The following is a 144179-nucleotide window of genomic DNA, read 5'->3' on the forward strand; positions in this document are numbered from 1 at the left end:
GAGAACGGTCGAGACTTCGCAGATGCTTTGTCTTTCCGGATTAACTTTTCTTACTGTCTTTTTCAATAACCTTCTGATTCCTTCAATGGCAGACGTAAGTGATTAACTCATGTTCTCTCATTAAGTTAACCTCCTTTACTGCAGCAATCTACCACGTTGAGATTACTCATGTCCTCTCATCAAGCCACCTCTAGGTTTCTCATTGTAGCAGAAGATGAAGCTCTAAGCAATTCACTCCCCTTCACGATCTTACTCAAGGTGCCACAGACAAGGTAGATCTTCTAGATCAGAGAGTGCTGCTTCTCTGACTCTTGCCTTAACACCACAGAGACCTCACACACCCATAGTTAATGGGATTTCATGTCGCATATCCAAAGTTGCTCAGATGCTCTATTGGAATCCGCAATGCAATCTCTAGCTTTAGTTCAATGCTATCTGAGTCAAGAATTGCACGGAACCCATAAAGAACAAGGGTGATTGTCACGGGTCACCCTCAATTCATAAGATGAAGAACGAGGTTGCATAAGAGAATAGAATCAAACATATTGAATTAGAACAGTAATATTATTGATCTATAAAACTCAGCAGAGCTTCTAACCTTAACCTTAGGAGGTTAGTGACTCATACTGATAGAAAAATACAATGAAAGGTTTGAATGGGCAAGAGTTTTCTAACAAGGGTCGACTATTGTATATATACTAATCTAATAACTAAGGATTACGAAAATAAGATAAACTAAGTTGATAGTGCGAAAACCCACTTCTGGGGCCCACTTGGTAAGTGTTTGGGCTGAGCTTGAGTGTCTCCCACGAGCTAGTACTCCTTAGGGGCGTTCAACGTTGGCTAGGGACTCCATCTTGGGTGTTGGACGCTAGCTGCTCCTCTGTGGGCGCCGGACGCCAGGAATGAGGATGGTGGCTAGCGTTGAACGCTAGTTTTGGTCTTTCATTTCTAAAGCAAAGTATAGACTATTATATATTTCTGAAAAGCCCTGAATGTTAGCTTTCCATAGCCGTTGAGAGTGCGCCATTTGGATTTCTTTAACTCCAGAAAAGCTCTTTCGAGTGCACGGAGGTCAAATCTTGACAGCATCTGCATTCTTTTCTCTATCTCCGAATCAGACTTTTGCTCAAGCTCCTCAATTTCAGCCAGAAAAATACCTGAAATCACCATAAAATACACAAACTCAAAGTAGAATAAAAAAATGTGAATTTTGCACTAAAACCTATGAAAACTTAACAAAACTTAAACAAAATATAAAAAAAACTATATGAAAATAATGCCAAAAAACGTATAAAATATCCGCTCATCACGTTGCGCGGCAGTTTTCGTCAAAATCCGCGCATATTTAAAGAGAAACAAAGGATAAGTTTACTTTCTCTCTCTTAAAAAGACTTTTTGGCTCTTCTCCTTTTTTTCATTGTTTCTGAGAAACTGCTCCCTTTCTCTTCACAAAGAGCTTCTCTGTTCCATTTCGATCGCTTCTATTTCTTCAAGATTTGTTTTCTTGGTTTTTGAAGCATTTTTGCTACCGTCGGCATGAAGGGGATCATCCGCATTTTTGCTGTTTAGACGTGCTCTTCCTTTTTCTACAATCTTCTTCGAGGTTGGTTTCTTTTTTCTCTTTTCCTCGAACTCTCAATTCTGTTTGCTTGGGCTTGCTTGTTATTTGAGTTTTTACCTCTACTATCATTGCCTTCCTTTTCTTTTCTGCTGAAGTAAGCTTGCTTTTTTACTCTCTTGCGAGTTTGATGCTTGAAAATGTTTAAAGGTGTATAGAAAATAAAAGATTCTATTTTTACACGACTGTGATCATTTCCTTGTTGATTGTGTGTTGTATTTCCCCTAATGGTGTCGCTTCGATGTGATGTTGCATAGGAGAGGCACCATTTGGTTGTTCTGCAGAAAATTTTTGAAAAGAGTATCTTTCTTTTAGATTTCTTGATTTACTCGACCTGTTTGGGACGAGATCCAACTTCTGTTTTGTAATGGTTTTCTTTTACTTTTGTACTTGTAAGTGTAGCCTTTATGTCTCGCTGTTTTATTACGAATATGTCGACCAAAGTCCCTCCTAATATTTGGGTTTGGGTAGATAGTAATTGTTCTTTGTTATGTCCCTGTAACTGATAGTATATGTAAAAATAGGGAGGATGAGAAAAATTTCGTGTTAGAGCTGCCCAACCCAGAAGAGAGAGTGTGTTTACCCCTTTTAGAGGATCTTGAACGACCTTTCTTCTATGACTACGATTGTTTCTTCATTAGGTTAGTGTTTGATTTCCCTTTACTGGCTTTGAGATGGATGTGCTACGGTCTTTCAACCTTGCCCCTACTCAGTTGCACCCGAATTCTTGGACTTTTATGAAAATGTACTAGTTCTTATGTCGGGAGCTGGATGAATGGCCTACTTTAAATGTCCTCTTTTATCGTTTTATTGCTACAAAACACTATAGCTACACAAAGAAGTCAGGGTGGATATCCTTCTGAGTTGTACAAGGTCGGAAGGTTTTTTCTATCTTTGATGATTCTTTTCACGATTTCAAAAATCACTTTTTTAAGGTCCAGGGGGCTGAGGGTGTCCGACATGGAGAGGGGTGTCGTAGGTTTTTTTCTTGGATACTTGGGGTCAACCTCCCCATTTGGATATGAAAATATTTTTGAAAGATCCCAGCCTTCTGAAGTCTGAGCTCGATAGCTCCATTTTCCTTTACTTGTTTAAATTCTGTTTATTTATAATTTTCATTTCTGAATGCACTTTTGTTTGGCAAAAAGTATGGCTCCGAAATCTACAATGAGATTTTTTCAGAACACAAAGAAGACAGTGGTGGCTCAGAGTCTTCAGCAGCAGAAGGAAGTCGGGGCCGGATCCTCTGTCTGATCTTCCCCTAGGAAATCGGGATCAGGCCCCTCTGAGCAGAAAGTCATCATTCCCACTCCTCTTTCCAAGATCATTCCTCCTAAACCTTCCCCTGAGTTACCTTCCTCCACTGAACCCCCTTCCAGAAAGCAGAAAGTGAAGGAAGAGGAGAGCATTTACACAAAAATTTCGATGCCTTGGCATGGAAGGAGAAGAACGTTATTCTCTATCACCACCTGAGTACGGACAATGTAGCTCAACAAAACCATCTTCAGACCTTAGCACGTGGAGGGCTTCGTACAGTTGGAGTGTGTACCACTCTGGCTAGGGAGTTGAGGAATTCTCCTATACGAGCCACGGCCAGCACTTTGGTGGCTGCTCGTGCTTATATGGAAAGATTAAACGAAATAAAAAGTTAGTTAGAGCAGGAGCAGGAGATCCTGAGGGCCAACCTAGAGAGAGTTCAAGAGAGAGCAAACAAGTCGAAAGCTGCTGTTGCTTTGGCCCAAGAGAAGGCAAAGAAGTTCCAGGAGAGCTGTATTCGTGTTTTTCAGGAGAGTTTGGCACCGGAGGAGGAGTTTGAAAAACTAAAAGAGGAGCTCACCGGGTTCCAGGAGTCACCAGCTTTGGGGATGGATGAAATGTTCGAGAACTTGGAAGCTCAGGTTAAGGTCTTAGCTCCTGACCTTGGCTTTTCCCTCTTTAGCACGGACAACATAGTAGTGGACGGCAAGATAGTCCCTGTGCCCAAGGACGATGACGAGGAGGATCCTCCACTAGATCTGAAGGCCTCGGGACCTCAGGTCAGGCAGACCTCCACATCGGAAGCCAAACCCAAAGCAGCTGCTGCAGAGACCTCCCCTGTTGCCGTGTCGGCCATTCCAGTCTCTGTGCTTCCTCCTTCTCCTAAGAAAGATGAGGTCACTAGCGAGGACCTCACTCCTCTATGAACCTTTTGTATTTTTCTTTATATGTATTGGTATGGCCCGACTTGTGAGTCTTTATAACACTTTGATTTTTTGTAATAGCTTGTAGTTTTTTGGACACTTTTACCCTCTCTTTAGTTGTTTTTCACAACTTTTAATGAAGTAATGTTCAAAACTTTGTCTTTTAATCTTGCGAAGTACCCTTTTGTTAGGTTTTCATAGTGGGACATAATTTTCTTTGACCCTGGGGTCTTTAACAAATTTTTGAAAGTTTATTAGTTTCCTTTCATAGATCTGTCTTCGAGTAGTCAACCTTTATCAAGTTATTTTTACAGCTCGTTTTTTATCCGATCTCTCTTGAGGTCACTTTGTACAAGTTGTTTATATAACTTCTTACATTAACGTGTACTTCGTCGCTTCATCTTGCCGACCACTTTAGGTTGGGCAATGATTTTGGTGATTTATCGAGCTTAGATTAATGCGTTTAAGATAGGAAATCTTTAAAGAAAGAAAGGAAGTAGGAATTTTTATTAATTTTTAAGAAATTCCTTTAATAAAAGCATACTAGGGGACTGATCATCCCTAACCCTCATGTTGATACCTCGTTAAAAAAGAGTGCACCAATTAAACGAGGTTTACTACCTAGCTATAGTACTTCTTCAGGTTACAAGCATGCCAGGATCTCGGGAGCTGCCTTCCTTGGAGGTCGGACACTATGTAGTAACCTTTGCCTAAGACCTCTACTACCTTGTAAGGTCATTTCCAATTTGCAGCCAGCTTTTCTTCTCTTGGTTTTTATATTCCGATGTCATTTCAGATCAGGATAAGGTCGGTGGTGGTGAAGTTTTTCTTGATCACCTTTTGATTGTATCTTAGATCCATCCTTTGCTTTAGAGCTTCCTCCTTAATCCGAGCTCTTTCTCGGACTTTGGGAAGAAGATCAAGCTCTTCTTTTTTTGCCTGTGTGTTGGCTCTTTCATTGTAAAATATGACTCTAGGTGATTCTTCAGCTACTTCTATAGGGATCATTGCTTTCATTCTGTAAAAAAAGTCAAAAAGGTGATTTCCTCATTGTGAAATGTGAGGTAGACCGATATGCCCATAAGACTTGAGGGAGCTCGTCTGTCCAAGTTCCTTTTGCATCTTGCAATTGGTATTTTTACCTAGGCAATATGACTTTGTTGGCTACCTCAGCCTGTCCATTGGCCTGGGGTGTTCTACCGATGTAAACTGGTGTTTTATTTTTAGGTCGGCCACCAAGTTTCTGAAGGTCGAGTCGGTAAACTAGGTCCCATTGTCCGTGGTGATAGAGTGTGGAACTCCAAACCTTGTGACAATGTTCTTATACAAGAATTTTTTACTTCTTTGAGTAGTGATTGTTGCTAAGGGTTCTACGTTAATCAATTTAGTAAAGTAGTCAATTCCTACAATGAGGTATTTAACTTGGCCTGGTGCTTGTGGAAAAGGTCCGAGTAGATCGAGCCCCTATTTCATGAATGGCCATGGTGAGGTAACACTGATGAGTTCTTCAGGACGTGCCACGTGGAAATTAGCATGTTTCTGACAAGGTAGACATGTCTTAACAAACTCGGCAGCCTCTTTCTGTAAGGTTGGCCAAAAAAAGCCGCTCGGATAACTTTCTTGGCCAGTGACCGAGATCCTAAGTGATTTCCACATATGCTACTATGTCCTCTAGAACTTCCTTTGTGTTGGAGATCAGGACGCATTTTAAGAGGGGTGTTGAAATCCCTCTTTTATATAAGATATTGTGGACCATTGTGTAATTTTGTGCCTCTTTTACGAGCCTTTTGGCTTCCTTTGCATCTTTGGGAAGGACGTCAAATTTGAAGTAGTTGACTATAGGAGTCATCCATCCTAAATGCTGATTGGATATGGTCAATACTTCTTCCTTTTTTGAGATGGATGGTGAAAGTAGGGTCCCTTAGATAAGGCTTCTACTGTTGTCCCCTAACTTGGTGCTGGCTAACTTAGAAAGGGCATCAGCTCGGACATTGGATTCCTGGGTTATGTGTTAGACCTCACTTTCTGAAAAGTGTGTCAGCTATTCTTGGGTTTTATCCAAATATTTCTTCATAATAGGGTCTTTAGCTTAGTAGGTGCCATTAATTTGTGAAATTATTACTTGCGAATCACTAAACATCATCATTTTTCCCGCTCCCAATTCCTTAGCCAGCTTCAAGCCAGCAAGTAAGGCTTCATACTTTGCTTGGTTGTTGGAGGCAAGGAATTAGAACTTTAAGGATAGCTCTATCTGAGTTCCTTGATCACTTTCTAGGATAACACCAGCTCCACTTCCAGCCATGATTGATGATCCATCTACATACAAACTCCATATAACGGGATTTCTTGAGCTTTCAGTGTATTCAGTGATGAAGTTGGCTAGGTATTACGATTTAATGGTTGTTCGAGCTTCGTACCTTAGGTCGAATTCGGACAACTCCACCGCTCATTGTAGCATTCTTTTGGCAAAGTTCGTTTTTTGTAGGATGTGTTTCATTGGTTGGTTGGTACGGGCTTTGATGGTATGAGCCTGTAAGTAGGGTCGAAGCCTTCAAGATGAGAGAATAAAGGCATAAGAAAACTTTTCTATTTTTTGATAGTTCAATTCTGCCCCTTGTAGGGCTTTGCTTATGAAATAGATAGGCCGCTGTCCCTTTTTGTCTTCTCGGACCAAGGCTGAAGCTATAGCTCGGCTTCCTGCTGACAGGTATAGCACGAGTTCTTCCCCCTAGATAGGTCGGGTAAGTATTGGTGGATTCCCCAGGAATGCTTTAAAGTCTTGGAAGGCATGTTCATATTCTGGGGTCAATTCGAATTGCTTTCCTTTCCTTAGGATTGAGTTAAGGAGAAGTGATTTCAGGGCTGACCTGGCTAAGAATCTGGATAGAGCTGCCAACCTTCTGTTTAGCTGTTGGACCTCTTTAACACAAGCTTGGCATTTGTCTGGATTTACTTTTATGCCTCTTTGGATCAACATGAAGCCTAGGAACTTTCCAACTTCTACTGCAAAGGTGCATTTTGAGGGATTTAACCTCATTTCATGCTTTGTTATAGTGGAGAATACTTCGGAAAGGTCGAGCAATAGTGTCACATCCTCTTTGGTCTTAACGAGCATGTCGTCCACATGTATCTCCATGAGTTTTTCTATGTGAAAGGAAAATACTTTGTTCATCAATTCCTGGTATGTAGCTCCTGCGTTCTTTAATCCAAAAGGCATTACTATATAGCAATAGTTAGCCTTTGGGATTATGAACTAGGTCTTTTCTTGGTCCGACTTATACATCAGGATTTGATTGTATCCCGATAGGCATCTATGAAGGACAAATATCTGTAGCCTGAGGCAGAATCGACCAGAGCACCAATGTTGGGGAGTGGGTAAGGATCCTTAGGCATGCTTTATTAAGGTTGGTATAATCAACACACATTCTCCACTTTTTGTTTTGTTTTTTCACCAATACAACATTGGCTCACAGTGGATATTTCACCTCCCTTATAAACCCTGCCTCTAGCAAGGCTTGTACTTGCTCTTCTATGACCTATGTCCTTTCTTGTTCGAGTTTCCTACGTTTCTACTGAACAGGTCGGGAACTAGGATATACTGCAAGTTTATGGGACATCAGGTCAGGATCTATCCCGGGCATGTCAAAAGCTTTTCAGGCAAAGAGGTCAGAGTTTTTTCTTAATAAGTTAACGAGTTGTTCCTTCAGGCTCCCCTCTAGGTTTGCCCCTATACTCGTTATCTTGTGGGGATGGCCTCCAATTTGTACCTCTTTTGTTTTGTCCTCGGGTTGAGGACGTAACTCTTCACAAAATCGAACTCCCCCTAACTCAATGTTATTGACTTCTTTACCCCCCCCCCCCCAAATTGCTTTTCAAAATAAGGCTTTCATTATAGCACTTCTTAACTAATTTTTTATCCCCCTTAATGGTGGCAATTCCTTCAGCTATAGGAAACTTCATACAGAGGTGAGGAGTGGAGACAACAGCTGCAAGTCGTTCAAGGTTGTCCGACCTATTAGAGCATTGTAGGCCAAGTTTATGTTGACCATGATGTAGTCGATGCTTAGTGTCTTTGACCTGGTACCCTTTCCAAAATGGTGTATAATGAAATGTAACCGAGAGGTCAGATTGGGACATCACCCAGTCTGAAGAGGCTATCAGGGTAATGCCTTTAGATCTTTTTCTTCTAACCCGAGCTTGTCAAAAGCGGGTTTGAACAAGATATCAGCCGAGCTATCTTAGTCTACCAAGGTTCGGTGGAGGTTAGCATTTGCCAAGATCATGGTTATTACTACTAGGTCATCGTGCCCTGGTAATATTCCTTGAGAATCTTCTTTAGTGAATGAAATAGTGGGTAGGCTGGTTGATTGGCTGTCTCTCCCGACTTAATATACCTCCTTGAGGTGTCTTTTTCATGATAATTTTGTTATTCCTCCTCCTGCAAACGCACCATTGATCATGTGTATATGTCGGTCTAGGGTGTGAGGAGGACGTTCTGGTCAGCCTCCTTCTTCATCCCGTCTTCTTTTTCTCGGGTCATCCGACTTGTCGGCTAGATATCTATCAAGTCAACCTTCTCTAACCAACTTTTCTATGACATTTTTCAAGTCATAACATTCATTAGAGAAATATTCATAGATTTTATGATACTCACAATATTCGGTCTGACTTCCAACTTTCTTGTGCTTAATCAGACAAGGAGGTGGAAGCTTCACCATGTGACATATCTCTCGGTACACGTTCACCAGGGAGACCCTAAGAGGAGTGTAGTTGTAATATTTTTTATACTTCTCTACATTTTGCTCCTCTTTCTTATTGGGTTCCCTTTCTTTATCTCGAGGTTAATAGGGAAGATATGATCACAAGTGAGGTTCTCTGAGTCGGGAATTTTCCTCCATGTTAATGTATTTCTCTGCTCTTTCCTGAACTTCGTTTAGAAAAGTCGGGTACTTCTTGGATATTGATTGGAGAATGGCCTTTCTTTGAGACCATTGACCAAACCCATAATTACGGCTTAGGTTGGTAGATTCTGAATCTCCAAGCAAGCTTTATTGAATCTTTTCATGTAGTCACGAAGGGTTTCTCCGACCTCTTGTTTTACTCCAAGCAAGCTCGGGGCGTGCTTCATTTTGTCCTTTTGGATGGAGAACCTAGTTAGGAATTTTCTAGCCAGGTCGTCGAAGCTGGCGATCGACCTTGGGGGTAGGCTGTCGAACCACTTCAATGCCACTTTAGTCAGAGTGGTAGGGAAGGCTTTGCAACGAGTGGTGTCAGAGGTGTCTACCAGGTACATCCGACTTTTGAAATTGCTAAGATGGTGTATTGGATCAGATGTTCCATAATAGAGATCCATGTCAGGTGATTTGAAATTTCTGGGAACTTTGGCTTTCATTATCTCTTTTGTGAACGGATCATCTCCTCCTAGGGGGCTATCTTCTTAGTCCGACCTATTGGTCCGGCTTCGAAGATCATCCTCTAGCTTTTTGAGCTTTTCTTCTAGCTCCCTACGTCGTCTCACTTCTCTTCGTAATTCTCGTTCTACTTTCTGTTGTCGCTTAGTCTCGTGTTTGAGTTTCCTTAGCCGATCTTGCTGGCCATGGACCATGTCCAGTATTTTTGTTGCATGAAGGTGATCCTCATCCTCAAGATGATGCACCTCAGAATAGATTTTTCGTGGATGGGGATTTCCCCATGTTCCCTCCCATGGGCCCTTCATTGTGTTATGGTAGAGGAGGGAGTACAATAGCTTGGCCATCTGGCTGAGCTTCTTGTTCATATTCAAATGTAGTATGACCGTCTTCCATTTGATTGTCAACCATTGTTTTGGGATGAATTTCAGGTCCCTGGCAATGGCGTCAATGTTTCGAAGATTACCTGAAACGTTGATTTGGGCCTAAACGTGAGGTCCAGGTCTCTTTGAGTGGTAACATCCGACTTGTTGGGGCTGAGGTGCCACCTGTCTGAGTTTCTCGTGAGGAGGTGGGGGTGGTATCTGCAAGAAACTCCGATACTTAAGTTAGCAGGGACTTTAGACAGGTTTTTTGTAGATTAGAACATGTCTTATACTTGGGGGTGCCAGTGTATTTATAGCAAAATTGATAACCATCTTTATTGGAGTAGTTCCATCTTTTAGGATGGATAAGTGTTTCCTTTATCTTGAGAGTTTATTGGGATCTACCTTCTAGAGGAGGTAGAGATAGTAAGAGAGATTTATGGAGGCAGTTACCTGCTTTGGGCAGGTAGAACTTTAGCCCCTTTAAGTCGGTGTCTAACCTCTTTAAAGAGGTCGGATAATTTGTGAAGGCCACCTTTATTGGCGGACTTTTTTGTGTTATTGTGCCTGGTTTTTATCTGTTGGGCCAGGGTATGAACAAAAATAAATCGTTAACATTTCTAATTTATTGTATAAATATTATGTTAAAATTATGTGCAAACGTAAGGATTAAATATACTAGTTTAACATAATAATATAAAGAAAAATGTTAAAAGGCTATTAGAATTAATTGTTTTTGGTCATCAGTTAGTTATTAATGTTTAAAATTAAAGCATGAGATAAAATATGTTGTTAGATTAAAAGAATTGAGTTGACAGTTAAGTGATGGTAAAAAATAATAAATTTTAATAGTTTCTAATATTTTTCTAATATAAATTTGTGTTAAGAATATATATGTTATAATCTATGAAGTACAGACACTTCGCTGAGTTGCCGTGTCTGCATGTCGGACACATTTCAGATACGACACTCACCGACACTCATTCGACATGCGTGTCTGTTGTGTCCAACCATGTCTTAATAAAAAATAAATAATTCTTCTCTAGACATGCTTGGACACACCTAAATACCATCACGTGTCACCGTGTCCAGTCTTATTCTTAACATATATTCTTAAAATAAATTTAGATATAGTATATACTATTATTTATTAAAATAAAAAATATTTTAAATACTTGATATAATTAAAATAAGATATTAAAAATAATTAAAAATTTTAATTTATATTTTAATATCAATAAAATATCAAAATATCATTACGATTTATCTAAAAAATAATTTATATTTTATATGTATGCATACCCTCGTGTCGTGTAAGATTTTGAAATTCGCATATCAGCATGTCCAGTATCGTATTCGTGTAAGTGTCTGTACATCATAATAAGGTAAAATTTTGGTTTTGGGGTGAAAATTGAATCGCACCGGGAGTCGAGAGGTTGTGTTTTGAAATAAATCCGAGAGAAACAAAAACAAGAGGCACATTGAACATGGAGCAAAGGAAACACAGTTCTTCAAGACTTTTATAGAATAAGACCCTACATTGATTGTTCCTTTGAGTGAGCATGGTCAAACTAGAACACACCTTCACTGAGCCCTAAACAACAGCAAAGAGGAAACCAAAAATTGAAAGACAAGTAAAATTAAAAAAGTTCACATATGCCTAATGAGTCTGACATAGTTAGAAAAGAAGTATGGCAACGTTTGGTTTGAGAGACATAGATACTGAGACATAGACATGATGGTATACGTTCATTATTTGTTTGCTGAGACACAATTTTTTAGTAAACACGGATAGACATGCAAGTACATAAATACACAAAATTTGTGTACTGGACCAAGGGGTGGAACACAAATGTTTGGACATAGACACAATTTTTTTCCATTTTTTTTCAATTATGCCCCCTTACGGGTCTTCTTTCTCTTTCTTTCATTTTTCACACTTTACCTCTCTCTGCATCAGATCTTCTTCCTTTTCTCCCTCACGTCCAAACCACCATCTTCACCTTTCTCCTCCCTTTCTCCAACTAAACAACTGTTGCCTCTCTTCCTTCCCTCCTTCCTTTTTCTCTTTTTTCTTTGTTCTTCGCTTCTATTCCATCACCGCCGCCGTCGCCTTTTGCCATGGTTGTCTACATATCTGTTTTTCACGTTATCTTCAGATTAGCAGTTCTTCTTCTCCCTCTTCGAGTCCGCCACTTCTGCTTCTCCCCTGCCGCATCTCTCCTACTCTTTCTCTTTGTCCACTCTTTTTCAGATTTGTTTTAATTTTTCTTCTTAAAAAATGTTGAATTGATTATTAAATAGAGCTCTTGCTGTCATTGATAGTTGAATTTATTGTTGAAATTATTGAAATTTTTTGTTATTTATTTTTTGGAGTTGATGAAGAGTCTGGTAATGGGGGTAGTGAAGGTAGATGATGAGGATTTTATAGACTTTTTAATAATTTATGTGTCTTGTGTGTTTATGTTCCAAACATAAAATATGTATACATGTATTTTGTGTCTATGTCTTCTTTATTTATATCTCAGTGTCTATGTCCTTTGGTATACACTAACCAAACGCAGTCTATTGCCTCCTATCCTGCTAAACAGACACCACAATCTGACCTTTACAATAATCAGAGTCGGAAGAAATGCATTCTGGGCTAGCAAGGTATACGAGAAATTCTGTCCCTAATCCTCTTCGGTTCGCCCACCTATGACGCCGACGAATACCTCCTCTTCTCCTCTTAGAAATGCAACCCTTCAAAGCAGGCAACAAATGCCGCTGCTCTTCTCCGGCAGGGCTTCCACCAATGACTGCACGCCGGAAATCGCCCACTGCCTTAGGCAACTTAGTCAACAACAACACATGGAACACTAGTTCATCCTCGATGGTTCACACTACCACTTTTTCAATATTGCATTGCTTCTCCATCCAATCGTGCTTCCAACTTGCCCAATCTTGCTGGCTTTGAAAGTTGGAAATTTACAGAGTTGTCTCAAATGATTTGTCCTATGTTTAACTTGTTAATAATTATTGTTTAAAGATCCAAAAACGTTACCTAGGATCATTAGCTGAGTTACCGTCATCTTCATCTTCATCTTCATCTTCATCTTCATCTTCATCTTCATCTTCATCTTCATAGTAATACAATCTTTATCTTTATAGTAATACAAATAAAAAGCTTTTATGCTAACGTAGTGTTTATACATTGAGATTGAAAAAAATTTGCTTAGGTATCATCGGTAAAAAAATTTAAAATTTTATTTATAAACTATAACTTATTGTTTGCTTTAGTTGTTATATATTTTAAATTTTTTAATATTTTTTAAATAAAATCATTCCTAATCTAACAATATTCTTGCTTTTGAAATTTTAAATATTTGTGTTGGTTAGGATTTATATTTTAGATATATTTACTATATTTATATTTATTTTTTCTACAAATTTAATTCAAATTCAATCGCTATGTTTAAAACTTTGAATATTTGTGTTTGTTAACATTTATATTTTAAATATATTTATATATTTATTTTCTCTACAAATTTAATTCAAATTCAAATTAAAGTCAATCAAATTTAGAAAATCCTAGTTACAAATGGAAAGCTCTTATACTGACGTGGCGCTCATACATTGATTTTGAGAAGAATTGTTTAAGTGTCGTTACCAGAAAAATTTTAAAATTTTATCTATAAATTATAACTTATTATTTACTTAGGTTGTTATATATTTTAAATTTTTAAATACTTTTTAAATAAAATCATTCCAAATCAAACAATATTAAATAAAATCATTCCTACTTTAACAATATTCTTGCATTTGAAACTTTGAATATTTGTATGTTGTTAGAATTTATATTTATATATGTATTTTATTACAAATTTAATTCAAATTCAACCGCTACGTTTGAAACTTTGAATATTTATATGTTGTTAGGATTTATATTTTAAATATATTTATTTTATCTATAAATTTAATTCAAATTCAAATTAAAGTCAATCAAGTTTAAAAAATCTTAACTATGAGTCAGCTATAAAAGTATAAGTTATGAGGCATGTATAGCACAACAATTAAGAAGGCTCTTGTATCTCAATTTGTGAATTTGCTAAGAGAATGAATATCTTATCAAATAAGATATTTTAGTGTTGGGTTCAATGTAGGTAACTTCAAGACTACATATCATGAGTATGTGGTTAATTTAAACCAATATACCGACGTGCGCATACTTTTATCAATTCACTTTTTGCTTCCATGGTCATTAGTAGTATATAATTTATATAAAATAATTAATAATTAATTATAATCTCAGGATGTTCACTACACCAGTTGTTTATTTCCACCCTCAAAAACAACCTCAGTCATTAAAGAGGAGGAAGTAGAAGGTGCCAAGATATTTATTAAAAAAATTTAATTTTTTATTTATTTGTTTTTTTAAAGTTGAACCCTAATTTTATTCAAAAAATATTATTGAGTTAAAAGAAAAGGTGAGAAGGATGTCTTTAATATAACATAGTATTTTATGCAAAGTTTATTGCTTGAATTCTCCGATGAGATTACGGACAATGGTGAATCGAAAGTGTTAAAAAGTGCTATTACGCCAACCAAGCGACTATCTTTGGAATCGAAAGATTTGGAGGCGGAAGGAGATACCTCAACTTACAAGATGATCAAGATTGAGAATGAAAATAAAAATTTGGATGGATATGTTTTGGAATCCTTTTTAGAGTCTATCTAATAGAATAATGCCAAATATATGTTTGTTCTGGTGAAAATATTATTTTTTCTTGAGTTTTTTTTTTTTTTGTTCTTTTGAATTTTTTTGTTTGGTATTTAGAAATATTTTACAATATAAGTTGAAGTTATTTGATTATTATTTGTTATTTTATTTTCCAATTCACACCGTTGATATTTTGTTAATTTTTAATTTAGTATTTAATATCACAAAGTTTTAAATTTTTCATATGAATTATTGTTGATACAATTAAGTTAGTTGATAATTTTTAATGTGAAATTATTTAAAAAAAATTAATTCTAATTTCTAATTAAAGTACTATGTTTAAAATTTAAAATTTAAATTTAAAATATATATTTTTTGAATTCTTAAGTAAACAATTGTGTTTAAGAATATTTTAAAAAAATGTATATAATTTATAAACAAATGTGCTAATTACAAAATATTACATTCAATTAAATAGAATTATCAATTTTATTAAAATGTGAGGTTATTTATACTATTTAAAAGAAAAATTAAATTTAACATTTCTTTATACTTAATTCTATTTCTAATGTTGTTCCTATAAAATTGAATTAAATTTGTATTTCGAAAATATTTAAAATATTTTTTTATTTACATAATTTATATGGTTGTTAATTTTTAAATTTATTTTATTTTATTTATTTTTATCGATAAATAATAGAATTAATACCATTTATGATAAAACTAAAAAAATCATTCCTAATTTAACAAATTTCTTGCGTAATTTGCTACTAATATCTTGTGTTAGTTTAATAAATTTAACATTCCTATTCACATTGTCAAAAAGCAAAGGTTTTGTATTTGTGAACCAAAATTTGTGTCCAACTAGAAATCCATAATCCAAGAAATCAAGTGAATCACACTTTCAATTAGATTAAAGGCAAACAATTAAAATTAAAAGGTGATAAGAAAATTAACATTAATATACTATTGATGCAATTAAATAAGATATTTTTAAATTTAAATTCCTATATTTTTAATGAATAACGAGCATTTAATTAAAAAATTTTATTTAAAAATTTAAAATTTGTATTTGCTAATTAAAAAAATTTATTTAAAATTTAAAATTTAAAATTCTAATATTAATTCCTAATTAAGTGACTTTTTAATTGTTTCGAATTTGAATTTAAACTTTTTAATTTGTTATATCTATAAAATTCTTTCTTTATTCAATTCATATTGTTATTTTCTCTGTACAATAAAAATATTCTTTCTCTTTTATTTTAATTACAAGTTATTCATTTTTAATTTCTTTGTTTAAAAAAAATATTAATTTGTATGGAATTCAAAAAAAAAAAAAGCCCAGCACGATTATGAAATATAAAATTCAATAGTTTCATGTTCAAAATGTTATAAAGAATAATTACCTTTTTGTGCTAATAATTAATAAGAATAATTTTAGGAATTTATTATTATATAGAGCTATATTAGACTTTTTAATTTTGATAAGTACAAACCAACTTTAAAAAGCTCTCCCTTAAATGCTTTTAAAAGCACCCATAACTTTTAAAAGCTACAAACATAAGCACGTGAGTTTTTAATTTATCAAATACAAAACGTGGTGTTTGTGTTTTTAAAAAGTACAAGCTTTTCTCCAAAACATTTTACCAAACCAAACCTTAGTACAATCAATTACTTTCTTTGCATATATTTACCTTATTTAAATTTTTTCGATCTTTTTTTAATGGTAGTTCGTGTTTACAAAATTGTTGAGATCAATCCTACAGTTTAGAATTTGTGTGTACGTATACGAGTGATACAATTATGGACAATACTAAGTTAAAATTTTTTTTATCTTTTTTTTAATCCATAGATTGCAGTCACTACAAAAAAAAAAAGTCTATGGTCACGGTGAAAAACCGTGACCATAGCTAGTGAAAAGGGTGACCATAGGTCTATGGTCACGGTTTTTGACCTATGGTCACAGTTTTTCTGCCGTGGCCTATTCTCTCGTGGCCATAGACCTATGGTCACGGTTTTTTTATCTATGGTCACGGTTTCTATGGTCACGGTTGTAATATTCAAATTCTGGCACTTTAGGCCACATTTTTTTACCGTGACCATAGGTTAATCTATGGTCACGCGAGAAAACCGTGACCATAGCCTATCTATGGTCACGGTTTTGGTCGTGACCATAGCCTCTATAGTCACCCCCTCCCAAAACCGTGACCATAGATAAGGCTATGGTCACGGTTTTGGCCGTGACCATAGCATCTATGGTCACCCCACCAAAAACTGTGACCATAGCCATATCTATGGTCACGGTTTTGGCCGTGAACATAGCCTCTATGGTCACCCCACCTAAAAACCGTGGCCATAGCCTTATCTATGGTCACGGTTTTGGCCGTGACCATAGCCTCTATGGTTATCCCACCAAAAACCGTGACCATAGCCATATCTATTGTCACGATTTTGGCCGTGACCATAGCCTCTATGGTCACCCCACTTAAAAACCGTGACCATAGCCTTATCTATGGTCACGGTTTTGGCCGTGGCCATAGCCTCTATGGTCACCACACCTAAAAACCATGACCATAGCCTTATCTATGGTCATGGTTTTGGCCGTGACCAAAGCCTCTATGGTCACCCCACCTAAAAACCGTGACCATAGCCTTATCTATGGTCACGGTTTTCACCGTGGCCATATCTTATCTATGGTAAACTATTTTTTTAAAGAATAATCACATTCCAAAATGGTGATAATCACAAAATAAATCTTAGAATGAGAAATTCAATAGATGTAAATCATAAAAGTTTCAATAAAAAGTAGATATCCATTACAACACTAATAAAAATAGGGTGTCATTTATCCATTACATGTAATATCGGATAAAGTCTCTTATTAAAATGTAAAGAACACATCAAAATAATACATTTAGATAACCAAAATCATTATAAGACCCATCCCATCTCATATTTGTATAGAACATATTTTTTTTATATCATGTCCTCCTGTTAGCAAAAGAAATAAAGAAGTTAGAACAGAACAAAAATGTTTTTGATGATGCATGCAGTGTAGTTGAGTAATGAATATGGAGCACAAGTTAAGTAAGTCAATCAATATGAAAATTTCAACCACTAAATAACTAGGAGCATTTGCTAAGGTTTTGAGCCATTTGGTAATGTTTATATGTTTTTAATCTATCTTTGAGTGGAACTTCAACTCCCCTGTTGAAGTCGCTTAAAACTGGAAAAAATCCAGCATAAAGAAACAACCACAACCAAAATAGAAGCTTAAAAAACAAGGTAATACCGAAATACTATTATTAGATTTCAACCCATCAAACATATCAAGTAATCAACACCAACGAAACAGAAAAACCAGATCGAGTGTGAAATCAATAGACAAAGTCAAATTTAAAATAATAATAATGCTAATTGCTACCCCTTCAGCCACTATTAAGCAAACAACAATCAGCCACTATTAAGATATCAGCCACTATTAAGCAAACAACAATCACCGATTTTGAGCAAGGGCTCCACCCTTTCATCATATTGCAATCTTATTAGCTTCTTCTTACTTAGTTGCCATTACATATAAATTAAACAAGTTAATCAGCAAAGTCAATTTTGAACTAACCAAGGCCTAATCATATACTTAATTATTTAGGAATGAGACTTTCTTATTAACTATGAAGTATGTGAAGCCAAGCCATTATACAAAGACCAAAAAGTGGGGGTTAAGTTGGGAAGGCTAATTAGAGTGTAGAAAAGGAACGAATGAGCATTGCTCTTTGAAGAGTTGTTCAGTACTTTATTACGCTCACTGTACAAATATATATATAAACTACTGTTGACAAGAGTTTAAATACAAGTAAGAATATCATTAGCTGTTGCTTTGAATATGGAAAAAGTTCATTAACCATACATCTAACCTCCAATATTCCAGGGAAGCAATAAGAGAGAAGATCCATACATTTAAGAGGCCACTTTTTTACGGAGGATAGAAAAATAAGACCTGGAAAAATTTGGATATAAGTGTTAAAAGGTACTCAGAATCTTAGATAGTTAAAGAAAAAAATTAGTATAACATAAATTGAACTTTTTCTTCGAATGAAGTTTTTTTAATACATCGTCATTTAGCTTTCGAATTATACAATTATTAACAAGTCTTGAAGTATACATACGAACCATATGTGATTCTTAAAGTTTTCAATCTCTTCACTGTATTTGCTGATGCCAAAAAACAATGTAACTCAAGATGTAACTCATTAGCAACTGCATTGGGTCCACACCATCCACTAAAACAACAGGCTCTGGTTTTCCTCAAAAATCGAAGTGTCATTCTCTATATAAAGCAGTTATTGTTGTTGAAAGTATTCTCAATCATAGCAACATTTTCTACCATTGATAACATAGTTTCAACTACTACTTAAACACCAAGAACCATGTGAAATCAACACAGCAGAAGGCTAATAGCAAGAAGAAGAAGATGCCTCAGCAACGATTTTATTAATAATTCCCATAGTTTAATTTGCAACAATTTTATTTCATATATGGCTCGTACCTAATGAGATTCGTGGAAGTGATTCAGGGAGCCTTGATTGCAGCACGTAAATCCCCCTTTGCAAATCCAAAAAGAAGATTATCAGGAAAATAAATTAACAAAATCTAAAACGGAAAAGGGAAACGGCGTACCAAGCAACACCGAGAACTGAGACACCGCTGGAGACGCCGATGCCGACGGCGGAAAAGGTGTAAGGAGAGATCTTAACGAGCGCAGTACCCCAAGAGCGGACGCCACTAACCTTCGACGAACAGAGAAGCCAACGAAGATGAAGACGATGTGCTGAGCTTTCTGGATTTTGCAAAACAGGGAAGAGGAGAAGCGACCACGCTGAGGAGCTTGGGACGGCGGTGGCACTGGGGAGCTTGGGACGGCGGCGGTGCTGAGGAGCTGGGAACGGCGGCGGCAATGAGGGGCTAGGGTTATGGATTGGGGAAAGAAAGAAGGGGGGTTGTTTCAATTTCTTCAGTTATTCACCTAGCTAACTTACGAGTAGTATATGTTAAGAAAATGAGTAGTGTTTAATTTTTTTAAATTAAGAAAATAAAATTGATATATTATATAAATTATAAATTTTATAATAATGAGCCTTATATTTTTATTTTTTACAAAATTATTTTATTCAACATACCAAAAATTAATTTATCCTACACATTTAAATAAACGAACAAAATTAACCACTCAAATAATTTAAATTAATTACGATATGATGAATCTTTTATTTTAATATTTTACAATCATTTTAATAAGTTTTAAATTATTTTTTAATTTAAAATTATTAATAGTATTCAATCTAATTTTATATTTATAAAATTAGATTTAAAATTTTAATATTTAAAGTAAATTACATAAAATTATTATTACTTTTTAGTCACTGTAAAAAATCATGACCATAGACACCTTTAGGTCACCCCCAAAACCGTGACCATAGACCCTTTTAGGCCACCCTTCCGAAAAAACCGTGACCATAGATCCTTTTTCGTCACTGTAAAATATCGTGACCATAGACACCTTTAGGCCACCCCCCAAAATCGTAACCATAGACCCTTTTAGGCCACCCCTCCGAAAAAACCATGACCATAGACCCTTTTTGGTCACTGTAAAAAACCGTGACCATAGACACCTTTAGGCCACCCCCCAAAACCGTGACCATAAACCCTTTTAGGCCACTCTCAAAACTGTGACCATAGACCCCTTTAGGTCACCCCCAAAACTGTGACCATAGACCCTTTTAGGCCACCCCCAAAATCGTGACCATAGACCCCCTTTAGGTCACCCCCCAAAACCGTGACCATAGACCCTTTTAGGTCACCCTTTTTTGAAAAACCGTGACCATAGCTCCTTTTTTGTCACTGTAAAAAATCGTGACCATAGACCCCTTTAGGTCACCCCCAAAACCGTGACCATAGACCCTTTTAGGCCACCTCCCAAAACCGTGACCATAGACCCCTTTAGGCCACCCCCAAAACCGTGACCATAGACCCTTTTAAGCCACCCCCAAAACCGTGACCATAGACCCCCTTTAGGTCACCCCCAAAACCGTGACCATAGACCCTTTTAGGTCACCTTTTTTTAAAACCGTGACCATAGCTCCTTTTTGGTCACTGTAAAAAACCGTGACCATAGCTCCTTTTTGGTCACTATAAAAAACCGTGACCATAGACTCCTTTAGGTCACCCCCAAAACCGTGACCATAGACCCTTTTAGGCCACCCTCCAAAACCGTGACCATAGACCCCTTTAGGCCACCCTCCAAAACCGTGACCATAGACTCTTTTAGGCCACCCTTTTTTAAAAAACCGTGACCATAGACCCTTTTTGGTCACTGTAAAAAACCGTGACCATAGACCCCTTTAGGTCACCCCTCAAAACCGTGACCATAGACCCCTTTAGGCCACTCTTTTTTAAAAAACCGTGACCATAGGTACTCTATGATCACCCTTTCCAAAAAAACCGTGACCATAGCTTTTTTTTTTTGGTCACCCTACAAAACCGTGACTATAGAGGGTCTATGGTCACGGTTTTTTACCGTGACAAAAAAAACCGTGGCCATAGACCCAAAATGTTATAGTGAGTTATTAATAGTTTTTAGTAGATATTATTTTTATACTTCACATAGTGAAGGAAAGGTATATGTTTATATAAAGTATTTGTTACATATATAACTAAAATAGAATTTACTATCTTGGTGATTATTAGATGTGATAGATATTAGTGTCCCAGGATTTTTTGTCGGTATTGTGATGCTATGATGTGGTATCAGGAGAGATTAGAAAAGTCCAAATCAGGATCCAATATGGAGTTCTCAATATGTTATATGCGAAGGAATGTACAACTGTGGTTTATGCAACGTCGACCTTAGCTCTTACAAGATTTAATATCTAGAGCAGACCAAAGAAACAAATACTTTAATGATAATATAAGAACTTATAATAATATGTTTTCTTCCATGTCTTTGGGTGGTAAAATTGAGACCTCCATCAATGATGAAACAGGTCCTCCCCAGTTCATTGTGAGTAGATAAAACTATCACATAATTGAAAGTTTGGTGCTAATTGAGGGATAAAGGCCAAAATTTGCACAATTATTTAAGATTATAAAGCTGCATATGAACATGAGGTTCGTAACACCCTAATTATCCTAAGCCTTACCTATAGCCGTAAAGCAAAGGTTCATTAGAGGTTACAACAATCCTAAGGCTTATACATACATACATACATACATACATACATACATACATACATATATATATATATATATATATATATATATATATATATAAGGAAATAATATATTCTAAAAGCCCGATGAAGGATTAAGCTCAAAACAGAATTACAAAAGCGCAAAACGTTTACATGAAGATATCGCACAAGACACAAGGTATAGATGTAAGAGAATAGAACATATATATATATATATATATATATATATATATATATATATATATATATATATTATTATAATAAATCATAGGGAACTAGCCACAGCTTGCGGAGTTTAAGCCGACTAGTTACAAATAGAGAAATACAGAGTTTTGGAATTAAAACAGCTTATACAACTTATCTCAAGTAAGCCTCTAAGGCCATAAAGGTAAAAAAAATACAAAAAGATGTGAGAGTAACTACAACAAGTAAAACAGAAATAAACTAAGGAGGAACCATACTCCGCTCTGTCACCATATCTGCAATTTCACCGAGGTGAATTACGATCTGTATCTGAAAAATAACAATAAAGTATGGAATGAGAACCGGAGGTTTTCATTATGGTAATAGTGCCCAATATGTAAGATGTAAGGCTCCGGGATGCCGAAGGCAATCCTAGAACTTCACATCAAAAAAGGGATATTCAAGCTTAGAACAAAATAAATAAATAAAGAGCTTATACCATAGACTGGGTTATCTAAACTTAAGGGAATTCTAACTAATACTAATCACACCGCTGTATCCCACAGCCTTCGCCACCCTAACCTTCGTGCGATTCCATCGCCACCACCTACCTAACCTCCTCAGCACCAGACAATCACAATTAATGCAAACAAGTAAAACATAGATAATATTCATGTATGTACAAGTAATTCAAGAAGAGAGTAGGCATACTATACAATTAGGCAAACTCATGTAATCAAAGCAAGCAAACATATAGAAGATGCACATGATGAATATCTGTCCCATTGGCTATGATATCACATGTCGGTTAATGTGCCAAATTTGACAGAAAATCCGGACGGTAACTCCCGGATTAGTCTCTCTGTTGTGCTTACTCAGGAGGAATAATTCCCAGGGATAAGTGCCCTACCACCTTCTCCTTTCAGAGGGAAACGTTCCGAGGGAGAGTGCCCTACCACCATCCTCTGGATGCCGCATAATTCCATGGGTTAGTGCCCTACCACCTTGCAACCAGAGAGAAACCATGCTCAGGAAGAATAATTCTGAGGGATAAGTGCCCTACCACCTTCTCCTTTCAGAGGGAAACATTCTGAGGGAGAGTGCCCTACCACCATCCTCTTGAGCAACAAATATGAGTGACAATCCCAGCTTCACGCCTCACATCCGAACGTAGGCGGGAGACTGCCACAGCCCCTACGATGGAAGACAATGCATATCATAATCACATACTCAATCTCAGAGGCTAGTGCTCATAGAACCCTTCCACTCATACTCATCCCATTAACCATAATCATTCCTTTTCAAGTTCTCAAATCATCACAACCATCACCAATATCATAAATATTCCATTTTGAACTCATTAGTTCATCAGTTTCTCAATTCATTGCCAGAAATCACCAAATTCACTACTCTTCCTTCTCCCTCAACTAAACTCATCATCAGTACACTAGAAACCTAAACCTCCATTTTCTAACTTTTCAAAGTAAAACCTAAATTAAATCTCCTAGGACCTTTCCCATGTTTTGATACCCGAAAATAAACCCAAGAGTCTTAAAATGGTGTCACAGAAGCTTACAAGCTTGTTGGGAAGGTGAAATAGTTGAAAACAAAGTTTAAGTTTGAGAAACAAGGCATGTGCATACGCACAGAGGTGTGCGTGTGCACGTTCAAGAGAAGTTTTAAAATGTGTGCGTACGTATAGGGGTGTGCGTATGCACAGGTATCAAATTTTGCAATTCTATTCACTCGCACAAGGCGTGCGAGCGCCCCCAATAGACTGACCTTCCCAATGTGTGCGTGCGCACAGAACTGTGTGTACACACAGGTTGTAATACTCCATTGGATATGTGCGTGCACAGGTTGTGCTAGTACTCTCACCAGCAAGCCTTTACCTGCTTGTGCGTGCGCACAGGATTAAAATTTCGCAAGGTTGTGCGTGCACACAAGGCTGTGCATGCGCACATACCAGAAATCACAAAATTCTGTAACTCTGCAGAATTTCAGATTTTGACACCAGATTTTGAATGATCATAACTCCCTTTACAAAATTCCAAATTTTACAAATTTTATATCGATTCTAAGTGTTTTCAGTAGACTTTAATTCTAAACTAGTTTCAACAAGGTTTGAAAACCGAGGCATAAGTTATGATCAGACAAAGTTCACAAAAAACCATCTTTTACCAAAAGCCTTTAAACCTCAACTTTACCAAACTCTCAATCTAAAATCACTTATTCCACATTCAAAAATAGTCTCAAGGTACCTAATTCATATTTATATACCTTTCCTTCAATCTATAACTTAGCAACACATAAAGATCATCAATTCCATATACCAATTTCTACTTGTAAACTCAAATCCCAACAATTTATACCACAAACTATCATTCCACACTCCTCTATCAACATCAACAAACTCCATCAATCATTAACAATCCTCAAAAATCATCATTACCCAATTCTCACATCATACACCAACACCATCATTTACCATAATCAACACAACTCATCAATAATCATCAACAATACCAACAAATCTCAACAACCATAACAAATATCAACATTCATCCTCAATTTTCTCAATATCAACAACCATCATAACACTCATAATCTATATCAACCATCAACAATATTAACAATCACTATAAATCCTCATCAATTTCAATAATCATCAATCCCTTATCAATTACAATTAAATCACACATTCATCATCAACCTTCATCATCATTAAATACTAACAATCATCATCAAACTCATATACTCCTCATACCAAAACTCCATATCATCATCACTATCATACAAGTTATCCTCAAACATCAAAATCACTTACAATTAAACATACATCCAAAACATTCAATCCTATGTTAATGTCAACTAGCCTAAGTGTCCAGAAATATTACATATTACATAAAAGAAACTAAAACCATACCTTGGCCGATTTCCAAATGCACCAAACACCAAAATGAAGCCACCAAGCTTGATCTAAAGCCTCAACCAACTCTAACAAACACCAAAGCTCAAACTAACAACACATATATCACCAAAATCAAAACCTAAGATACACAAAATAACTAAACACAAGGGTTTAGTGAAACCTTACCTTACCTAACGAGATTAGGGATAAAATCCAACAATTACCCGCTACTAGAGATCACCTAAAGAAGCAAAATCACAAAATCTACTCAAAACCTTATCCCCCAAAAATGTTGAAACTTAGGGTAGAAAACTGGAGGGTAAGTTTCAAAATCTTACCAGATTTTCTCTAGGTAGAAAAAAAGAGCTCGTCAAGAGCTTCGCGTGACCACAAACGGCTCGTCAATTGAAACTCCGGATTAAAAGTTATGGCTCCCGGAAGGTAAAGGTGAATAGTGTATTAAACATGTATATATATGTTGAGCATTGGGCCCAATTTGGGCCCGGTCCAACCCGTTAGCGTTTTAGGACCATTTGGCCCACTTTAGGCCAAAACCTTTAAGATTAATGCCCGGTTTTTAATTCTAAATTATTTTTATCTTTTCAAAACAACAAATCAATTTTCAAAATCTTATTTTTCCAAAATACGCGGTACTTGACAGACTAGATCAGGTACTGCCACCTTAAGCGCCAGTACGCATTTTTACAAAAACCTTTCGAAAAAGATATATTTTCCAACTCAAAAATATTCACTGAAATCAAATTTTTCATTTATATTTTTAAATTAAAATTTCTAAATTTTGAATCTATCTCGGGCACTTAAAATTAGTATTTTTATTAAAACGCTTTTGCCGTTTCTTACATCCTCCCCTCCTAATAAAATTTTCATCCTCAAAATTCAAATTATGCGATATATCTTCCTCGAAGCGTTCTACCGTCTCGATGTTCCATCTCGCCTTCCGCTACGTCACTGATAAACTACTATTTTATGGTTTATATTGTGTATAAATATGTGGTTTTATCATGATCCTTACCCACTTATTCATTAATTTAGCATGCATTTATATTTCCTTCCTGGATTTATTACATGGTTGAAAACTACTTCCTAGAGACTTTTTGTTATGCATTTTAGTTCTCCTTTATCCCATTCGATACCGTGATCTGTGTGTTAAGTGTTTCAGGCTTTATAGGGCATGGATGAGTTGGAGATTGGAAGGGAAGCTAGCAAAAATGGAAGGAACACAAGAAATTGAGGAGACAACCAGCGAGAAGTGACGCGGCCGCATGGCTCACGCGTTCACGCGGAAGAGGAGAAATCGCAGCGGCGCGGCCGCATGGCTCACACGTTTGCGCGGAAAGGAAAAGCACAAGTGACGCGGAGGCGTGGACGACGCGAACGCGTGGCACGGAAAAATGCGAATGACGCGTCCGCATGGATGATGCGATCGCGTGACATGCGCGATCTGCATAATCTGTAGATTTTGCTAGGGGAGATTTTGGGCCCTGTTTTGACCCAGTTCTCGGCCCAGAACAGCAGACTAGAGCCAGAGAACATGCAGAAACGAATTACAACATTCATTCTAGACAGTTTTTAGTTTTTAGATCTAGTTTTACTCCTCCTCTAGGTTTTCTCTCTACACAATTGATACTTTTAGGATATTATTTTTCTACTACTTTTGGATTGGGATATTGAGAAGAGTTATTTCCTCATCAAGACTTCATCATTCTAGTTCGTTCTCTTAACTTGGTTTATTTCTTCCATGTTCTTTGCCTTGTTCAATTTTGTCATTGGAATACTTTTATGATTATTTAATACAAGAATTATTTCTTTCATTTTAATCCATTTTTCCTTCCAATAATCATGTCTTCTTTTGATTCCCTTTCATATGTTATGGATTTATTATTTACAATGAGCGAGTAGTTCCCTAACTTGATGGGGAGTTGATTGAAAGGAACCAATTGAGTTGGAAGGCTCGAAAGAAAAGTTGTAATTGGGTTTACTGTTGGATTGCCTTCTAGTCACTAACACCAATCCCTTTTAATCAAGTGGGTCGCAACTTGTGAACAGACGTAGCATTCCAACTTGTTTGACTTTCCTTTGCCTAGTAAAGGATAACAAAACAGAATAACCTTTAATTATCAATTAATCTTGAGAGCATTCCAACTATAATAGGGACTCCAACTAATCAATTCCCAGTCAAGACTTTTATTTACATTGTTCAAATTCATCAATTTAATTTCCTGTTATTCAACTCAAACCTTTTTGAAAACATCTGATTAATAAAACAACACACCTTCCTGCAACTCGTTGGGAGACGACCTGTGATTCATACTCCCAGTATTTAAAATTTAAATTTCTGTGACATATTTCTAAATTGATAAGTGGATTTCCGGTGAGTTAAGAACTATACTTGCAACGTACACATTTTAATAATTTTTAATTCACCAATTTCTGCATCATCAATTTTTGGCGCTGTTGTCGGGGAGTTGCAATAGTGTGTTAATTTATTGATTGGTATTTATTTCTATTGCAATTTTTTCTTTTCATTCTATCACTATGAACTGCGCGTTTCTTTCGTTAAATGACGCATTCGCTTACTGATCCAAGCTTGCCAGCATTTGATCATGAAATTGAAAGAACTCTTTCGCATATAAGGCGAGCTAGGCGTAGGTGACTCCTCTTTGAGGACGAACCTGAACCGTCATTTAAAGAAGAAACAACCCCCTTTCTACTGATCCAGTTCATTTACGTGCAGGTGACATGGCAGCACCCAGAAGAGTCACCATCCAGGAGGAAGGAGCCCCTGATTTTACGCTCCAACCATTCCAGGCACACCACCCAGCAGTAGCTGTAGATTTTGAAATAAAGTCTTCACTACTCAACTTGATGTCCAAATTTCATGGCTTACCTGCTCAAGAGCCTATCAAGCATCTCAGGGATTTCAAGACCGCTTGCTCTACTGTTAAGCGTGATGGAGTTGATGAAATCTCTATTCTACTAAAAGCCTTCCTGTTTTCTCTGGAAGGAAAGGCAAGAGAGTGGTACTACACTCAGCCCAGAGAAACTATTTCCAACTAGGATACACTTATGAGCGAATTTCTGGATAAATTTTTTCCAGCTGAAATTGCTGATAAGCTAAGGAAGGACATGTCTATGATCGTCCAAGACGAATCTGAGACCCTCTATGAATACTTGGAACGTTTCAATACACTTCGAAATGCATGTCCTCATCATATGATTGACAAGATAGTCTTACTCGGTTACTTTACACAGGGTCTGAGACCTCAAGATAGGACCACACTGGAAGGTGCTTGCAATGGTTTTATGAAAAAGCACAAGACTACGGACGAATCATGGCAATTGATCAGAGACTTAGCTGACTCTACTAGGAATCATAGGCAGAGACAAAGTCGGTCAAGAGCTGTTGCGGAGGTATCCACTAATACAGAGACTGCCGCTATAGCCCAGAATCTATGTGAAATTACTAACTTGCTGAAGCAGATGCAACTGAATCAACAACCTCAGCAAGTTCAGCCTTCTCCATCACAGCACAGCCAGCAGTTAGTCCCACAAAGAGTGTGCGGCGTCTGTGCAGATTATAGTCACTATACTGATGAGTATCTGCAGCTCCAACCAGAAGACAATACTGTAGCCGTCACTCACAACTTTTATGACCGCCCCAATCAAGGGTACAATCAAGGTGGCAACTACAACCAAGGATGGCAGGATAATTCCAACCAAGGCTGGAGAGACAATTCTAACCTAGATTTGAGGGACAATTCTAACAGAGGAGGCAGAGATAACAATGAAAATTAGAGGTGGAATAACAATAACAACAGGCAGCAGAATCAACCTTACAGAGCACCTCATTTAAGACAACCTCAAGCCCCTCAGCAAACCTCTCAGACCACTAGCATCTCTTCACCCCCTAATGCTGACTTACTACAAGCCATTGATCAGAGACATCAGGCTATGGAAGAAAGTATTAAAGCAACTCTGAATACTTTCGCTTCTACTTTACAAACTATTGTCTCACAGATGGGATCAACACAAAATTCCAGTAACCAGTCATCAAGCTCTGGTGGACTCCCCTCTCAACCATTCCCCAACCCAAAGGGTGGTATTAAAGCCATCACCCTAAGGTCTGGAACCACACTACAAGAAAGAAGTCAGGAGGAGCCAAGCCCATCAGAACACGCCTCAGCTGAAGAGGTAGTGGAATTAGAAGATGTTGAAGAGGAAGAGGACATACAGGACATAGCTGAGAGAGAAGAAGCTCAATCACAGGAGAAAGCACCAAAAGGCGCAGACACTACAGAAAACGCCACTCCCATTCCATTTCCACAACTTGCAAGGAAGCCTAGGAAGCGATTGGAACCTGACCCCAAGATAGTAGAAATCTTCAAAAAGGTTGAGGTAACTGTTCCCCTTTTTGATGTCATTCAACAGGTACCTAAATATGCAAAGTTTCTAAAAGATTTATGTATACATAAGGACAAAATTAATGAATTAGAAACTATTCCTTTAGGAAGTTCCATATCTGCTTTAATGGAAAGTTTACCTGAAAAATGTAGTGACTCAGGTCCTTGTATAGTTAGTTGTACTTTTGGTGGTGTAGTAATTTATGATTGCATGTGTGATTTGGGAGCATGTGTTAGTATTATGCCTTTATCTGTATATGATGTTTTATGTGTTAGTATTATGCCTTTATCTGTATATGATGTTTTAAGGCTCCCTCCCTTAAAAAGGTCGGCAGCTCGTTTTGTGTTGGCAGATAAAAGCATTATTACAGTAGCTGGAGTTGCTGAAGATGTTTTAGTGAACATTAAAGGGCTCACATTTTCCACTGATTTCTATATCTTGGAGATGCCCAATAATGACTCGAATAAGCCATCATCAATCCTACTTGGCAGACCATTCCTGAAGACATCAAGATTCAAGTTGGATGCTTTCTCAAGAACATATTCTTTTGAAGTAGATGGCCGAATAGTAATCTTCAATTTGAATGGAGTCACAAACAACCCTCCAGAAGATTATTCCATCTTTCAGTGTGATGTCATAGATGAAGCTGTAGCTGAAATTCACCAGGAAGAGCTGGAAGAAAAGTACGCAGAACAAAGTCCAAGTGTGGGGACTCTATTAACTAACAATAAGGACACTTCTAAACTTTCACAAGCTCCAGACAATCCAGAGCCTGGCCATGACCAGAAGATTGAGTTGAAACCTCTCCCTCCACATCTCAAATACGCTTATCTTGAAGAAGGGCAGAAGTTTTCAGTTATTATTGCACAGGATCTCACTCCTGAACAGGAAAAGCAGCTACTTAATGTGCTGAAGAAGCACAAGAAAGCAATTGGGTGGAGTTTGGCAGACATCATAGGCATCAACCCTCAAGTATGTGAGCACAGAATATTTTTAGAGGAAGGAGCAAGACCTGTCCGCCAATCCCAGAGAAGACCGAATCCCACTATTTTAGAAGTTGTCAAAAAGGAAGTGACCAGACTATTGGAAGCAGGTATCATTTATCCCATTTCAGACAGTGAATGGGTTAGCCTAGTACAAGTGGTGCCCAAGAAGTCTGGAGTCACTACAGTGAAGAACGAGCATGGAGAGCTCATAGCGACCAGAGTATAGAATGCTTGGAGAGTCTGCATTGATTACAGGCGTCTCAACCAAGCTACTCGCAAGGATCACTACCCTCTTCCATTCATTGATCAAATGCTGGATCGCCTGTCAGGTAAATCACATTATTGCTTTTTAGATGGTTACACAGGTTATTTTCAGATTCATATAGCTCCTGAAGATCAGGAAAAGACTACTTTTACATGTCCTTTTGGGACTTATGCTTACAAGAGAATGCCCTTTGGCTTGTGCAATGCACCAGCTACTTTTCAGAAGTGCATGATGAGTCTTTTTTCTGATCTCATTGAGGACTGTATGGAAGTTTTTATGGATGATTTTAGCGTTTATGGTGATTCTTTTAGCCTTTTCTTAGATGGATTATCTAGAGTATTAGATAGATGTGTCAATACAAACCTTGTATTGAATTTTGAAAAATGTCATTTTATGGTTAAACAAGGGATTGTAATAGGACATGTTGTATCTAATACTGGTATTTCTGTAGACCCAGCAAAGGTGAATGTTATTTCCAGTTTACCATACCCCTCCTCTGTGAGGGAAGTCCATTCGTTCCTTGGCCATGCAGATTTTTACAGGAGATTTATTAAGGACTTCAGTAAGGTAGCACTTCCCTTATCCAGATTGCTACAGAAGGATATTGAGTTCGAGTTCAGTGAAAATTGTAAGCAAGCGTTCGATAAGCTGAAGACCAACCTGACTCAAGCTCCCATTGTGAGAGGACCAAACTGGAGCCAGCCATTTGAAATCATGTGCGATGCTTCCAACCATGCAGTAGGAGCAGCGCTGGCTCAGCGTGAAGGTAAGGATCCTTTTGTTATTGCTTATGCGTCTAAAACTTTAGACGCTGCCCAGTCCAATTATACTACTACTGAGAAAGAGCTTCTTGCTATTGTTTTTGCTCTGGATAAATTCCGAGCTTATCTACTTGGTACTAGAGTAGTAGTGTATTCGGACCATGCAGCTTTGAAGTATCTATTAGCCAAAAAGGAGTCCAAACCAAGGCTCATACGTTGGATATTGCTTTTACAAGAATTTGATTTAGAAATAAAGGATAGGAGTGGTAATCAGAATCTAGTAGCAGACCACTTGAGTCGCCTTGAGCACATTAAGGATGATTCTACTCCTATAGATGATAATTTTCCATTTGATAACCTGCAAGCAGTATCTGAGGTAGCACCTTGGTATGCACCTGTAGCTAATTATCTAGTTAGCCGCACATTTCCTCCACATTGTTCTAAGCATCAAAGGGACAAGCTGAAAAGCGAGTCTAAATATTATATATGGGATGACCCATATTTGTGGAGATGTGGTGCTGATCAGGTAATTAGACGTTGTGTACCTCAATCAGAATTCCAGTCCATTTTGGAGGCCTGTCACTCATCTGAGAGTGGAGGACATTTTGGCCCTCAAAGAACAACTAGAAAGATCTTAGACTGTGGATTCTGGTGGCCTACTCTTTTTAGAGACACTGCTGAGTTTTGTAGATCTTGTCTTCCATGCCAAAAATTTGGTAATATATCCAGGAGGGATGAGATGCCTCAACAATTTATGCTTTTTTGTGAAATTTTTTATGTTTGGGGCATTGACTTCATGGGTCCGTTCCCAAATTCTAATGGTCAATTTTATATATTACTAGCTGTAGATTATGTTTCCAAGTGGGTGGAAGCAATTCCCACCCGCACTGATGATGCTAACACTATTGTTTCCTTTGTGAGAAATCATATTATTTGCCGCTTTGGATCACCACGAGCAATCATGAGCGATCAAGGCACCCATTTCTGTAACAAGAGACTAACAGGATTGATGAAGAAGCATGGGATAATTCATAAGGTCGCAACAGCATACCATCCTCAGACCAATGGGCAAGCCGAGGTGTCAAACAGAGAAATAAAGCGTATCTTGCAGAAGATAGTCAAACCTCACAGAAAAGACTGGAACACCAGGCTACAAGATGCATTATGGGCATACAGGACAGCATACAAAACACCCATTGGAATGACCCCTTTCTACTTAGTTTATGAAAAAGCTTGTCATTTCCCAGTTGAAGTAGAGCACAGAGTCTTTTGGGCAGTCAAGGAGTGCAACATGGGAATTGAGCAAGCTGGAGCTGAAAGGAAGTTGCAACTGCAAGAACTGGAGAGCCTTCGCCTAGAAGCTTATGAGAACTCAAGAATATACAAGGAAAAGATGAAGGCTGTACATGATCAGCACATTAGGAGGAAAGAGTTCCAACCTGGGGATTTATTCCTCCTTTACAAATCTCGACTAAGACTCATGCCAGGCAAGTTGAGATCGAAATGGGAAGGTCCATACAGAGGAGAGAACTGATTAAAGTTAATGGACAACGTCTGAAGCTGTACCATGGAGAGAAGCTGTAGAAAAATAAGGAGCTTGAGATCTTCCTCTTGGAAGATCCCCACAGGCCAGAAGATTGAGCTACTGGAGCGTCCAACTTACGGACGTTAAAGCAAAGTGCTAGGTGGGAGACAACCCACCATGGTATGATCGTTCTTTTCTTTTTATCTTTAGTTTTTTTTAATCAATAACTCTTCTCTTTATTAGCGCCTTCATGCATCTGCATTCGCACTTAAAAAAAAAAAGAGCTGCGCGACGCGTCTGCATCAGCGAGCGACCGCATCAGCGACGCGTCCGCGTCGCAGGAAGAGGTGAGAAAATAAAAAGCGTACAGAGAGTCACGCCGGAGCGTGGCTAGAGGCGTGCCAATAGCACAAATCATCCCATGCGACCGTGTCACTGACGCGTCCGCGTCACATGGGATTCCTGGCCTTCCATGCGATCGCATGCCCCACGCGGCCGCGTGCCCTAGATTTCGACGTAAAAGGGTGCACAACCAATTATTGTGCTGAAGTGGTGCTGGAATGGTGCTGAACGCACAATTCTACCCACGCGGTCGCGTGAACCACGCGACCGTGTCACATTCCTCTAAAAAGCCCACTCACGCGATCGCATGCCCCACGCGATTGCGTCACCCCAATTTTGGCAAATTTATCAATTTGAACAGAGAGTTGTGCAGCCGCGAGGCTGTACTCGCGCTAGAAGCACAATATGGGTCACGCGACCGCGTGACTGACGCGACTGCGTCACCTACCTTACAGCGCAATCACGCGAACGCGTGCTCCACGCGGCCGCGTCGCTTGTGCCGCACAACTCCACCAAAACTGCCAAATTATCTTATCTTTCTCTCCTCCAAATCCTATTTTTTCTTTTCCCTCCTTATTTCCCCCTTCTCCCTTCTCCCTTCTACCCCACCCTTCACTCTCTCTTTCTCTCACCTCCATTAACAAGGTTTTCTTTTCTTCCCTCCTTCTTCCCTTTTTATCATTATTCTTATTTTAGATGTTATTTTCTTCTCTTTTCTTTTTCTTTTCTTTATCATTATTTTCTTTCTTCTTATTTCGTCTTTACATGGTGCTAGCATATTTATTTGAGCCATCATTCCTCATTATTTGCTTGTAGATTATTGTAATTTGTTTGGCACTTATATCTTATTCTCAAAAAAAAAAAAGGATTGCTTGCATGTTTATTTTAATACTTTCTATGCCTTATTTACCATGCATGCTATGTATTTGTGAAAAGGCCCATATGGCATCATGCATTTTTCTACATTATCCTATTCTACTACTCCATGCATGTTTTTTACGAAATTCCTTTACTATTTTATTAATCCAATTTAATTGCCAATACAATTTGTTAATTTGTTATGAAGTGAAGCTTGATCTATGCTACTCATGCCCTTGCCGGCATGCCAATAATCATCTTGCATCTACTTCCCTTTTTGTGCACCTATCCTATTTCCTTTCTTGATCTTTTCACATGTTGTCTAGACCATGTGTTTATTTCATTCATCTTCACCATGCACTGTTTATTACCCACTCCATCTCCTTCCTTGCTTTGTTTCTTTGGATCTAACTTACTTTCTCTTCCCTTTTTCAGAATGGCCACCAAGAAAGGAAAAGAGAAGGCTACCCCTAAACCCACAGCAAGGAAAGGAATGAAGAGAGCATTAGTGGTAGAACCTTCTTCAACTACAGTCAAGCCCTCAACAAAGAGAATTAAAAGGATTATCAAGGTTGATGAAAAGGAACGAGCCTTCCCAGCCAAGGACACTGCACGATTCCCAAATCGCTACTCTGAGCAGATGTTTCCTATTCTGGCAGCTCGAAATTACAATAATGAACACCTTCTTATCCTTCCGCCTCATATCGCTGAATTTGTTGAGCCACAAATTGCGCATAGACACTGGGGATTTTTACTGAGACAGCCACGACAGGTTAATCTTTCTTGGGTTGTTGAGTTCTACTCCAACTTTCACCTGCCGACTCTGCAGTCCATCTATTTATGCCAGAAACAAGTCCCCATTACATAAGAAGCCATTCAGCAGGCCTTAGATCTCCCACCTACTCCAGAAGGATTGGACGCTTTTCAGAAAGCCGCAACCAAGCGTCAGGCATACACTTTTGATTGGGACGCTCTTCTCAGAGTTATTGCTCGCCCTAGCAGCAAATGGATCTTCGGATACCATCGTTCCCGTCCTAAGGGAATCTCAGCTTCCGCCCTTACCTTAGAGGCTCACGTATGGGCACAGATCATGTCCCATTACGTCTTCCCGAGTACTCATGAGTCCTCTTTCACCGCAGACATGGCCGTTTTACTATAGTGCATCCTCACAGACCAGCCTCTCAATTTACCGCGACATATTCGGAATGCTATGGAACATGTGCAGATCGCGGGCAACCTACCTTTTCCCGCATTGGTCTCTGATCTCATCTCAGCAGCCGGAGTATCCTACAGAGCTGGGGACACCAAAGCCATTCTTCCACGGGATGATCAATATGTTCCTAACGGAAAATACCTCAGGCCACTACTTGCCACTACCAGCCAGTCCACAGAGGATGCTGCAGCTCCTCCACCATCTACCAGTCAACTGCTACATCAGATACTGAAGCGGTTGGACCAACATAAAAAGAAAGCAAAGCTCCGTGTGCGCCGCAACCAACGCCGATTCAAACACATCACGGAGCTGCTTCGAGGAGATTGCAGAGACTTAGACACCACGGACTCCACGTCCTTCACCAGCACAGGGAGCTAGGACGGCCCTGACTGTGGAGACACTGCCACCAGCCCACCATTGTTCCTGACAGATGGCACCGAGGACGGTGCAAAGCCTTAAGTGTAGGGAGGTCGGTCAGTATCTGACTTCCGGAGGTAAATTTTCTTCCCTAGCACCAATAAATTAGGATATTTTAGTTAGATTTTCTTTTTTTTAGAATAGGTTAGTTGTATGCATGTTCTACTTGATTGAAAAGACAATAAGTTTCTTCTAAAAAAAATATATCTTTAGAACAAAATTTCACTAATTCTAATCCTAATTTTTAGGATAAATCTGCTTGAAGTTGTATTTGAAACATGATCTTTGAGATAAAGAACACACAACCTGTGAAAATTTGAGCCTTTGTGCATGGTTACATTATTTAACCATAATGATTTTATTCTTGTGTGTTTACTTCTCTATAATTGTAATCTATATTTTGTCTCATCCTATATGTCCAATAGTTATTATGTTTATATGCTTGCATGTGATTGAGGCCATTAATTGTTTAAACTCACTTATCCAAATTAAGCCTACCCTTTTTAATTACCTTTGTTAACCACCTTGAGCCTTAAAATCCCATTTGTTCTGTGTTTTACCACATTACTAGCCTTAAGCGGAAAAACAATTGTATATCCTAAACTGAATCTTTGGTTAGCTTAAGATAGAATTGTGTATGCTAGTTAAGTATGAGAATTTGTGGAAACAAAAAAAAATTATTAAGGGAAGATGTCATGATAATATAATGGAAATTTGGGTACCTACTCATGTGAAGCTATAAGAATTACAACTCTATGTGCATCGATAAGTATGAATAAGGGGACAAAAATTACCCCAATGTTAAATTAAAAAAAATTCAAAGATCAATGCACATATATATATATATATAAAATATTTGATACATGAGTATGGAAGGTAAAAGGGAATTCTGGGTAGCTAGGTATGAATTCTAAAGTTGTATAAAATATATAGGTTGGGTTAAAGCTGGGTTAATTAAAGATTCAATTTATAAGCTCACTTAACCATATATATATATATCCCTGTCCTTACCTTGGCCCCATTACAACCTTAAAAAGACCTCATGATGTTTGTATTGACATATTAACTGTTGTTGATTGGTTAGGAGAAAAACAAAAGTTAGAGAGCATAATTAGAGAAGGATAGAGTGATTACCCTATACACTAGAGGGATTAGAGCGTATATACATCATCAGTGAGGGTTCTATGGTTGAATTTTCATGTTCTCTACTTTCATGAGTTATTTTCTTGCACTTTTATCTGTTTTACTATATAGTGATAGAATTAATGGAATTTGATTTTTAATTGTTTGAAGAGCTTATTTACTTTTGATCAAGTGAGCAAGAATCATATAGTTGCATTCATATATATAGGTTGCATTGCATTGCATGAGTTTCTACATGTTCATACTTGTTTATCTTATCTCCTTCAATTAAGCATGAGGACATGCTAATATTTAAATGTGGGGAGGTTGATAAACTACTATTTTATGGTTTATATTGTGTATAATTATGTGGTTTTATCATGATCCTTACCCACTTATTCATTAATTTAGCATGCATTTATATTTCCTTCCTGGATTTATTACATGGTTGAAAACTACTTCCTAGAGACTTTTTGTTATGCATTTTAGTTCTCCTTTATCCCATTTGATGCCGTGATCTGTGTGTTAAGTGTTTCAGGCTTTATAGGGCATGGATGAGTTGGAGATTGGAAGGGAAGCTAGCAAAAATGGAAGGAACACAAGAAATTGAGGAGACAACCAACAAGAAGTGACGCGCCCGCATGGCTCACGCGTTCGCGCGGAAGAGGAAAAATCGCAGCGGCGCGGCCGCATGGCTCACGCGTTCACGCGGAAAGGAAAAGCACAAGTGACGCGGAGGCGTGGACGACGCGAATGCGTGGCACGGAAAAACGTGAATGACGCGTCCGCGCAGATGACGCGATCGCGTGACATGCGCGATCTGCATAATCTGCAGATTTCGCTGGGGGCGATTTTGGGCCCTGTTTTGACCCAGTTCTCGGCCCAGAATAACAGACTAGAGCCAGAGAACATGCAGAAACGAATTACAACATTCATTCTAGACAGATTTTAGTTTTTAGATCTAGTTTTAATCCTCCTCTAGGTTTTCTCTCTACACAATTGATACTTTTAGGATATTATTTTTCTACTACTTTTGCATTGGGATATTGAGAAGAGTTATTTCCTCATCAAGACTTCGTCATTCTAGTTCGTTCTCTTAACTTGGTTTATTTCTTCCATGTTCTTTGCCTTGTTCAATTTTGTCATTGGAATACTTTTATGATTATTTAATACAAGAATTATTTCTTTCATTTTAATCCATTTTTCCTTCCAATAATCATGACTTCTTTTGATTCCCTTTCATATGTTATGGATTTATTATTTACAATGAGCGAGTAGTTCCCTAACTTGATGGGGAGTTGATTGAAAGGAACCAATTGAGTTGGAAGGCTCGAAAGAAAAGTTGTAATTGGGTTTACTGTTGGATTGCCTTCTAGTCACTAACACCAATCCCTTTTAATCAAGTGGGTCGCAACTTGTGAACAGACGTAGCATTCCAACTTGTTTGACTTTCCTTTGCCTAGTAAAGGATAACAAAATAGAATAACCTTTAATTATCAATTAATCTTGAGAGCATTCCAACTATAATAGGGACTCCAATTAATCAACTCCCAGTCAAGGCTTTTATTTACATTGTTCAAATTCATCAATTTAATTTCCTGTTATTCAACTCAAACCTTTTTGAAAATATCTGATTAATAAAACAACACACCTTCCTGCAACTCGTTGGGAGACGACCTGGGATTCATACTCCCAGTATTTAAAATTTGAATTTCTGTGACATATTTCTAAATTGATAAGTGGATTTCCGGTGAGTTAAGAACTATACTTGCAACGTACACATTTTAATAATTTTTAATTCACCAATTTCCGCATCATCAGTCACTCCGATTATCGTCGTCAAGAATCTGAAATTTTCCTTAAAACAAATACTGATTTTTGTAACTTTTTTTCAAAACATTCAAAACAAGTTTATTCTAAACCAGTTCATTGTTAAAGCCTTTTCTCAAAAGAGTAAACAAAAAATCACTTACTCGTAAGTCAAATACTTGAAATCACGGTTTTCTTAAATAAAAACCTTTCAAATTGAATCCCTTTTGGTAAGATAAATTGGAAACTAAATTTACAAATAAACAAAATCATAGAACTCACTTTTTCTTTTAAATCATATCATGAAATCAAAAATGCTGACTTATTTTCAAAACCAAATCATTCAAACCAAAGTTCCAAACCAAAGTTCCAAAGCAAATTTTTCAAAATCATTCTAAGCTTTAAAAATTTTTTGACAGGATTCAAGACCATATCAGTTAGAAACTAAAAATCTTAACTAAAAACCACAAAAGAAATAATCGGATGTTCTGTTGCCACCAGTGTTGAGCCTCACCCATCAACTGATACGCCGCAACGCCACGAACTAGTGTTCTGGAATATGTTGAGCTCGTAACGCATAGGCTAGGGTAGTCTTCCTCACTGCCTCTCCGTTAATGTGATCGATCTCGTTCGCGAGTTGCCTATTCAGGTTTCCTTTCCACACCAAACAATCGATATCAAAGTGATCAATCTCAATATCAAAAGTCTAGTGCTTCAATTATCCAAAAAGGCACTCATAAACAAGCATGCTATGAAATATCAAATAGATAACCAAAATAGCATGAAAGAAAAATGACCCAAAGTGTGCAATGAAGCACAATCGGTCCATCCCTCAGGCTCACGAGGACGAACCGCTCTGATACTACTAAATGTAACACCCTAATTACCCTAAGCCTTACCTTTAGCTGTAAAACAAAGGTTAATCAGAGATTACGACAATCCTAAGGCTTATATATATATATATATATATATATATATATATATATATATATATATATATATATATAGAAGGAAATAATATATTCTAGAAGTCCGATGAAGGATTAAGCTCAAAACAGAATTACAAAAGCGCGAAACGTTTACACGAAGCTATCGCACAAGACACAAGGTATAGATGCAAGAGAATAGAACATATATATATATATATATATATATATATATATATATATATAATATTATAATAACTCATAGGGAACTAGTCGTAGCTTGCGGAGTTTAAGCCGACTAGTTACAAATAGAGAAATACAAAGTTTTGGAATTAAAACAGCTTATACAACTTATCTCTCAAGTAAGCCTCTAAGGCCATAAATATTAAAGAATACAAAGAGATGTGAGAGTAACTACAACAAGTAAAACAGAAATAAACTAAGGAGGAACCATACTCCACTCTGTCACCATATCTGCAATTTCACCGAGGTGAATTACGACCTGCATCTGAAAAATAACAACAAAGTATGGAATGAGAACCGAAGGTTCTCAGTATGGTAATAGTGCCCAATATGTAAGATGTAAGGCTCCGGGATGGCGAAGGCAATCCTAGAACTTCACATCAAAAACGGGATATTCAAGCTTAGAACAAAATAAATAAATAAAGAGCTTAAACCATAGACTGGGTTATCTAAACTTAGGGAAATTCTAACTAATATTAATCACACCTCTGTATCCCACAGCCTTCGTCACCCTTACCTCCGTGCGATCCCATCGCCACCACCTACCTAACCTCCTCAGCACCAGACAATCACAATTAATGCAAACAAGTAAAACACAGATAATATTCATGTATATACAAGTAATTCAAGAAGCAAGTAGCATATTATACAATTAGGCAAACTAAGTAATCAAAGCAAGCAAACATATAAAAGATGCACATGATGAATGTCTGTCCTATTGGCTGTGATATCACATGTCGGTTAATGTGCCAAATCCGACAGAAAATCTGGACGGCAACTCCCGGATTAGTCTCTCTGTTGCGCATACTCAGGAGGAATAATTTCCAGGAATAAGTGCCCTACCACCTTCTCCTTTCAGAAGGAAACGTTCCGAGGGAGAGTGCCCCTATGACAGAACACAATGCATATCATAATCACAAACTCAATCTCAGTGGCCAGTGCTTATAGCACCCTTCCTCTCATACTCATCCCATTAACCATAATCATTCCTTTCCAAGTTCTCAACTCATCACAACCATTACCAATATCATAAATATTCCATCCCAAACTCATTGGTTCATCAGTTTCTCAATTCATTGCCAGAAATTACCAAATTCACTACTCTTCCTTCTCCCTTAACCAAACTCATTATCAATACACCAGAAACCTAAACCTTCATTTTCTAACTTTTCAAAGTGAAATCCAAATTAAATCTCCTATGACTTTTTCCATGTTTTGATACCCGAAAATAAACCCAAGAGTCTTAAAATGGTGTCACAGAAGCTTACAAACTTGTTGGGAAGGTGAAATAGTTGAAAACAAAGTTTAAGTTTGAGAAATAGGGCGTGTGCGTACGCACAGGGGTGTGCATGCGCACGTCCAAGAGAAGTTTTAAAATGTGTGCGTACGCATAAGGGTGTGCATACGCACAGATACCAAATTTTGCAATTCTGTTCACTCGCACAAGGCATGCGAGCGCCCCCAACAGATTGACCTTCCCAACGTGTGCGTGCGCACAGAGCTATGCGTATGCACAGGTTGTAATACTCCATTAGATATGTGCGCGCACAGGTTGTGCTAGCGCTCTCACCAACAAGCCTTTCCCTGCTTGGCACAAGGCTGTGCGTGCGCACAGAATTAAAATTTCGCAGGGTTGTGTGTGTGCACAAGGCTGTGCGTGCGCACATACCAGAAATCACAAAATTCTGCAACTTTGCAGAATTTCATATTTTGACACCAGATTTTGAATGATCATAACTCCCTCTACGAAATTCCAAATTTTACAAACTTTATATCGATTCGAAGAGTTTTCAATAGACTTTAATTCTAAACCAGTTTCAACAAGTTTTGAAAATCGAGGCATAGGTTATGATCAGACAAAGTTCACCAAAAATCAGCTTTTATCAAAAGCATTTAAACCTCAACTTTACCAAACTCTCAATCCAAAATCACTTATTCCACATTCAAAAATAGTCTCAAGGTACCTAATTCATATTCATATACCTTTCCTTCAATTCGTAACTTAGCAACACATAAAGATCATCAATTCCATATACCAATTTCTACTTGTAAACTCAAATCCCAACAATTTATATCACAAACTATCATTCCACACTCCTCTATCAACATCAACAAACCCCATCAATCATTAACAATCCTCAAAATCATCATTGTCCAATTTTCATATCATACACCAACACCATCATTTATCATAATCAACACAACTCATCAATAATCATCAACAATACCAACAACTCTCAACAACCATAAACAAATATCAACATTCATCCTCAATTTTCTCAACATCAACAACCATCATATATAACACTCATAATCTATATCAACCATCAACAATATTAATAATCACTACAAATCCTCATCAATTTCAATTAAATCACACATTTATCATCAACCTTCATCATCATTAAATACCAACAATCATCATCAAACTCATATACTCTTCATACTAAAACTCCATATCATCATCACTATCATACAAGTTATTCCTAAACATCAAAATCACATATAATTAAACATACACCCAAAACATTCAATCCTATCTTAAGGTTAACTAGTCTAAGTGTCCAGAAACATTACATATTACGTAAAGAAAATCAAAATCATACCTTGGCCGATTCTCAAACGCACCAAACACCAAAACAAAGCCACCAAACTTGATCCAAAGCCTCAACCAACTCCAACAAACACCAAAGTTCAAACTAACAACACATATATCACCAAAATCAAAACTTAAGATACACAAAATAACTAAATACAAGGGTTTAGTGAAACTTTACCTTACCCAATGAGATTAAGGATAAAATCTAACAATTACCCGCTACTAGAGATCACCTAAACAAGCAAAATCATAAAATATACTCAAAACCTTAACCCCCCAAAACGCAGAAATTTAGGGTAGGAAACTGGAGGGTAAGTTTCAAAATCTTACCAGATTTTTTTTAGATAGAAATGAAGAGCTCGTCGAGAGCTTCGCGTGGCCACAAAGAACTCGTCAATCGGAGCTCCGGATCAAAAGTTATTGCTCTCAGAAGATGGAGATGAATAGTGTCACCCCCTTCCTTCTCCCTTCTCTCTTAATCCGCAGCTTTCTCTCTCTTGGAGGTTAGAAATGAGCTGAAAGCTTATTAAACATGTATATATATGTTGGGTCTTGGGACCAATTTGGGTTCGGTCCAACCCGTTAGCGTTTTAGGTTCGTTTGTCCCACTTTGGGCCAAAACCTTTAAGATTAGTGCCCGATTTTCAATTCTAAATTATTTTTATATTTTTAAAACAACAAATCAATTTTCAAAATCTTATTTTCCCAAAATATGCGGTACTTGACATACTAGAGCCGGTACTGCCAGCTTAAGCGCCAGTACGCATTTTTACAAAAATCTTTCGAAAAAGATACATTTTCCAACTCAAAAAAATTTATTGAAATCAAATTTTACATTTATATTTTTAAATTAAAACTTTTAAATTTCGAATCTATTTTGGGCACTTAAAATTAGTATTTTTATTAAAACGGTTTTGCCGGTTCTTACAAGATTTCTAATATCTTCTTTAGATCAACATGAAGGTGAAATGAAAAGATTTGTTAATTGGATACTTGATGTTGAAATTGAAAATATTGGTTCTGTTATTAGTGATGAGTCAGAAGTTAAAATTTCAGATAATCTGATAACTACAATTACCGATGACCCTCTCTCTTATTCGATAGACTTTGCACATCCAAATTTATTGCAAAACATGTCAGATTATAGGTATTTTTAGAGTAGGACAATTCTTGCACTCATGCTTGAGAGTGTCGAGAAGGTAAACGATTTCGTTTTGACAATCTTCCTAGGGATGAAAAAGGAGTATCTAAACTCTGACACAACATATCAAGCTGATAAGAATGAAGATGTATGACAAGAGTCACACCAGAGTTCCTAAATGATATCAAATGTTTGAGACTACCCAACCACAAGTTGACTTTGAAGTAAGGAGTCGTTATATTACTACTGCGAAACATAGACCAAACTTCAAGTTTATGCAACAAGACAATGTTAATAGTTAACGAATTTGACAATAACGTAATTGGAGCGACGGTAGTGACTGGTAGAAATATTGGCAACGAAGTGTACATTTCAAGAATGAACTGGATCCTTTCTAATTTAGGATTGCCATTTAAGTTTCAACGGAGATAATTTCCATTAATAGTGTGCTTTACAATGACCATCAACAAGAGTTAGGGTCAATCATTATCACATGTAGGGATTTTCTTGTCAAAATTAGTGTTCACTCATGAACAATTTTACGTTACTTTGTCAAGAGTTAAGAGTCGCAGTAGCCTCAAGATTCTAATTCTGGACAAAAATAGTAATCCAAAGTCATCAATAACAAATGTCGTATTCAAAATTTTTTTTAATAATATTTAGATAAGAAAAATCGTATTTTTATTTTAATAACATGTTGTGATTTATACTTTTGTACAAATATTTACTGCAGATATAACTAATTTATCTATAAACTTTTAGATTTGAAATGGAATGTGTAACAAGGAGCACAACACCATATGCCAATTTCTTTTCTAATGAGGTTAGTAAAATATTAGGTTGTCGATAAATTTTCATTAGCCTTTTGATATAAAATTTAGTGTAAAATTGACATTCTACTAACTACTATGCCAATTATATATGTTCTTATTTTTTAGGTCTCTTTCTTTATGATTTAAGAATATTATAGATTTCAAACTCTTCCATTTATATGTTATTTTGAATAAAAATAAAACAGCATATTCAGTACATAACAATGATAGTGTTATACTAAATTCGAAAAATTTATAATTATAAAATATTATTTTCGATTGTCAAATTAAAATGTAAGCGCATCGCACAGGTTTAATACCAATTAATAAAGTTACACTATCCTTCATTCAAGCCAATCGCTACCACATGTCCAATTCAGATTTGTTCCCCACCCTTAGCCACCAAACTATTTCAGCCACAAGAGACATCCCCTTTTAAATAATACTAGAATGAGACTCGTATGATGCGTGGGACGGTAAATTAATGATAGTATATAATAAATATTAAAAATTGTTATATTTTGTAAAAATAAATTAAATGTGTAAATTGAAACTAAATTTAAACGATGTTTTATTTTAAATAATTTATAGTACAAAAGATTTGGATGTTGTAGTTGTACAAAGTGACATTTTTATTTGATGGTTTGATTTTTATATTTGTTTTAGTTGATGGACTTAGTCATCTTATATGGCGCTCGTCCTCCTTTTTTTTTGTTGGTTGTTAGAGTTGATGCTTTCTTCTTTTTGTCGTAGGTTTGCGAAGACATGTTTTTTATGAATTGTTGAGTTTGATGCACTTTCTATTGTTTTAATTGGTTCAATCTTTGAATGTATGTTCTTCTTTCGAAGATGTGTCTTGAATTTGTATGGTTTTTTTCTCCTTAATCTCTTGATAGGGTGGTGCGTGCTTCAATGTCATTATTTTTCTGAAATGTCATTAGATTTTAAACAGTTGTGCCCAATAAGTTTTTTGCGCCGCCATCAAATAGTACAAAAGTTGTTGCAACACTTTGATCTAAAACCTTTAATTGAATTCTGAACCTAAAATAAGTATTGGGCTAGCAACTAATAATTTGATAGATGAGATTATGAAAAGTATATAGAGTTACCTTATTGTTGGATATTGTGGTGTTTGATTACATGTGCCACAAATGTAGTTGTTTCTTTTTTTTATATATGCTTTCTTCTGACACTTTTTACATTTAACATAGTTCCATCCTAATTTGTCATCAATTTCGTTTATAGTTGCTAAAATTGTGAAGATCTTTTCCTATTCCAATATTCAATTTATGTTATCATTAGGTATATGGTATTTGAGTAAGTATGAATGTATGATGCATGTTGTGATATTTTTTTGTCATATCTGATCATCAGATTCTCATTGCTGTTTGAAAATAAATTTTTTTTGTGCTAAATTTGATGTTATGTGAATGAATAGTGATATAAGAGACTTATATATGTAGTTTAAATGGTATGAAATTTAAATACTTATAACGTAAACTTTATTATGATTAATAATATTATTAGGTATATGGATGTTTATTACCTTTAGTGAGTTATTTATAAAAATTAATAAATTAATTGTTGCGGTTATAAATTTATTGTATTGTTTATAACGGTAAGATATAATAAATATAAGAATATAAATTCAATGTATTTAGATGTTACAAATTTATTGGATTCTATTTTTTAGTTTTTTATTTGTATCTAATATAAAAATGTATGTCTAATATCATATTTTTTGGTTTCGTTTTGATACTCTTTTAATAAATTTGTTTTTTTTTTTAGTTTTCAAATATTCTTTTCAAAATTTATATTGGTAAAATAAAATAGAATTTGTTTTTAATAATAAATAAAAACTACAATAATAGTTCTTTGTATCTAGTGTTACTTCTAAAAATTAAAATAATTATTTTTTTTTACCAAAAATACAGAGACTCGAACTCGCGACCAATATAGGAAACTATACTATTTGAGGTATAACTTATTGGCAAAAATTAAAATGATTATAATAAACATAATTATAATAATAAAATATAATTTTCATTTTTTAAACTTTTAATTTATAAATTAATTATTGCGGTTATAAATTTATTGTATCGTTTATAACGGTAAGATATAATAAATATAGGAATATGGATTCAATATATTTGGAAGTTACAAAGTTATTGGATTCTATTTTTTAGTTTTTTATTTGTATATTTTATTTTTTTGTTGATTTAGAAATAATAATTAATTTGACAAGAATTGAGTGGTTAATTCTAAAATTGTGCCAAGTAAACAATATTATTGACATGACATTAGTAGAAAAAAAAATATCTCAAAAATAATATAGTACATACTTATATATCTATTTTTATATATTAAGAATAGATTCATGTAATATGATAATGTAATATTGCAAGATATTTTTAGTCGATAGACTGATCTGGCCAATCTATTTTTGCGTTCCGTGAGATGCATGAATCTTCTGTTAGTTACTTACTATAGGGTGAATTGTTAGCCTTAACTGAGATCTACTTTTCCATCGTCATATAAGTAACAAGTCCTAAATTAATAAACGAAAAATGAATTAACATATCACTACAAGTGCAAGAGTAGCCATTATGGAGGATGAGGATGCTAAACAATATATCAGTTGGCATTTATTTGAGGCACAAATAAAACACAAACAATAATTATACTTGTGACACCTGATGAATTTTTCCTGCATGGCAAGTTACTAGCTCTGGCACTAATCTTCAGACTCATTTGCACCACCAGGTTCAGGGTCATATGCATCTTCTACAGAATTAAAAAACTCTGCCATTTTTTCTGAGACAGATTTCAAGCTTGGCTCCACAGAACTCTCATCTCCCCCATAATCATCATCCCCTTCTAAGATCAAATGAATTCCAGAATCTTTCAGCTCCAACCTCTGATCAACGAGAGGGTTTCTCGTAGTCACACATAATGTACCTCCATCTCTCATAAAATGCACTAATGGATGAAAATCTGCAAAGCGACACATGTGCATGTGTTCTTGGTTCGTTTTTGGCACCCCACGTAGGTATACTGAAGTACTATACACTTGTTTGCCCGATTTGAGAACAGTTGCCACAACATCAACAATTCCAGGCATCATGTCATTATTGGGAATGCTATGGTTGATGGAAAGAACAATGCATATGACAATACCTTTTAGCTCACGGTTTTTGTGCTTGGTAAAGTTCACAGTTTGTCTCGAAAACCATTCGGGAAATTTGGTTCCCGGCATGCTCAAGTTTCTTATATTCCTTAATGCAACCTGTTATTCAAATTCTCATTGTAAGTCACATTTCAGAACATGTATCACACAATTTATATCTATTCGTATATGTGATTGTAAGAGAAAAATGAAATTAGAAAGAAAGAGGATGATGAGAAACAGACATAAGTTCAAACATAGAAACAGTTTGAAACTGTATAAGGAACTAACATTTTATTAGTTAACAATTCGATTTTTTGTTTAATGTTAAAATTATTTTTTTTAAACCCTCACTTTTTCTGATAGAAAACTATAACATTTATGTAATTGACCTACTCAGCGAGACAACATTTTATAATGATGTGGGAAACTAACCTTTGAAAGTCTTTTCCTTACTTGAGAGGAGCATGCAATACAGCCACCTAAATACATTCTTCTCAAAGATTTCAAGCTTTCAAGCCCTGGAATATCCACCACTTTCACGCAGTTTGTGAGATCTAACTCTTGTAAGCACTCTAAGTCTGTAACCTCAGATACATTTTCCAACAAGGTGCAGTTTTCAGCATTCAACTCAATCAAGCTTGAAGGAAGAGAAGGCAGAGATCTCAACTCAATGCAATCTCGCAAGTAAAGCCTTTTGAGGATTGAGAGTCCCTTCAAGCTACATGGAAGGCTGTGAAAATTGTTTTGAGATAAATCCAATTTTTCTAATGATGATAGTTTCTCAAAATCATTGGGAATTTCCCCCGATATTCGCCAAGCTCGAGCATCCAATACATTTAACAGAGTCAGATCACAGAAGTTAGTTGGAAGTTGAAAAGAATGATGAGCATTTTCTTCCTCTGCAGGAAATGTATCATCATTCGCAACCAAATGTGGTCGTTTCGCCATTTCCAGTGTCATCAAGCTTGAGAGCAAACCAAATGTTTCAGGTAACTTTGTTAGTGCAGTTTCCTCCATCATCAAGTGGTGCAATTCCTTCAATTTTCCAATTGATGTTGGAAGCTCTTTGAGCATTCTGCATTTGTTCATATTTAATGTAACAAGATTCTCCAGCAAGCCAATGGACTCTGGAAGTTCCTCTATAGTTGAATTACTTATGTTTAAAGTAGTTAGTGCTGCTAATCTGCCAATAGATTCAGGCAATGATTTAAGATTAATGCAATTCCTCATTTCAAATTTCCTTAATATTATCATAGCTCCAATCTGATCCGGCAAATTCGCAATCGCTGTACCATCTAACTGAAGCTCAACTACTGAAGCTAAGCCGTTAATTGTGTCCGGCAATTGACCGAGAAGCTTGCATTGTCCAGCTGATAGCTCCTTCAAAGATGATAATGAACCAATAGAAGAAGGGAGTTCTTTGATTTCACTACAATTAACTGAAAGTCTTGTCAATGATATGAGATTGCCAATAGTTTCAGGAATTGCAGTGAGAGATTGACACCACCTCAAACTAAGTATCTCAAGGCTTGCAAGTGACCCAACTGAGTTAGGTAGTTCTTCTAATGCAGACTGATCAAGGGAGAGTACTTGCAGAGAAGTCAGGTTTCCGATACAATTCGGAAGCCTTTTCAGATTTTGGCAACCATCTAATACAAGCATTTCAAGTCTTTCCAGGCTGAAGATTGATTCAGGTATCTCAGCAATGGCAGTGTTATCAGCAAGTAGTTTTCTCAGTGACTTCATGTGGCCCATGTTTGATGGCAAGGCTTTTAGTTTCGCACAGCCGGTGAGCAACATGTTCTCTAGATTTTTCAGCCCAGATACGTCGTAGGGAAGTTCCTTAAGATTTGAACAGTAGCTCAAATTCAAATCGTGTAATGCACTGAGGCTCCCAATTGACTCATGAATGCTTGTTAGAGAAGTGCATCTTTCAAGTACAAGCTTGTCTAAACTTGCACAAGAAGATAAATCAGGAATTGAGGTTAGATTCCTACAGAGGGAGAGATTCAGAACCTTCAAATTCTCTGGCACCTGCTAAAGAGTGTTCATTTTAGTGTATGATGGATATCAAAGAGTGAAGTGTAGTAGCTTTCTGCTTTATATTGCATATTTTGATCTGTATACTAAAATACTTTCAATAGGAGTATGCAAGAATTTCCAATTAAATATGCTTCTAACATTTATATAAATAAATTATTCATTCATAAATTTGATAATACATACCTTTTTGGTTCTCAAGCCCCACAAGCTTTCAATATTGCTGTGTGAGAGATCAAGGACAGTGAATTTCTGTGACCAAAAGTCAGAAGGCAGGGTTTTGAAAGAACATCCTTGCCACTGTAGCCATTTGATTTCAGAGGGAAGAAATTGAAACTTCCCTTCCATTCTCAAATTATTGATCTCAAGTAGTCTCAAGTTCACCATTGATTTAAATGATTTTGTCTGGAGTGTAAGCCCTTTTTCTTTCTTGGCAAGGATTGATTTAAAAAATGCTGATGGGTTTGTTATGATGGACGTGCATTGAAGTTTGTGCCTCAAAATTGTTTCAGCTTCTGCATCATTGAGAATATATTTTCCCTGAAAATCGAGGGTGATCCCTTGTGTAAATCTTGTTCCCTATAAAAAAGAATAACGTTTATATTTCAATACATTTTTCTGGTGTATGAGTAGCATGCCATGTAAGGAACTGAAAAAGCTAGTTATACATCAACCAATAACTACAGAATATCTACAGAGAAATTGAAAAGCAAATCTAAAAGTTTTTCCAACTCTTCTGCCTAAGTTCATTTGTACTAACCTGTTAATAAAATAGATAAATAAATAAAATATATTTTAAAATAAAAGATGGTGACAAATTGTCAAATTATGATAGGCATAGTCACCATAATAAATTGTTGTTAACTATGGTTCATTAGTTTCTTAAGTCAACTTGTCGCACAATTTTAAATACAATAACAACAATTTTCGTACGGTTTTAAACTAATTGAATGTATCTTAATCAAAATTGGAATTGAAAAACCCGATTCTATAATATTATATCTAGGGTTTGATATATGATTTTTTTTTCTTAAAAATATATAAATATTTCTAATTTTAAAAATTTAAATATAAGATTATTTGTTAAAAATTATATATTATTTTAACTAATTTTGTATTTATTATTATTAAATATATTTAAAAGTAAAAAATTAATTAATAAATTAGACACCTTTATCTTAGTCAACCCGACCCATTGACATAAAGTTTTGTTATTCTTGTAGTAGACTCCCTTGATCGTGTAATAACTAATGCCTTTTGCTTTTAGGCTTTCAAATGATTTAATGTTCGAGGGAAAAAAAAATAGTTAGACTTTGTTTTATTTAATATTTATTAATTGTCGCAATCATTAATAAATATTAAATAAAGTAAATTATGATTGTTTTTTATTAATTTTTTTGTTTTTAGGCTTTCAAATGGAGTAAACTATTTTTTTACTTATGAAAGTAAAAAACACTAACATATCTACCTATAGAAAAAAAAAATTATCATTTGTATTTATGAAATATGAATTTTTGCTAATAAAATTATCCAAATTCAAAAAAATTATTTGAAATTCTAAAATTATCCTCTAATATAACCCATCTCTAACTTCTCTTACTCCACACTCCTAAACTTTTTTTCACCACCACTCTCATTCCCAACTACCATCATCACTCAAAACGTCTCCCATGCCTCCGACGAACGTTTCAGAGACAACGATGCTAACCCGCCGCCTCTAGTCTTCCCTCACTTCGTATCTCCCTACGTTTTTTTGTCGGAAATCCGATTACCCCGCCGCGTGAAATTCTTCCAGTGACGCCCACAACCGGCTCTTTTATAGCACGTTTCAGCTTGGACCAACCTACGCCCGGAAATTTCGAGTTCGAAGGCATATCGAAGCCGTCCAAGAAGCGATTGAACAAGTTCTGGAATCAACCTATGCCTTTGATGTAGCCTATGTCGTTGTCATGGTCATCCTCCTCGACGGTGCCCAGGAGAGCGCAGATTAGTGATAATCCTTCTATGTCCATCGTATTTATGGATGTTGCTCAGGACTAGGTTATTGTTGAAATCAGAATAAAATTTTACGAAAATTTTGGGTTGGTGGTTGCAGCGTGAAAAATTTGGGGATCTGAGTGCAATAACAGATAGGGTTGGAAGTGAGTCAAGCCAGCTCATGAGCTAGTTTGAGCTCGACTCATTAATAGCTCGATAAGCTGAGCTCGTGAGCCAGTGAGCCGAGCTTGAGCTTGGAATTGAGCTCATAAATTAAATGAGTCGAGCTTGAACTTAGATAAGCTCACCTCATTAGCTCGTGAACTAACTCGATTATATATATATATATATATATATATATATATATATATATATATATATATATATATATATTAAAGCTTTCTGGAGATTGCATTACCAATTTAAGTTGTCAAATAAATATTAAAAAATTGATAGTTAATAGGTATAAGATTGAATGTTTTAGTTTGCTAAATATATGGATGCATTTTTTTTATTTTGTTATATTAAAATTTTAATATTTTAATATAGAACTATAGATTATATTTCTGTTAATTGAGCCAGCTCGTGAGCTTTCGGTAAGCCGAGCTTGAGCTTAAAAAATGGGCTCGATTGTTAATGAATCGAGCCATGAGCCAAGCTCAATTTTCGTGAGCCAAGCTTGAGCTTGGTCTAGCTCGACTCACTTCCAACCCTAATAGCAGAGTAGTGCGATAGGGTAAGAAACTAACGACAATAGTAAAAGTTAGGGTTTTGGATTTGGAAATGGAGAAGAAGGAATTAGACACCACCAACAACGTTATGCTGTTCTTCACCCACTCAAACTTCCTCTATCTCTCTCTACTGATCTAATTTCACATTTTCATTAATCTATCTATTTTAGTTTGCATTCCTGTTTGAATTCCTAATTTCTATGATACAGCACAAATTCGTACTATGATATACTTATAGAATACTTGGAGTTCAAAATCACAAAGGCTTGCTTTCGGAGATGGCAGTAATGGTTGAGGTTAGGCGGCGGCGCGACAGCGAAGCTGACCTCTCCGCAGCAGCGTCGTTTTGCGCTAACCAGTCCAGGTAGCTTGTAGATTTTGGATGACGGCAGTGATGGTGGTAGTTGGAGATGAGAGTGGTGGTGAAAAAGAGTTTGGGTAGTGTTGAGATTTGAGATTAAAAAAATAGTGGTAAAAATAAGGATAATTTAAAATTTTTAAGTGATTTTTTAGAATTTGGATAATTTTATTGTGCGAAACCCATATTTTATAAGTATAAATGATCATTTTCTTTTTTTATCAGTAAATATGTCAATGTTTTATACTTTCGTAAATAAAAATAATAGCTTACTCCTTTTAAATGATTTAATGTTTAATATTTTCCCAATAGTGACAAAAGAAAAAGAAGAAAAAAGAGTTAAAGAAAGATACTATAACTAAATATCTAAATCAATTTATTCATCTTGCTATAATTCTTTAAGAATGCTAGATGGTCAACATTTTTAACGAAAAAAGTGTTAATTAATATTAATTTAAATTAGTTATGTTAAGTGTACATTAAAATTAGTTATCAAAATTAGTTATTAGTATAAAATATATGTTAAAATATAAATACACATTAAAAATAAATTAAACCAAACATGTATTTATATATAAATATATTAGTGGCTGATTTTAGTGGCTAATTTTAGTATAAATAACGTATTTGAATTTAAATATAAGACAAAAAAAAATTGTGTTGATAATCTAGAATTTCTGTTTGAGTCATACCTTATTCCCTCGCAAAACGTTCAATATTTCATCACGTTTCCACAACCTGCTTCGCATTCCACCATCAACACGCCCTTCATCTCCAACAATTTGCCTTCCCATGTCTTTGATTTGATCATGCACAATTACAGTATTGTCCTCACCGATCTTAATCAAACACCTTAACGTAAGAACGGTGATTGCTACCTCTGCACTAAAACCACAACCTCTTTCAACATCAACCACTTCATCTCTCTTCATCTCCATTTGCACCAACAAACAAGCAATGTCCAAGAACACCGTTTTCTCTTCTTCATCCAACCCATCGTAGCTTATCTTGAGCACATCTTGGAGGTTCTTGGGCTGAATCCGCTTCAGCTTTTCGAGTTCATCCACCCATTCTTCCACCCTTCTTTTGTCAAACAAGAACGAACCATACACTTCTAGTGCCAATGGTAATCCTCCAGTTAGCTTCACTATTTGTTCCGATAGCCTAAGAAATTCTTGTGTTGGAGGATGCTTTCTTTTAAAAGCGTGATTACTGAATAGTTGCAATGATTCAGTTGAACTCAATTCTTTAACCTCATAAACCAAATCAACATTGTTATCAAGTAAGAGTTTCCTATCCCTTGTAGTGATGATAACGCGGCTTCCTTCGTAAAACCATTCCTTTTTTCCAAACAGAGAATGAAGCTGTTCTGTATCATCAACATCGTCTAAGACTATTAGCACTCTGTTTTCTTCAACTAACCTTTTGATTGCAGCAATGCCTGAATTTATGTCATTGATTTGGATGGAGTTGGAAGAATCGGATTTTAGATCACCAATGATTCTCTTTTGAAGAGAAACCAAGCCATTATCTTTTGACGAAGCTTCTCTGACGTTTGCAATGAAGGTGCGGTGTTCAAAATTAGCAACGAGGTTGTTGTAGAGAGTCTTGGCAAGAGTTGTTTTTCCAACACCGCCCATGCCATATAGCCCAAACAATTTGAAACCGTTGGATTTGAGCTCTAACGAATTTAGCAACTCTTCGACACGGCGATCGAGCCCAACTGTAAATGGAGCAACACCTAAGGGAGTATTGCTCAGTTCTTTCAAAACCTTTGTCACCAATTCTCTTATCAAAGTAGCTCGGCGTTCAGCACTGTTTCAAAGCGGAGCACATCAGTAACACACCAAACAAGAAATTGAAAATATAAAATAAGTACAAAAGGGAGGCAAATTTCCTTAAAGAAATTATGAATTCATACAAAAAAATATTTGAATTTGGATCCTCTAAATTTTGTATTTTATTTTAGAAGGTAAAGTATCTCTCATCATTTATTTTATGGAGAGTGCTCTCGTAAAGACGCGCAAAACGTCTTTTTGTAAAGACACCTGTGTCGTATTATTATGTATTAATGAACCGGTTATTTTTGAATTTTTTAACAAACTAAAATAAAATCGATTTTTTATAACAATAACAATAAAAAATCAAAAATATATTTGTCTTTTTATCAAAAAATTTAAACATAATTCGGTTTAAATTGTGTTAATCAATCAGATCAAATTGGGTCTAATAATTATAATACGAACAATTAGGTTTATTATTATTGCTATAATAAATCGATTTTATTCTAATTTATTAAAAAATAAATTATTAACTGGTTTAATAAAAATATTCAATAATATCATAACACGTGTAAACATTTTTTAAAAAAACTTTTTTAATGTTTTTATTGAAATAGTCTCTTTATTTTATAGGTCAAGAGAAAATATGAATAAAAAACTCTTTAAAAATAAAAGAACACGTTTTATTTTCTAAAATAAAAATTTAAAATTTTAAAAATTTAAATTCAAAATATTTATAAATTGATTTGACAGCTGATTTTTTATAGTATGCACATTTTTTAAAACCAAATTGGCATCAACTAGCAGTGTTTTGTAAATAGTATTTGGAGTTCAAGATGCTGACATCAAAATGCTAGTGATGATACAAAAGCTTGTAGGAATGGGTTTGAGAATACACATCAGATCTCTTACTATTGAATTTGTATCAATTTGTCACGTGATAAAAAATTAATAGGGAAAGATATGGTATATCTCTCTTTGTCAATTTCCTCAATGTAGAAAAATTTGTTCAAAAAAAATTTTAACGATAAATAATTTTAGATTTCAACTAGGTTATTAACTCTCTTTTACCGATATAAGCCAACTCTTTTGAAATTACATTTTTATTTCAAATTTTAATTATTAAATCTTTTATTTTAAATTTTAATTCTAAATTCTCAAAAAAATTGTTTTATAACAGTGAAATAAATTAACTAATATTAATTAATTAAAAATTAATATTTCATATTTATTCATAATTTTATTTTCACATATTTTATTTTGCTAAGAGACACTTAACTCTTACTGTGGGCAAAAAACACATTTAAGCCAAAGAGAGCAAAATTTTACACGAATAAGCTAAAACGAAAACTGCTTCATGAATCCACTAATGCACGTTTATATGTAGTTCGAACCAACTAAATTCGAACTCCATTTCTACATAATTCGAACCAAGTAGGTTTGAATTATACACAAACACACGCACACACTAATTCGAACCAATTAGGTTCGAATTATACACAACACACACTCACACACTAATTCGAACTAGCTTGGTTCGAATTACACACATAGTAATTTCTATGCTGTTAAAAAATTAATAATTTATTAAAAAAAATTATTAAAAAAATTAATAAATTAAAAAATAAAAAATACATATTTTATTTTATACATTAAAAAAAAGCTAACAAAATATTTAATTACGAGACTTCTTTAAAATATTTGTAATCTATCAATTCGAATTCCATACATTACTATTTTGTCCATTTTTAATAGCTCATGAATATTTTTTAATAAATTTATTTAAATTATACTACAAAAAATATTTTATCCTATGCAAAACAATTAAAAAAATGGCTTGAAAAATGTTAGGAGTACTATAAAAATTTGTAATGTTCTAATAACTTAGGTAAATACATGCATGTACTCAAATTTTAAATAAAATACTCTACATAGTCAATAATAATTTAGAAATGAAAGAAAATATTTTATTCCATACAAAATAATTAAAAAATATATTTTATTCTAATAGAAAAAATTTAAAAAAAATAGCTTAAAAGATGTTATGAGTACTATAAAAATTTGTAATATTCTAGTGATTTAGGTAAATACATGATAAAAATATTTTTTCTTTAAGATCTAAATTATTATTGACTATGTAGAGTATTTCTTTAATATCCTAAGTCATTAGGATATTAATATATGGTGATTCGAATCACCATATAATTTAGGAGTACTATAAAAATTTGTAATATATGGTTGAGTTAGGTCATTATAGAAATACTCTACATAGTCAATAATAATTTAAATCTTAAAGAAAAAATATTTTTATCATGTATTTACCTAAATCACTAGAATATTACAAATTTTTATAGTACTCATAACATCTTTTAAAGTCATTTTTTTAAAATTTTTTTGTATTAGAATAAAATATATTTTTTAATTATTTTGTATGGAATAAAATATTTTTTTTTATTTCTAAATTATTATTGACTATGTAGAGTATTTTATTTAAAATTTGAGTACATGCATGTATTTACTAAGTTATTAGAATATTACACATTTTTATAGTACTCCTAACATTTTTTAAGCCATTTTTTTATTGTTTTGCATAGGATAAAATATTTTTTGTAGTATAATTTAAATAAATTTATTAAAAATATTCATGAGCTGTTAAAAATGGACAAAAGAATATTGTATGGAATTCGAATGGATAGATCACAAATATTTTAAAGAAGTCTCGTGATTAAATATTTTGTTAGCTTTTTTAATGTATGAAATAAAATATATTTTTTAATTTTTAAATTATTAATTTTTTTAATAAATTTTTTTAATAAATTATTAATTTTTTAACAGCATAGAAATTACTATGTGTGTAATTCGAACCAAGTTGGTTCGAATTAGTGTGTGCGTGTGTGTATAATTCGAACCTACTTGATTCGAATTATGTAAAAATGGAGTTCGAATTTAGTTGGTTCGAATTACATATAAGCGTGTATTGATAGATTCATAAAACAGTTTTCATTTTGGCTGATTCTTATAAAATTTTGCTCCCCTTAATTTATTATTGTGATTTACCCTCTTGCTGTTATTACTCTTTATAGAATAAATAGTTCTCTGCACAATAAGGACTGTAAAATCACATCTAAAATAAAACTTATACTCAGTGTAAAAAATACAAAGTTGCAAACCTTATAAACTTATTTTAATCCAAGTCAACGACGACATTTAGAGTGAAATGGACTTCTTACTGATGATATGGTGAAAATTTAGGTGCAATCGACTTTACGTGAAGTTGAATCATTAAATAAAGTTGAATGAAAATTTAGTCAAATAAATTGAATCATTTAACTACTCTCAGCTAGACAACTATCAATTTCACGTGAGATCGACTGAATTTTTACCAAATTTTAAGCAAACGTTAGTAATTAAATAAACAAAAATATATACCAACACAAAAAAATAATCATTAAATTAATTATTATATATTTATATATACATATATATTTTTTAATTATATTTTATAGTTTTAACATATAAGAATAGTTGATTTTTTTATGTAAATATTGCACGGTTGTTAAATAAAAATTGAGGAGTGTTAGAAGGACAGTAATTTTTGTGTTTTGTAACTATCAATTGATCATTAATTATATTTTTAATAATGTGAGATTACATAAATTGGCCATTCAACAATAAAAAACATTCACTTTTCTTTTGATCCACAAAATACAAAAGTTGCTGTCCTAGACTTTCTCATAAAAATTTATAATACAAGGCTGCATGTTATCATCACACCAATACATGATGTAAGTTGCTGAACATTTAAAATTCACAATATTTCGAAGTCAAAAACTCCACGAGCTTCATCAAAATGTGATACCAACTTGCACATTTTATTGCCATTCCATATACCGTCATTAAGAAAATGTTTGTGTATTATACCGTTACTGAGATATTTAAGAGAAAAATATTTATTTATAGGGAGGAGTGATCTTAGGGTAAATAAATTTTGAGCATTAAACTTTGAAGGAAGATGATCAAATAGAGAAAAGAAGCAAGCACCTGGTTTGATCATCAAGAAGAAGACCAGCTCGGTTACCCACTCTCGTCATGGCCTTCCTCCACCTCGAAACCTTAACTGCATCAACCTTCTTTTCTTTGATCCTAAAAGCCTCTTCAAAGGGACCGATTTGTTTCCTAACATCTCTTGGATCAACACCATAGAACACAGGGAGAATGAGCTTGTCAGAGTCACAGATTTTTGCCAGCTCCTCAAGGCACCACCGGGATCCTGCATAGTTAGGCGAGAGAACAACAATGGAGGCGGCAGAATCGTCAATGGCTTCGAGCAGAGTAGGAGCAATTTCGTCGCCGCGTTCCAATCCATCGTCGTCGCGAAAGACTCGAACGCCACGCAATTGGAGCGCGTCGTAGAGTGGTGCTATGAAGGAGTGGCGCGTGTCTGGTCCCCTGAAACTCAGGAACACGTCCCAACGGAGCCTAAAAGCTCCTGGTGTTGATGAAATTTCTGTACACATGGTTGCTTAGCTGGTTTTCCTCTCGTTCTTTTCTTATCTTGTTAGGAGGAGAAAGATACCAAGTAAAACATCTTAAATGATGAATCGTATTCGATTTCAGAAGTAGAGAGAACATTATAATGAGTTTAGTTGGGTTTGTGTGGTATCTGGGGCTGCGTGGGAATCAAGTAGCATAGACCCGAAAACAGTGAAGTCAATCACGTGTTTTGTTTCCTTCTTTTCTTTGCCGATAATTAAGTTCCGAAAATTCGGGGTGGAGCCCTTAACTTTAATCATGCACGTACAGCAACCATTGACCTTTAGTCAACCCTAAACCAAAATCATTAAATCAAAGCAATCCAATCCGATTCCATTTACATTCCAATTTCCAACTTCACTTAAAATTTAAGCACCTTCCTCATTTTCCCTCTTTTTATTATCAAAACTTAAAAACAAAATAAAGGAGATCCATGTCGCCGGAAAGTGACATCACGATGCCATCTCCGGCATCTTTCCGTCTCCGGTGGGATGTGTTCCTGAGCTTCCGCGGCTCCGACACCAGGGAGGCCTTCACGGAGGACCTCCACGGCGCTCTCGAAGCCGCTGGCGTACGCGCCTTCATCGACAACGAAGGATTACAGCGTGGCGACTCGATCTCGCCGAGTCTGGTGGAAGCAATCGCGGATTCCGCGGCCGCCATTGTTATTCTCTCGCCCGACTACGCTTCCTCGCACTGGTGCCTTGAGGAGCTGGCGAAGATCTGCGAGTGCGGTTGGAAGCTGGTGCTGCCCGTTTTCTACCGGGTTGACCCGTCTCATGTCCGAAAACAGAAGGGACCTTTCGAGAAGGCGTTTCGGTTGCACGAAGAGAGTGAGAGGTTTAGGAATAAGGTTGCCAGTTGGAGGAGTGCTATGAACAAAGTTGGTGGAATTGCTGGTTGGGTTTTTGGTGATCATAATAGGTATAGATATATCATTTTTGGAAAATATTATATTATATCTTTCAGTTTCGAGCTTTCTATTCTAATCTGGTTGACTTAATACTTTAACAAGTATTTAAATACTTGTGTCAATTGTGGTTGATTGATTCTACGTAATTAATTTAGCGTTACTTATTGTTTATAGTTTTCTTGCTATGCTTTATTTGTTTTAAGATTAAAGCCATCACCCATCATGCCCATCATTATACTGCTACACAAAATCATCCACCGTTAAATGGGATGTGAGCTCCTTTTACACAAAAATGGATGAATCCATGATAATCAAATATAAAAGATTTAAAATTAATATGTTCAACTAACGTTCTTCTTCAAATGCCTTTGATGCCTTTGACACAAGCATTGATTTTTGTATATTTCCATTCCACAAAATAAACTGTCATACTAATTAAGTGAAGTTTACTATATAGATTTATGCCTTTGCATTATAAAATTTTTTTGTAGTCAGCCATTTTTAGCAATTTTGACCCGCATTTAGCTAGTACATTGCTAATTTATTTTAAGCAAATAAATTTTATTAGTTTATATATGTAAATTTTGATAAATGTGAGTATAAACAATACTAATTCATGTGTGTAAACTTTGATTATAAGTACAAATTATATGATTTTTGTGAGCAAATCTTTAGAAATATAGATGTAAATTATTATTAGTCAAATACTGATCCAAAATGATAATATATGCTATTGCATTATCATATATCATCATATTTATATATATATTTTTTTTTCAATAATTTCTTCCTTAGTTTCTTGCACTCGGAACTACCTCTAGTTGTAAGGCTTCCTTCCATCTAATCCACTCTCAAAAATAGAGCATTTGGTCTGTTTCTATATGTTTTGGAATCATCACCTCTTTTATTCCGGTATTTCCAGTAATTAGTTCTTGTGATATGAAAGTAAACAGTTATATCAATGTATAGCCAAACTGGCTTATCTTTATTCATTAATTGTTGGATATAAGGTATGAATCTCTTTTTTTGGCTGATTTTCCAACTGTGTTTTATGTTTGGACAGCAACAAGGATCAGTTAATTCGAGTTTTGGTGCAAACGGTTTTGAAGCAGATGAGGAATACTCCATTGACAGTGGCACAGTATACAGTTGGGCTTGATGACAGAGTTGCAGAGTTAAGGAAGTTAGTTGACGTAAGATCCAGTGATGTCAAAGTGATAGGATTGTATGGAATGGGAGGGGTCGGTAAGACAACTCTGGCCAAGGGACTCTTCAACAGCCTTGTTGATCATTTTGATAGACGCAGCTTCATCTCAAATGTTAGAGAAGTTGCAAACAATGAAGATGGTATGGTTTCACTCCAGGGAAGAATTCTTGGTGATCTTTCCCCTGGAACTGAGAATCCCATCAATGATGTTAATGCTGGTATTTCTGCGATCAAAAGAATTGTAGAGGAAAATCGAGTTCTGGTTTTTCTTGATGATGTTGATGATGTAAAACAGCTTGACTCATTAATTGGTAAGAGAGAATGGTTTTCTAAAGGAAGCTGTGTTGTGATTACTACACGGGACAGAGCCGTTTTACAGGAGAGGTATGTTAATGTGAAGTATGAGGTGAAGGAATTGAAAGAGTCTCAAGCACTGGAATTGTTCTGTTACCATTCCATGAGAAGAAAGGTTCCTGCTGATGGTTTTCTCAATCTCTCTCAACAAATTGTGTCTCTTACAGGAGGATTGCCTCTGGCTTTGGAAGTTTTCGGCTCATTCTTATTCGATAAGAGGACGATTAACGAATGGAAAGACACACTGTTGAAGCTTAAAGACATTCGACCGGATAAACTTCAAGGTGCTCTGAAGATCAGCTTTGATGCCTTGGATGAACAAGACAAGTGTGTGTTCCTTGACATTGCTTGCTTGTTTGTGCAAATGGAAATGAAGAGGGATGATGTGGTTGATATACTGAATGGTTGTGGTTTTAGAGGGGAGATTGCAATAACGGTCTTAACTACAAAGTGTTTAATTAAGATCATTAAGGATGGTGTAGTGTGGATGCATGATCAGGTTAGAGACATGGGAAGGCAAATTGTTCAAAATCAAAGTATTCTAGATTGTGGTTCACGTAGCAGGTTATGGGATCGTCATGAAATCTTGGGTGTCTTGAAGAATAAGAAGGTAACTATTGTAGGAGACCTTGGTTGAACTTCTCCGACTATGCTACCTGTGCACTAAAAGCTACTAAAGTCAACCACTAATATAAAATACATGTTGAAATATAAATACATTTTGAAAATAAATTAAACCACACATGTATTTATACACAAATACATTAGTGGTTGATTTTAATGGCTAATTGTACGAATAGCATTTTTGGAACTTCCCTCCTAGTTTACCTATTGGCTATTTAGTTTTGATGGGAAGTGGAATTACAATATTCGTGTCTTTCACTAAAAATACAGTTAATCTGACTCAACTTTATGAAGTCTTTAGAAAGGATAAGAATCTCCTAATGATATTTTTTCTAAAAGAAATTTAAGTCCAAAACGGCAAAAGCAAAACCTTTAATTAAGAAATAAAAAACCCTACTCTTTCAAGAATCAAACAATAATTACTCTCTTGCAGCTATTTAACTTTGGTGTCTGGTATATGTCTAATACTCTAATGGTTTACCAAGTTACTTTTTTTATTGTTAAAAAAATGGTTTCTAAACAGTTAAATATCGTATTTCGTGTCCGACATCCATTTTACCATCTTTAAAATTCTAGTGTGATTTTATTCTATACTCGAACATTTTTTTCTATCTTAAACATCTCATAAATACCTAATTTTAAAGGTTTTAATTACTCCTAAAACACAACTTTTTCTATGAACTCTCTCCAGCACTTCTCCTAGAAGTTGATGGGTGTCTACATTTTATTTGGGGGTTGGGTATAAACATATTTTCCTTCAAAATAGCTTATCTATCTTTTAGTGGGTTTACATACACATGAATTAGATTTAGTATTTAAGGTTTAAAAAAATACATATGAATTGAATTATAATAACTAATAAGCTCTAAATAATCAGTATTTGTAGAAAACCTAGTGAAACCTTGTCTACCACCATGCTTTAAATATGGGGCCTTATCAGCATCAAACCAATCACATAACACCCTTTATCTTGCGAGACAACTTTGTTATTGTTGTTGTTGAAGTCCTTTCATTCAATTCAATTTCTTTGAGAATGAAAATCTAACAATGAAGACTAATATCTATAGGGAACAAGAAAAGTTGAAGGTATTGTACTTGATTGTGTAAAGAGGAGTCTGGCTAAACCTAGAGACCGTACTGCTGAAGAGATTACCTGGGACAATTTTCGACAAATGCCAGGTTACAAAACAGCATCAACATATATGAAGGCAAAGTATAAGAACTATGTGGAGCATAGAGGAGAGAAAGCAAAAAAATTTACACTTGATACAAAGGACTTCCAACCTATGGTTTCCTTAAGGTTGCTTCAAATTAATTATTCAAGACTTGAAGGACAGGGCAAATTTCTGCCTCAAGGAGTAAAGTGGTTACAATGGAAACAATGTCCTCTAAAGAACATGTCTTCTTCCTATTATCCATTGGAACTTGCCGTGCTTGATCTCTCGGAAAGCAAGATTGAAACACTGTGGGGAAAGCATCATAACAAGGTTTGATTTCTTGTTAGCTGATGAACTGACTGATGGAATCCTTTTTATTTTTTATTTTTCATCTCCACGTGTGTTTTGAGATTTTACTTTTGTTCTTAGCTTGCCTTATATTCTCTATGGGGAATGTTAGGTAAACAATGATTATCTTAAACAACATGAACAATCACCAATTAAATAAAAATACATTATACCCTAATTTAATGCTATTAATTAAATTTATTCTTTTAACCCTATTAATTCACATTGTTCACACATTATTCAAAAAAATTGTTAGTTACCTATACTTTTTCATTTTTTTATTGAAGTCCCTATAAGTAAAATTTGGTTGGGATAATTTTGACATGAAAGGAATACTACTGTTTTGAATTTCGATGCTATTTAAGTCCCCCTTTTTTCTAATTTTTTTTTTAAAGTCATTTCATAACTGAAAAAAAAAACCTTAAAATGATTGTTTTATGACAAGATATCATATGAAAATAAGATTTTATTAGCTACATTAACAATAAATAATAATAATAATAATAATAATAATAATAATAATAATAATAATAATAATTTTCTTTTCACGTCATGGACTGATACATTGGCATTATTTTAGTATGAGAAAGTATTAGGAGCTAATATTTTTTCAACTAATAAAATAGACAATAATTCATCATTAAAAAGAAATATTTAAAACTAAAAAAAATGAAAACATCCAAATTTCAACTAAAAAAATATCTAAAAAAGAAATAAAATAAATCTAATTAAAATTTAGAGTTTAGAATTGAGAGGAACCGGCAACAGATGGCAAGCAATGATCGATGGTGGTAGGATGGTATGGTTGGCGGTGATAGTAGGTGGCTAGTGGTAATGGATGAAATTGTGGTGTTGAGAGGAATGAAAAAAAAAAGTAAAAAAAAAAAGTATAAGAGTAATTTAAAAATAAAATATATTATTTTGATATTTGTTTTATTGAGGTTTTTGGCTAACATTGTTCTTTTAGTCTTTTTATTTTTAAAAGACCAAGTTTCTTTCACTCCAAAAAAACAGACACCAAGATTCTTTTTTTCAACTATTTGATTAAATCTTTGAAGAATTGGCTGTAATTCTAAATTTAATTATGTTGCTTTTAATTGATTTAACATTCACTTTTGGTATTTCATTCGCCGGCCTTTATTTATATCATATAAAAATAGCTTTAAAGAGTGTTTATTTCTGTGTATGTTTCATGATTTTAAATAGAAAGTTAGAAACTAATATCTCAACTAAAATTATTAAGAATCCCGCTAGAGAGCTAATGGAGTATTTGTACAATATGTACAATGGCTATTTATTTGGCCTATGAATTAAAGAATGAACATTCATAATAAAATACTACTAATTTCTCAAACACAATACACCCATACTATCCAGAATAATCATCTGCGTACCAGAATTATAAACATCTGATATCCTACTGAATCGAACATCCATATATCCCCATTGTACACATTATATAGATACTCTATTAACTCCCTATACTTCCTCAATTATTAATACGACTTATTTTGATAGGGCCATTTTCAGAATTTGAATATGACAATCAAGGGAATCTGGTGACCCAAAAAAAAAAAAATCAAGGGAATCTGGTCTATTCTTTTAAGATTTATAGTTGTAAAAACCTTTTTTCCATAAAAGAAATTCCCAAGAAAATAGGTCAGATCCATCGGAATTTCTTTCACGTGAAAAAGGATTCAACAAATATGAATCATGGAATAATAGATCATGTTCCCTTGATTGCCATGTTATTTAAAATATATGGCCTATCAGGATAAGTCTCTTATTGATGACTTCACAATTGAGATCTCTGAAGATGAAGGATCCATCTTAACTATTATTCCAAAGCCATCTCTTGAAAATCTATAATGAGTTAGTTTTTCTAAATATTGTTTAGATCAATCAATCTTTTATTCCGAAATTTGGACAATCAGATTTATTGACTAAATTTTTTCTTTGGCTTGAGATTAATGGAGTACACTAATATTATTTTCTATGATTGCCAAATTAAATTACTATAAACGTTTCAGGAAAATTGGAATACATAAACAAATTTTTGAGAAAGCTAAAGAGATGTCATTTTTTAGGCCTTTACGGGAGAAAAAAAAACCTCATTTATTATCTTTATCATCTTTGTCTTTATTAATGAGTATGACTGTAAGAAACTACGATTTTTTTTCCAGGTAGCTGAGTGCCTGATGGTTTTAAACCTCTCCAGTTGCCACCATTTAGTTGCAATTCCGGATTTAACTGGTTACCATTGTCTAAAAAAGATTGTATTGGAGAACTGCACTGCTTTAACTAGGATTCATGAATCAGTTGGAAATTTAAGTACCCTGGTTCACTTGAACTTAGGCACATGCTATAACCTTGTTGAGTTACCTAGTGATGTCTCTGGGTTGAAACATCTCGAGGACTTGATTCTTTCTGGATGTTGGAAATTGAAAGCATTACCAAAGGACCTAAGCTGCTTGGTCTCTTTAAGAAAGCTTCTCATTGATGAGACTGCCATAACTGTGTTACCTGATTCCATCTTCCACCTCACCAAACTGGAAAAGTTGAGTTGCAGTGGTTGCCGTCTTTTGAGAAGGATACCCACCAGCATTGGGAAACTCTGTTCTCTGCGAGAATTATCACTAAACCATACAGCTTTGGATGAATTACCTGATTCTATTGGATGTTTGCAGAATCTTGAGAAACTTGGTTTGGTTGGGTGTAAGTCCCTCTCTATTATTCCAGATTCTGTTGGGACACTAATTTCATTGACACATTTGTTTTTGGATGTCAGTGGAATCAAAGAGTTGCCTGATTCTATTGGTTCTTTATCATATCTAAGGCAATTGTCTGTTAGTGGCTGCACTTCTCTTGGTGAATTGCCTATGTCAATAAAGGCATTAGTCTCTCTTGTTGAGCTTCATTTAGATAAGACACCAATTACTATTTTGCCTGAACATATAGGGGCCATGAAAATGCTACAAAAGCTTGAGATGGCGAATTGTAAAGATCTCAAGTTTCTACCTGCATCGATCGGAGACATGTCGGCCCTTACTGCCTTGGACATGTATAACACTAATATTACTGAATTGCCAGAGTCAATTGGAATGTTGGAAAATCTTATTCATTTAAGGATAGACATGTGCAAAGAGCTCAAAAGGCTTCCAAAATCCTTGGGAAATTTGAAATCTCTATGCTGGTTACAGATGAAGGAAACAGCAGTTACACAGCTACCTGATAGCTTTGGGATGCTTTCAAGATTGGTAAAATTAGACATGGAAAGAAGGTATTACCTCAATATGGTTGAAGACAAGAATACTGAAGAACCCAATTCAGTCGGAATCTTAAGAAGTTTTTGTAAACTAACCTTGTTGCAAGAGTTAAATGCACATGGATGGAGAATAGCTGGAAAAATCCCAGATGATTTTGAAAAGTTGTCATCACTAGAAACTCTAAATTTATGCCACAATAATATTATCAGCCTTCCAGCCAGCATGAGAGGCCTTTCCTGTCTAAAAAAGCTTTTGTTGTCAAATTGCACTCAGCTCATTTTTCTGCCATCTCTTCCCTCTAGCTTAGTAGAGGTCGATGTTGCGAACTGTATTGCATTAGAGCGCATATCTGATATTTCAAACTTAGATAACATAGAGGAGTTGAACCTTACAAATTGTGAAAAGCTGGAAGACATACCAGGTATTGAGCACTTAAAGTCCTTGAGAAGATTGTACATGAGTGGATGCATTGGATGCTCCCATGCTGCGATGAGAAGATTTTCCAAGGTTTTGTATGGTTATTTCTTCTCTTAATCAGATCTCTAATTTCCACTAAGTTAAAAAAAAATGTGTTTATGCCGCCTTAGTGGTATTGAATGAATATGGTACTTTCCTTGTTTTGGAATTAAGAGAAGGATAATTAATAAGGAGTTTAGACTGATAAATCATTACTCATATATTCTTCCAACCTGACCTTTCCAACCTCATCTTTAATACCAAGTTTATGTTTTCTTTTGTTATATTAATACTAAGCATAACTTTTGTCACAGGATCTGCTTAAAAATTTACGGATTTTGATTATGCCTGGAAGCAAAGATATTCCAGATTGGATTTCAGGAGAATCAATTATCTTTTCCAAGAGAAGGAACCGTGAGCTTAAAGGTATTATTTGTGCCGGTGTACTCTCTTTCGACGGTATACCTGAAAACCAAAGAGATGCCTTGCAGATAGTGGATGTTCAGGCAAAAGTCTTCAATTTGACTGATAATGTATATAGCACTACGTTTCGCCTGTTAGGTGTACCTAGGACAAATGAAGACCACATCTTCTTGCACAGATTTGGAGCTCATACTTCATTGGTTCACCAGTTGAAAGATAAATACACCTTGCATTTGACAAAGCGGAATGCACCCTTTGTTCAGGAATTGAAGCTGAAGAACTGCGGAATTCATTTGGTCTTCGAAGGTGATGATGACTATGAAGGAGATGAAGAATCACTAGATGAAAGCCAATATTCGGTGTCACAAAAATTAGCCAAGTTCTTCAACTCTTGTTATTGCCCGAGATCGCATTTGCATGTGAATACAAGTACGTCAAATGAACCACTTGAGATCGGGAGGAGTATAACAAGAAGCACAGTTCCAGACCCATGGCTTCGTTCCATCTTTTTTAGTGCGATATTTTTGTGTGCTTTGAGCTATTTATACTTAAGATACCTCGATTTTTGAAGAATGTTGAAGAATTCTTTCCAATTTTGATCTGCTTATGGCATATCTTCTCATGTTTTTTGAACCCTAGATATATTGACTTGAAAAGAAAAGCAAACCTAAACATTAAACACGTATATGAGGTACATTCTTTGTCAATGATACAGTACAACCCATGTCCAGATATGCAAAAAACACTAAAAGAAAAGAAAAATATTGAACACTTGGCATTTGAAAAATGATACTATATCCAGATATGTCAAAAACACAATGAAAAATATTGAACACTTCGTAAATGAAAATTGATTCACACTTTTCTTTTTCTAGGGGGAGAAAATATGGACGTGAGTAACTAAAATAGTGGAATATACATCTGTAACAATCCTAAAAGATCTGCTCTACTTCCCCCCAAGCTAGGGAGATAGAGAGCACAAAATATACCTAAATGAAACCGCTGAATATTTAATATGGTACATGGTGATGTTACAAATCTCCTAGGCTGCCTCTCAATGAAAAAGCAAAACTACGGTCAATGTACAAACATCTTCCTCCAAGTTTCTTTGTTGTCTGATTACTTATGTCCAATCTTTGGCCGAGATTTCATGCTAGCACGTCTTGCAACATCCCATGCCTTTGTTGGAGCAAATACACCAAGCTGTGCGGCAAAAAATGACTCGTAACCAGGGGAGTCGAAAGCAAACCCAGTGTGCTTTGATATCTCACGTGGGAGTTGAGATATGGCATGGCTCCTGGCCTCAGCTGGTGTAAGGTTGTTCCCTATTTCTAACAGGTGTGCCCTGCTGGTATCAGTATCATCATGTCTATGCATCTCTTGAATAATCTGATAATCATATGGGAAGAACCATCTCTGAACCCTGTAACAATATGAAAAGGAAAAAAAGTAAATAAAGGAGAAACCCCAAAAAATAGGTGACAGGATAGACATAGAAACCACTGGGATATAGTAACATAGTTATATGAATAATTTCAGTTGTCGGCTTCCTTCTTAGTCCATTCATACCATAGATGCAAGTACCCATTAATGAAAAAAGGACAAAAAGAAAAAACAAAAGAAAATAAAAAAGGTTATGTTGTGAAGGTGCTTAATTTTTTACATGATTATCATTAAAGCAAATGCAGCAAAGACTATCACGAATTAAACATCCATAGTAAAATGTATATCGTTCTTGAAAGTGGAAATTGGTAATAAAATCGATATTTTGATTAAAGGTCTCTTTTTTGTGACTATCAATGTATGTAATGCTTCACGCCAAAGTGATGCAACCTTATGTAAACTAGTCATGCATCCCCAATGGAGGAATGATATCTCCCACAAATAGCATGCATAGACAAGATATGAACCGAGTGTTCTTCAAATCAGACGTTACCCTTGGTAAATAAAGTCACAGAAAAGTGCAGCAACAGGAACAAGTAGTAGTGTGAGGTAGAAATATAATGTACTCATCAAGACATATATGACAAAATACATATTCTCCTGCAATTGGAATAAAGCTTGAGTTAGCCATGTTTCTAACGGGGAATAATTAGATTACCAGCTTCTGATGCAGAGAAAAACTCACCTGTCGATCATAAGGAGTGCTGATCCCAGAATATAAGAAAATAAAAATAAACCATGCTAAAATACTTCCACCAACACTAATATAGTGCCATCTTGTAATTGAATTACAAATCATGAGAAGTCGCAAGTTGACAGTTACTACAACACATGTGAAGGCCATTGTACTGACATCCCAGAGTCCAAATGTTTTGCCTGCTGAATTTTTACCACTTAAACTCGATGAACTCACAAAGTAATAGAATATTAGAGACTGGTAGAGAGAAAAAAAGGCCCATATAGCCACAACTCTCCACTTAAAAAACACGTTTCTTATTCCCTCCATGTATAGTTCAGGATACTTCTTGGACAGAGAAGCGCTGACATCCTGGCAAAGGTACAAGTAAATAATCAAAGCATGAAATTACAGGTTTAGGCAATGGGAACAAGCAAATGGTGTGTGTTTCTACACTAAACAGTGCTACTAAAATTCTATTCCTGAAAGTTAAGTTGTTATCAGAAGTAATGAGGGAGATAATATGCCACCTTGTCAAATAGTCCAACAATGATCACAGGCAGTGCTGTGAATATGACATTATATAATGACTGAAACCAATCATCATAGAATCTCTGGCCAGAAAACCCAGCTTGAAATGTAAACCAAAATTGGGTTAGAGTGAATGTGAGATTCTTGTAAAAGAAGTATGTCACCACCTGAAACAACCAAATTAACGGGTGTTACAAACACTGAAACAGGGAGAAAAAAGTCACACAAACAACTGTATAATTAGCAAAAATATAACACCTTGCATATTCGAAGATATGACCACCGGCCATGAACAAGAAGCAAGTCGGCAAGATATCGAAACTGGGCAATAGCAAAATCACTGGCCATCACAGCTTGCATCCCCTCCAAGCCACTTATGCCAACACCAACATGAGCAGCTTGAATCATGCTAACATCATTGGCCCCATCACCAATACTAAGTGTTATTTTCTGAGCACCTTTCTTGACCAAACTAGTGACCTGTAAAGCACCGTAATTGAAATCCAAACACCACCAATCCTACTGAGGCATGTTACCCCGACCAGTTCCTACTAACTAGACCCAAATTTACTGATCCAAAATTGACTATCATGCTAAACAAAAGCTCTCTGCATAACTAAAATAAGGATTGCAAAATGACTTTAATTGCCTTCAGGAATAAGTTTACCTGTGCTTTCTGTAGAGGAGATACTCGGCAGCACACAACAGCATGACAATTCAAACTCAAATTCAGCAGCATGACTCTCAAACTTGGATCCAGTGCATACATTAGACATTTTCCATCAATAACAAGTGCTAATTTAGGACCAGAGAGAGAGCTAAAGTAGCTTTGGGCCTCCTCAAGGCAGCTCTTCAGTTCTTTTTTAACTTCTTCTTTCATAAACCGTGCAATTTCTATTTGGTCCCCCTAGAAAAGGTTACAAAGCAATTAACTAAAAGGATATAAAATTCTAAATCAGAAATATTAAAAGTTATGCATTTAAACATAAAGTTACAGGTGAGGCTTACCCTTTCTTCAACCTCTCTAATTGCATCAGTTTCAGAGCTGATAATGAATTGCTTCATCTCATTGTTTATTAAATTGCATGCTGTAGCCAAACAGTGGAAAGAAAATATTAAGTTAATAGCTACTATATTTTATTTATTGGCCACAGAAATATCAAGCAGACTAACCATAGCCAATATTAATAGCTGTTTCAATCTTGTCCCCTGTAAGTACCCATATTTTAATGCCAGCTCTTTTAAGAGTCTCTATGCAAGCTGGTACTCCTTCTTGGAGCTTGTCTTCTATGGCAGTACTACCAATCAAGATGAGATCATGCTCTATAAGTTCTGCCACCTGTATTAATTTCTCAGGCATAAAAATGAACACAATAATTACACGTACAAAACTATGCATGAATTTGGAACTATACAAGAAAGGACATCATTCAAATAAAAAGTTTTAAGTTTCAAATAAAAAGTTATATTATACAGCTAAAACCAGGGGAAAAAAGGATGGGGAAGGAGATGCAAGAGAGAGAGAGAGAGAGAGAGAGAGAGAGAGAGAGAGAGAGAGAGAGATTCACAAGTTCCTTGAGGAAGCAAATGCACATTTGGACTTGACGGAACAACACTGATAAAAAGGGGGTGCATGCACTTGACCAAACTTAGCTAGAGATACTGATGTAACTGACACACTTTGCAGTGATACCAGGCAAAAACATTGGGGTGTGACCACAATCAATAAAAAATCGTAGATTCTAAAGAAGCTAAACCTTAAACTAACACAAACTGTTCCACAGAACATAACATCTACCATAGTCAAATCAAATTTACCTCATCTAACTTCCTTTCACGATCACGCAGAGAAGATTTCGCCTGAATAAACTTCTCATTCCAGCTTTCATAAACATCAGGATGCAATTCTTTGTAAGCCAGGCATAATGTACGTAGCCCAGATGATCCAAACTGTTCTAAATGCTCCCTAGTCACTTTCTTAATATCATTATTACCATCAGCTAACCTCTCATAGATTACAGTATCAGCACCCTGTGAAAAGCAAGTTCCTTGAAAGATTTATCTTACTAGCAAAAAATTCATGCAGTATAAATATTGTATTGAAACTGAAAGAGATTATTACCTTACAGTACAATACAAGCCTTCCATCAGGATAGCGACATACAACAGACTGGCGCTTCCTTGTACTATTAATGGAACAAAGATTACTAGTTTTGTCCAAAATGTCTAAAACTATGTGCCCATTAAGAGGGAGAAATGGTTACCTATTAAACTCAAGCACATTCAAAATCTCATATGGAACATCTTGAATTTTACCCATCTTCTCAACATGTGATTCGCGGACATATATCATTGTTGGTGTTCGCCTGAGAAACAACAGTATTTATTAGGTCAGATCAAACTAGAATGGTGCCTCTAAAACCTAGCAGCTCCAATAACTAGTAGTAGATCCAAGAATAGAAGGTCATATTTCAGATTAAAAGGAGTACGTTGCCACAGAGCTTTTCAAATGAAGGCTCAAATCAGTCACAGCTTTTGAAGGATAAGAAAGATTTAGCCCTCCTTTTTTTTAACATTGGAAGAACTTCTGTCTGAGAAAGAAAATGCAAAAACTACAGAGGGAAGTGAGAATTTCACACATATTCATGGTTCACCCAATATCAAGACACCATCAGATTGTCAGCCCGAATGAGTCCAGAGGCTTCTTAGCTGTATCTCTCACTCATTTCCTTCTATTGACTCAAATTCACAACTAAACCATGTCACACTAAGTGGGATCTGCTATCACCATTAATACAAAAAAGGTGAAAATTTTCATTTCTAATTTGAAACTCAATAACTTGGTAATTTTAGATCTCATTCCCTTCAATGAATTACATGAATAAAGTATAGCATAACATAAATTTGCTCACATTTCTGCTGGTTTAAGCACAGAAACTAGACCTAAGTCTACAGCAAAGGTGCATTTGGATTGAATCAAATTTAAATGACTCAGGATAGGATAACAGTACACATGGCAACCAATCACTTATAGGACGAGTGACACAAAATAGGGATAGTGTGCCTACATTCAATTTATATTTGAGTGGTGTAGTTAGAACTTCAAAATACCCAACAAAATTTGATGAGTTGTGTGCAACATACAAAGGTAAGGCAAAACAAGACAACAATTATACAATAAACTATACAGTAGAAAACAGTGAAGTTGTTTGAACCTATAAAAGAAGAAACCGAAGTTCTTTGCAGCAATAACCAGAGCAGCCTCATCAGGTGAAGCAGCTTGATATTTAATCTTCTCGGGGGACTCATCACCCTCAGGAAGCACAGTATGGCAGATAGCAAGGCACCTAAAGAATTCCTACAGAACAACATATATATCAACCTAAGCTGTGGTACAGGATGAGAACTATTATTTCATGGTGTAAGCATACAGAACCAATATATATATATATATATATACAAGATGAGAACTATTATTATATCATGGTATAAGCATACAGAAAACACAATTGTAAGTGCTTAACCAAAAGAAACAAGAGAACAAAGCTTATGAGAAATGTGGGCAAACAAAACCAATCAAATTTTCTTTGAGAAAGTAAGAAATTGACATAGCTGGATCGCCCTCTATCCAGGCTCTGCAAACTCATATAGTTGCAAATAAACAGAAGATGCGATTACTTCTAAGCAATCAGGCATTTTATATTTTTTCTAAAGATTAAAGAAGTTCAAAAAAATTAGTTCACTGATAAGTGGTAACCATGAAATTGAAGGAAAAGTAACATCTGCAATACATTGGCAGGCAAGTCATATCATTCAGCACAACTGTCTAGATCCTTTTCTAGTGAAAATCATAGAATAAGAAATTTTCTATGTAGAGTAGTAAGAGGAATATGCAATGTTTCATGAACATATGGAAACTCAAATTGCAAACTGATGCTAAAAAGAACCATTCAAAAATGCTAGTATCAATAATATATTATGCAGATATTAAAGTCATAAGCGCCTATATTCTAGATAAAGACCATTACATGAAGTGCAAAATTCCAATGTATAAACAGCCCAGATATTAAAATCTTGCCTGCAATTCACAACACTTGGCAACAGTAAAGTAATTTTTGCCATTTCATAAAATACATTTATAGAACAACCCTTAATATTACGTAATAACTATTATGAGACAACAAAGGGTAAAATCCAATTAATTTACATTACTAAAAAAGATATGTTAAGAGAACTGCATGGCTATATATGATAAAATCCTTCTAAGTCAGCATCAACAATATGATCTTACAGACCCAAGGCATATTAAAAGCATAATAACCCAATTCACGCTATGCTAAATGATTTACCTTGCAGTTATCAGGATTAGGCTCATTCCTCCAAGCTCCTCTCATAAGCCTAGGATCATCAAAATTAAAACCCTTCTCTCGCACTGCATTGGATGAGATATTTTCCTGTGGACAAGGTATAATCATTATTCTTGACCCTGATATCTGGCTACTTCAGTTTAATGCACACCTGTATTACCTCAATTTTTTTGCCACTACGCTCAGCAATTCCCCTTTCAATTTCAGTCACACCAGTTCCATAGACTTCTCCTCCAATTGAACACTTGAAGAACTCCATTAAGTTTCTTGTTAGAGTCCCAGTTTTGTCAGAGAAGATGTATTCCACCTAATCAAATCAGCAAGTACACTTGTGAACTATAAATATTTCAATTTCAATAGCATCTACCGAGAAGCCCATATATCAATTTCTTCTGGAAAATAATTGGAAAGAAAACTTAGCACAAGCTGCAAAGTGTTAGTGTCTTTTTTTTTTTAATGCAAACTGAAATGTTATCCCCGGAGACAATTTGACTACCCAACATAGTATCCTAGTTAAGGAGAGATATGAGTTGAGAGAAACGTCAGAAGAAAAATGCAAGAGTTCAAGGATTAAGTGGGGGCATATGGCTAGTGAAAAACGAAGAGATGTGCAAATGAAATGTGGTATGAGATGACAAAAGGGATTAGTAACGCAGCCAGAAAAACACTTGAAGATTATGCAGAATCAAGATGTTTTAGAATTAAAAGGTAAAGAATCTTGGTGGTGTAACACCCAAGTTCAAGAGAAGGTAAATAACCTGTTTCAAAGAGCAGTCATTATAGCTAAACGCTGAAAACTTGGAAAAGTATAAGACAACAAACAGGGAGAAAAGGCAGTGACCGAACCAAGAACTAGTGCTCAAAGGGTTGTATAAACTTTTGGCAAAAAAGCGGGGGAAAGAGGTATTAACAGTTTTGCAAAATGGAGAGAAAGAGACAATATTTAGACCAGGTGACATGCATCAAGGATGGGAGGGCAAGACTCTGGTCATGGAACAAGATATATAATGAAGGATATGTGACTCTTCCATAGTATGATATGGTGAATACACGAGGAGAACCGAAATTTTAGTTTCTATGGTAGAATTTGACTGGTTGAAGTAAAGGATATTTTGAAGCAAAGAGATAATGGCATCACTATAAATCATGACAATATATCTATTTAAGTATGACACGGTCTAGGAGGGAAGAAATCGTATCTCTTGTTCCATGAATCAATGAAATCAATATGCAAACTCACATCTCGATTCATGGTTACTACCCTCAAGGAAACATCTTCTAAGTGAAATTTGCTCTTGCTAATTATTAGAGCATCTAGGTAACACAATGAAACAAAAGGAAGCCCGGTGCATAAGCATCCCATGTTAACACAAGGTTCGGGGAAGGGCAACACTCAAAGGGTGTGATATACGCAACCTAACCTAATAATTACATCAGTGGCTGTTTCTACGGCTTGAACCCGTGACCTTGAGATGACACAGTGACAACTCCACCGTTGCTCAAAGGCTCCCCTTCCATCTAGGTAACACAGGAAGGGAAAAAAATATATTTTCACAGTATCCAGGTACTGAGGATGGATTTTGTTAATAGGTTTTCACCACACACTTGGTGGTGGTTGTTCATTGTTTTCAGAACATGAATCTTTGAGTAAGTTTGATGGTTGTTCTTGGCAGAGGAATTACTATTCACTACACAAAAAAGATCTGACTTGAATTTATGCTAGCATGTCTTGTTCTCTCTTGCACTTTCTGTCTTCCTTGTCAATAATAATGTTTTGTCAGGTAAAAAAAAAATGCGTTATCACCTTACCTGCCCAAGTTCTTCATTCAGATTGGAAGTTCGGGCCAATGCCGGGGTATTGGTTTCAAGATGGTACATGTGCAGGTCCTTGTTGATAAATTGAGTGGATTGAATAAATTTAATCATCTGATACATAAACCAAAAATAAATTTCCCCCTTTTCATGAAAATGGCATTTTCTTGGTTATATAAATGACTCAAACATACCTCTATGGACACATAAAGTGAAATTGGGATGATAGTTGAGTATAACGTGATGAGGGTAAACATAGTCAGAAGGAAAACCTGAAAACATGAGAAGCAGAACAGAATTAAGTTAATTAAAAAAGAATTATGTTGAGATAGTCATCCAGCTTAACACTGAAATATTTAGTACCAAAAATCTGTTTCTTGGGTCAAACTGTGCTCCGCCCTCCTCTGATGATTCAAGATGTAGGTAGAAATACTTCTTGTTTACAAAGACAGCACTACAATTTACATAAATCCAAGAAAATTGTACATTAATAGTTAATTAATTAATAATTAATAACAGTAATAACAAAAAAGAGTACATCCATTGTGAGTGTAAATAAAGCTAAACCCTTCCCTTCCCAGCAGTACCAGGACAAGCAATTATAAAGCTCCCAAAGCATTAGCCAAAAGCAATGATGTGCAAGAAAACTAAATGTGTTACCCACAAACCTGCCAACAGCTCCAATAAAACACATCACAAAAAGAGTTGCGAAAAGAGTGAGAATGAGCTTGTCAAGCTTCCTCTCTAGTGTACTTCTTTTGGAAGGAACATTCATAGCATTCATCATCACCTGCAATGTGTTGGATAACATGAACAAATGCAAAAGGAAAACATGCAGTGATAATAAGGAAAAGAACATTCAGAAAAGCATTTACAGCCAGAAAGAAACTCCGTGCAACTCAATCACAAGCCTAAGCTAATCCAAGCTTCCAAAAGGAGAACTCAAACAAAAATAATACAAATCAACACCAATAAATGGACACGTAATTAAGTAAAATAACACTGCATGTGTTGGGTACTACTTTTGAAGTAGCCATAAATATAAGAATCAAGCACAAGCATCACAACATCAAAGTTTATTTTCAGGTCTTTTTCTTCCTTCCCTGGACACCCCATCCCCATCCACCACCGCCCCTGCTGCAGAAAAAAAGGGGGAAGATCCACAAGCATTTCATATCATACCACCCCACAAGAATTAAAAATATAAATGCTAATGAATAACAATAATAATGATGAAATCAAACTAGTAAATAATAAAAGAACTGTGTGCCGGTAGCACATTTAATAATCAATGCATTGCTACGCCTACAATTTACATATTTAATTGTGTTAGGCTACATGGAACACAAAGGATTGTTAAGTTGAAAGACATATGCATGAATCATAATTAGGCATCACTTTATGGTAATAAACCTTTGTTTCATGTCCAGTAAAAATGACCACCCCAACAATATACTCTGTATTCCTGAGACTGCAACCCTGAAAGGTAGGAAATTTCAATCTGTCAAGGCCAGTGTAAGTTTCCCAAAAGAGGAGTGACCCATAGATCAATATCTGTCTAATAAATCTATAATTAAAACAAAAGTTCACACATCCCATCAACTCAAGAATTATGACTATTTTATGAATGGCAATGGAGCTCACAAGAGCCAAACGAGAGACAGGAAATCATAACATACTCGCAATAAAAGTTGATTTGGGCTGACAGGCAGTGTTTGATTTTGAAGTATAAGATTGCCAGTGAAGGTATACAATGAATTGTTTGGCTGCTCACACTGAACTTCAGCTGCAAGTAGCAGGGGAAAAAAAAACAGTCATAACAAAAGATAAACAAGCCACAGATCAAATTTCACACATACCACAAAAGTGGACACTAATCAAAATGTTATTGATTGTCCATTACATGGAGTGAGTATTAATATTCTAAGGAGATTGGAAGGAAAGCAATCATACATGAAAAGCTATTTGCCTTTACATAAAATCACAATTCAAGGGTTTGTAACTAAAAGAAAGGAGTAATTAAACAGAAAAATAAACATGTCAATGCATAAGTAATATGTGAAAAACTAGGATCCCAGAAGCCAGAGAACTATTCAGACAATTGGAAGGAGAGAATCACAAGAAACAGACACCATGGAGAAAAGTTCTAGTTTAAGTTGGCAAAAAGATATGAACAGGCTTGGGTCACTTATGATGGGGATACCCTGTATAATGTAGAAAATAATGCAAGAGAAATATTCCAGGTTGAACATCCAACTATGATTTTTATGTAATAGTAGTCAATAAAGGAGCTAATTAGAAGTTCATCCAATGTCTAACATCACAATCAGTATCTAAGAATCAGTAATCGTTATTGTTACAGTTGACAGTATATTCGAATATTTAAAGCATAATTGATGATAATATCCTATTAGCGTGAGAGAATTTAGAGACAAAATAGAGAGAATAAAGAGAGATCTGAATATTCTAGTAGGAAGAAGGGACAAAATTACACCTGAAAGTTTATACGCTGGACACAAATACACATAAATTATTTAATGAGTCACGCGTGCACAGTAATTATACACTCCGGCGGACACAATCACCATTCCGGTCATCAGCGTGTGGCGTGGTTAGTTTGAGTGGACACGTGCCTCTATTCACTCCTTGCTGGCACGTTCAGATTGAGTGAGCTGGCCATTTAGTGCCAACTCAGAAATTACAATTTATTTTTAATGATTAATTAAAATAAACCCTTCGTTCTCTTTTATCTTCAGAAAGAAGATGCTATGTGTTGAAACCCTAACACCTTAACCAATAACTAAGAATATGGGCTCACTCCAGAAAAAATCGAGCTCTTTATCCCTAAATTGTGGCAGCGCTGTTGGTGGCGAATCTTCGTTGTTGAAGAACAAGAAGAAGAAGAAGAAGTTTGAGTACAACAATGGCAAGTGTTTGTACGAAATTGAAGCTGTGGTACTCAAGTCTGGAACAGAGTGGAATCCAGACAGATCGTTGTGAGTATTTTGTTTGGCTGGACGAAGTAGAAGGAAAAACAAGAAATGTGGGGACAAAGGTTGTATCTGAAGAAAGGTCATTGAAACAATCATACCAGAAGATGAATGAGCTTACAGAGGTGCCACCAAATTGGAAGATGTGCAACAGTTACAGAAGACAGTTAATATGATTAAGGGTGAAATAAAGTGTATTAAGAATATGGTTATGGGCATTTGTTTGGAGTTGGGTTTTTGGGCATTATTGATCACCTAACCTTGCATTGAAGTTTCTATCAATCAGAACATTTGCTGATTTAATATCTCTGTGGATCACAGGTGGTGTTGATGAATGAAGGGTATCAATTTCCTTTGCAGTTTGCAATGCCAAACGAACCCTTCTTCCCCAATTTGGAAGCTTGCTGTTATTGCTCTGGATTTTGGACAAGATATCGATCTCGTTATCAACCTCGTTGTTGCTGATGATGAACTCTGGTGCAGATGCAAAGGAAGAAGAAGAAGAAACCATTACAGCTTTATAGACATAACCATGGCTTCCTTCGCCGAGGAGCTTGCGCTCTGAGAAGCCATTGGTGGCAGCTTCAAGGTCACTGTAATGGAAGTGTTGGATCTTGATGGGTTTTTCTTTTTCTTTGTTGTTCTGTTTCTTTGAGGTGGTGGTGGTGGAAGAAGAAGAAAAAGAAGGTGATGGTGTGAGAGAATTGGAGGTTGAAACTGTAGATTCAGCTCTGCAAAAGAAACTGAGGTACCCCATCAATCAAAGTTTCAAGCTTTTGGTGTGAATCAATGAAGAGGTGAAAGAGAGAGAAGATGATACAACACAACACAACACAACACAACACAACAATGGCTTCACTTTGGGCTGCGTGTTAAGGATGTCTTTTTATTCTTTTTTCTTTTTTAAAATAAATTGTAATTTATGAGTTGGCACTAAATGATCAGCTCACTCAATCTGAACGTGCCAGCAAGGAGTGAATAGAGGCACGTGTCCACTCAAACTAACCACGCCACACGCTGATGGCCGGAATGGTAATTGTGTCCGCCGGAGTGTATAATTACTGTACACGCGTGACTCATTAAATGATTTATGTGTATTTGTGTCCAGCGTATGAACTTTCAGGTGTAATTTTGTCCCTTCTTCCATTCTAGTATTATTGATCTGAATGATACAATGCACATTCATGTGCTTATATACAAAGACAGAAGCTTGTGCACAAGCTATCCTAGAGGGTTAAATTAGGGATTCTCATGCTATAGTTAGTTACTGCTACAGCTAACAAGGGTAGTTAGTGTAATTCTGAGTTCAAGAGGGAAAAGAGAGAAGAAGAAAAAAAAACACAAAACAAGAGGATGAAACTAGAAAGGATGCTGCACATTTCTGGAATCTGTAGACATACATAATGAATTGCTCAGCAGAACCAATCCAAGCTTTTAGGCATCAGGTGCTCACATAAATTAGCCAAAGAACATTGACATTAGAAAAATCTATCTAGTAACCACAGATGTATCACATAAAATGCATCTGAGATAAAATATTTGTCGACAGGTTGTCACCAAGTAAAGTAGAACTTCAATAACAAATCAATGGTGCATTCACTGCAATAAGAAAGGAAGAAAGTGCTAAAGAAATGAGGGTCAATCAATGAAAAAATCAAAACCTTTGAACTCAGATGCCTTCTCCGGAGTCAAGTAATCCCATGTTTTTTCCAATGCTTTCCTGATCTTCAAATTGGTTTCCCCATCCAAATTAGCAGTCTGTCATCCAAAAACAATGATTAATGTATGGCTAAGAAATGTCAAGCACCTCTTATTTTCAGATTAAAACAAATAAACCAACCTCAATGTAGCAAACACCGTCTGCATTTGTACTAGCCAGAAAAAGCAGATCTGCAGGAAAGAATCCATCCTGCTTAACCTACAAACAAGAAACAAGCATTGTAAAATGAAGCCAGCAATCGAAGCAGCACTACCGGCTCCGCAAACTAAAAATCTAGTGGTCTCCAGACTATAGGTATCCGCAACCCAAACTAATAACTATAGTTAGAATCTCCAATTAAAAAAAAGTCAGCATGGAAAAATATGTTTAGAACAAAAGCCACTTTCAAAATCCAGAAGAATACAACAAATTACCGAGAGTTACAACAACATTGCTCTATGAAACCTTAACACTGCTGCAGCCACACATAAGCAAGCGCATAAAGGGAGGAATCAGCAAGCAAGTTTCATAGAGAATGAAGCACATCTATTATAACAAGACATGTATTGGAAAAGAAAAAGCATACATCTTAAACTATCGTCATGTAAGATAAATAGGAATAGGTTCGCAAACTCATTACACATTGGAATAAATTGGTCAGCAATACTGAGAAGTTGAACAGAGATAAACCAGGCACAAGTGAGAATTAGGCATGGTCAAACTCCTTAAGTGATTATGAAAATAAGGAATAACAATTGCTACCAAAAAGGGGTAAGTGATGATAACAAGGGGGTTTCTCCTAAAAGATAATGAGAACTGAGAAACTTCATCACAGATAAAAGATATGCAGCCAAAAACATGATAACCAATATAAGATTTAAGAGAATATTGTTATTCCTATAAGAAATACCCAAATAAGTACCAGTTTAAAATAAAAGTATGTCAACATTAAATGCAGATATAAACCACTCTCACCTTGATGACATCACCAACTTGCAACTTTTTCCATGGAATAGACACCCACTTTTGGTCTTGTAAAACATCTATCATATTATTGTTTATGGACATATCATTCTGAAAACGCTTCTGTAAAATTAACAAGATAAACCAATGCAAATAATACATTAGTCACACTGGCATAATCAATTCTAAGATGTTGAAATTTTCAACTAGGGGGGAAAAACGGAAAAAAAATGAACATGAAATCAGCACAGTTGCCAATTTATTAAGAAAACCCACTCAATCTTTCACAGGCTTATAAGTAAAATGCATAATAATATGCTTATTCTAAATATTTATCTAGCCAACTTTTTCTAATAGGTCCTTATTTGACATTGCAGTACTACCAGAAAACATGAATAGGAAAAACAATCAAGGAAGTAATGTACAAGAATTCAAGATTAAATAAAAATCTAACCCAGTCCTCAAAAGCTTCCTTAATAAGTGAGAGGAGCAGCACCAAAGATAGAGGAATCACATTAGTTATTGGAGACACCGGGCTGCAGTTTCAGAAAATATCTAATTACTGATTAGACAAGTTGTGACTCAATAAAACTAAAAACTGGTGAAAAGAGCATATAAAAGGAAGAAATCTGCAGCTCAAGTATATATTACTGATAATCACCTTCACATATTAAATCAGGACAGAGAAGCATAATGCAAAGTTGAAGAATAACAGATCAAAATAACAAATCATTGCTAATAAGAAACAAAATACTATAAACTCAATGAGCAAACGATAATCAAAACAAAGAAAAATCTATGACACCAAACAAAGCTTCATATAGACCATTTCAGGTTATCAGGTAGTTGGATTAACAATTTGTCAGCTAAAACACATGTAGGCATCTGTAAATAAAATTGGAAACTCAAAACCATCCAAAAAGGAACAATCAAACATGAGAGCAAAGTAACAAAATCCACTGACACAGTTAAATAGAGATTTTCTGGCAAACAAGTTTTATAGGAAATCAGAAGTTTGGTATCTATTTAGTGTAAAGCCCGTGGATTTTTTCAAGGACTTTTCCTCTCAAATATTTTGAAACATTAGAAACCAATGCTTTATAGATAGCTGTCCTTCTGATTGTTGTTTGCTATTGTATGGAGGACCTCTTGATGCCCATCTCCTTGTATTATTCTTCTCTCCATCATAACAATATTCTTATTTTATCAAAACAATAATAATACTAATAACAACCAATGACACAGGCTGCATTAACATCTAGAAAACCAAGTGTAAAGATAAAACTTCTTAATATCATATGATGATTCTTTCTAATAAAAATACCTAGATTGAAAATGCTACCACCTATATCATGTCGTTAGCAAGTAAACTAAAGAAATAAAATGTTACTATTCTTCAGTAGGTACGATCTTATTTTTCAAAGCTATTGTTGATAGTAGTAAAACAATACCAAACTGGTTTAATTGTAAATTTATCTAGCATTTGCAAACCTGATTGGCGTGGTAGACAAAATTGAGATTGTAAGGAAGTAGAGATTAGCAACCCGCCTGAACTGCAACGAAGACATGTATTTTTAGCTTCAGTTAAGTGAAAACATTGATTAGCAGGAAACAGATTGGCATCATCATCTACAAACTCTTTTTTTCTTTCGACAGAATACAAATATTATTTACCTTCAATAAGCAGTATATTAGTTTTAAAAAGAGAAAAAAGGTAAAAATCAACCATTTTGAGCGCATACTAAATTCATTTCACATACTTTAAATCAAGAATCAAGACCCTTATATTCTTTAGAGAAAATACATTAAAAATCCCATATAGTGGTAGGCAAAACTTAGAATATTTGAAAAAGTATAAATCATATGCATTCCACAGTGCACAGTCTCAATAAGCGAAAAGCTTGGAGTACTTACCTGTTCAAACAATCCTTTTGGCAAAAAAGTGAAGAAGTTGTACTTTGTAGTCGATATTGAATTCCCCTAATATGATACATATTAATTAGTCAAAAACCTTAAATCAAGATATGTGAAATATACTAAGTAATACAATATCAGACAAGGCAAAGAAATCCGTAATTTCTGGAAGTTGAGGGAAAAAACAGAACACTAAAGAATTGGTTTCAAGGGGTGACCATAACACAGAAATAAGATTAAATTTGAGTTTACAGTTCACACAAAAAAGTAACAGTTGATGGAACTACATGATGGCTTAGTTTACTGCAGGTCAACTAACACCCATAGCTACTTTAAGAAAACTTATAAAACGGGGGAAATATTTATAGCTTAACTTTTCAATTTAAACATGTTCTGGCCTATAAAAGTATGGCATTTTCAGAGTCAAACATCACAAATCTTTCCTATAAAGCTCTTAGCCTTGAACTTAGATGATAGAAAAGATTCAAACAGGTGGGATGAATAAGCTAAATATTTAATGTTACACGAGATTCCAACATCTCAGCATACCAATGCACCACTCCTGCACCTGAGTAATCTTAGTTTGATTCCAACTATAACATTGGAAGCACACTCCTTATATATAACTCGTTATAAAAAAAGACATCACAATCAGCTTTCTAGTTCTAGTCGGTTACCACCCTTTTGAATAAGGTTCACTAATTTCCTTTGTATTTGTATTCATTTATAAAATTTAAGACAAAATAATGGCAACAGCAGCAATTCAGCCACAACCTTATCTCATCTCAATGAAGATTAATATATTATTATGATCGTTCCTTTCAAGAGGAACAAGCAAGTAAAACTCAAATCATCCCCCTATTTCTTTTTCTTCTTATTATATTTCACTTCGACAAAAGAAACTAGTTTGTATGCAGGCATCTCCGTCTTTTATATTAAATTGAACTGAAATTGCATACCTCACGGAACTCCTACGCAACAAAAAGAAAATTACTTAAAAAAAATATTCATATATGCGCCTTCTCCGAACATGCCATATATCTTTCTTATGATTGGCGCTACCTCGACTCTCTCTCTCTAATCAATTAATTTGTAATTATATCTAGTCTAACGAGCCCACTCATCCATTTATGCATCTTCATCTTCATAACATTAAACTTATGTCCCTATTGGCTTTTAATAGTCAACATGTAGTCTCATACAAGTTGCAACATTACCATTCTAAAATAACAATGCAGCAAATTTAACCCTAAACTTTAGTTGTACATTTTACAGCAAAGAAATCTGGAACACTCCTTCATTTTCTGCAACCAGCTTGAATATTATGATTTATGTCTTCCACTATCCCCCATCATTTTTTGGATAATGGAGCAAAATACTTAATTTCCGTGACTTGTTGAATCTTGTTATCTCCAATTTTCACTTCGAAGTTTCAAGTTTATACATACCTTACAAAACTTACATTCCATATAATGTACTTCATCTTACTGCTACCTATGCTAAATCCACGGAAAATGTAGTTGAAGCAGGCAGCAATTGCCACGATACATATTTGCCACAACTACAAATTGGGGAAGAGTGTCATTTGAATTTCTATAGGGGAAAATGAATTGTAATCTTTGGGATTACTATAAGTAAATTCTCTCAAAATATTATTCACATCCGTTTCCCTGGTTCCATTCTCCTTAAATTCTAGTTCGAAACATGCCGCAGTGATGCAGTTGCAACCCAAATATTGCCGTATCAATTGTGTTGCGAAGCACAGTTTGAAACCAAAATATCTATAGATCAATCAGCATAAATAAAGCAAATATTAACAGCACAGCTCCAGCAAAATTGCTCCAAATAAAAAAAAACAGTAAATTATCCCTTACTTCTACTCAATCAACAAGTGACAAATTTCTAGCGCACACTACTATGGCTTGATTATTCGAAAGAACAAAGAAAGCAAATATCTGAACTAAAACAAGTACAAACAGCCAAAAACGAAGTCACTCAAAGTTCCTGAATCTAAAATCAGTGGAAATGGAACAAGATAGCATAATCGCAAAACACAGTGCATAAAAAGCAAGTTAAGTAAACGAAGAAGGAAAACCTTGAATCGAACAGGAAGATTGGCCTCGCGATCGTTGCAGTATATGGTGCGGTGACCCGGCGACTGCGGCTGAACTCTTCCGAGTCGAACCGTCCGAGACGACGGAATTCGCTCGGGCTGACTCATTCCGTAACTCGATCTGTTAAAGAGTGAAGCAGACAACGAAGACCTTGTTGGTGACGGCGGCGACGACGATGACGGTGACGGTGGTTGAGACCTACCTCAACCGCTCCGTTCCTCGTTTTCCGATTTCACGCGCTTTTTTTTACACCTTCGTGTATTTCGGAGGACTGAAACGGAAAACGAGTCATTTTATTCGATTTCAATTCAATTCAACCTCCACGAAATTTTCCGGTTTCCATTTTTACCCTTCTGCGTTTTTTATGTCTTCGGAGATCTCGCGTTCGTGCTAGATTATTTATTCCCTTTCCTCCTTCGCGGCCCCGCAACCCGGAGCGTATAATGCACTTTTCAAATTTGTATGTTTAAGAAAATTATTACATAAAAAAAATTTAAATATTTGAACTAAACTTGTAAGAAAAAGTCCGAACCACTCGAAATAGTTATTTATTTATTTATGTGAATTTATTATTTTATTTAATTGAATATTTGAATATATAAAACTGATCATTTTTTATGAAACAAAAAATATCAGGATTTAGGAAAATTAGTTGGTTAGTTGGCTAATGGCTAGTAATGTGAGGAAGAGGACGCGAGCGGAAAGAGCGTGGAAAATGTTAAGAAGCCAAGTTCCCACGTAGGACTTCCCATTACATTTGTGGCACACAAAGAAGAGGCTATTGGTATTGCAGTGGAGTGCGACGTCGTTTTAAGGCAATAGCCGCAGAGAATATCCGAGTTCTTTGGGAAGGAAAGTGGGGCCAGTGAGTGAGGAAGTTGTAGAAGTTGAAGCGACAAAGGTTTGAGTTGGACTTGGTTGAGGCTTTATTAAAGCAGTTACCATTCTTAACGGTCTATGTCAACCCAAATAAGATTTTGCCTTCAACACTTTATATATTTATAGTTATTTTTAAGATTTTGCTAATAAATGTCTTTAAAATTTGTAATATAAATTAATTTTAAAATTTTTAACAATATTAAACGTATAAAACTTTACTTGTCTATAGAAGATTTTAATTTTTATATTTTTAACAAATTTTTTGGTTTAAACAATTTTATTATTACATTTAATGCATAAAAAATTAATTTATATATGCTCTTGACCAAGTGCAAATTGCGTTAGTTTTCATCTTCTAATTGTCTTGATTTCAATACAAAAAGGTCAGCAGTAGAAATCCATATCATATATATAATACTTTTATAATAATAATCATTAGCCTGATAATTTGTTGAAATTAATTTTCGTATCATAATAAAAGAAAATTATCAGGTGTTTCATTGGATTATGTTGGAAGAGCGTTATTCTAACTTTTATCCAATAACATTGTATTTTTTGTTGTTTAATATAAATGTGATTGACAATTATATCTCTAATGAATGTGGACGAAAAGATATAACTAGACAATTTTAAGATTCATGTACATGATTAAACGACGTTGTGCTGTTAGCTGTAACTCGAAGAGAGAGAATTAGCTAGTATCATGCAGGAAACAAAGGTGTCAATTAAAAATTGTTGATAATCGAGTAGTATTAAAAAGAACAAGTCACCAACCTAGTTAGGGGATGTTAGGAGGGATGGGTGGTCACACAGCAATTTTTGTTTCCAGATACACCCATTTTGACAACGGATTGGTTGACGAAGAAAGGGAACAATCAGTTGCAAGATATTCGCGACACATGTTAGTAATTAATTGAAAAGAGATGCTGATTTGTGCGAGGAGTAGCTTTTGCGGTTTATATATTTGTTGCGTCAGAAACGGTTGTTGTGTTGAATTTAAGTGATGGGGTTTATAGAGTATGGATTCGTAGGTTGGGGGAAGGGTTTATCCGTTCATAGTCATAGTAGTCTGTTTATGGTGATGAGCAGTTGGTATGTATTATTGCATACCGAATGTGTGATGGTAGGTTGTTTTGAGGTAGCATAGTTGAGATTTGCATCAGCTGGTTGTAGGTAAAGTGTGTTTATGGTGGATGTAGTGAGTGAGTGAGCAACATAAAATTTAAGGTGCAGGATGCATAGGTATGATAAGCAATGAGCAGTTAGATTAGTGTGGCTTTGAGGTAGGTAGCGGCTTTGTATTGATTTTTAATAGTAAAAAATTTAGGTTTATGCAAATATGGTTTGAGTAGTATTATGAAGATGAATCAATTGGGCAGAAGCGTAGGAGCACATATGTTTTGAATAATTGATTTGTTAAGTTTTTATGTTGTACAATATGATAGTGATGTTTATGATGTAAGACGAATTTGTAAAAAATTGGATAGTAAAGTATTAATTTATAGATAAGGTGTATGAACAAATCATTATTGAAACTGGAAATGTTAGTTTTTGCAAAATTGAAATTTGCAGGCATTGAGTAGATTGTTTTGGGACTTTTACTGGTACCAAGGTAAGATCCCACGTCCGAGATAGAGGAGTGTCTTAGAAGATTAGTGGATGATGCATTCATGGATGTGGCTGCAATAGGTAGTCTGAGTCAAAGGGTCCATGAAGATGACCTAGAAGAGGTATGTAATTATGAAGTTGTCATGCGATATGTATCAAGTTTGGGATTTATGAGAAATGATGTTGAATCATGTGTTGATGTGTGTGTGCTTTGGATTGAGTTGTTCGTTAAATCTATTGTAGAAAACGAGACTTGACATGGGAATTAATGACGATGAGGCAGAGGTTGGTAGAGGTGAGGAAAGAGTAGACATGGAAATGGCTGCAGGAAAGAGTTTAACAATAACTGCCGATGATTCCCTCTAAATGGAGTTAAACAATCCGAAGGAGGCAAGTCGAATGTACAAAGAGTATAGTCGATTGAAGGGTTTTGCTATACGTGAAAAGAAGAAGATTAAAAACAAGAAATTTGATTTTGTACGGTAAACGTACTTTTGCAATAGAGAAAGCTTCCAGGACAGGAAATTGTTAGAGAAGCAGGATAGTAAAAAGGAGCACAAGGTGGTTACTAGGTGCGAGTGTCCTGCCAAGATGCAAATAAAGCCTAGAGTTAGTATTGGAAAATGGTATGTTTCATGATTTGTGGATGATTATAACCACAATCTTCTTCCTGCAAAGTTTGTTGAGTATTTGCCTACACACTGCAAGATTTCCGATGTTGATTTAGCTCACATTAATAGCATGAGGAAAGTGGGAAATTCTATCCCAAAAATCTATGAGTTAATTGCTGCACAAGCCGATGGATTCAATCGAGTTTCATTTACTAAGAGAGACTTGTATAATGAGGTGAGGCGGCAACGGACTTCGCAAAATGGTGACGTCAATGCAACACTAAAGAAATTGGAGGTTGTCTTCTAGAAGAGACGAGAAAATGTTTTGGAGGTATAAGATAGGGGATGGAAAACACATGTATGATCTATTCTAGAGTGACGGGTACAGTCAATAGGATTACAAATTATTTGGTGATATTCATGCATTTGATGCTACATACAGTCGTAATAAGTACAAACTTCTAGTGGTGATTTTTCGGCGGTGAATCATCACAATCAAACTTGTGCTGCAACTGCAATGGTGTCTTGTGAATCACAATCTTCTTACATATGGGTGTTGCAAAAATTTTTGGAATGTATAGGTTGTAAAACCCCAAAAGTGGTGATAACTAATAGCGATAGATCAATGCGCATATCCATCCAAGAGGTGTTCCTAAATGCTCATTGTCGCCTTTGTGCATGCCACTTAAGGAATACAATGATTAATATGTGATCCACGATTCACATCATTATTTAGATATTGCATGCTTGCAGACATAGAGGTGGATGAGTTTGAAATGTAGTGGGAAATGATGGTGAATGAATGTGTTAATAATGTTGAGTGGACGAGTACTTACATTCGTGGATAGCTTTTTGTGAGCATTAGGACAACTTTCCGGTGTGAGTCATTGCATGCAAAGCTAGGGCGGGTTGTGGAGGGGTGGTACGGGATTCTTGAGTTCGTAACGAATTTTCAATGGTATGTTGAATTCCTGAGAGACAATGAAAACGAGCTTGAATTTTGTTCGTCATATAGGACTTGTGATCGAAACTCAATTCCGGGGAGTTGGAGAAGTTTGGTGCAATCAATTTTACTAGAAAAATTTGTTAGATATTGTGAGTTACTAAAAAAGGGTGTAAGATTTACCGTGTTGGAGTGCATAGAAGCAGAATACAAGTGTGTATGTATGACGTAGAAATATCGATGGCCGGAGAAGAAGTAGAATGTGACCTACATTTCCTCTTTAGATACCTTTCATTACACTTGTCTACACATGGAGTCTTTTGGTTTACCTTACATTCACATACTCGCGGTGCTAGTTTGCCTAGATATTGGATGCCTCCCAAGGAGTTTGGTGTTGGAACGATGGTCAAAAATAGCTAAAGTTCACACCTATATGGATAGAAACATCCACCAAGGTGGAGATATGGAAACACCTTACACTACAAAAAAAGGTTAAAATGGCGATTTTTTGGGAAATTACGGCGGTTATAACTGCCATTATTACCAAAAATGGCGCCTCCAAGAAACGCCGGTATTCTGGGCGCCATTCTGGTTATTACGACGGTTTTTTACGGTTAAAATGGCGGTTTCTAACCACATTTTAACCAAATAAAATGGTGGTTTGTTGTTGTTTAAAATGGCAGTTTATAACCGCCGTTTTTACCAGAATATAATCGTATCCTTTTCGTTTAAATTTTTGCCTGGGTTTAGTGGCATCTTTTTCGTTTATAATGGTGCTTTCTAACCGTCGTTTTTATTAGAATATAACGGCATCATTTTCGTTTAAAATGGCAATTTTTAACTGCCGTTTTTACCTAAACATGATGGAAATTTTATGCTTTTAAAATGAGATTGAAGCTACCTATTTGAAATGACATTTTTAGAACTGAAACTTTAAAATTTCATAATAATAACCAAAAGGCATAGCTTTAAATCAAACATCATAACAAGATTTTTAATTCATACATGGTCTCTGAAAATCAAAAGTCGTAGTCTAAAAACAAAGTATCAAAGATAACATTTTTCAATAATTCGTCTTAAAAGATCCTTAATACATAAAATCTTTATCATGCAAGATCATACTCTTTTGGTGATGAAATCTCATTTTTTTGATCTAATCCCTACAATAAAAATATAATTATGAGCACAATAAAAAATATTCTCTAGTTAAACTCTAATTAATAATTAATCAACTTGAAATATTCAGCAGAATAAATAATTAATAAATAATTAGATAATGAATCATTGATTAAAAGGAAAAAAATGAATATAAAAATTGCTTCCATACTACTTACTTAATTAGATATTAAAAACTTAATTAGTATTCTAAAAGAAAATATTGAAAAATTATAATTACCTCTTTCAAATGATAATTTTCCTCCTTTTTTCTTTTCCAACAAATATTAGAACTTGAAACTTTCAAAGTAAAGTAGCTAGCAGCAGGAGTTGAAGAAGATCTAAAGCCTGTTTCACATGAAAAATTATCACCAACAGATTCATTAAAATCAATATAACAGCCAAAAGGATTATTAAAGTCTATTCCATAGTGGAAAACAACCATGAAGTGGCAAGAAAAATTAGAAGCATCGCTAATCCCATATTGCAAAATTGAAAAACATAAATTGTTCTCCTGAAATAAGTTTGAACAACTCAAGCTATAATATAGGAACACAAGCAAATCTAACAAATAAAGGTGAAGCAGACAACTTCGCACAAGTATACAACATCTGCACAATACCCCTTATGATTCTTATCTCACTACATCTTGGAAAGGCATTTCATTGGAAATAAATTTCAAGCACAAAACTAATGAAAGTAAAATGAAAATACTAAGAACATTAAGGTCTACAATACAGAACTACAGATAATACAGATAATAAATATCCAAGATAAATGGAGACTAAGTTGGACATAACATAATAGAAGTTATTACATCTAAATCAATTACAGAAAACAGAGATGCAATAATGATACAGATGGTGAAATAAAACATGATGCAATAAATTACATAGAAAAATAGGACATGAAGTCTTGAATAGCAATCAAATATATATTAGACATGAAATGGAGTAAAATAATGTTCAGACAAAATGAAGCAGGGAACAAGACTAAAGAAAAGAGATTGAAGCTAATGGACTTGCTCTCTTATTCGGAACAAGTATCTGATTTTTTCCTGAGGCTATTATCATCCCAGCAACATTGGTGTAGAATAGGTCAATAATGAAAGTCTCATAGACGACAATCTTAGAATATAGAAATGAATTACCTTTATTAAGATCAGAATTTTTGGAACGAAGTAATTTTCCCTTCTCACTTTTTGACATCAAGTTCTCCTAATGCAGCACAAATATGCAAAAATTAATGTGTGGAAGGGAGAAGATTCACAAACCAAAATATTTCACTAAGTAATTGGAAGAGCAATGTATTTCTCAAGGGTTATTTTTGAGTAATTGAATTTCTGAGTACTAAATATGGGATCGAGATTTGTGTCTAATTACCCAGTTTGTTCTTAATCAAATTAATTAAATTGTATTTCATACGAGAATATATGAGAATAATAAAAAAGCATGATTCTTACAACCATCCCTTTATTTTTCAATTTATTTCCAGAAAGGGTGACGTGGCTTCCAAATAATGAAACAATCTGGGGAAAAAATAAAAAAATGCTTAAAAGGATAAAAGCTAAAAAGAAAAAATGGATGTGGATGCACGGGAAGAATATGAACTACTTCAAGAAAAGTATTAATATTTTTACTTTTGAATATGACTAGGTTATTATTTGAAACGTTGAAAATATATTTAAGAGTTAAGACATTAATTAAATTGTATTTCATACGCTAAAATATAAAAATTAATCAAAGATTAATAAGTTCATATATAAAGTACATTAAGGTAATTAACAAAATCTTTCTAGTACCAAATTCAATATTCAGAAGGTGGAACCTACTCAGAAAGTGGTCCGCAGCAACCAGCTTCAATTGGGTTCAATTTAGCTGGTTTATGCTGTTTAAGAGTCTACAAAATATTAACGAATTTATAATGCATTAGAGATAAGATCCAGATGATAAGTACATAATTATTGGAACACAAATACTATGACCTTTTCACCCAAGTATAGGCATTGCACGATCAGCTAAGAATGAAACAAGTCCACATATTATATTAGGCTTTAGTCCACATACATAATTCATAGAAAAGATAGTTAATTACTCAAAAGGGGAGAACATGAATAGTATTGTTATATATTAGCCTTTAGCCATTAATTAGCTGCATGCATCTACTATCTCCCTAACTTCCTTTTATATTGGAGCTTGCGTGACATTAACATACATATAGTTACATACACACACATATATTGAAATGAAAATCAAAGTCCATCTCATGAAAACGATATGTGACTGGGGCAAAGTCAAATCACTAGGAATATTTCTAAATTTTATTCAAGAGTTCAAACTGAGAGATCGAACTTAACTGTGTATCTTGGTTGAACTTTAAAGTGGGGATTGCATCAAGCATAACAAGCTCAGGTTCAGGGTCATTAGCATGATGTTTTGGCTATCATAAACAATGAAAAATTAAAATCTAAATCACCCACCCTAAACAGATAAACAAGTAAAATAAACAAAATTGCCACTTAAGTATAAACTAAACTACTAATTAGGCAAAGAATAATATCATCAACTTGAATTATATGATATATGCAAATAAAAATTTAATAACAATCAAGATCCTTAGAAATAAATTTTTTGTTTTCTTATCCTGAAGTGCATTACTCTCAGCCTTTTTTTACTATCTCAAAATAGATAAAACTATTTTGCCAATAAGGTCTTGACACAAGTAAAATACTTCTGATACAAAAATTAGAACATATCCTCCATGGTAAAATGGATTACATGGATTAGATAATAATATAAAATACAGCTAATAAGCTCCAAATATAATTTATATACAAGGAAAGTGTAATTGAAAGACTAAATTAATGCAATTAGCATCACAAGATATAAGTCCTAATAAATATAAATTTACTCTTCCATGTGTTCCATAAATCATGATTCAGCTACAACAAATAGATTCCATTATAGCATGTAACATACTTTCAAATAGAAAATCAAACAAATCACAACATATCTAACATTCATAAGATACTAAAAGAACCATACTTTGAAGTGTTGATTGTCTCGATACCTCTAAATATGATATAAATGATGTTAATAAATAACAAAAAAATAATTGAACATATACCAAGCTCCTTTATTCATGGTACAGAACACTATCGTCTAAATAATTGTAAGTTTCTCATCCAGAGGATGCAGCGGCAGCATAAGACAACAGAGCCAAGTTTATATTCAGAACAACAATCTAGGAACCATGAACAAATAATACATAGTATAGAACGGATGAAACTCAAACTCATGTTCACAAATGGATGAAAACTGAAACAGAAAATACAATCCCTAACGTAAACGAAACACAAATGAGACCTTTGGAAGAGCGAGGGATGGCGGCAAAGGCACGAAGCAAAAGAATGGACGAACATCAGCAACGGCAGCGCAGCGAGAGTGGCGAAACACAAATTGTGGAGGAACATTGTCGGCGGCGCAAACGCAAAATTGACTTCTCCACTCGCGATGAATCCTCGCAAACTGGAAAAGAGAGACTTGTCACAGAGGAAGGAAAGGAGAGAAAAAGAGAGGAAAGGAAGGAAAGAAGGAAGGAAGGGAAGCTGACCTGGATTGTTGGAGAGGAAGGAGTTGACTATTTTGGTGGGGAAGACACAAAGGACGACAAGGAAAGGAAGCTGGAGGAGACATCACCGGAGGAAATTGCCGCTGTAAGAGATGTTGCCGAAGGAGATCGATGCCGGAGGAAATGTCACTAGTAAAGATTGTCGGAGAACACAAGAGGATCAAAAATCGTCGCACATGCCATCCAAGAGCAACAGCGTAACGGCGTAGTGTTTCAATGAAGTAAGGGTTTCTGAAATTAGGGATTGATAATTATTCTTTTATACCTAGGTGATAATGCCGGTTCAAAACCGCCATAATTATCAAAACTGCGACAAATCCAAAAATCAATTGGGCAGCAATGGAAAATGCTGAAATATCCAAATATTATAACGGTTCTTCAAAACCGCCGTAATATAATTACCATTTTAACCTCTTTTTTTGTAGTGTTATCGGTATAGAGTTGGTGTGTTCTTGCAACGTTGTAAGAGTTATGCTAAAGTCGCTTATATGATTAAAGAAGACTTTAAATTATACACAGAAAAAGGTTGAGCAGAAAACACTCATGTTGGAAAGGAGGATTTTTTAAGCTCCTCAGGGTCAAGGGTGCGGTTATGTAGGGGAGGCAGTTGTTAAGGACCTAATTGGTGTTTGCATGAAGAAGGGAAATGCGTGTGTGAACGAGCTAGTAGGATCAATGACAATTAAGTGATGCAAGTGTAGCACATGTGGGGGGCATGGTCACCGTCGCATTCGGTGCCCAAATGGGCCAAAGAGGTCAGTGCGAAATACTAACCAACAATATGTCAAAAGTGAAACAATTTTAAAGGCATGCGCTAATGTAAGTCACAGCTAAAAATGTTTTCTAAGTTAAAGATTTCTTGAATTTTATGCAAATTATATTGAGGTGTTGCAATTAATTTTGGAGTGTTGTTCGGTTTAGTGTTTAGTGTCGGACGGATCCAACCAGAAGCGAATGAAGAACGACAATGTCGTTTTTTTCGGCAGCGGTTTGAACGGTATATTCCTAGTAATAAGATAAGGAGGTTTGGCTATTAATAATCTAGTTGAGGTTTCCATTTTGTTTTGTTTAGGGTGAATAAATAGTGTAGCATTGAAGATACTCATGTTAGTATTGTGAATTGCTATTTTTTGAGTCATATGTTAGGCAATGAAGTACTTAGCAAGATGTTTTAATGGTCATGAATAGGACCTAAGCAATTTAAGCAAATTATTGTTTCCGCTAGTATGTTGTGGAAGTTATCGTATAATTTTATCTATGGATTTCGAATTTTGTTCGTTACACCCATAAATGGAAATGTTTTTATGTTTGCTTCAAAAGATTACAACGCAAGACAAGGGTTTATTGTGTTGTGTAAGGGTTATTTCTTACAATGCAATGTGAATAAAAATTAACATCCTTAATTGGTATTATTTAATTCATGGTTTGTAGTTAGTTACCATATTTTGATGTTCTCATTCAGTGCTTAAATAAAGCAAGATCGCAGTAACTGACCATGTTTATTGATTTGAACTGTAGTAATTTTTTATGGCCTTCTCTATCGATTAGTAATTCATTTTAAAGATTGGTGGTTTTGATGCTTCTTACTAAGGGTGGTGAGAAAAAATTGCAAAGACTTTTATATATTCAATAAGCTTTCATATTAATAAGTAATATGTTGAAAGCAATGCAGGAATAACTAAACCAAGGCCACCCCTCTAAGGCAGATGGACTTGTGTTAGTTGTAGCAAAAGGTTTGGTTCCACAGTTACATGAGTCTATAATTGTTGGCACACCTAACGATCGAGATAAAGCTTCCAACCTAATCTATAATTCACATTAGCACTAGAAAGGAGAGAATCTCCACTTAGTGAGTTCTTTTCATCGATAATCAGACACGTCTTAGCACTATAAGTCTAGTCGCTTAAAATATACATTAAGGTAGCAAAATATTAGACCTTTCTGCTTTAACAATCATAAAGGCCAGCCTATAGGACCCTGGATAGATGCATATGTGCTAGCATAGTGATGGTGTGAGGACTAGTTGAAGGATATAACGTCCATCCATTTCAACTATGACTTCACAACCACAATCCTGTCCCTTTGTTTGTGAAGGACTAGATAATCTTCAGTGCAACCCTCATCTTAATGGTATTGGAGTTAGTCTACATTGTCGGTGATGAAAAAAATTTAAGAATACTAACACAAAATTGAATCACAGAATTTTAAAATTACATTTTTGCCGAAGTTAGTGTTAAATTTGTAGTAAGTTGGCATTTATTTAATAAGCGAAAAAATTAATAGAGTTCAAAGTAACATGTGCTTTATACCATGTTTGAGCAGATCCTAGGGGTGAAGCCTCTCTCCATGCTACAGCCAGTATAAGCACCAGACTCCAATATCAATGTTGAAAAAAAATTAAAGGAAGGCGGATATGATACTTAGATCGAAAATGCTATGCGCAGTGCATTTTAAAAAGCACCAACAACACATACAAAGAGAAATGCATCTAGAAATTTTGATATACAGCGGTCGAATCTTATACAAATCTTTTAATTATTTTTTGTGTTATTTTTTGAATTACATAAAAGTTATTTATGCATGATATGTAATTACTGAATTGCTCTTGTTTAAAGATTTTGTCAATATATATAGAATAAAATATAAATTTTTGTTTTTGAAATTTTATTTTCGATACAAAAATTGCATAATAGAAATGTAACGATATCAATAGTATTCTTTAAAATTACAAGGCACCAATACTGTTATGGTATGTTTAGTTAAGAAGTTGTTGCATATCTTTTTAATTAAGATTAGTTCTTTTAAAGTTTTAAAACTTGAAAATAAATTATAAATGAAGTCAAAGGTACTGGTACTCTTATAAAATACAAAATACAACTTTCAAATTAAAACTATAGTCAAAATAAGATATCATAAAAAGGCTGGGTAAAAGCTTTATTTCCAACAATTTACGTTTAGAAGAAAACTTAGTATTTTTTACAAGACAAAAATATTCAAAGTAGACAATACAATTATTAAAACAAAATTATGTAAATTATTATACCGGTAGAGATAAGTATATAAAAATTAATTTCAAAAAATATAAAGACTCTAGTGTATGATATGAAATTGATTAAATTAAAATATCTGTGAAAGAAATAACTGAAAATTAAACCTATCACATTATTAAAAATAATTGCATATGAAGTAATTAATAAATATTTTTTATGTTATCAAAAACACATTATATATATACTTCTTCAAAATTTTCGGGGAGCCAAGGCAACTAATTGCCCCTTTGGATTTGTCCCTGCATACAAGTCAATATTAGGATGCATCTAATTGTGGCCACAACAAAGTCAATAATACTTTAACAAATTAAATGTTACTTGGAGCAATGAGCTAATGACTGATGTATCATTATTAATTTCCAAAATATATACGTGTTCCTAAAAAAAACTACATTAAAGTTCCAACAAAAAATTGAAGCATTCAATAAGTGCTTACAATTTTCATGTATTAGCTTTGGTGAAACTCCAGATGGATAACTTAATGGCAAGGGCAACATAAATAATAGATTAAGTCAAGATAGTTAAAATCAGGATTTAACTCGCGGAATCGCATGAATATACGATTTTTCCTCTCCCTCTCGTCTCATTTATGCTTTTCGTCTTCCAGGATGCAGCTTCGTGTGTGATACAAAATTTTACAAAATCACAACTCGATAAGTGCATTGAATAGTATCAAGTAATACCACGGTGAGTGAGTTATCATTCCCATGAGAATTAAAGAACTAAACAACAATGATTAATTGATTATTGTAATTAGACAAATCAAAATCAGAGGAATGAAGGAATTAAACTTGAATAGAAGCAAATAAAATAGCAAACAATGAGTGAAAACAATAATGGAGAGAATGTTAAGGTTTCAGAAATGTTCACTCTTTAGGAAAATAATCTTTGTGTTCATTTATTTGAGGCATGCAGAGATCAATCACGATAAATCATAAATAATCAAATTCTAATTCTTTGGCAATTCAATTTCTCTTTAACCTAAATAATCACTAATTTCTTAGTCAATTATTTAAGTAAATAGATGAAGCACAATTCTGATTTAGTTTCAAATAAGATTAAAAAATAGTCCTTAGGTTGACTTATATGTCACTTATCCAAACTAGAGAAATTGAAAATCATAAAGCGTCGCACGCTTTTTGAAACACTATTCCTAGTTAAATCAAAAAGTCGTGAGAAAGAATTTTCAAACTAATTCTAATATTACTTTTTCCAAAACAACATTTAGAATCCAAAATGGAGTTAGAATATTTTTCAACAATTTTAAATCTTTAGGGATGTAGAACAAAAACTCAATCATGAAATAGATCAAAGCATAAACATCAAATAAAGTAAAACACTTAGATTAATAATCCATAAAAAGAGGAATAGAGCACCTAATCTTAACCGAGGAGATTAGTGACTCATAGTGTGCTTGAAAATAAAAAAACATTGAAATAAAAACGACCGAAGGTCCTGTCAAAGTGTCTTCAGGAACTTTTTATACTTAATTCTAAAATCAAACCTAAAATTCAAATTCAAAATTCATTAAAACAAAACCAAATCAAATTTCCCTAATTAATCTTCAATTCTCTTTGTAATTTAGGTTCAAAGCTTGGTGATTTAATTCTTCAACATCATGGGCTTGGAGTGGTAATTGGGCTTGTCAACTTAGCGTGTGGAACGCCAACTTCTGGCTTGGAGAAATCTTCGAATGTGTGTAAGAATGGCACACCCCTTATGATTGGCATGTGACATGTCACAAAAATTGGTCCTTGGGAGTGTCCATCCCTGACACGTGGCACGCTCAAACTTGGCGTGTTGCACGCCACTTTGTGTCTTGGCCTAGAGTGTCCACCTTGAAGTTAGCCCCCTGGAAGTGTGCATTCTTGGTGTGTTGAATGCCCACCCTTGGCGTGTGACATGCTAACTTCTTGTTTGCTTTGGGTGTGGCCATCAAAGGCGTATGGTATGCCCACCTTGCTAGCATGTTACACACCACTTCTTGGCTTGGAGTTGGGATGTCATGGACAACGTGTGGCATGCCCCCTTGCTCCTTTCTTCTTGTGACTTTTGGGGCCTTTAAGGAGTTGGCCCAGTGTACCACACCCTTCACTAGTGTGTGGCACACCACTTCTTTGATTTGGATATAAGGACGTCTTGCATGCCTAGTATTTTTTCTCCTACGAAGTGCTCCTCCTTCATGCTTTTCTTTACTTATGCTTTGCTTCTCTTTTTCTATTATTTTCCTACACATACCAAAGCTCAAAATAACTCCAAGAAATATTGATTAAAGCATAAAAAATCTCAATTATAACAAGAAAAAATCACTAACTTTATTCAAGAAAATAATAAAGAATACAACTAAAGATGTTCATGTATCAGTGCGAAATTGCCGGAAAAAAAATGCTCAAATACTAGAATCACAAGTTTTCAGCGAGGTTGAGTTCCAATTTGAAGAAAGTCTCCAGCAGCGGTGTTTTTGGCCCAAATTGCAACCAAATCAACCTCAATGGTCCAATCTGAAGTTAAGGAAGTAAATTCTCACAAATTCTCTCTCTTTTAACAGTCTACCCTAGCAATTTATCCTCAATCCATGGTGACTTTTTAGTTTTTCAAATTTCACCTCACTCAATCTGTTACTTTTCCTCTTTTTAAATTTTGAAAATTGCCAAATCGGAGTGTTGGTTGTGTTACCATGACTCGTGGATATTGCGTGACTTCGAGCCTATGACTACCACTGCATTACTATGACTCCGTGACCATAAGTGTATCTCTAGCTCTCTCCGACTGCGACTACATTGGAAGGTTGTTGAGTTGCTGTCTCTGGCTCACTGCTAGTTGTTTCTCTCTTCACCTCCCATGTTGTGTGATTTTAGGTAAGCCTTAAATATCTTTTTCTCCCTCGATTGTTTGATTTCACTACTTCATCCCTTTGTTTAATATCTCAAATTCTTAATTCTCTAGGATCAACCGCTCAAGTATTCAATGTTGAGGAAGAAAGTATCTCTGTGGCTCTATTACAAAATGAACGATATGCTCTATGAATGATGATTTTAAATTTTAAATTATGGTGGTACTTAGGATTCTAATTCATGTGTTTATTATTGATTATATTGCAGGTTAAATTGCTTTTTTATGTTTTCTTATTAGTGGTTTGATTAAGTTACTAATTCTCTGTTGCATGCTTATATAATTTTATTGCTAAGAATTTGTAAATTGTTATTCTTTTATCGGTTACTTCCCCTATTATATGTATAATATTGCTAATGCTAAGAATGAATGCATTATGATTTGAAATGAACTGAAATAAATAATTGAATCTTTTTGAAAAAAAATATTACTCTATTTTGGTGTCGTATAAACTTGTGATTTGTGAATTTGTGTTTTGATTTGTAAGTTGAATAATGAATTTGTGTTATAACTTGTGACTTTTGATTTGTTATGATATATATTAGTTATATTCTTATAGATAATATTTAAAATTTATTTTATTATTTGTGAAATTAATTTTTGCTATCAAATTTCTCATATTTTTTTATATTTTACGAGTCACATTTACATTTCGTTTTACGATTCAACGAAATATGATTTTGAACTAGGTTAGCAAGTCATAGGGTACAATGGATTTTGTTACAAACTTGTCAACGCCATCAGGAAGACTAGCATGGTATTGAAACTTTCCCCAGTTGGCCGGGTCTGGAGTGACATGCCTGAAGTTAACTAAGTTATGATTCAGCATGAAGAGTTTTCCCAACATGCGACAATAGATTCACACACAAAATTTCATAACGTTAGGCAATCGTTGCTACCAACTTAAATGAACCCAATCATCTTTTTTGTGGACATTGTTGCAAAATGTTAACAAAAACGGAAGATCTCCCATCCACCTAACCAGATAAAAAAATATGTGTTCTAGTACATTATCATATATAGTTATGTATAATCATAATCTGAAGGACACGTCAAAATAAAATCACTCTTAGAAGGCATGTACTCACAATCTTAGTCATGTTGGCTTCCCTTCTAACCATGATCTCGGAGGTCTTGTTGACATAAAATGCGTAACCTTAACCGATTTGACATCCAACATCATCAAGTATCCATGATCAGCTAGCTCCAATATCGGCACAAATACCTGAGAAGACAACAATTGATTCAATCGTAGAGTTTTTAACTTTTAGCCCTGAATAAGGTAGCATAGCTAACATCTAATTAAATCACCCAAGGCCTTACATAATGCAGATAATTTGTTTTTGGCATCCATGGGAGTGTATAGGCCGCCTCAAGTCGGTCAAAGTGGGTGTTGCAAGAAACATCTGCAGCGAAGTTGGACGATAGGTACCATATACGAGGAGCTATATGTTTCGACGCAACCATTGAACCTACCATGCAAGCTTTGTTTATGAGCTTAACAGGAAGAACTAAAAGATATATCAGCGTTATTCAACAGGAAGAAAATTGTTCATTGAAGAAACGAGTTTAGATTCAACATAATTATTTGAAAAAAATTGCAAAACTTACATCAGAGTAAGGTGACCACGGTGGAACAAGTGACATGAAAACTCCCTTTGGAATGATGAACTTATGACACCTGAAGAAGGTCTAGTTAAGGCCACAAAATTTGTTGTGGTCATCAACAGACCTAATTTTTCGAGATGTTTATAGAAGCAGGAACATTTTTTTTTGTAGAGAAAACTGCACTCTCCTTGAGATATGCTAAAATGACACTCCCTCTCATCTAATTGTTAAATGTACACTCTCTTCCCTTATAATTGTTTAAAAACTTCTTCTTTAACCATTTTTTTAATTTTTGTGTTAACTAACCCCAACTTTACCTATTTTTTAAGAAAAAATAATTTATTTTCTACAAAGATACCCTTTAGCAAAAATTTTATTTTTGTATTAATTTTTGTTAACTAAAATATCCTTTAACAAATTATTTTTGTAGTAATTAAATTATATTTTTACGAAAATATCCTACAAAATATTTTTTAATGATTAAATTATTCTTTTACTAACATATTGTTCAATAATTTTTTAGTTACTATATTGTGATTTTACAGAAATTTTAGTTAACAATTTTTTTAAATTTATTATTGATCTCATAATATCAATGCATAGTATTTTAACATTAAATTAAAAAAATTCCTTGTGAGATTAATAGTGAAATAAAAATATTAAACCAAACTTGTATAACCATGTTTAATAATATGCATTAATATCGTGATATTAACAGTAAAACATAAAAAAAAATTTTAAGAAAAACTTTGGTAAAATTACAATTTAGTTACTAAAAAATTATTGTAGGATATCGAAGTAAAAAATAATGTAATCATAAATAAATGTTGATGGATATTTTGGTAAAAATATAAATTAATCACTAGAAAAATAATTTGTTAAAGATACTTTAGTAAAAGAAATTTATTAACAACAATAAAATTTTTGCTAAAAGGTATTTTTGTAAAAAATAATTTATTAAAAAAAAGATAGAGATGATGTTAGTTAACACAAAAAATATAAATTGGGTTAAAGAGGAAAACTAAATAGTTAGCCAATGGGACAATGACATAGTTTAGATTGTTCATATGCCAGATTGTGTTTCTTCTTACAACCATATGTGGCCAGCCATAGGTGGCCAGCGTTGTTTGCTCCATAATCAATCTCTTTTCTGGAATTGGTCTAAAACCCATTTCAAATGCTTGAAAATAAATTGGTGGAGAAATTAGTGCACAAAATTTTAACGTATATAAGCTTAGAGACGTCATATCAAAACTTTAATTGCGTTGGGGATGGAAACTCACCATCAGCATAGAGTTACCATTGTTCTCGAATGCATGTCTATGTTGTCTGGTGGGGTTACTTTGTCTTATAACTAGCCTTATAGGAGGTACGAATGAGGCAATTGATGTTAGTATTTTCTTAATGGTGGATGACCGCATCCATTATGAGGTTGTCATCTCGACACGCTCCATTTAGGCAACTTAGGGAACCTTGCGGGAGTTGGCGTCAAAGAGTAATGACCTAATGTTGTCTCGAACTGGTTCCACAGCGGAAGATGCGCCAGTGATAAATCCATATTTTATGATAATTTTTGGGTTGAAAAGAGTAGATTTTATCAACTTATCTTACGCTTATTCATGAAAAATGCATGCTTTTAAGAATTTCTCCTAATTGTGCTTTGGTGTTAAAAATATGCTTTTCGGACCATTAAATTGTCAAAATTTAATTCACTTATATCCAAGGTTCTGAAAATCGGACTGGTCATCAAACCGTTTTAGTCACTGGTTCACTAGTTTACTAGTCCAACCGGTTCAACCATGGTTCAACCGAAAAAAATTGTTTTACAATAAAATAATAAATAAATTATAACTATATGAGCATAATTAAGTCACAAAATTACATAACACAACAGCAGCATATTAGTATTACTCTCCCAGCACTTAATACAAAATTGTGGAGTACTAGAATGTAGAATCCATCTTAATTTCCACTATAATACAAAATTGGAAAAGAAATTTTAAAGAGAAAATACAGCTATAAAGCACTTAATTAATATTAAAGTCAGGCAAATTGACAAAACACACAACTCTGAGCTAAATAATCAAATAATCATCTACAAATTTAACAAAAACACAAATAATCAACTACAAATTTAACAAAAACACAAAGCAGCAGTAGCACAGCCGAACCAGAACCCAAAAATCAAATAACCATTCAATGATTTCAACAAAAACACAAAACAGCACCAGCGCAGCAGAGCCACAAAAAATTAGTGGTTCGTTCCATTTGCTTCAAGTGTATTGCTATAATTAAAAATTGATACCACACAACAATACAATTCGACACATTCTAGTATTTCGCATTATGGCATAACTAACTCAATAATAATGTAATCAAACACACCTCATGGACCTTTTCAGTCTCATAATCATCGTACAACTCCGCAACAACTTGCCCGCAGTCAATGAGACCGATCATAGAATTAAATTTGCTTTTCTTTATCTGCTCACTACAACAACCATGTCAGTGTGAAACAATCAATCATTTACTAGTTCATTGTACTTTCAAATGCAAACTCACATGGTTATCTCAACTACCGGAAGCTCTGATATCGATTCCGCTGAGTCAAGTGAGTTCTCCACGAGCTCTCTAACAGTAGTATAAAGAGATTTTCCTGGCTGATATGAAATCCACATAATATAAATACAAACAAATCACAAAATCAATAGAAACATAAAAATCAAACACGCCACTCCTACATTATCAAATCCTGCAATGTTCTTGTTCTCAGCAAAGAATTTCGGGGAGATTCTGCAAATTTGAACAAAGACACAAAAACCCTATAATCAATATAATCATTCAATGATTTGTTGATTTCAGAACAAAGAGTCAGAGAATAAAACAAAAAACGAAGAACAAGTGCACACCAAAGTCACTGGCCATCGAGAGGGCGACGAGTAGGACGAATCCAATGGAGGATGGGGAGAACTTACTTTCCCATCAGGCAGTGAAACAACAGACTCAGTTCCAGAACAAATAATCACCCTAACCTTCAAATCAATAACTATTTCAACAAAAATTCAGAAACATCATACTCAAAAATTAAAAAATGGCAGCAGTAGGCCAGCAACATAACAAATCCATTTCAACAACACAAAACCAATGATTTACGTCATTTCAGATTCAGAAATCACTAATTATCAGACATTCAAGTTTCAACACAGACTCAACAGAGCATAAAAGGGAATCACTAAATAGTGCCACTAACCTTCAACTGAGAGCAAGACGACGCGGTGACACCACGGCAAGCATCTCAAACTCGTAGCCTCAAACAACGAAACTAGAAGACGACGCGATGACGACGTGCCGATCTAGGGATTTGGTTTGGAACAGGGGGAGGAGGAGGCTGCGGAGGCACCTACAACGACAAGCGGCAGCGTCGAATCCGTTGAAGAGGCTAGGTTTTTGGTTTGGGTTCTGAATTCTTGAAGAAGCTAGGGTTGGTGAGTGGTGAGGGACTGTGGGCATTTGATTCGCGAAGGCGTTTGGGGGAGGGGGATGAGTGATGCGGCGTGGGTTTGTTTTTTTAAGAATCGGCCGGTTTCCTATCCGGCCCAATCGGCCGGTTTTTGGCCGGTTTGTCGGTTTTCTAACGGTTTTGAAATCGGCGGTTTTAGAAGGAGGACCGGATCGTTTCTCTCATCGGTTCCTGGTTTAACTGGTTCAACCGGCCAGTTTGGTCCAGTTTTTAGAACATTGCTTATATCTCATTCGATGTCTTGATGTGTTTGTTGAGTGATTTCAAGTTTAGAAGATAAGAATGACTTGAATAAGTGGAGAGAAAGCATGCAAAAGTGGAGAATTTATGAAGAAAATGAGTTTTGGAAATTTGTTAGGTTGTGCGTACATATGGGTCGTGTGTATGCATCTCTTCCTTGTCTCCGTCATCCCTCTAGGAAGTTCCAATGCACTTGTTGTTGAAAGCCACTTTGCCTACGACCCCGCCATTTGCAAGGAAGACTGTGCCCATCTTTGCATTCGCATACTGTGACAAACTCTCAATGCCTACGTCAAAGACTGCAACTTTTGTCTCCTTCTTCGGTGAAAAGAGAGGTTCGTAGAGATCGCTCAAGATTTAGCATCCATGGAAACCAGGTTGAACAATCTCACTCGGTACAATAACGCACTTAGGATGGCACTTTACAGAAAACACCTGCCATGGCTCGGTTGACAATGCAACTTCCAACGACAGTGCATGCACGGGATAGCAAGCGTATATTCGGGGAGTGTAAGAGCCGGAGTTTTCACGTAGAACCACTTAATCAGAATAGAATAATTTAATTAATCAGAATAGGTTCAAAAATATAAAAGTAATTTTTTTAAAAATATAAACGTGAGATTCGGATTTAGTGGATTTTTCTGAGTGGAAAAATGTTATCTTTTGAAAATTTTCACGTAAAAATGCATACCGATAGATTAGCCGGCAGTACCGGCTTAAGTCTATCTAGTATTACATGAGAGAGAATAAAACAGTAGAAAATCTTAGAAAAGGTTTTGAAATAGCAAATCGGATACTTATTCTAAAGATTTTGACCCAAAGTCAGGCCAAACGAAACAAAAATGTTACGCGGTTGGATCGGACTCAAGTTGAGTCCAAGCACAACATATAAATGAACATTTTAATGAGCTTTCAGCTCATTTTTCAGTATACACACAAAGAAAGGGACGCTGGTTTTGAAGAGAAGTGAGGAAGAGGAAGAGCACTATTTATCTCCTCCTTCTTTTGGCCTTATCTTGAGTTACGGAGCTCCAATTGACAAGCCATTTGTGGCCACGCGAAGTTCTTGTTGAGCTCTTTGCTTCTATAACAAAGTGGTAAGAAACTTATTCTTTCCTTCCCATTTTCTCTGCCCTATGTCATTTTCAAAAATGGCTTGTTGGGTTGTTGAGTTTCCTTGTGTTCTTGTTGTTTAGGTGAAATCTAGCTTGGGTGAATAGTGAGTTTTATCCCAAAACTCATTGGATAAGGTAAGATGTTACTAAACCCTTGTATTTAGTTGAATGTCATAAACTCTAGCTTTGATTCTTGTTGTTTTGCATGATATAGAGTGTTCTTGGTGTTGATTGGTGTTGGCTGAAGACTTGAACAATTGTGGTAAAGTGGTTTTGTGCATGAGGATACTCGGCCAAGATATGGTTTCGATTTCCTTTATGTAGTATATAATGTTTCGTGAAACTTAGGCTAGTGGCCTTTAAGATAGGTTTGAATAATGTGGTTGTATGATTAATTGTATATAAATGCTATGTTTAATTGTGGTTTAGATGGAGGTTGTATGAGTTTGAATATGATGATAAATATATATATGTTGGTAGATGATGATTATTGATGAGTATGTTGCCTTGATGAGTTATAATGTTGGGTGTTGGTGTTAAAGATGATTATTGATGATGATATAGATTATTGGTTGTTGTGGTTCTTGTTGAGAATGGATGATTGAGAATTTTGGTATGAATTTAGGAAGAATTGAAGTTGAAGGAAGGGCGTATTGAGAGGTTTTGATAGTTAGGTGATTGATAAATGTTTAGGGAGTGTCTATAATGATTTTGGGGTTGTTTTGAGTATGTTTGAGTTGGTTGGATTTGGAAGTTTTGGAAAATTTGAGAATTGTCTCATTTGGTAAAAACCTATTTTTGATGAACTTTGGTAGATCATAACTTAAGCCTCATTTTTTGAAATTGGTTGAAAATTATTTTAAATTAAAGATTATTTAAAGAGCTTTAAATTGATATAAATTTTAAGGAAAATAGATTTTTATAGAGGAAGTTATGAACGTTTAAAGTTTGGGGTCTAAAATTGAAATTTCTGCAACTTAACTTTTTTGGACTCTGATATACATGCGTACGTGGACCCATGCCTCATATGCGAACGGTGGCCTCTGTCCAGTAGTCCTGCGTAGGTGGCCTGGTGGACGAAATTGTGATCACATCAATGTAGTACTCTTTGTTATTGTATGGAATCATTATTATGGCTCTTGGCTATGTGTGGACACAACTCCGTTCAACTTAACCAGCAAGTGTACTGGGTCATCCAAGTAATACCTTACGTGAGTAAGGGTCGATCCCACAGAGATTGTTGGTATGAAGCAAGCTATGGTCACCTTGTAAATCTCAGTTAGGCAGATTAAATGGTTATGGGTTTCGAAAATTAATAATAATTAGAAAATAAAAAGGGATAGAAATACTTATGTAGATCAATAGTGGGAATTTCAGATAGGCGTGTGGAGATGCTAGAATCCTTTCGAATCTCTACTTTCTTATTGCTTTCATCCAATCCTTCTTACTCCTTTCCATGGCAAGTTGTATGTAGGGCATCACCATCATCAATGGCTACTTTTAATCCTCTCGGGAAAATGGTCCTATGCGCTGTCACTGCACGGCTAATCGTCTGGAGGCATCACCCTTGTTGATAGCTACATCCCATCCTCTCAGTGAAAATGGTCCAAATGCTCTGTCACAGCACGGCTAATCATCTGTCGGTTCTCAATCAGCTTGGAGTAGAATCCCTTGATTCTTTTGCGTTTGTCATCACGCCCAGCCTTCAGGAGTTTGAAGCTCGTCACAGTCATTCAATACCGGAATCCTACTCGGAATACCACAGACAAGGTTAGACTTTCCGGATTCCCGGGATCCTACTCGGAATACCACAGACAAGGTTAGACTTTCCGGATCTCCATGAATGCCGCCATCTATCTAGCTTATACCACGAAGATTCTGTTGGGGAATCTAAGAGATATGCGCCCGGCCTAAGGTAGAACGGAAGTGGTTGTCAGTCACGCGCGTTCATAGGTGAGAATGATGATGAGTGTCACGGATCATCTCATTCATCAAAGTGTTGTGCAACGTATATCTTGGAATAAGAATAAAAGAGAATTGAATAGAAAGTAATAGTGATTGTATTGAAACTTGAGGTACAGCAGAGCTCCACACCCTTAATCTATGGTGTGCAGAAACTCCACCGTTGAAAATGCATAAGTGAAAGGTTCAGGCATGGCCGAATGGCCAGCCCCCCTGAATGATCAAAAGACCGAATGATCAAAGACTAAACAGTCAAAAGATTAAACTGTCAAAAGATGTCTAATACAATAGTAAATTATCCTATTTATACTAGACTAGCTACTAGGGTTTACATGAGTAAGTAATTGATGCATAAATCCACTTCCGGGGCCCACTTGGTATATGTTTGGGCTGAACTTGATCTATCCACGAGCTGAGGCTTTTCTTGGAGTTGAACTCCGAGTTATGACGTGTTTTGGGCGTTCAACTCCGGATCATGACGTGTTTCTGGCGTTTAACTCCAGACAGCAGCATGTACTTGGCGTTCAACGCCAAGTTACGTCGTCAATTTCCGAATAAAGTATGGACTATTATATATTGTTGGAAAGCTCTAGATGTCTACTTTCCAACGCCGTTGAGAGCGAGCCATTTGGAGTTCTGTAGCTCCAGAAAATCCATTTCGAGTGCAGGGAGGTCAGATTCCAACAGCATCAGCAGTCCTTTTGTCAGCCTTTTTCAGAGTTTTGCTCAAGTCCCTCAATTTCAGCCAGAAATTACCTGAAATCATAAAAAAACACAAAAACTCATAGTAAAGTCCAGAAATGTGAATTTAACATAAAAACTAATGAAAACATCCCTAAAAGTAGCTTGAACTTACTAAAAACTACCTAAAAACAATGCCAAAAAACGTATAAATTATCCGCTCATCATGGCCCAAGTATGCGTACGCAAAATGGCCCAATTTTCATGTATGTGTATGCGAACATATTGTATGCGTACGCGGATGTACCTTTCTCACCGTGTGCGTACGCATAATAAGGGTGTACGTACGCACAACTCCTGTTTTACCGAAAATATGTTTTTCTTCACTTTTAAGGGTTTGCTAGTTTTTCAAACCTCTTTAACTTCTCTTTAAGACTTATGGTTAATAATTAGACCCTAAGACAAGTGAAGATGGGTTAGTTAATTTGAATTGGTGATTTTCTTTGAAGAGTTTAGAGCCAGTGACTTAGGCTTTGGAAGGTTTATGGTTGAAATTAGTGAATGTGGTGTGATGAGGTATTTTCTTTGACGAGGCTTTGAGATTTGGAATGATGATGCCGCATTTAGGGAACTTGAGGATTGATGATGGTGATAATGAGATTGGAACTTGAGAACCTGGAACAGGATGATGATTCTGTTGAATAATGAGAGTGTGCAGGGCAATATATCCCTGGCGTAGCAGATCTTCTGCTGCAAGAGTGAGTCGGGCACTATATCCCTGGGGAGCAGTTAGTATTGATAACCTTTCTGCCGCATGAGTGAACAGGGCACTATATCCCTGGCGTAGCAGATCCTCTGCTGCATGAGTGAGCCAGGCACTATATCTCTGAGATGCGCATTATATGATAGTGTGCATGACACTATATCCCTGGCGTGGCAGAAAGACAACATCATCGGAGATGTGTCGGGTTGGAATTTTGAACCGACAAGTGATATCACAAGCCAAACTAGGATAGACATTCATTATATGCATCTTTTAACTGCTTGTTTGCTTTGATTTCTTGAGTTATGCCTATTTGAATAATATGTCTAAATGCTAGTTGGCTTACCTGTTATACCTGAATATTAATTGTGCTTTACTTGGTTGCATTAAATATGTTTTACTGGTGTTAAGGAGGATCGGGAGGCGGTGGCGATGGGCTCGCACGGAGGTTAGGTTGGCGAAGGCTGTGGGATATGTAGTGTGATTAGTATTAGTTAGAAATTTTCTAAGTTTAGATAATCCTATTTATGGTGTTTAGTTTAAGTTATTTATTTTTGTTAAGCTTGAATATCTGTTGATGCGAAGTTCTAGAATTGTCTTTGGCTTCCTGAAACCTTATATCTTATATATTGAGCACTGTTACCATATTGAGAACCTCCGATTCTCATACCATTGATGAACCACTATTTTATGGTTTATTTTGTATCGAATTAAGTGGATTTTGTCAACTATTCTCACACTTATTCATGTGAATTGCATGTTTGTAAGATTCCTTCCTAATTTTGTGCTATGATTGAAAACATGCTTTGTAGGCCTTAAAATTACTAATTTTTAATTCTTTTTTATTACCATTCGATGCTGTGATGCGTTTGTTGAGTGTTTTCAGAGTTATAGAGCAAGAATGGCTTAGAGGATGAATAGGAAGCATGCTAAAGTGGAAGAACCACAAGAAATTGAAGATTTAAGAAGCTAGCTTTGACGTGTACGTGTGGCAAGTGTCACGTGCCTCAGTAAAGTGAATACATTGGGGGTAATTTCCAGGCTGCTTTTGGCCCATTTTCAAGCCCGAAAATGAAGAGAAGAGGCTGGGAAGTGAAGCTGGAGAACCAATCATTCAACCATTCTATTAATTCATACACACACTTTAGTTTTAGTTAGATGTAGGATTCTAGAGAGAGATGCTCTCTCCTCTCTCTAGGTTTTAGGGTTTCTTCTTTTATTTTCAATATCATCTAGGTTTAGGTTCTACTTCTTATATTGATTCAAGTTCCTCTTTTAATTTCTTGTTATTACCTCTTTGCTTTCTTAGTTTTATATGTTGTTTCCTTTATCTTGTTGCTTTATTGTTCATGACTCTTTATTGATTCCAATTTCCTTTTTATGCACTTTGAGATATTTTGTTTATTGTCGCTTTCTTTAATTTGTTGTTATTATTTTCTTGCAATTGTTAGTCTTAGATTTTACTATTTCTTGTTAATTTTCTATATTTTTATTTTGTGTCTTCCAAGTATTTAAAAAAATGCTTGGTTGGATTTTAAAATAGAGTTTTGTGTTCTTGGTTTGGATTGAGTAATTTGGAGACTCTTGAATTGTCAAAGTCTCTTGTTGATTGGTGATTGAAAGTTGCTAATTGGCTTGAGCTTCACTAAATCTAGTCTTTAATTAGGACTTGTGAACTTAAGTTGATTTTGCTCACTTGACTTTTCTTCAATTGTTAGAGGTTAACTAAGTGAAAGAAAAAGGCAATTACCATCACAATTGACGATGATAATGAGGATAGGAATTCCAATTCACAACCCTTGCTAGGACTTTTCTTAGTTGTTAGTTTATTTTCCTGTTATTTGCATTCCTTGTTCAACATTCAAAAATCCCAAAATATTTTTCCATAACCAATAATAAGTACACCTCCCTGCAATTCCTTTGAGAGACGACCCAATGTTTAAATACTTCGGTTATTTTTATTGGTTTGCATTGTGACAAACAAATTAAACGTTGACTGAGGATAATTTGTTATTGGTTTAGAACTATACTTGCAACGTGATTTTTTTGAGAAATTCTTTACCGACATTTATCCTCCGTCAACCATATGTTGTTGTTGTTTTTTAGATGCAGGTCGCAACCCACCTCAGTGAGTTGCAGATGGTGACAGAGTGATGAGCGGATAATTTATACGCTTTTTGGCATTGTTTTTAGTATGTTTTTAGTATGATTTAGTTAGTTTTTAGTATATTTTTATTAGTTTTTAGTTAAAATTCACTTTTCTGGACTTTACTATGAGTTTGTGTGTTTTTCTGTGATTTCAGGTATTTTCTGGCTGAAATTGAGGGTCCTGAGCAAAAATCTGATTCAGAGACTGAAAAGGACTGCAGATGCTGTTGGATTCTGACCTCCCTGCACTCGAAGTGGATTTTCTGGAGCTACAGAAGCCCAATTGGCGCGCTCTCAACGGCATTGGAAAGTAGACATCCTGGGCTTTCCAGCAATGTATAATAGTCTATACTTTGCCCGAGATTTGATGGCCCAAACCGGCGTTGCAAATCAGCCTCAGAATTTCCAGTGTTTAACGCTGGAACTGGCATAAAAATTGGAGTTAAACGCCCAAACTGGCATGAAAGCTGGCGTTTAACTCCAGAAAAGGTCTCTACACACGAAAGCTTCAATGCTCAGCCCAAGCACACACTAAGTGGACCCAGAAGTGGATTTTTACGTCATTTACTCATTCCTGTATACCCTAGATTACTAGTTCACTATTAATAGGATCTTTTGACATTATATCTGTACCTCATGACACTTTACACGTTTCTTTGTGTACCTTCCACGGCATGAGTCTCTAAACCCCATGGTTGGGGGTGAGGAGCTCTGCTGTGTCTTGATGGGTTAATGCAATTACTACTGTTTTTCATTCAATCATGCTTGCTTCCATTCTAAGATATTACTTGTTCTTAAACCGGATGAATGTGATGATCCGTGACACTCATCATCATTCTCAACTATGAACGTGTGCCTGACAACCACCTCCGTTCTACCTTAGATTAAGTAGATATCTCTTGGATTCTTTAATCAGAATCTTCGTGGTATAAGCTAGAACTGATGGCGGCATTCAAGAGAATCCGGAAGGTCTAAACCTTGTCTGTGGTATTCTGAGTAGGATTCAATGATTGAATGACTGTGACGAGCTTCAAACTCCTGAAGGCGGGGCGTTAGTGACAGACGCAAAAGAATCACTGGATTCTATTCCGGCCTGATTGAGAACCGACAGATGGATAGCCGTGCCGTGACAGGGTGCGTTGAACATTTCCACTGAGAGGATGGGAGGTAGCCATTGACAACGGTGAAACCATACATACAGCTTGCCATGGAAGGAGCCTTGCGTGTTTGATGAAGAAGACAGTAGGAAAGCAGAGATTCAGAAGATGGAGCATCTCCAAAACCTCAACCTATTCTCCATTACTGCATAACAAGTACTTATTTCATGTTCTTTTGCTTTTCACAATCAACCCTGATAATTTCTGATATCCTGACTAAGATTTACAAGATAACCATAGCTTGCTTCAAGCCGACAATCTCCGTGGGATCGACCCTTACTCACGTAAGGTATTACTTGGACGACCCAGTGCACTTGCTGGTTAGTTGTGCGGGGTTGCAAAAGTGTGATTGCAATTTCGTGCACCAAGTTTTTGGCGCCGTTGCCGGGGATTGTTCGAGTTTGGACAACTGACGGCTTATCTTGTTGCTTAGATTAGGACTGTTTTATTTTTGTTGGTTTAGAGTCTTTTAGTTGAGTCTAGTTTCATATTTTAAGTTTGGTGTCAATTGCATGCTTTTGCTTTTCTTTTAATTTTTGATTTTGCATGTCCTTAGTCCCTTTTTGATCCGTAAAAATTCTAAGTTTGGTGTCCTCTTTGTGTTTTTCCTTTAAAATTTTCGAAAAATTGTGTTTGATTTTCTAAAAATTTTAAGTTTGGTGTTATTTTGTTGTTTTTCTCTTTCTTCATTTCAAAAATCAAATCTCTTTCATAAAAATTTTTCAATCATATCTTTCTAATTGCTAATCTCAAAATCTTTTTAATTAACTAATTGATTCAGTTTTCAATTTGCTTTGATCTTATTTTCTTTTAATTTTCGAATCTTTATTTTATTTTCCTTTTGTTTTATTTTATTTTATTTTTTTCGGCTAATTCAAAAAAAAAAAAATTTATCTACTTGCAATCCATATCATTCCCTTTATCCATCATGGACCTAAGTGAGATTGATCAGTCCAGAAGGACTTTGGGGTCATATGCTAACCCCATTACAGCTGCATATGGGAGTAGCATCTGTACACCTCCCATCAAAGCAAGCAGCTTTGAGCTAAACCCTCAACTCATTATCATAGTGCAGCAAAATTGCCAGTATTCCGGTCTTCCTCAGGAAGAGCCTACTGAGTTTCTGGCACAGTTCTTACAAATTGCTAACACAGTACATGATAAAGAGGTGGATCAGGATGTCTACAGACTATTACTGTTTCCATTTGCTGTAAAAGATCAAGCTAAGAGGTGGTTGAATAACTAACCTACAGCAAGCATAAAGACATGGAAACAGTTATCAGATAAATTCCTGAATCATTTTTACCCTCCAAAGAGGATGACACAGCTAAGGCTGGACATCCAAGGCTTTAAACAAGAGGATAATGAATCCCTTTATAATGCCTGGGAGAGGTATAGAGGTATGCTAAGAAAATGCCCCTCTGAAATGTTTTCAGAGTGGGTACAGTTAGACATCTTCTACTATGGGCTTACAGAAAAAGCTCAGATGTCTTTAGACCACTCAGCTGGTGGATCTATACACATGAGGAAGACAATTAAAGAGGCTCAAGAGCTTATAGACACTGTTGCTAGAAACCAATACTTGTACTCTAGCAATGAGTTCTCTCCAAAAGAGGAAGTCATGGCAGTAGTCACTGATCCTAATCCTCAAGAACAGATGATCGAGCTTAATCAACAATTGCTCCTGATGACAGAACAGTTAGCAGAATTTAAAGAGATGCTCCATGAAACTAAAGTTGCTAACAAGAGCATATAACTGCAGTTGAATCAAGCAAAACAGTAGATATCCAAACAGATAACAGAAGAGTGTCAAGCAGTTCAACTGAGGAGTGGAAAGACACTGAACAACACCACTCAAAAGAGCAAAAAGTCAAATGAGGAACAATTGACAGAGGATAACCAAGCCACTACCCAAAATCCCTCTGAGGACAGTAAGAGCCCAGAGAGGAATACTTTTGGCGTTCAAACGCCAGAAAGGGAAGGAAAGCTGGCGTTAAACGCCCATTCCTTGCCCAGTTCTGGCGTTCAAACGCCAGAAAAAGGAGAGAAGTTGGCGTTTAACGCCCAATCTTCACCCATTCCTAGCGTTCAGACGCCAAGGGAGGATCAGACACCTGAGAGTGCTGACAGTAATCCCTCTAAAAAGGCTTCTTCAACCACTTCTGTAAGGAATAAGCCTGCAGCAACTAAGGTTGAAGAATATAAAGCCAAGATGCCTTATCCTCAGAAACTCCGCCAAGCGGAGCAGGATAAGCAATTTGCCCGCTTTGCAGATTATCTAAGGACTCTTGAAATAAAGATTCCGTTTGCAGAGGCACTTGAGCAAATACCTTCTTATGCTAAGTTCATGAAAGAGATCTTAAGTCATAAGAAGGATTGGAGAGAAACTAAAAAAGTATTTCTCACTGAAGAATGCAGTGCAGTCATTCTGAAAAGCTTACCAGAAAAGCTTCAAGATCCAGGAAGCTTTATGATACCATGCACATTAGAAGGCGCTTGCACCAAGACAGCCCTATGTGATCTTGGAGCAAGCATCAATCTAATACCTGCATCCACTATCAGAAAGCTTGGGTTGACTGGAGAAGTCAAACCAACCCGGATATGCCTCCAACTTGCTGATGGCTCCATTAAACATCCATCAGGCATAATAGAGGATATGATTGTCAAGGTTGGGCCATTTGCCTTTCCAACTGACTTTGTGGTGCTGGAAATGGAGGAGCACAAGAGTGCAACTCTCATTCTAGAAAGACCTTTCCTAGCAACTGGATGAACTCTCATTGATGTACAAAAAGGGGAAGTAACCCTGAGAGTCAATGAGGATGAGTTCAAGTTGAATGCTGTGAAAGCTATGCAGCATCCAGACACACCAAATGACTGCATGGGCGCTGACATTATTGACTCTTTGGTGGAAGAGATCAATATGACTGAAAGCCTAGAATCAGAGCTTGAAGACATCTTCAAGGATGCTCAGCCTGATCAAGAAGAACCAAAGGAAACAAAGGAATTTTCGAAAATTCCTCAGGAGGAGGATAAGCCTCCCAAACCTGAACTCAAACCACTACCACCATCCCTGAAGTATGCATTTCTGGGAGAGGGTGACACTTTTCCAGTGATTATAAGCTCTGCTTTAAATCCACAGGAAGAGGAAGCACTGATTCAAGTGCTAAGGACACACAAGACAGCTCTTGGGTGGTCCATAAGTGATCTTAAGGGCATTAGCCCAGCTAGATGCATGCACAAGATCCTATTGGAGGATAATGCCAAACCAGTGGTCCAACCACAAAGGAGGCTAAATCCAGCCATGAAGGAGGTGGTGCAGAAAGAGGTCACTAAATTACTAGAGGCTGGGATTATTTATCCTATTTCTGATAGTCCCTGGGTGAGCCCTGTCCAAGTTGTCCCCAAAAAGGGAGGCATGACAGTGGTTCATAATGAAAAAAATGAACTGGTTCCTACAAGAACAGTCACAGGGTGGCGTATGTGTATTGACTACAGAAGGCTCAATACAGCCACCAGAAAGGATCATTTTCCTTTACCATTCATAGACCAAATGCTAGAAAGACTAGCTGGTCATGATTATTACTGCTTTTTGGATGGCTATTCAGGTTACAACCAAATTGCAGTAGATCCTCAGGACCAAGAGAAAACAGCATTTACTTGCCCTTCTGGCATGTTTGCCTACAGGAGGATGCCTTTTGGTCTGTGTAATGCTCCTACAACCTTTCAGAGATGCATGTTATCCATCTTCTCTGATATGGTGGAGAAATTCCTGGAAGTCTTCATGAATGACTTCTCAGTATATGGAGACTCATTCAGCTCATGTCTAAATCACCTAGCACTTGTCCTGAAAAGGTGCCAAGAGACTAACCTGGTTTTAAACTGGGAGAAATGTCACTTTATGGTGACTGAAGGAATTGTCCTTGGGCACAAAATTTCAAGCAGGGGAATAGAGGTGGATAAGGCAAAGGTAGAGGTAATTGAAAAATTACCACCACCTGCCAATGTTAAGGCAATCAGAAGCTTTTTGGGGCATGCAGGATTCTACAGAAGGTTCATAAAGGATTTTTCAAAAATTGCAAAACCTTTGAGTAACCTGCTAGCTGTTGACACGCCATTTGTGTTTGACACACAGTGTCAGCAGGCGTTTGAGACCCTGAAAGCTAAGCTGGTCACAGCACCAGTCATCTCTGCACCAGATTGGACATTGCCATTTGAATTAATGTGTGATGCCAGTGACCATGCCATTGGTGCAGTGTTGGGACAGAGGCATAACAAGCTTCTGCACGTCATTTATTATGCCAGCCGTGTTCTAAATGATGCACAGAAGAATTACACAACCACCGAAAAAGAATTACTTGCAGTGGTCTATGCCATTGACAAGTTTAGATCTTATCTAGTGGGATCAAAGGTGATTGTGTACACTGACCATGCTGCTCTTAAATACTTACTCACAAAGCAGGATTCAAAACCCAGGCTTATAAGATGGGTGTTGCTTCTGCAAGAGTTTGATATAGAAATAAGAGACAGAAAAGGGACAGAGAACCAAGTAGCTGATCATCTGTCCCGAATAGAACCAGTAGCTGGGACGTCCCTCCCTTCTACTGAGATCTCTGAGACTTTTCCAGATGAGCAACTCTTTGCCATTCAGGAAGCTCCATGGTTTGCAGATATTGTAAACTATAAAGCTGTGAGGTTCATACCCCAGGAGTACAGCAGAGTGCAAAGAAAGAAATTAATTTCAGATGCCAAGTACTACCTATGGGATGAGCCATATCTCTTTAAGAGATGTGCAGACGGAATGATCCGCAGATGTGTACCCAGAGAAGAAGCACAAAGGATCCTATGGCATTGCCATGGATCACAGTATGGAGGACATTTTGGAAGTGAGCGAACAGCCACTAAAGTCCTCCAATGTGGCTTCTACTGGCCTACTCTCTATAAAGATTCCCGAGAGTTTGTGCGTAACTGTGACAGTTGCCAAAGAGCTGGTAACTTGCCTCACGGATATGCCATGCCTCAACAAGGGATATTAGAGATAGAATTGTTTGATGTATGGGGAATTGACTTCATGGGTCCATTCCCACCATCATACTCAAACACTTACATTCTGGTGGCAGTGGACTATGTATCTAAGTGGGTAGAAGCAATTGCTACACCCACTAATGATACCAAGACCATGCTGAAATTCCTCCAGAAACACATCTTCAGCAGGTTTGGTGTTCCCAGAGTACTAATCAGTGATGGGGGCACTCATTTCTGCAATAGACAGCTATACTCTGCTATGGTCAGATATGGAATTAGCCACAAAGTGGCAACTCCGTATCATCCACAGACAAATGGGCAAGCTGAAGTCTCTAACAGAGAACTGAAAAGAATCCTAGAACGGACTGTGATAGCCCGAAGAAAGGATTGGGTAAAGAGTTTGGATGATGCTCTGTGGGCATACAGAACAGCATTCAAGACTCCTATAGGAACCTCTCCATACCAACTGGTGTATGGGAAGGCCTGTCATCTGCCCGTGGAACTGGAACATAAAGCCTACTGGGCAACCAGATTCCTAAATATGGATGCTCAGTTAGCTGGTGAAAAAAGATTGCTCCAGTTAAATGAGCTAGAGGAGTTCAGACTCAATGTCTTTGAAAATGCAAAAATTTATAAGGAAAAGGCAAAGAAGTGGCATGACAAGAAGTTGTCAACCAGAGTCTTTGAGCCAGGACAAAAAGTTCTGCTCTTCAACTCTAGGCTCAGATTGTTTCCAGGAAAACTTAAATCCCGGTGGAGGGGTCCGTATGTGATTACAGGAGTGTCACCATATGGATATGTTGAACTTCAGGATATTGATTCTGACAAAAAGTTCATTGTTAATGGGCAAAGAATCAAGCATTATCTTGAAGGCAATTTTGAGCAGGAATGCTCAAAACTGAGACTTGAGTGATTCTCAGTAAGGGTCCAGCTAAAGACAGTAAAGAAGCGCTTGTTGGGAGGCAACCCAGTCATTAGCAGGTTATATGTTTTGTTTTTACAAAGGCAAGTATCAAAAATGAAGGAACTCACAGAGTTACAGAAGGATTCAGCGCAAAAAGCAGAGAAAAAGAGCTTACTGGCGAAAAAATGCCAGTAAGGGGCATTTTGGGCGTTAAACGCCAGAATGGGCACCATTCTGGGCGTTTAACGCCAGGTGTGCAGCATCCTGGGCGTTTAGCAAAACGCCCAGTGACAAAGGGGATTCTGGCGTTTAACGCCAGCCAGGGCACCTGGCTGGGCGTTAAACGCCCACAATGGGCAACAAATGGGCGTTAAACGCCAGAATGGATGCCATTCTGGGCGTTTAACGCCAGAAAGGTGGGGGACGAAGATTTTGTTTTCCAATCAAATTTTTTTTCAAACTTTCCTTTTCTTACCCATACTTTTCCACATAAACACATCTCAACCTTTCATCATTCACTTCCAAATCTTCAAAAAATTTAAAATCATTCTTCAAATCTTTCTCAAATCAATCCCAAATCTTATTCAAAAACTCACTCTTCTCTCAATTTCTCTCCATATCTTCTCAAATCTCCTTTCAATTTTTTCGAAATCTCCTTCCCCCCCCTTATAAAAACACGTTCGGCCTCACCACTCCCCCACACCATTCGAATTTGCTCTTCTCCTCTCTCTCCTCCTTCTTTTCTTTTGCTTGAGGACAAGCAAACCTCTAAGTTTGGTGTGCTTTTCCGTGATCACTGAGTCAAGATTCATCAAGATCATGGCTCCTAAGGGAAAACAAACCAATTTAAGAGGAAAGAAAGAGAACAATCCAAAGAATCTTTGGAATCAAGAGAAGTTCTTAACCAAAGAACATGAAGACCATTATCACAAAATAATGGGTCTGAGGTCAGTGATCCCGGAAGTGAAATTTGATCTGAAAGAAGATGAATATCCGGGGATCCAAGAGCAAATTCGAAACAGAGGATGGGAAGTTCTAACCAATCCTGAGATAAAGGTTGGAAGAAATATGGTTCAGGAATTCTACTCAAATCTGTGGCTAACAGATAAGCAGAGAATGACTGGAACTGCTTACCATACCTACAGAACCATGGTCAGAGGGAAAGTTATGTACTTCCATCTGGACAAAATAAGAGAAATCTTCAAATTGCCTCAGCTGCAAGATGATCCTGAATCCTTTAATAGGAGAATGGTGAGAGCAGATAAAGGGTTGGATCAAGTTCTAGAGGACATATGCCTCCCTGGAACTAAGTGGATAACCAATTCAAAGGGTGTCCCAAACCAACTCAAGAGGGGAGACCTCAAACCAATTGCAAGAGGTTGGCTAGACTTTATTGGGTGTTCTATATTGCCCACTAGCAACCGTTCTGAGGTCACTATCAAGAGAGCAATGATGATTCATTGCATTATGCTTGGAAAAGAAGTGGAGGTTCATCATGTGATTGCTTGTGAGATCTACACAATTGCAAATAAGAATTCCACTGAAGCCAAACTGGCTTACCCAAGCTTGATCTCCTTGCTCTGTAAAGAGGCTGGGGTAAAGATGGGAATAGATGAATTCATACCCATTGAACATCCAATCACCAAGAAGTCAATGGAAGGACAAATGCAAGACAACTCTATCAAAAGGAGGGCGCAGGAGTTCCTCCCTGAATTTCCTAAAATTGGCTACTGGGCCAGCCTAGAAGCATCTATCACCAAGTTGCAAGAGACTATGGAGCAACTTAAGGAAGAACAGTAGAATCAGAACTGCATGCTCTGCAAATTGCTGAAGGAACAAGAGAAGCAGGGGCGTGAACTTCAAGAACTGAAACGCCAAAAGATCTCCCTTCAATTTGAGGGAGCATCCACTTCTCAAAATCAAGGTTGTTGAGTCCTAACTCTGTGAAAAACTTCTATCATTAGGAGCCTATTTAAATTTTTGTTTTCTATTTTTAGTCTCATCTTATATCTATTTTTGAGTCTTGTTCTTAATTCATAATTAATAAAATTTAGAATTCATGTCTTAAAGCTATGAATGTCCTATGAATCCATCACCTCTCTTAAATGAAAAATGCTTTAATCACAAAAGAACAAGAAGTACAGGATTTCGAATTTATCCTTGAAACTAGTTGAATTAGTTTGATGTGGTGACAATACTTTTTGTTTTCTGAATGAATGCTTGAACAGTGCATATGTCTTTTGAATTTGTTGTTTTGAGAATGTTAAAATTGTTGGCTCTTGAAAGAATGAGGGAAAAAGAGAACTGTTATTGAGGATCTAAAAAATCATCAGATTGATTCTTGAAGCTAGAAAAAGCAGTGAATACAAAAAAAAATTCGAAAAAAAAGGAAGAAAAGAAATAAAGTTGTGAACCAAGGCAAAAAGAGTGTGCTTAAGAACCCTGGACACCTCTAATTGGGGACTCTAGCAAAGCTGGGTCACAATCTGAAAAGGTTCACCCAATTATGTGTCTGTGGCATGTATGTATCCGGTGGTAATACTGGAAGACAGAGTGCTTTGGGCCACAGCCAAGACTCATACACTAGCTATGTTCAAGAATCATTATACTTAACTAGGAGAATCAATAACACTATCTGAGTTCTGAGTTCCTAAAGATGCCAATCATTCTGAACTTCAAGGGATAAAGTGAGATGCCAAAACTGTTCGGAAGCAAAAAGCTACTGGTCCCGCTCATCTAATTGGAACTATGTTTCTTTGATATTTTGGAGTCTATAGTATATTCTCTTCTTTTTATTATATTTTGTTTTCAGTTGCTTGGGGACAAGCAACAATTTAAGTTTGGTGTTGTGATGAGCGGATAATTTATACGCTTTTTGGCATTGTTTTTAGTATGTTTTTAGTATGATTTAGTTAGTTTTTAGTATATTTTTATTAGTTTTTAGTTAAAATTCACTTTTCTGGACTTTACTATGAGTTTGTGTGTTTTTCTGTGATTTCAGGTATTTTCTGGCTGAAATTGAGGGTCCTGAGCAAAAATCTGATTCAGAAACTGAAAAGGACTGCAGATGCTGTTGGATTCTGACCTCCCTGCACTCGAAGTGGATTTTCTGCAGCTACAGAAGCCCAATTGGTGCGCTCTCAACGGCATTGGAAAGTAGACATCCTGGGCTTTCCAGAAATGTATAATAGTCCATATTTTGCCCGAGATTTGATGGTCCAAACCGGCGTTGCAAATCAGCCTCAGAATTTCCAGCGTTTAACGCTGGAACAGGCATAAAAATTGGAGTTAAACGCCCAAACTGGCATGAAAGCTGGCGTTTAACTCCAGAAAAGGTCTCTACACACGAAAGCTTCAATGCTCAGCCCAAGCACACACTAAGTGGACCCAGAAGTGGATTTTTACGTCATTTACTCATTCCTGTATACCCTAGATTACTAGTTCACTATTAATAGGATCTTTTGACATTATATCTGTACCTCATGACACTTTACACGTTTCTTTGTGTACCTTCCACGGCATGAGTCTCTAAACCCCATGGTTGGGGGTGAGGAGCTCTGCTGTGTCTTGATGGATTAATGCAATTACTACTGTTTTTCATTCAATCATGCTTGCTTCCATTCTAAGATATTACTTGTTCTTAAACCGGATGAATGTGATGATCCGTGACACTCATCATCATTCTCAACTATGAACGTGTGCCTGACAACCACCTCCGTTCTACCTTAGATTAAGTAGATATCTCTTGGATTCTTTAATCAGAATCTTCGTGGTATAAGCTAGAACTGATGGGGGCATTCAAGAGAATCCGGAAGGTCTAAACCTTGTCTGTGGTATTCTGAGTAGGATTCAATGATTGAATGACTGTGACGAGCTTCAAACTCCTGAAGGCGGGGCGTTAGTGACAGACGCAAAAGAATCACTGGATTCTATTCCGGCCTGATTGAGAACCGACAGATGGATAGCCGTGCCGTGACAGGGTGCGTTGAACATTTCCACTGAGAGGATGGGAGGTAGCCATTGACAACGGTGAAACCCTACATACAGCTTGCCATGGAAGGAGCCTTGCGTGTTTGATGAAGAAGACAGTAGGAAAGCAGAGATTCAGAAGATGGAGCATCTCCAAAACCTCAACCTATTCTCCATTACTGCATAACAAGTACTTATTTCATGTTCTTTTGCTTTTCACAATCAACCCTGATAATTTCTGATATTCTGACTAAGATTTACAAGATAACCATAGCTTGCTTCAAGCCGACAATCTCCGTGGGATCGACCCTTACTCACGTAAGGTATTACTTGGACGACCCAATGCACTTGCTGGTTAGTTGTGCGGGGTTGCAAAAGTGTGATTGCAATTTCGTGCACCACAGAGCAGAGGATCTTTTGTTATCTTTGTATTTTGATTTTTATGTTGTAGTTCTCTCACTTTTGTTGTCATACTATGTTGCATTAGAGGCGTACTTTGAGAGATAAGTTGTATACACTGTTTAACTCAAAAACTCTGTTATGTCTGTTTATAACTAGTTAGCCTAAACTCCGCGGGCTGAGGATGGCACTCTATGACTATCATACTTATATATATATATATATATATCTTGACTATTATTATATTACATCTTATGTTGTATCTTCTGCCTTCATGCTTTTAGTTATCATGTGTGAACGCTTCATGCTTTGTAAATCCGCTTTCATGCGATTTTGAGCTTTTATTCTTTCATCGAGTTTCTAGTATTATTATTTTCTTCAATATTTACTATTGTTTGAGCTTTAGAACTGTCGTAATACTTTATTATCCTTCGCTTTATGTCTATAGATAAGATTTAGGGTAACGGGAGTGTTATAGAGAGCATTAGGTCAATTTCTACAAGTCATTTTCCACTCAGTCCTACCACACAACCGTTTCTTTTCGATTTACCACTCTTAAAACTCCTCCTATATTGTCAAAGTCTAACTGTAGTATCAAATCTTCTCTTCCTAGTATGAAAAGCTTAATGGCATCTTTATCAACGATGTCTATCATATTAATGCTAATTAACATGTCCATAATGATCTTATCCATCTATCGTTGTTTTGTATTTTTATTTATTCTCATATAGTCATTCTTCTTATATCATACGCCTTTCTAAATTCACAAATGCATTCCCACATAAGCATAAAAAATTTCAACCATACATTTAACAAACCTAATCATCGAAAGCATATATTTAACAAGCCTAATCACCAAAACATAACAAGTATTTGATCTAATACAAATTTATACATATTAATCAAAGAATTCATGATTACATGTATTGCATTTGTATTAATTACCAATATATTTTACTACTTTACGTAAAATACCTTACAACTTTCTTTATTTATCGTTCGGCGTTAACAACCTTCCAAAACCTAAGACAATTATTCTACTAAATATTGGACTTTATTAAATTCTTTCTCACTCAGCCCACTCCACACGTTAAATTTCAAAAAAATAAAATAAAATAAAACAACATACATCAGCCTCTTACTAGCAACCCATTTAACGAATATGCCCATTATGTTATACATACCGACACTACAAGATTTTTGTTTATTTGTGATAATTTTTTTTCTTATTTGTAGAGGTTTATAACCCCCCACCGAATAGTTTGTGGGGGTTCTTAAAACCCCAAAAATTTGAAGTGCCACGAGGTTTTTTGTGGAGATTTTTAAAAACCTCCACAATCTATTCAGTGTGGGGTTTTGTGTGTGTTTAGTGGGGTTTTATATTGAACTTTTGTGGCAGTTCTTGGTCAATATTTGTGGTGATTTAAAACCCCCACAAAAAAGACTTTTTCATTTTAAAAATAATAATTATTTTGTAGAGGTTTCAAACCAGTCAATATAATTTTTAAAAATTAATCTATATTATTATTACACTACTAATCATTTATTATTAAAAAGAAATATTTAAGCAAGACATTAAAAATGTAGAAAAAATTAAAATAAAAGAAATACTTTAAAACAAAATATAGTACACTACCATCATTTTCTAATCACATTATTACAACTACAAAATATTAAAAATAACATGATAAAATACAGACTTATGTCCAAACTCTTGAACAATGAACATAACTATAGAATATAACTATAGAAGAGATTATAACTATAGAATATTACTCCATAAAGCTGCATGAGATGACATAACCATCAATAGACAGAAGAGCATATCTTCAATCGCAAATAAAGTTAAGAAACTAGAAACACACTATACAAATGCCACATGAGAGTCAAATCCCAGAGATAAAAGTCAAAATACTGCCTAAGTTTTTATTTCAGGGGTGTATAGTTCCTAAAATATAATTAATAACCAAAAGAAATGCAGACAAATCGTTAGTTATTCAAGAAAGTTAAACATTACCGTGTTATTTGCTTGCAGTAGAGACTGTCGCTGTGTATGCAAATCTTGAAGAATAGAAACCCCAAGATCTTCTGTCTCAAACGTTGTTCTTCTACTATCCTTAATACATTTCTTTAATTTTGATTGAAAGAACTCTTGATGATTCTAAATTTTAAATATAGAAGTAATCAATTCATCATGACCTCTTATACTCCATACTCCAAGACTACCTATTCTAGTATAAAGTTTCTATATTTTGATTAGTTTTTTCTTAGATGTTTCATCCTATTATATATGTGTATTCCTCCCCTGATAGAAAATGACTTATATTTCATAATATATATATATATATATATATAATAAATACATTTTTTTAGTAAATTTTTTATCATTTCTGTATTTTGTTTTTAGTTATTTTATTCAATTTTTATCAATTAATACAAAATTCAATTTTCCAATATGAATTCAAGATTATTGAATATAATATTCATATATATATATATATATATATATATATATATATATATATATAGCCGACACAAAGCACTTATAGGCCTGATCGCCAAGAAGTCCTTTTCAATTTGAGACTTTTGATTAATTGTTTCCCAATAAACCGAGCTTCAATGAATCATCTCCAACTCACTTTCATTCCAAAAAATCTACGATCAAAAGAAATACCATAGTTAATAATATAGTTTATAATAACACAATGTAATGAAATGTGTAAAAGAAAAATAAATAAATCATAGTCATACACCATGTAACAAGAACAATTTTTACCATGTTAAAAAGATAAAGATCATTACTCAAAAACCAAAATGAAAAGAAAACCTGCCGTGTTATGTCAACTCCTCTTGCCATGGTAGATGGCAGATATAAGGATTCCACTGAGAGTCCTGCATACAGAGAGAGATATTTCAGACATACAAGCAAGCTTCTAGATTTTACCAAGAACAAAACTCAAAAGTTTGCAAAAGTTCAACAATTTCCAAATTTCAGATGAAACCTTTTACAGGAACATGATAACAATGGTACCTGACCCAATTTCTCCTCAATTAGAAGAAGAACAGCAAGTTTTGCAACATTCACAACTTCCTCACTGATAAGAGATTTGATCTTAGCAGGGAGATTATCTGCTGTTATTTGCTACAAAACCAATTACAAATACTATGTTATCAAGAGTGACTTGTCACTGTGACATATAAAAAGCAAGCCATAACATATAGTTTGAGGAAAGATTAAGAGTGGATGCCTACCACTCTATAAGGAACCTTCAAAATACAATCTCTGGCTTTTATCGCCTTAGAAGCAAACAGAGACCTAGATGCAAGACACAAATTAATAGTTACTAAACCACCATTAATTAATATAATAATATATAATATAAACAGAGAGATGTTCCATCTTCATTATATCATTCTGTGTTATGACTTATGTGGAATATTTACCCATAAACTAAGCCTAAATTCACAACCATTCTTACTATTCGATTTCATGAATGATGACAAAGGAAACAATAAGCATGCAGTTAAGAGCTAGAACCTGGTAGGTTTTCATTTCTTACATTACAACATCAATCTTTTTCCAACTAAAGTGGGAGGAAAGTATGAAGCCTTCTTTTTCCAACACATAAAACAATCAAAACCATTGCTACTACTAGCAGTCTAATATAAACAAAGAATTCAATGTTATGGTGTCATGAAAAGTCAATTATACTCACTCTGACAAACAAGTATCAATTTGTAAACTGAGCTTGTTCAAATATTCAGTAGGGCTACGTTTCATATCCTCTTCCAATTGATGCAATTCCTAATTTGAAAGAAACTTCCCTAGCATTAGTAATTAGGAATGCACAAATAATATTGCTAGCTAGCTTATAATCATTCACCTTAAATATCTCATACTAGGAATTAGAATTAATTAGGTTCATATAGAGATCAAGGATATAGGCAAAAATAACTTCATTATGATGAAATTTTAAACAGCAGTAGCAGTTATATATATCTTTATGTTGGTAGATTGAATAAAATCAATCAATTAATTCAGTCAAATATGAGTCCCCTTTTTTTCAAGTGCTCTCAATACCTTCTTTGCAGCTTTATACTTCTCCCGGGAAATTTCTTCACATCGGACAGTAGCAAGCATAACGATAAAGCTGCAAAAGAGATTAGTCCTTGAGAAGAGTTGGACCAACAGCAAGCAAACTCTTCCAACCTGAAATAACAAAAGAAATTACCAAATCGTGAGAAGAGTTGGACCAACAGCTCGCATAGCAGTTAAAAAACAATTCAAATAAAGCAAGCAGGGGATTTCAATTATCTTCAATTTAAATGTGTTGTAATGACTCTTTAAGTTACTCATCTGCAACAGAACAAAAACAATCAAAGATGATATGACTACAACTTCTATCAAAGCTTTTTTATTTTTCATGCAATGATATATTAAAGATCCTAGTTCAGTTCATGGAAACTTTTACAAAGTAGGAACAAATCCTCACCTCAATGACTCGGAACGACATGAGAATTAGTTCCACAAGATTTGATAGCTTCGATCGCACTATCGCAGCTTCAATCGAAGCTTCCAAAGTCTTTCGCTCGCTCGCCTTATAGATCTACTCAGCCAGCACCACCGAGTCTGCGCCCAAACCGCTCTTTGAGTGCTTCAAGCCGCTGGAGCAAAAGTAGAATCAGCGGCAGTGCCCGCCGTGAAAGACGACACAGAAGCCTAAGATATAAAGCATTACTATCCCGAGAGGCGAGAGTTCCACGAATTGAGAAGCTCCACGATCACCTCATCCTCATAACTCCACCGACGACGCTTTGATGGAGGAGACATGGCCGCAACTGCGGCGAGGATATGAATGGCAGTGGCTGGAATCGATATTTTAGGGTTCAGACCTTTCGTTCTCTCTCTCTCTCTCTCTCTCTCTCAGAACTCTTCTGATTTTTTTTGTATGATTCGTTAATATTTGTCTGGTTTGGTCTTTTAATAATTAATTGGGTTAAGATTATTATAACAGTGGGAGTTTTTGTTATATTATTTAAAATTATTACAAATAAAATATATTATGGAGGTTTTAATAATTCCCACTAAAAAACTTCCACAAACAAATAAGAATTTTGCAGTGCGATATTTCAACCAAAAGGCAAACAACATCTCGACTCGACTACGTTTATCCAGCCTCTTTCCACAAACTACTATGGCTAGCTCTGTAAGACCCATAATTTTTAGAAAATCTTATTATGAAGCTCATTTCGATTTATTTATTTATTAAGTACTTTAATCTCAGAAATTACTTTATTAAAGATAATTAAAAAAATTTTTATTAATTGGATTTAAAATATTTTAAGATTTTATCTGATTTTATAATTATCGAATTTATTTTCTATATTTAAATTATAAAGATTAGTAATTACAAAATAATAAGAATTTTATATAATTTGGTTTAATTAATTGATATTTTGGAATTTAATACTTTAATTTTTTATAAAATAAAATTAATTATATTATCTCCAATTTTAAATTAGAATACTTGATTAAAAATTATCAACTCTTTACCCACTTATTCATACTATTTGCATGGTTTTACATTTGTTTCCTAATTATGTGCTTTGATTGAAAACATGCTTCTTTGGCCTTAAGTTCCCTATGTTTAATCCTCTCTTATTACCATTAGATGCCTTGATATGTGTGTTAAGTGATTTCAGAGATTACAAGGCAGGAATGACTTGGAAGATGGGAAGGAAGCATGCAAAAGTAAGAAGGAATACAATAGGTTGGAGAAATTGCTAAGCTGTCCAGCCTGACCTTTTCGCACTCAAACGGCTATAACTTTAGTTACAGAGGTCCAAACGACGCGGTTCGAGTTGCGTTGGAAAGCTAACGTCCGGGGCTTCAATTTGATATATAATTTGTCATAGCTGCACCGACGCCAAGCGATGCGAACGCATGAGTCACGTGGACGCGTGACCTGGCAGGAACGCAACCCACGCGGCCGCGTGAGCCATGCGACCGCGTCACTTTTCCGCGACCTGTACGGACCAGAAAGCGCTGGAAGTGACTTCTGGGCTGTTTCTGACCCAGTTTTCGGTCCAGAGAACACAGATTAGAGGCTATAAAGTGGGAGAATGCATCCATTCATTATCATGCACTCATAATTCACTTTTCATAATTTAGATGTAGTTTTCACAGAGAGAGGTTCTCTCCTCTCTCTTAGGATTAGGATTAGGATTAGAAATTAGGATTTTTAGAAACTAGGATTTAGGACTTCTCTTGGTTTTTAAGAGTGACTCTCGATTCAGGTTCAATGTTCCTTTTTATTTATTTTTCCAATTAAATTTATGAACTTTCCCATGTTATGATTTGAATATTTTATTTAATATAATTGAGGTATTTCAGAATTGTGTTTGCTTTTTTTTTATTATCCACAATCTGAAGATATTGTTATTCTAGTAGATACAATTTTCTTTCCTTTTGGTCTTGGTTAAATAATTGGTAACTCTTGATTTATCAAACTCATTGTTGATTGAAAATTGGAATTAATTTATCCACTTAACTTACCTTCATAGTTAGAGGTTAACAAAGTGGGAGAAAAATCCAATTCTCATCACAATTGATAAGGATAACTAGGATAGGACATCCAGTTCTTCATACCTTGCCAAGAGTTTATTTTACAGTCATTCATTTACTTTTATTGCTTTGAAAATATACCTGTGCCCATTGCCCAATTAACCTTTTACCTTAATCCAAAAACCCCAATTTTACCTTTTTCATAACTAATAATAAGAACATACTTCCCTGCAATTTCTTGAGAAGATGACTTGAGGTTTAAATACTCCGGTTATCAATTTATTTAGGGGTTTGTTACTTGTGACAACCAAAATGTTTGTACGAAGGGATTTCTGTCGGTTTAGAGACTATATCTACAACGCGACTGTTTTTATGAAATTCTTTACTGGCAAAAATCCTAACGTCAAAATGGCGCCGTTGCCAGGGAATTGCAAACATGTGCCTTATTATTGGTTATTGTAAATATTTTTTTTTAAAAAAAATATTTTTTTTTACTTGTTTATTTGTCTCTCCTTTTTCCCCCTTATTTCTGATAACTACTATGAACTCTCACCCCTTTGGCTATGAGTCTGGTTACAATAATGTTGCAGGAAGAAGAAATTACAATGAGAACAGGCATCAAGGTTGGAACAATCAAAGATGGGAGGAGCCACAAGGATTTGATCAACCCTCATGGCAACAAGCACATCCAATGGACTACCAACAACCGCCACCATATGCTTATGAACCCTTTCCTCAACATAACTTTGGACCACCATAATCACAAGCCCCTTTCCGCCATTCACCTCCATATAACCCTAACCCTCAACCACCATATCAACCACCTTATGAGCCATATGAACCATATATAGAACCACCCCAATTCCAACCCAATTACTCACAAGAACCACCACCTCAATATTCCCCATCTCCATATACTTATCAAGATGAACCACCTTCCTATTATGAACCCTCTCTTCCAACCAATGAATCCTCATATCCATCCCAATCTCCAATGGATGACAGACTTCGTGTTTTTCTTCAAAATTCTTCAGAAAGGCAAGAAAGGATAAATAAGAGTGTGCAAGATTTTGTGGACACCTTAGGCGAATTAGTAAATATAATAGCTTCCCAATATCTGAGCACTCAAAGAACTCCCATGGCTACATGTGGAGAATCAACAGAAGAGCAAAGCATGAAGGAGATACTCGAAACTTTGGTGGACAATGAGGAACATGGCTTTGTATTGGAACAAGTGGAGGAAGCCATAATAATTGCAGAGGAAGAAGTGATTGAAGACTTATGAGATACAGAACTTCCATGGGAAAGTCCAGTCATAGAACCCCCTTCCAAGACGTTTGAAATTGATGCTGAGGAGGGTGTACAACCTCCAAGGTATATCACAGTTGAAGACTTGGAAGAGGTTGATCAAGTGATGGAGATTCAAGAAGAAGAAGCACAACCTCCCATGCCCTTGGAAAGCAATGAAGAGAAGATTGAATTGGAAGAGAGCTACCAAGAGGAAGAGGTTGAAATTGAAAAAGCTTGCAAAGAGGTGGTAATTATCAGAGAAGAGCACAAGGGAGTGGAGCTTGCAATTTCATTAAAAACACCTCCCCCTAAGTTGCCATCATCCTTCACAACATTCAAGTGGGTAAAATTCATATCCCTTAGCTTTCTAATTCCACTTGAATATGGGCTACTGGAGATGGATGGTCAACTTAGAGCTCTCTGTAACATTAAGAGTAAGCGAAAGATGGCCAGTGGTAAGAATTGTCCTGCAAGGTTCATTATGGTTGGAAGCTTTAAGTTTAAACGCAAAGGTTGGTATAAAGCTCAACTAAATGGGTCTAGGAAGCTGTTTGGTCGCTGCAGTGAGAATTCAGATCACCTTTCACCTGGCTGGAAAAATGCAGATCAAGACAAAAACGGGTGTAAAGGTAAGGTTTGGGATCTTGGGATCTGTTCTGACATTTGTCATCCCGGGAGCCTAAGAATCTGTTTAAAGCTTCGTAAGGGCTTTACGTGCTTAGTCTGGGACCCCGGAGGTTACTGGAGATACAAACATTGGTGGGGATTCTTGGATCAGTACAAGCATAAGCCACCATGACAGGAAGCTCATCAAATGTCCAACTTAAGGACTTTAACTAAAAGTGCTAGGTGGGAGACAACCCACCATGGTATGATCATTCCTTTTTCATTTTTATTCAGTTTTATTTGTTTTCAAGTTTTATTTTATTTTATTGTATTGAAACTGGAGTTTTGCATAACATTCATATTAACATTGCATACTGCATACTTGCATATATATATATATATATATATATATATATATATAAAAGGGGTCACGCGACGCGACCGCATCAGCGACGCGTCCGCGTCGCGAGGAGAGGGGAGAAAATAAAAAACGAACAGAGAGTCACGCGAGAGCGTGGTTGGAGGCATGCCAATGGCACAATTCATCCCACGCGACCGCGTCGCTGACGTGACCGCGTCACATGGAAATAATGGCCTCCCACGCGACCGCGTGCCAAACACGCAGCCGCGTGCCTCAAATTCGACGTAAAAATGGTGTATGGCCGAAAGTTGTGCTGGAATTGGGCTGGACTTGTGCTAGAAGCCCAAGCCCCCCACGCGAACGCGTGCCCCACGCGGCCGTGTCATTTTTTCAAAAATGGCCATCCACGCGATCGCATCACCCAAAATTTGGCAAAATAAGATTTTGAACAGAGAGTTGTGCGAGCGCGAGGCTGCCCTCGCGCCAGTAGCATAAATTGAGTCACGCGACCGCATGACCGACGCGACCGCGTCGATTAACTTACAGCGTAAGTCGCGCGACCGCGTGCTCCACGCGTCCGCCTTGCTTGCGCTGCACAGCTTATCCTAATTTGCCAAATATCTTATCTTTTCTTCCCCAATCCTAATTTCTTCTATCTTTTCTTCTTTCTTCTTTCCTTCTTACTTACCTCTTCTTCCCTTCTTTCACTTCTTATTCTTCTTTTCTTTCATTTTATTTCATTTATTTGCATACTTTCATTCATTGCATTATTTTCATTGGTGTGGAATTTTATTTGGGTCATTATTTTTATGTTGCTTATGGATTGTTTGGGATTTGTTTAAACAATTACATATTATTATAAGGGTTAATTGCATGTTCTAATTAATATTTTCCATACCTTATTTAACATGCATGCTATGTGTTTGTGAAAACGCCCATATGGCATTTTGCACTATTTTTAGATCTCTTCTAAATCTACTACTCTATATGCCTGCTTTTCACAAAACCCATTTTCTATTTTATTACTTAGATATAATTGTTTTTACAAACATCTTATTAATTTGAGCAACTTGGTAATCTAATTTGGACATTGAATGCTTGACCTATGCTTCTCATGCCCTTTTCCGGCATGCCAATAAACACCTTGCATTCAATTTTCCTCACATGCACTTGCTATATTTCCATTGTTGATTTGCCACATGTAGTCATGACCATGTGTTCACATCATTATCCATACCTGTGCATTGATTACCACATTTCCTATTCTTCTCCTTGCTATAAACCTTGAATGCTAATGTCTCTTCTCGTTTCCTTTCAGGATGGCCACCAAGAAAGGTAAAGAGAACGCTACTTTTATACCACTGGCAAGGAAAGGAAAACAAAGAGCACAAGCTGCGGAGCCACCCGCCCACCTGTACATCTCAGCATGCACCGAGGACGGTGCAATCTTTAAGTGTGGGGAGGTCGATACTGATCTCTATGGGTTAGTTCTTTCCTATTTCAACACCAATGTTTTATTTGATAGTTCATTATTGCATTTGCATATTTGTTTGATTTTTGCATATTTTACCACTTGGTTGAAGTAATATTTTCTTTTTCAAGAAATTTTTATAGTATTTCACTAATTTAAATTAATAACTTTTTGAATAACTTGTATGAAGAAATTTTATTTTGGAACATGGTTTAAAGCTGGAACACACAAAACCAGTGAGATTTTGAGCCTATTTGATTGGTTGCATTTTATCAACCAATATTTTAATTTTGGTGTGTGTTTTTCTCTCTAAAATTGTGATCTTTGTCTTGCTTGATTCTATATTTCCATTGTTTAATGTATGCATACACTTATATGATTGAGGCCTTGTTTCACTGAGCTTACATACCCATATGGCCTTAACCTTTTCATTATCTATTGCAAACCAATTTTGAGCCTATTTTACCCCTTTGTTCTTTATTTTAGCACATCATTAACTCTAAGCGAAAAACAATAATGTCCTTAATTTGAATCCTTGGTTAGCTTAGACAAGTGAGAATGCTTATGAATTAAGTGTGGGGAAGAGTGGGTTTGAAAACATCTGGTTTGAGAATTGAGTATGTTAGAATTTTCTGAAAATGTGAAAGAAATGTTTAGGACATGTTCATGCATTCAATAAATTAATCATATGCATTGAGAAAAACAAAAGAAAAAATATATATAAAAAAAGAGCAAAATAAGTGAAAGGGGACAAAATACCCCAAAGTAAGTGGTGAAAGCAATGCATATGAGTTGTACTTGAAATTATAATGCATGAATATGTGGAAAACATAGTTAATGGGAAGTCAGATTTTATATTATGATTACATGGATTGTCCTAAGTTAGGTGGAATAGTTTATGTTAATTAAGGATTCAAATTTTAGTCCACTTGGCCAAATACAATCCTACCTTGACCCTAACCCTATTACAACCCTTAAAAGACCTCTTGATTTGTGTATTGGTGCATTAAATTTTTGTTGATTGTTAGATGAAGAGCAAGCTATAGAAAGCAAGATTAGTAGAGAATTGAGAGAATTGACCCTAGACACTTGAGAGTTAGAATGATATACACTACCAGTAAGGGTTCAGTGCTCAATTCTATGTTCTCTGCTTTCATGAGCTATCTTCTTCTTGCAAGTTATTTGTATTGTATTTTGTGATTTGAATTAGTGAAATCCAGTTCATATATGTTCTTAAAAGAATTGTTTACTTTTAACCAAGTAGGTAGAAGCATGTTGCATTTAGTTGCATTCATAGGTTGCATCTCATACATTCTATCATTCCTCTTCATCTCTTTATAGTTTCTCTTGAGCTTAGCATGAGGACATGCTATTGTTTAAGTGTGGGGATGTTGATAAACCTATATTTCATGGTTTATCTTGTGCTCAATTGAGTGATTTTTATCAACTCTTTACCCACTTATTCATACTATTTGCATGGTTTTACATTTGCCTTCCTAATTATGTGCTTTGATTGAAAACATGCTTCTTTGGCCTTAAGTTCCCTATGTTTAATCCTCTCTTATTACCATTAGATGCCTTGATATGTGTGTTAAGTGATTTCAGAGATTACAAGGCAAGAATGACTTGGAGGATGGGAAGGAAGCATGCAAAAGTAGGAAGGAATACAATAAGTTGGAGAAATTGCTAAGCTGTCCAGGCTGACCTCTTCGCACTCAAACGGCTATAACTTTAGCTACAGAGGTCCAAATGACGCGGTTTTAGTTGCGTTGGAAAGCTAACGTCCGGGGCTTCCATTTGATATATAATTTGCCATAGCTGCCTCGACGCCAGGCGATGCGAACGCGTGAGTCACGCGGACGCGTGACCTGGCAGGAACGCAACCCGCACGGCCGCGTGAGCCATGCGGCCACGTCACTTTTTCGCGACCTGTACGGACCAGAAAGCGCTGAAAGTGACTTCTGGGCTGTTTCTGACCCAGTTTTCGACCCAGAGAACACAGATTAGATGCTATAAAGTGGGAGAATGCATCCATTCATTATCATGCACTCATAATTCACTTTTCATAATTTAGATGTAGTTTTCAGAGAGAGAAGTTCTCTCCTCTCTCTTAGGATTAGGATTAGGATTAGAAATTAGGATTTTTAGAAACTAGGATTTAGGACTTCTCTTGGTTTTTAAGAGTGACTCTCGATTCAGGTTCAATGTTCCTTTTTATTTATTTTTCCAATTAAATTTATGAACTTTCCCATGTTATGATTTGAATATTTTATTTAATATAATTAAGGTATTTCAGAATTGTGTTTGCTTTCTTTTTATTATCCCCAATCTGAAGATATTGTTATTCTAGTAGATACAATTTTCTTTCTGTTTGGTCTTGGTTAAATAATTGGTAACTCTTGATTTATCAAACTCATTGTTGATTGAAAATTGGAATTAATTTATCCACTTAACTTACCTTCATAGTTAGAGGTTAACAAAGTGGGAGAAAAATCCAATTCTCATCACAATTGATAAGGATAACTAGGATAGGACATCCAGTTCTTCATACCTTGCCAAGAGTTTATTTTACAGTCATTCATTTACTTTTATTGCTTTGAAAATATACCTGTGTCCATCGCCCAACTAACCTTTTACCTTAATCCAAAAACCCCAATTTTACCTTTTTCATAACCAATAATAAGAACATACTTCCCTGCAATTCCTTGAGAAGACGACCCGAGGTTTAAATACTTCGGTTATCAATTTATTTAGGGGTTTGTTACTTGTGACAACCAAAACGTTTGTACGAAGGGATTTCTGTCGGTTTAGAGACTATATCTACAACGCAATTGTTTTTATGAAATTCTTTACTGGCAAAAATCCTAACGTCAAGGGCTCACCGCTATTTGTGCCTTCCCTCGCTGTTAGCTTCGCATAGAGCTCCCATGGATGTCACCGTCAAGTTGTCCTGTCACCGCCAGATCCATTGACGCTGCTGATGGCGAAGAAAGAGAGAAAGACGTGCGAACTGAGGGGAGAGGAGGAGTGTCACCACCGTTGGTGCTTCGCCATTGCTGCCACTGCTATTGGAAGCTGCACCACCGCAGCTGTGGTTTGCCAAAAACTATAGCTGAAGCCTCTGTTTTCTTGGAATTCGATTATCATGAGTTACTTTGTCATCAGTAAAGGTCCCCGCAGCTATTGCCGCTTCTTTGCCTTATTTCTCTTTAGCTGCAATAAGTTATTGTAACCTTGATATCCTAACTACTATTATTCTGCTATAGATTATTGAGAATTTTGCGATATTAACGTTCTATGGTAGAGTTCCAGTAATTGCATGGTTGAAATAAAAGCCGTTTCGATTGTTGCAAAAGTAAATGGAGTTGTGGATGCTGTTGTCGCTAAGTGCGGGCCGAGAGAAAAGGGTTTCTTTGACGCATTTGGTTTATGGGTTTCGATTATTCGAGATAGGGGCTCTTTTCTTAAACTTATTTTACTTTCGAGAGTTGTTACAAGTTGATATTAATGCGAAAAGTATATTTTTGTGATTTCATAAGTCTTTTGGACTGAATTGAGTTGCTCTGGATGATTGTAATTGTCTGTTTGGTGGAATTATTGACTGTTTAAGAAGGTTGTATATTTTGAGTCATTGATTTTGTTAAATTGGCGGTTGTCGAATTGATTTTCTTGAGGTTTGAAAATGTTTTGTTATTGAAAATGAATTGATTTTAGAAAAGATTTAATATTAGAATTGGTTTGGTTAGGAAGAGAGTTAATATTCAAATTTGGTTTGATAATGAACCTGATTTGATATTGGAATTTGGTTTAAAACAGATTTGAAAAGAATTTGATATTTGGAAATGGTTTGATTATTGAAAATGATTTGCTATTTGGAAATGGTTGAGAAGAGTTTGAGGAATGTTTGAATAGGACTCGAGAAGGGTGGCAGTGTCCGAGTTTTAGAGGAGATACTACCGAAATTTTTATAAAAATTGGAGGCTTCATTTGAAGTGACTTATTTAGAAAAGAATGAATTGATGATGATAATAATATTGATAAATAATGAATTAAAAAGTAAATGTGACTTGCAAATTTGAGACAAATTGTTGGCCCTCTGTACGTAAGATGTGACCGGGCACTTTAATTCCCTGGGTTCTCCCATGTGCATGCATATATATATATGAATTTGAGTTTGGGGTAGCTTTCCCATGTATAAATTTGAGCTTGGGATTTTGTCTCCCCCATAGATGAGCTTGGAATTTTTCCATGGTTATTTTTTAGCTTGGGGATGCGCGTACAGATGGACTGTCCACGGTTAGATACCAGGACATGTCGGGCTGGCTATATAACCAACAGATGTTACCATCAGTCATAGGATAGGCATACATCATCTGTATATGTATGTTTTGTTTGGGTGTGCATTGTTTTGGTTTGCCTATTTGTTTAACTATGCTTATCTGCTATTTGGCCTGCTTGCTGTATTTGCATTCTATCTGTATTTTCCTTGTTTGTATTGTATGTATGTGCAACTGAGAGATCCCTCATACTGGTAGTGGTGAAACTGAGGGTTGTTTACTTGATGTGATGATTTGATCGCTGATTTGATTGAGTTTCTTGAGCTGGGGGCCGTGATTGGTTTCTGATTAAGGTTTTAGTAAAGTATAAAAAATCAAGCTGGTCCAGCTTAGACTTAATGAACCTATGCTTGGAACAGGTTAGTCATTTATACAGTCTAGGAAACTGATTAAGATTTTCTTACAAAGAAAAGAAAGGTTTGGACTTTTTGGATAATTAAATATTGGTTTTTGAAAAGGTTTTGGATGATTAGCCATTAGATTTTAAAAAGATTCATAGGATGAACGATAATCACTGCCTTGAAATCAATTCTTCTCTTTATATGTATCTTCTTATAACAATTCTTAAACCTTCTATTAAGAACTCTTTCGAGGACATTGTTCTCACCTCCTACAGTTTCATCTTTTTAGGACGGACAAGGAAGCTTGCGGAATTTTATTAAGTTCTTAGATATGTTATTTTATTTTGTATACATATGTTATAGACTTTCTCTCACCTTTATTATTATATTTTTGTAAGAGGGATAGGAGTCGTGACTGTAATAATTTATATGTATATAATAGTTGTAAGTTGCTTGACCAAGAAGTTTTGTATATATGTATATGCTTATTTATTTTCACTTAAAAAGTATTTTTGTTTTTATTAAAAAGAAATGAGTAATACGGTTTCGAGTCAAAGGCTCTTATTTTATTATTAAATATATGAAGTCGTTGTAATACTTCTCGCTATCAGAGTGACGCAACCGGAAGCGTGACATTCTGATAGTGGTGCACAAAATTGTGATCTCTAATAATGGCATTCAACTTGGTATGCGCATCTACTAACTCAGCACTTTCTTCACAACTTCGCACAACTAACCAGCAAGTGCACTGGGTCGTCCAAGTAATAAACCTTATGTGAGTAAGGGTCGATCCCTCGGAGATTGTTGGTATGAAGCAAGCTATGGTCATCTTGTAATTCTCAGTTAGGCGAATAATAAATGGTTATGGAGTTTTCGAATAATAATAATAAATAAACAGAAAATAAAGATAGAAATACTTATGTAAATCATTGGTAAGAATTTCAGATAAGTATATAGAGATGCTATGTTCCTTTTGGACCTCTACAACATACTGCTTTCATACTTTCAATCCTTCTTACTCCTTTCCATGGCAAGCTGTATGTAGGGCATCACCGTTGTCAATGGCTACTTCCCATCCTCTCAGTGAAAAAGGTCCAAATGCTCTTATCACAGCACGACTAATCATCTGTCTGTTCTCGATCATGTCGGAATAGAATCCATTGATTCTTTTGCGTTTCTCATCACGCCCAAAAATCGCGAGTTTAAATCTCGTCACAGTCATTCAATCCCTGAATCCTACTCGAAATACCACAGACAAGGTTTAGACTTTCCGGATTCTCAGGAATGGCCGCCAATAATTCTAGCTTATACCACAAAGATTCTGATCAAGGAATCCAAGAGATATGCGTGCTCGTTCTAAGGTAGAACGGAAGTGGTTGTCAATCACGCGTTCATAAGGATGGATGATGATGAGTGTCATGGATCATCACATCCATCAGGTTGAAGTGCAACAGATATCTTAGAACACGAATAAGCTGAATTAAATATAAAATAGTAGTAATTGCATTAAAACTCGAGGTACAGCAGAGCTCCACACCCTTAATCTATGGTGTGTAAAAACTCCACCGTTGAAAATATATAAGTGATGGTCCAGGCATGGCCGAATGGCCAGCCCCCATAAACGTGATCAAAAGATCATAAAGTAATCCAAAAATAATTCAAAGATGTCTAATACAATAGTATAATGTCCGATTTATACTAGACTAGTTACTAGGGTTTACAAAAATAAGTCTAAATGCAGAAATCCACTTCCGGGGCTCACTTTAGTGTGTGCTTGGACTGAGCTTGAGCTTTACACATGCAGAGGCTTCTCTTGGAGTTAAACGACAAGTTGTAACGTGTTTTTGGCGTTTAACTCTGGTTTGTGACGTGTTTCTGGCGTTTGACTCCAGAATGCAGCATGGAACTGGCGTTGAACGCCAGTTTGCGTCATCTAATCTCGAATAAAGTATGGACTATTATATATTGCTGGAAAGCTCTGATGTCTACTTTCCAACGCCGTTGAGAGCGCGCCATTTGGAGTTCTGTAGCTCCAGAAAATCCATTTCGAGTGTAGAGAGGTCAGAATCCAACAGCATCAGAAGTCCTTTGTCAGCCTCCTTATCAGAGTTTTGCTCAGGTCCCTCAATTTCAGCTAGAAAATACCTGAAATTACAGAAAAATACACAAACTCATAGTAAAGTCCAGAAATTTTAATTTTGCATAAAAACTAATGAAAACATCCCTAAAAGTAGCTAGATCCTACTAGAAACTACCTAAAAACAATGAAGCGTATAAATTATCCGCTCATCAGATAGCAAGGGTGTTACAAGCTCACTTCTTAGAGATGTGTGAAAAATTCAAACTTTCAAATGAAGCCAAATATAACAAGGGATCAGCCTATTCCTTGCGCACCATGCACCTCTCTTTATTGCTGTCCATAATACAGGATTTTTATCTGATCATCACCATTAACATTTTTACATTAAATCTATATGGCTAAAGTGATTGGAATAAAAAACTTCCAGCTTCGTACAATGGAACAAGTGATAACCTTTCTATACTAAATTAAGAGGCTATTTTTTCTTTTGTATTAATATAATTGTTTAAATCTAATTTACAAAATATGTAATACAACTAAAAATTTTGTTAAATAATAATTGTGGTTGAAATACAGATGATCTATATGTTATAATTTGGCTTAATTAACATTAAACTCAAATTTGTGATATTAAAATTTGATTAATATACAATAGCTATCCTATATTATTTTAACTCAATTCTTGGTTGTAGCTGATCATATAGACGTTGAGACAAATATGCTTTATTTGATTATAAAAGAACTTGAGAACAAAGGTAAAATGTATCCTTTTAGAAAGTGAAAAGAAGAATTATCAATTTGTACATATATTAAGTTGAGGGTTAAAATACCTTTTGTAGTACCCACAATCTCCTTCTTAGTAGTCCAAACTATAACTCTTCCACCCAAAAGAAGGATTGCATCAAAGGTCCAGAAGAGACAAGATATACTTCAGAATAATTACTATATAAGAACAATAGATATCACTTGTTTAGTTCTTTTTAAAAAAAAATTGCTGAACAAAGGCTAAAAAAAGAAAGCAAAAAACAAATGACAAGGAACAAGGATGACAGGGGGAAGTCCTGTAATTTAGATAACCTAGAAGTAATTGAAGTAGGGGAGGGGTGACTATAGCCAAACTCATGTGTGGCAATTACCACGGGCACCATATTTGGTAAATCAATCTACCACACCATTTGTGTAAAACCCGGTTAATTAATGGCTAATTAATTCATAAATGATAATTTATTCTATAAAGCCAAAAAATGTGATTTTTATTACTTGATATGATAGAGGAGATTGAGAAGAGAATTTTGATACCAATTTTATAGAAATCGGACCAAGATTGGATCGAACGGGCCAACCGAACACATATTAGGCCCTTGCCCAACCAAACTAAACCTAAAATCCTCATTTCATCACTCTCTCTCCTCACTTAACACTCATTCACATTGGAAATGGAGGCACAAAGGGGAAGAACACTCTCTCAAGTTCTAACCCTTGTTTGATCTTCAAACTACCATAACTTTTGATCTAGAGCTCCGACTGCCGCACCATTTATGGCCACGCATTCACCGCGAAGAGCTCTACAAAACCCACTACTTTATTCTTGAGGTAAGCCACGATTTTGGTTTAGTTTCTCATCCCCAAATTCAAATTTCATGGGAAAAAGTGTTGAGATTTTGGTCTCTTTGATGTTATAGGATGCAATTCTCTTGAAGGAGAAGATTAATCTTGTCTCCTTGAACCTTGGGTGTTGTAAGATTCTCAACCCTAGTGTAGTTTGTTGATCTATGATGTTTGGGTATTGAGATGTTGTATTTGGGTATGATGATTGTGGCTTAGGTGCGGCAGTGTTGCTGGTAAAGAAAAAGGACGGGAGTATGCGACTCTGTGTGGACTACAGGCAGCTGAACAAGGTTACAATAAAGAATTAGTACCCACTGCCGAGAATTGAAGATCTCATGTATCAGTTACAAGGAGTTGGGGTTTTCTCCGAGATCGATTTGCAATCTGGTTATTACCAGATAAGGGTGAGGGGTGAGGATATCCCTAAGACCACTTTCAGGACTCGTTATGGTCATTACGAGTACATTGTAATGTCTTTTGGATTGACAAATGCTCCTGCAGTGTTTATGGATTATATGAACAGGGTATTTCGTCAATTTCTGGATAAATTTGTTGTTGTCTTCATTGATGACATACTGATTCATTCCAAGATTGAAGAAGAGCATGCAGAGCACTTGAGGACCGTGTTGCAGATACTAAAGGAAAAGAAGCTCTATGTGAAATTGTCTAAATGCGAATTCTGGAAGAAGGACGTGAAGTTTCTGGGTCATGTGGTGAGTAAACAAGGGATAACAGTAGACCCATCTAAGGTGGAGGCGGTAATGAATTGAGGGCGACCAACCTCAGTAATTGAGATAAGAAGTTTTCTGAGCTTAGCTGGCTATTACCAAAGATTCGTTAAAGGCTTTTCGCAAATAGCTTTGCCATTGACGAGGTTAACCCACAAGGACGCGCCATTTGTTTGGACTCCTGAGTTCGAGGAGAGCTTTTAGGCGTTGAAGCAAAAGCTGACCACTGCACCTGTGTTGGTTTTACCTGAGCCAAATGAGTCGTTCGAGGTGTATTGTGATGCCTCACTAAAGGGTCTAGGGTGCGTGCTGATGCAGCATCGTAATGTGGTGGCGTATGCCTCACGTCAGTTGAGACCTTACGAAGTTAATTATCCTATGCACGATTTGGAGCTCACTGCGGTTGTGTTTGCACTAAAGGTGTGGAGGCATTACCTCTATGGGGTTAAATTCTAAGTTTTCTCTGATCACAAGAGCTTGAAATATCTTTTTGATCAGAAAGAGCTTAATATGAGACAAAGGAGGTAGATGGAATTATTAAAGGACTATGACTTTGAGTTGAATTACCATCCAGGAAAGGCGAATGTAGTGGCGGATGCGTTAAGTCGAAAGTCATTGTATGCGGCTTGGATGAT

At 35.7% G+C, this 144179-nt stretch overlaps 4 protein-coding genes and 2 long non-coding RNA genes across 11 annotated transcripts; 1 reads left to right on the forward strand and 5 right to left on the reverse strand.

The window, feature by feature from the left end:
• Positions 1–17053: 17053 nt before the first annotated feature.
• On the reverse strand, positions 17054–19306 carry LOC130979807 (uncharacterized). The gene is made up of 4 exons (XR_009086740.1): positions 18951–19306; positions 18820–18875; positions 18188–18270; positions 17054–17264 (listed from the first exon to the last, which is right to left on the reverse strand). It is a non-coding gene; the product is annotated as an uncharacterized LOC130979807 (long non-coding RNA).
• Positions 19307–46510: 27204 nt separating this feature from the next.
• Positions 46511–58628, reverse strand: LOC130979292 (disease resistance protein RPV1-like). Of its 2 annotated transcripts, none has more exons than XM_057902701.1 (5): positions 58153–58628; positions 53023–54145; positions 49451–49804; positions 47657–49258; positions 46511–47341 (listed from the first exon to the last, which is right to left on the reverse strand). In XM_057902701.1, exons 1-5 carry the CDS (start codon positions 58626–58628, stop codon positions 46790–46792), a joined length of 4107 nt encoding a protein of 1368 aa, XP_057758684.1. In that variant the 3' UTR covers positions 46511–46789. The 2 variants fall into 2 exon arrangements, with proteins under 2 accessions (XP_057758684.1, XP_057758683.1); XM_057902700.1 differs by having other exon boundaries at positions 49451–49843.
• Positions 58629–59077: 449 nt separating this feature from the next.
• Positions 59078–68109, forward strand: LOC130979291 (disease resistance protein RPV1-like). 2 transcript variants are annotated; one of them, XM_057902699.1, is made up of 6 exons: positions 59078–59568; positions 60621–61728; positions 62810–63229; positions 65431–67020; positions 67284–67395; positions 67531–68109. In XM_057902699.1, the coding sequence occupies exons 1-6, from the start codon at positions 59078–59080 to the stop codon at positions 67959–67961; spliced, it is 4152 nt and encodes a 1383-aa protein (XP_057758682.1). In that variant the 3' UTR covers positions 67962–68109. The 2 variants fall into 2 exon arrangements, with proteins under 2 accessions (XP_057758682.1, XP_057758681.1); XM_057902698.1 differs by having other exon boundaries at positions 67284–68108.
• An 88-nt stretch (positions 68110–68197) lies between these two features.
• LOC130979293 (phospholipid-transporting ATPase 3-like) lies at positions 68198–86260 on the reverse strand. The gene is made up of 27 exons (XM_057902702.1): positions 85883–86260; positions 83788–83853; positions 83365–83426; positions 82328–82409; positions 81886–81996; positions 81052–81129; positions 80873–80969; positions 77901–78007; positions 77635–77700; positions 76890–77011; positions 76585–76675; positions 76416–76493; positions 76219–76335; positions 74570–74716; positions 74392–74496; positions 73258–73400; positions 72307–72408; positions 72165–72228; positions 71861–72073; positions 71216–71381; positions 71051–71130; positions 70710–70949; positions 70301–70522; positions 70042–70209; positions 69521–69883; positions 69329–69435; positions 68198–68815 (listed from the first exon to the last, which is right to left on the reverse strand). The coding sequence occupies exons 1-27, from the start codon at positions 86006–86008 to the stop codon at positions 68512–68514; spliced, it is 3627 nt and encodes a 1208-aa protein (XP_057758685.1). The 5' UTR covers positions 86009–86260; the 3' UTR covers positions 68198–68511.
• Positions 86261–103450: 17190 nt separating this feature from the next.
• LOC130979534 (uncharacterized) lies at positions 103451–105803 on the reverse strand. 2 transcript variants are annotated; one of them, XR_009086662.1, is made up of 5 exons: positions 105528–105803; positions 105187–105323; positions 105019–105070; positions 104840–104937; positions 103451–104768 (listed from the first exon to the last, which is right to left on the reverse strand). It is a non-coding gene; the product is annotated as an uncharacterized LOC130979534 (long non-coding RNA). The 2 variants fall into 2 exon arrangements; XR_009086661.1 differs by lacking the exon at positions 103451–104768 and having other exon boundaries at positions 104840–105070; positions 105187–105309.
• A 19226-nt stretch (positions 105804–125029) lies between these two features.
• On the reverse strand, positions 125030–129120 carry LOC130982755 (uncharacterized). 3 transcript variants are annotated; one of them, XM_057906835.1, is made up of 7 exons: positions 128651–129120; positions 128239–128367; positions 127874–127962; positions 127410–127473; positions 127189–127299; positions 126989–127049; positions 125030–126812 (listed from the first exon to the last, which is right to left on the reverse strand). In XM_057906835.1, exons 1-6 carry the CDS (start codon positions 128669–128671, stop codon positions 126993–126995), a joined length of 471 nt encoding a protein of 156 aa, XP_057762818.1. In that variant the 5' UTR covers positions 128672–129120; the 3' UTR covers positions 125030–126812; positions 126989–126992. The 3 variants fall into 3 exon arrangements, with proteins under 3 accessions (XP_057762818.1, XP_057762817.1, XP_057762816.1); XM_057906834.1 differs by having other exon boundaries at positions 126985–127049; XM_057906833.1 differs by having other exon boundaries at positions 125030–127049.
• Positions 129121–144179: the final 15059 nt, after the last annotated feature.

Source organism: Arachis stenosperma, chromosome 5, assembly GCF_014773155.1.
Source record: "Arachis stenosperma cultivar V10309 chromosome 5, arast.V10309.gnm1.PFL2, whole genome shotgun sequence".
NCBI classification, from domain to species: Eukaryota; Viridiplantae; Streptophyta; class Magnoliopsida; order Fabales; family Fabaceae; genus Arachis; species Arachis stenosperma.

Excerpts from the sequence above, each read along its gene's own strand:
- LOC130979292 (XM_057902700.1), bottom strand. The coding sequence starts at position 58,628 with ATGTGTACAGAAATTTCATCAACACCAGGAGCTTTTAGGCTCCGTTGG. Across the intron at positions 49,844-53,022 it reads ACGTTTTGCGAGGGAATAAG|GGAACAAGATTTACACAAGG; the intron begins GTATGACTCAAA and ends TCTTTTTTATAG. Across the intron at positions 47,342-47,656 it reads TAAGGAAAAGACTTTCAAAG|GTTGCATTAAGGAATATAAG; the intron begins GTTAGTTTCCCA and ends TTTGAATAACAG.
- LOC130979291 (XM_057902698.1), top strand. The coding sequence starts at position 59,078 with ATGTCGCCGGAAAGTGACATCACGATGCCATCTCCGGCATCTTTCCGT. Across the intron at positions 59,569-60,620 it reads GTTTTTGGTGATCATAATAG|CAACAAGGATCAGTTAATTC; the intron begins GTATAGATATAT and ends ATGTTTGGACAG. Across the intron at positions 61,729-62,809 it reads GTGTCTTGAAGAATAAGAAG|GGAACAAGAAAAGTTGAAGG; the intron begins GTAACTATTGTA and ends TAATATCTATAG.
- LOC130979293 (XM_057902702.1), bottom strand. The coding sequence starts at position 86,008 with ATGAGTCAGCCCGAGCGAATTCCGTCGTCTCGGACGGTTCGACTCGGA. Across the intron at positions 76,676-76,889 it reads TTTATTGGAGCTGTTGGCAG|TGCTGTCTTTGTAAACAAGA; the intron begins GTTTGTGGGTAA and ends TGTAAATTGTAG. Across the intron at positions 73,401-74,391 it reads CTAATCCTGATAACTGCAAG|GAATTCTTTAGGTGCCTTGC; the intron begins GTAAATCATTTA and ends GTTGTTCTGTAG.
- LOC130982755 (XM_057906835.1), bottom strand. The coding sequence starts at position 128,671 with ATGTCGTTCCGAGTCATTGAG. Across the intron at positions 127,474-127,873 it reads ATTGATACTTGTTTGTCAGA|GTCTCTGTTTGCTTCTAAGG; the intron begins GTGAGTATAATT and ends TCTTGCATCTAG. Across the intron at positions 127,050-127,188 it reads TTGAGGAGAAATTGGGTCAG|GACTCTCAGTGGAATCCTTA; the intron begins GTACCATTGTTA and ends CTCTGTATGCAG.